The sequence below is a fragment of the Rhinoderma darwinii genome, chromosome 2 (genome assembly GCF_050947455.1).
Source record: "Rhinoderma darwinii isolate aRhiDar2 chromosome 2, aRhiDar2.hap1, whole genome shotgun sequence".
NCBI lineage: Eukaryota > Metazoa > Chordata > Amphibia > Anura > Rhinodermatidae > Rhinoderma > Rhinoderma darwinii.
The window spans coordinates 260,887,284-261,031,462 of NC_134688.1; the positions used below are offsets into that span (position 1 = coordinate 260,887,284).

Consider the following 144,179-nt stretch of genomic DNA (forward strand, 5'->3'; position numbering starts at 1 on the left):
ATGCCTCATTGTTCCAGGATAGCTCTCCTGCCAGAGTCCGGAACTGAATAGTATACTCGCCCACGGAGTTGTCCTCTTGGCGAAGGTTGAAGATGGCGGTGGCGGCTGATGAGACTCGTCCTGGTTCCTCAAAAACGGTTCAGAAAATTTGTGCGAACTCCTGGAAGTCTCGGGTCGCTGACGTTCCCAGATAGGGTTAGCCCATGCCAGGGCCTTGCCGGTCAGGAGGGAGATGATAAATGCGATCTTGGCTCCATCTGACGGAAATGCCCGTGAGTGCAGGGTAAAATGAATGTGGCATTGGTTCAGGAATCCCCGACAAGCACTGGCGTCTCCATCGAACCGAGAAGGCAATGCCAGCGAGAACCGAGGGTGCGTACAGGAGCTGCCAGGAGGAGCAACAGGAGGGTCGGCTTGAGGAACTTGCACAGAAGCAGGAATGGAGGCAACTAGCGTCCCTAGCTGCTGCGCCATAGAGTCCACGGCCACGAGGAGCTGGTCCTGCCTAGCTCGGAGATCCAGCAGATCCGCCTGCATGGCTTGGGAGGGTGACAAGCCCTTGAATTGGCCAGCGGGGTCCATGGCCAGAGCGTACTGTCACGCTGCGGGGTGTGGATGTCACGATGCGGGGTGTGGACCCACTGGGCCGTACCGCGTAGCGGGGATGGCAGCTGGCCAAACCGGAAGGTACACAGTTCAATGGTTCAGCGACAGTACCTGAGGCAATCGTAGGCAGTGGCGAGGCGGACACGTCCAGAACCAGGCGGTGGGAAGTCGTTCGGTGAGGCGTAGCAGAGTAGCGTAGACTGTAGCACAGCACGGCAGGTAGCACAGCACGGCAATAGCACTGGGTAGCACGGAAACAGGATACGGGATACGGAATACAGGAGCAAGGTACACTGGGAGGCTGGAAGACACTGGAAGACACTGGGAGACCATAAGCAAAACGAACAACGGGAAAACTAACAACGCTCTGGCAAAGGGCAGAGCCCTTTTTATAGCCATGGGCATCCTGGGCCAGATTACAGTTTTTTCAAAAACGCGCGCACTGGCCCTTTAAGGCCGTGCACGCGCGGGCGCGCGCACCCGCCGGAGACACTCGGAATCCGGAAGAGAGTGCCGGCGCCTGACTGGGGGACGATGCTGCAGGCAGGTAAGCTGTCCATGGCCACGGCTGTCGGGGTTAACGACCGATCGACGGGCCGTGGCCATAGACGTTACAACTATAAACATTCTAAACTCTCCCCCGCTACAAATACATTGTAAATAGTCTGAATGGCTGATTTATACTACATCACCAGACGACTTGACACATAGGGTGACGTGCGCATGCGCTTGATTAACCCTCCACATGTTGTGCCGGAAGTTGTCATAGTGAGGGCGGAAGTAGAGATGATGGGGGATCCTGCCACTGCACGGAACACTCCTGACGCGGAAGACAGACGTGGGAGGGCGCAATGAATCGTCATGCGCCATTGGTCACCGATATACAGGTATAGTATTTAAACCACATTTTTGTACACTATCACCATCTCCTGACGAAGGGTGCGAAACACGCGTCGAAGTGTTTCTTCTGAGACCATCAATAACCATCATGTCAGCCACAGGTAATTGATATGTAACTATGCTGAGTATTTATGTATGGTGGTCAGTATAACAATTTTGATAGATTTTCACCCAGATAGCGGGGAGACTGATACTATATGATTTGATATCTGTTTGGAGACTTTATACTCTTCCCGTGATTGGTGTTGCTATTTACTTGTTGTATACTATGCATCATTATAACATATGGGACATGGTGGTGAATTGATTATCTCGGTCTCTGTTCACTTTTAAGTATGTTTTAATTCTGTATGTACTTGTATGGGTATCTTTGGGAGGGTATTCCAGTTGTGGAACAATAAAATTTATATTTTTGGACGAACATATGTCTGGAAGACTTATTGTCTAGTGTAAACATTAATATGAGGCATATATAGGATTTCTCTTTTAACATTGTACTGGATCCTTTCAGCCTTACAAGTTGAGGAGTGGCACTAAAGAGCAGAAAATTTAGTGCAGTGAGGACGAACAGTCTTGTACTTGCTGGCTTACTGCTATCCATTTATTTAAGGTGAGCCTGGAAGCCACGTACTGTGTTCAACCTGAAAGCCATGTCCTTGGGTTGTTCAAAAAAACATTTCCTATCTTTTAACAGACCCTATACTGGAAATGACCAATACATTCGGATATCGACTATATTTGGTCTTCAGACTGAAAGAAGATAATTCCCACCAACATTCTCTTTTTTTGAAGTATGGAGAAAATCTCTATAAAAACTAGCATCTTTACAGACGCAGTCACTAGTATTGCAAACAGCAGGCCTTAAAAAACAGGTACTATAGAATTACTTGGCGATGGCAATGCCTTTCTGCATGAACCAGTCAGTAACAGATGTGGTAGCATATGTAAATGCTGATTATATACATTATGGATTAGACCTTAGGTTAAAGCTTTAGTTCAAAGACGCTTCTTTATAATATCGAACATTGAATAATGTCTGGTTGCCTCCATCACAGTACTGTCCCAGCAACATATGGTGCTTAGAGAAGCAGGAAATACATAGCAAAGCCAAAATTGGGCTGCTCATCACATGCTGTCAATTTGGAGGTTCACAAAACCACATCAGGGAACAGTGTTTTGGCCTACCTGAGGTGGGGCCCTCTTCTCCCTGGCCACATAGAAGACACAGGGGCTGCCTCTTTGGTCTGTACACAATTTATCACAAATGAACAAGTCAATGCCTACAACAAATCAGCCTACTCATAAAGATTGGCTACACATGCCACAAGTTACCAAGCAGGGGAAATACATTTCCATATAATCAGTTGCTTAGACCATAATAAAAATATACTAATAGCAGCTACTGGTTACACATTATAAAGTGGCGCACAGTATTCCAGCTTAGCACGTACAACACCAGTCAAATACAAAGCACTACTAAGCACACAGGTCAAAGTCTACTGTATTCATCCACAAGTCAGAAATACATTCTTGATTGTAGGCAGACAGGATACATCTACACATAAGTACATGTCCATTTTCCAGCTCATTGTGGCAATAACTGAATATAGTTAGTTATCTCGCCTGTATTTACATATAGTAGAGTCGATTTTATCACTATGTTTATCAACACGTGGTCAACTATATGACCTAGGAGTGTGAGTACCAGTTATATCTAAGTGAAGTTTTACAAAGAACATTTCTATAATTATTTATAGATATTTGTACGGCACCTTGGCCCTATCCTCCCCTAGCAACATGCCCACCTCCACTGAAAAGCAGCTCTCTGTTGTCTGCATTTGCTCTAGATACCAACATAAACAGCCAAAAGCAGTTCTCCATCACATAGCTTTCCCGCACAGCTAGCCCCAAAAGCTGCTGTGCTCTGACCTTGCCAATCTTCATTACAGTAGCTCTTTAGACCACAGAGAGACTAGATAGCTTTGTGGAAGACATCTCTGATGCCCTATACCCAATACAACAGCTCAGTCCTCTCGCCACAGTCCTCAGCCAACCTACATGAACTGCCCCCAAACACAAAGACCACTAGGCCATCTCAAGGTCTTCAATATAAAGACCACCTGGTCTGTTACTCAGGAGGAAGCCCCATTACTTGTAGCTTTCCCTTATCCGTTTGGGAGCCTCAGCAGCCAAATGGTTCAGTTCTTCTTCACTGATCCGGGCAAGTCTTTTTTGACCCTCCCCTTCTCCTATTTTTCCTTTTCCTTCCACATCGAACGTATCTTATGTCCTTTTTATTAGTTGCAGATTGTATGTGTACGTGGCTCTTAGTCATCGTCAACAGTAACGCAGAGTGATATCTTTATAGCTACGGCATGTCAACTGACATTTGTGTTCCAGATTGTGTACGGTTTATCATGATATTGCGCCTTTTGAAAAAGTTAATTATCTCACTGTGTATGTCACAATGTTTGGTCAATTACATCTAGCACAGCTTTTTAAACCTTGCCCTTTCTGCACTCTATTTGTATCAGTTAAATTTGTGTCATTTTCTTTGTGTTCTTTATTTATACCATGTGCAACTGTTAAAAAATAATTTGAATAAAAAAACAAAAAATATTTGAAATTTACGGTCATCATTATTACTACTACTTCTGGTTGATAATAAAAGCAACAACAACAACAACAACAACAACAACAAAAAGAACCTTCATAAGACATTAAACTTTTATTATTTCTTTAGCATTTGCATGTGGTGAACAGACCTTTCTAGAGCTACACATATGATTAAATAATTAATTAATACCTCATCACTTTACAAAAACAGAAGAGACTGAAATTATCCAGTAACTCAAGTCTCCTTCTAACAGGAAAATTCAGCACAAATCATTTGCCGACATGTGATAGAGACATAGAAATCAAAGGCTCTTTGCTCTGACACCAGTATTCTCCAAGTGGTGGTGAAGAAGAATCAAGTTACCTTGATATGGTGAATTGGAGTGAGTCCGCGACCTTGTCTATATGTCACAGCAGCAATGATGGATTTATTTTCTAATGTATTAGCTGTAGCCGTCAAACAACATATACTTTATTTTCAATTAATTGACATCTTCTGCTAATTAACATTGATGATTACTACCTAATTTTCAGCTGATTTAATAATAATGCTCCTACTTCCCTTTTTGTTTTTGGTTTAAAACATGTCTTTTTGTTAAATATAGAACTGGTCAAAAACTTAGGTTTAGTATATAGAAACCCTCAACTCCTCTGAAATACTTTAGATAATGTTTTGATGTTTGTTAATTGATTTTGTGAACTATACATCAACATAATGTGACGTTGAGTGAGTTTTATATACCCTCTTAGTTTTATATACCCAATTAAGATATATTCTCGGCTTGACTGAACATGCCCTGTATGTTTATGGAAGGAGGAGGTGAGCAGCTGGTCAACTTGATCTGGTGACGCCTATGCATATATGCCTATGCCAATATATGTCTTAGTTGCCGTATGCATAAGAATGAACTGTAACTAATGTACAAAATAGAACTTTATGTAGTTTTAATGAATATGTAAAAATGCTTGCTTACATAGTAACCTTTTCAGCACAGTATCAATTGTTTGTCCCATATATAGATATAGTACCTTCGGGGCGAGGCCTAGTAACAAAATGGCAAATGTGACATCACTCTGGATATGATGTCTTATAATATGTAAAGAATTGGAAAGGTCAGATATGACAAAGTTCAAATATGTAGAAGAGACAGGACTTTCACAGAGAGATTATGCATATAAATTAAGCAATAACAAACACACTTAAAAAGAACATTTCACTTACACAGTGGACTTATCAACTTAGCGCAATCCATATACAGTCTTTCAATCTTCTCAGTGTCAGTGATTTCATAACACATAAAGGGTTTTTCCTGAACTAAGTGAAAGGGCTGCGGCATTCCAGTAAGAGCTGTGTCCCGGTAATAGTAAACCAGGCACAGCGCCGTACAGTTCGTAGAAGCTGTGCCTGGTACTGCAGCTCAGTCCCATTAAAGTAAATGGGACTAAGCTGCATTATAAAATCTATGGCACGGAGCTGTAAAAAATTAGGCTGAAGCGGCGCTCATCAGAGATTCCGTCAGCTGTTCAGTGGGGTGCCAGGAGTCGGATGCCGACCAGTCCTAAGAATTGGCCATTAATATCAAGATCCCGGAAAACCCCATAAAAGGGGTTTTCTGAGATTAGAAAAATAATAGTCTGCTCACGTGAATGGAGCGGAGCTGCTATCTTCAAAATTTTGTCAATCTGTTGTTTTGCCATGGTATTACAGCAAACTACATGACATAAACGCAATGTGTGAACAAAGACATAAGGTGAAAGATGATTCTAAGCTATAGATGTTTGATTCTAGGATGAATCTAGGATATTTCTAAGCAATATAAAATTTATAAATTTAAAGCAACTGTAAATGTGAAAGTTACAATATAGAAGTCTACTAAATGATTAAATGACTTCCCCTCCTCTGTTGTAAATTTAAGGTTTTAGAGCTTCCACTTGAAGCCAGAGCCCACCCTCTGCTCTCAAGATCAGCTCAGGTTTCCTGCGGACTGACTTATCGGGATCGAAGGTCACCTTGAAGTCGAGAAGCGTAAGAGCGAGCACCACTTTCATTTCAGCCATAGCAAAGTTCTGTCCAATACAATTCCTGCAAGTTAAAATGCATGTGTTTTGTTAATAAATACAGGGGAAAATAAATGATAATATGGTCTTTAAATTGTATTCAAACAGAACTGTACCCTAAACACATATATTCCTGGATTAAACCTTCAGTCATTTGGAAATGTGGTATTATTTTTATAACTATACTGACCAACATTTATTCAGGATTTGTCTTCATATCAAAAATGGAACACATTGCATTCATAATACAATCCAATGCCTATTTACTGTAGTCATGCTAGGGATGAACAATAGCAATTTGTGAGAGCATACCGTATTCTGAAGAACATATACTTCACTTGGGAAAGAATAGCCAAACCTAACAGGGTAGCCTATAGCAAATTGTATGGAGGAGCTAATAAAATAAATTTTGAAACATAAATAGGTAATGACATTGTAACATAGAAATGGTGGAGATTGATAAATCGACATGGATGCATAGAGATTATCATTAAGGAAATTAGCCATATAAACATAGACTGCTAACATCTTCAATTGTTAGGAAATGTATAACCCTTACCTAGGTCCAGCTGAAAAAGGTACAAACGCATGTGATGACCTCTCCTGTGTGGAGTCTGGATCAAATCGATATGGATCATAGACCTAAAAAAAAAACAGAGCCCGCGGTTCTGGTAAATGTTCTGACAAAAAGGTACAAGAAGAAAATATAAATAGTAACAAAAGCGACAACATTTCTACCTCTGGATTTGGCCAAACAGCGGGGTTGTGGTGGGTTCCATAAATACTTATTAGGCTGATATTTCCTGAATAAAATAAGAATTATCAAGTAGTTAGTGATATATATACATACATACATACATAAATACATACATACATACATACAGCCATGTACAAATCTACAGTTGACATTAAAAAAAAAAAAAGAATAGTGTTGCATTGGGAATATTCTACATTTTGACTGGAAATTAAAAACACATAGGCAGGGGAGCACTTATGGGGTTTCCTAGTGCCCGGAAACACCCTTCTGAGCAGTTAAGGGGAAAGGCTTTAATTCTTAATTAATTCTTTTTCATGTTATATTATAGATGGGTGAAGGGAACAGGGAATTTAAAAGTTCTTTATAAAAAAAACAACCCACAGAAACCCAACCTTTATGGGCCTATTTATTAAATGGAATTAAATTATAAATACACTTTCCTGCCAGAGACCACCACTAACCACTGCATCATACTAAACAATATAATATTATATAATAATGGTTATTTTACATGTTTTTTTATGTATCTACTTCTAAACCTCTCTAGACCACCAGAAGTGTGACAGGAATATGATCACTAACCCCAAAACCACCAAATGTAAATTTGTATTAAGTAATTTTTACACAGTTAGTAAGGTCCATATAACCGCGGGCATTTTATGTCTCCGTTGTGGGCACAAAAGCACTTGGAAACACCCCTTTAAAAGCCCTGCTTAGTAAATGTTGGCCTTTGTGCCTTTTGGCTAGAGATCAAAAACAATGTTCCAAAGTAACATTTCAACACAAAAGGCACTTTTGACAAACTTGAGTTAAAATTTATGACATCACTCATCAAATTGGTGCTTTAGTTGCTGGTAATATCATTCTGATCTTGCTGCATCTGCTTACCAGAAATATTTCCTTGCTTTTGCCCACCTTACACAGTCATAACAATATTATAGATATCACTATTTGCAATTACTTATTTTACTGTACAAAGCTGTTATGACACGCTGCTAGACCATACCTTTTGGAATTACTTTCCCATCAGGCAATTTAATATCTTCGGTACAACGTCTAGATACTGCGGTTACCGGGGGATGTAATCGGAGGCTCTCCTTAATGCACATAGTGGTAAATGGTAGCTGAGACAAATCCCCCCTAAAGCACAAAATTAATGGCACAATTTATAAAGAGATAACTGGGGTGCACTAGGAATTTTTACATTCACATAGAATTCTTTCCAGAACGCTCAACATGTTCACATAAAGCCATATTTTTTTATTTTTATATCAGTGATTTAAAAGGAATGTGTTATCAATTTTATTATTTTAATTTCATGAATTAGATATAAGCCTGGAGAAGATGAAATAATGTGCTGGTCCTTTTTTTTTTTTTTTTTATCGTTGTAGCCATTTATTTTTTAAAACTTCCCTGGAGGTGGCCATATTGGAGACAAACACATCAAACCTGCATCCAGTCTCTCACAATCTGCGGCATTTCTTCAAAGAAAACCTTCAAGTGTATGTCCACCTATTAACTCCAGGTTGGTTTTACGTCCAACATTCTGCGCTGATTACATTTCTAATATTTCTTACAGGGACCAAAGCTCAGTTTCTCTGATTCAAAGCTCCAAATCTCCTGCTTAGACATGGATTTAAATGTTAAATTATGACTGTTTGCAGCCACGACTATGGGAACTTAAGAGCTCACTGCATACTGGTTTGTTACTTAGTTTAAAGTGTATCCATCAAAATTTTTTGGGTGAAATCAGTATAAAGGTATGATATATTCCCTTGTGGACATTGAGCTAAATAATGTATTTTACTTTTTAGAGATATTTATAAACAAAAGGAGATAAAGGAGCTAAAGCCAATAGTAATAAAATTAAATATCTTTATTGACACATAAATACACATGAAATGTTAAAAAATACAAAAGGACAAAAGGACTCTGTAGTTCCAAAACAGCACAACAGGAGAAACTCCCAGAAATTATCCAGGGCAATGTAAACAGACAAACTAGGTCCAAGGTATGAAACACAGTGTCTAATAATACAAATTAATAGTTATATCCTAATACAAGTGTAACCTTCACATATAAAGGACAGGGTAAACAGTGGAGATGATATGACCTGAAAAAGCAGGTCCACAGACTGAAAAGTCAGTCACCACTCCTCTATTCAAAAAAATCGTCTTACCCATAGTAAATGGACCGGGAGAATCGATCAAGTGTGCTGTTGAGCCCCAACGCGCGTTTCGCGGTCTGCTTCCTCAAGGGGTATGATGTATCAAAGAATGAGACAGCACCATATATGGTAGCCAACAGGTGTTCATCACTAGTTCAATTACCACCCTCCAATGAGCAGCGGCGCGCATTCCCTGCCGAAAACCGGAAGTGAGGCATGCCCCACTTCCAGCCCCCGGCGCCGTAGCGCACGTCCGGAATCCCCGACGCGTACAGGGATCCTGAGCATGCGCAGTGCGCCAAAGGGGGTGGGAGCGAGGCAAAGCCACACAGCGGAGTTGTACAGGAGATGAGCGCACCTCATTGGAAGGTGGAAAGAGGACAAAAGAAACGATGCACTGCCAGAAAAAAATAAGTGACATATATAAAGCATGTGGATCGGAATCATCAAGGTGAAAGGATAAATAAATAAAAATGGGTAATAATAGTGTAATACCGAAAAAAGTGAAATTAGTAATTAGCAATTGAAAAAATACATATAGTACTCAGATAGTAACATTGACATTTAAATATGAATTTACTGATGTGGATTTCCGAAAGACATCAGTCTGGAGGAAACCATCACCATCAGCAAAAATCCCTATATCAAGAAAATCTATCTGTTGTCGATGGGATTTATAAGTTAATTTGATGTTGTAAGAGTTTGAATTTAACTGCTGCATGAATTCAACCAGACTACATTCTGACCCCTGCCAGATAAATAGAATGTCATTTATATATCGAAACCAGCACTGTACATGTTCAGCGGCCCGAGCGCCATCCCCATGAAAAACCTGCCTCTCCCAGAGGCCAAGAAACAGGTTCGCATAGGATGGCGCATAGGCCGCGCCCATCGCAGTGCCACAAGTTTGTAGATAGTAATGGTCCTTAAATACAAAAAAGTTATGGGTCTTGTTGACAGTATGTTCCATGTCTATTTAATTTTGTATACCCATATATTAATTATGCCACTGCAATGTTTGCACTATATATACACATACTGGTTTATGTGATTTTATCCCTGCATTTCTCCTTTTTTATCTTTTTCCTATCACTTACTCCAATATGAGACTTAGTGTCTCTCTTATATCTGCGGACTTAGACTGTGACTTTCTGTGTCCTCAGTCTTAATTTAACTTCGTTCTAACCACGACAAATGTTTAGGATTTCCTATACATAACCATATTTAAATGTCAATGTTACTATCTGAGTACTATATGTATTTTTTCAATTGCTAATTACTCATTTCACTTTTTTCGGTATTACACTATTATTACCCATTTTTATTTATTTATCGTTTCACCTTGATGATTCCGATCCACATGCTTTATATATGTCACTTATTTTTTTCTGGCAGTGCATCGTTTCTTTTGTCCTCTTTCCACCTTCCAATGAGGTGCGCTCATCTCCTGTACGACTCTGCTGTGTGGCTTTGCCTCGCTCCCGCCCCCTTTGGCGCACTGCGCATGCTCGGGATCCCTGTACACGTCGGGGATTCCGGACGTGCGCTACGGCGCCGGGGGCTGGAAGTGGGGCATGCCTCACTTCCGGTTTTCGGCAGGGAATGCACGCCGCTGCTCATTGGAGGGTGGTAATTGAACTAGTGATGAACACCTGTTGGTTACCATATATGGTGCTGTCTCATTCTTTGATACATCATACCCCTTGAGGAAGCAGACCGCGAAATGCGCGTTGGGGTTCAACAGCACACTTGATCGATTCTCCCGGTCCATTTACTATGGGTAAGACGATTTTTTTGAATAGAGGAGTGGTGACTGACTTTTCAGTCTGTGGACCTGCTTTTTCAGGTCATATCATCTCCACTGTTTACCCTGTCCTTTATATGTGAAGGTTACACTTGTATTAGGATATAACTATTCATTTGTATTATTAGACACTGTGTTTCATACCTTGGACCTAGTTTGTCTGTTTACATTGCCCTGGATTATCTCTGGGAGTTTCTCTTGTTGTGCTGTTTTGGAACTACAGAGTCCTTTTGTCCTTTTGTATTTTTTAATATTTTATGTGTATTTATGTGTCAATAAAGATATTTAATTTTATTACTATTGGCTTTAGCTCCTTTATCTCCTTTTGTTTATAAATGTATCTATAGGAGTTGCCCTTTCTTGGTATTTTGGGAGGATGCATTAACCATATAGGACCCAGCCCCTGACTTTAGTTGCCATATGAGCCCCCTTTTTGTGTGTTTACTTTTTTAGAGAGTCTAGAAGGTTGGCTTGTATTTGAAAGTGTCTAAAGGCAGGAGCTGCAGTGTGAATTCCGACCAATCAGATTCATCTCAGGTGACATGATGGACCAATCAGCTGCTAAATCCTGTATTTTAAGAGGGCTGGACTCATGTATATAAATCAGAAGCCATTATGTTAAGATACATAGATACATTTTGGGACAGCTGCAGTGTATGTTACCAGAAGAAAATTCAGTCAGAAAGAGCTTTTGAGTGTCTCACAGTCCCTGTGCTATATTTACTGAGAGCAAATACCATTGTATATTAATATGGTGGAAGCTACTCACCATTCTAAGTGTGCTGTATCTCCCTTTAATAACTCTTTTATTTCCTCTCTGCATTTTTCTTGATATTCAGGATGAGAGGCCAAGTTATACAAGATCCAGGAGAGTCCACTAGCTGTGGTGTCATGTCCTTTGTGGAGAGACAAACACATGGTTATTATACAAGGTTATCGTTCAATCAGTCCAGGGTTCCATCGCCTTAAAGAGGCTCTGTCACCAGATTTTGCAACCCCTATCTGCTATTGCAGCAGATCGGCGCTGCAATGTAGATTACAGTAACGTTTTTATTTTTAAAAAACGAGCATTTTTGGCCAAGTTATGACCATTTTTGTATTTATGCAAATGAGGCTTGCAAAAGTCCAACTAGGCGTGTTTACAGTAAAAGTCCAACTGGGCGTGTATTATGTGTGTTACATCTGGGTGTGTTTACTACTTTTACTAGCTGGGCGTTCTGACGAGAAGTATCATCCACTTCTCTTCAGAACGCCCAGCTTCTGGCAGTGCAGACACACAGCGTGTTCTCGAGAGATCACGCTGTGACGTCACTCACTTCCTGCCCCAGGTCCTGCATCGTGTCGGCCACATCGGCACCAGAGGCTACAGTTGATTCTGCAGCAGCATCAGCGTTTGCAGGTAAGTCGATGTAGCTACTTACCTGCAAACGCTGATGCTGCTGCAGAATCAACTGTAGCCTCTGGTGCCGATGTGTCCTCGCTCGTCCGACACGATGCAGGACCTGGGGCAGGAAGTGAGTGACGTCACAGCGTGATCTCTCGAGAACACGCTGTGTCTGCACTGCCAGAAGCTGGGCGTTCTGAAGAGAAGTGGATGATACTTCTCGTCAGAACGCCCAGCTAGTAAAAGTAGTAAACACACCCAGATGTAACACACATAATACACGCCCAGTTGGACTTTTACTGTAAACACGCCCAGTTGGACTTTTGCAAGCCTCATTTGCATAAATACAAAAATGGTCATAACTTGCCCAAAAATGCTCGTTTTTTAAAAATAAAAACGTTACTGTAATCTACATTGCAGCGCCGATCTGCTGCAATAGCAGATAGGGGTTGCAAAATCTGGTGACAGAGCCTCTTTAAATATGCTGCACTGCAATCTCATAGGAGGTTACAAAACAAACTCATATGCAATAGTGTATGTTAACCGCGATTGTCCGCACAATTTTAAATTTTTTTTCTTTTTATTTATTTTTCCCCTTTGAGCAAGACAATTTGAATTCATTAAGAAAAAAATTATTTATTTTTGTTTCCCAAGTCTTTACAGACGAAGAAGTCGGCGAAAGTCATCTTGCTGCGATTTTCACATTTTAATGCGGAAATAGTTTTTCTCTAAAACTAGCCAGATAATATTAGCAAGCGGAAACGGAAGATAAGTTGACATGCTGCGGATTTTAAAATACGCACCGCAGGTCAATTTACTTTACTGGTACTGTATTACGCTGCGGATTTAAAATACGTACATAATATGCATCATGTGCCTTTGGCCTAATTCCCACAATATTTACAACTGATTTTATCACTCACAGTAGTAAATTTTTTATGAACATACCTTCAAACATGAATGTGTCCACTTCATCTCTCATCTCTTCATCTGACAATGAGTTGCCATCATCATCCTGGGCCAAGAGAAGTATTTTATAGTTTAATACATTTTTATTGCAAGTCTGGCAAGATACACAGAATAACAGAGGGGAAATCCCACGGATGAGATTATTAACAATGGCAATTTGTACATATATCTTAATACAAACAGCATTTTTCTGAACATAATGAGAACAAGTTTAAAGTATTTTAGAGGATGTGGGTGCAAATGCCTAATGGGATTTTCTAGATAGGCCATCAATATTTGATCAGCGGAAGTCCAACTCCCAGCACTCCAGCCAGTGTGCTACATGAAGGGGCTGTAGTTCCCCACCAAGTGCCAAGGCCAAATTATTTTTTACGCAAAGTGCCATACATTTTGTTGGGGCTGTCTCTGGTACTGCAGCTCAGGCTCATTTACTTTAAAGGGACTAAGCTGCCGTGAGCTGCAGTATCAGGAACAGTCACAACTGATCGTACAGCGCTGTGCCTGTGTAGATAATGAAGGGAACATGGTGCTCCAGTGAGCGTCATGGCCACTTCAAGCAGTGGATCAGCTGGAGTGCCGGGAGTTGAACGCCAGATTGTTACCAGATATTGATGGCCTATCCTAAGGCCATTACAATCCTGGAAAAACCCCTTTGTTGCTATAATTATAAATATGACAAGAATGTTAAGGCATTATCCCATACCACAATATATAAATTATCTTCTAGACTGTGTCTATCCAACCCTAGCCTAAAAGCAGTGGGGGACATATCATTTGTGTAGCCTGCACAGCACAGTGGCCCTTTAGGCAAGTTGGCCAACCAATCTCCTACTGGTTTGCATGTAAAGAACTGCAATGATAATTCACATTTCTTAATTATAGTCTGTAGTCCATTGGTGAGGGTTTTGCAAGAGAGCCATCAGGGTGGTGATTAACAATGAGCACTTCACGCCCACACATAGTTGTGAACAGGGACTCCCTGCAAACTATGCCCGCCTCCGCTAAAAAATTATCACTTAAGATGACTGACATCTTAAAATTATTAACATCAATACCACCATTTACATGCATTTTGCCTTAAATATGCATACTAATCCAACTAGATCAGCCATGAAAGTCAGATTAGACACCTGTCTAAGGGCACATTCAGACGTGGCAGAATTGCTGTTGAATTCCGCTGTGGACAGGTCGCAGTGGAAATCTGCAGCAACTGTTTTTTACATTTGTTTCTATACATTCTTCGAAAACTTAGTTCAGACGTTGTGGAAAATAACAGTGCGGAATTTAGGCTGTGGTGCAGAATTTTCACTCCGCAGCATGCACATTTTGTTGCAGAGAAGCAGCGGAATTTCACTGCGGATCTCAGCCTTTGCAATGCAAAAACTGAAATCTGCGGCAGGTCCACTGTGATATCTGCAACGTCTGAATTACCTGTCAAATATTCAAATGTTGCTGCAGATTCGTTGTGTAATTGCTGCGAATCTGCAGCAACATTTACAGCGGAAAAAATCTGCCACGTCTGAACATGCCCTAAGAGAGGAATTCTGACGTTGTCTGAAGGGATCTATCAACCTAATATGTGTATGAGTGGCCATTGTACAAAATATTCCTTTGCACCCAAGTGCATGTATTAAATATTTAAGGGAGGATGATATAAAATTGAATAGATACCCTTTTCCTAATAATAAAAGATTAAAGAGTTAACATCCAAATTATAACAACAATTCTGGAGCATTTTTTCTTAGAACTTTGTATTATGCTCTTCCTCCGTTATTCCTCCTTGAAATAAATGAATAAATTGGTACCATTCCCCCATTAATGCGGTGTGTTCTACCCAATTCTGAAACCCCAGGAGGAATAACAGAGGAATGGTAGAACAGAGTTCCAAGAAAAGATGCTCCAGCTTTTTTTATTTCATGCAGAATACATATATTTACTCAAACAGACATGTAATGAGATCTGACACGACCTCTTTAAAAATATACAACAGAAGGCAATAACACACACATAAATATATATATATATATATATATATATATATATATGTCTGTAGCAGGGGCGTAGCTAAAGGCTCATGGGCCCCGATGCAAAAGTTCTTATTGGGCCCCCCCCCCGCAAACTCCTCATGGTCGACGGTCCGCAGCTTTCAGCTGCATCGCTGGGTCTCCTAAGTGACCCAACAATGCAGCACTAGCAGCCGGGGCGTCACTAAGGCTGGGTTCACACACCCTATTTACGGACGTAATTCGGGCGTTTTAGCATTGAATTACGTCCGAAAATGCGGCTCAAAAGCGTCGGCAAACATCTGCCCATTCATTTGAATGGGTCTTACGATGTTCTGTGCAGACGGTCATTTTTTTTACGCGCCGCGTCAAAGAAGTGCCTGTCACTTCTTCAGACGTAAATGGAGCCGTTTTCCATGGACTCCATGGAAAACAGCTCCAATTACGTCCATAATGGACGCAGCGAAAGACGCCTGCACATGCCTTTACGGCTGAAATTACGGTGCTGTTTTCTCCTGAAAACAGCTCCGTAATTTCAGCCGTAATGGACGCTGCCGTGTGAACATACCCTCAGGGCTTAAAATGTCAGGGGAAATAGCCCCAATACAAACAGTGGAGGATATAAGTATTTGATCCCTTGCTGATTTTGTAAGTTTGCCCACTGTCAAAGTCATGAACAGTCTAGAATTTTTAGGCTAGCTTAATATTACCAGTGAGAGATAGATTATATATATGAAAAAAAAAAATAAAATCACATTGTCAAAATTATATATATTTGTGCACAGAGAAATAAGTATTTGATCCCCTACCAACCATTAAGAGTTCAGCCTCCTCCAGACCAGTTACACGCTCCAAATCAACTTGGTGCCTGCATTAAAGACAGCTGTCTTACATGGTCACCTGTATAAAAGACTCCTGTCCAGAGACTCAATTAATCAGTCTGACTCTAACCTCTACAACATGGGCAAGACCAAAGAGCTTTCTAAGGATGTCAGGGACAAGATCATAGACCTGCACAAGGCTGGAATGGGCTACAAAACCATAAGTAAGACGCTGGGTGAGAAGGAGACAACTGTTGGTGCAATAGTAAGAAAATGGAAGACATACAAAATGACTGTCAATCTACATCGATCTGGGGCTCCATGCAAAATCTCACCTCGTGGGGTATCCTTGATCCTGAGGAAGGTGAGAGCTCAGACGAAAACTACACGGAGGGAACTTGTTAATGATCTCAAGGCAGCTGGGACCACAGTCAGCAAGAAAAACATTGGTAACACATTACGCCGTAATGGATTAAAATCCTGCAGTGCCCGCAAGGTCCCCCTGCTCAAGAAGGCACATGTACAGGCCCGTCTGAAGTTTGCAAATGAACATCTGGATGATTCTGAGAGTGATTGGGAGAAGGTGCTGTGGTCAGATGAGACTAAAATTTAGCTCTTTGGCATTAACTCAACTCGCCGTTTTTGGAGGAAGAGAAATGCTGCCTATGACCCAAAGAACACCGTCCCCACTGTCAAGCATGGAGGTGGAAACATTATGTTTTGGGGGTGTTTCTCTGCTAAGGGCACAGGACTACTTCACCGCATCAATGGGAGAATGGATGGAGCCATGTACCGTCAAATCCTGAGTGACAACCTCCTTCCCTCCACCAGGACATTAAAAATGGCTCGTGGCTGGGTCTTCCAGCACGGCAATTACCCGAAACATACAGCCAAGGCAACAAAGGAGTGGCTCAAAAAGAAGCACATTAAGGTCATGGAGTGGCCTAGCCAGTCTCCAGACCTTAATCCCATCGAAAACTTATGGAGGGAGCTGAAGATCCGAGTTGCCAAGCGACAGCCTCGAAATCTTAATGATTTACAGATGATCTGCAAAGAGGAGTGGGCCAAAATTCCATCTAACATGTGTGCAAACCTCATCATCAACTACTAAAAATGTCTGACTGCTGTGCTTGCCAACAAGGGTTTTGCCACCAAGTATTAAGTCTTGTTTGCCAAAGGGATCAAATACTTATTTCTCTGTGCACAATGCAAATAAATATATATAATTTTGACAATGTGATTTTATTTTTATTTTTTTATATAATCTATCTCTCACTGGTAAAATTAACCTAGCCTAAAAATTCTAGACTGTTCATGTCTTTGACAGTGGGCAAACTTACAAAATCAGCAAGGGATCAAATACTTATTTCCTTCACTGTATGTGTCCGCTCAAAAAAAAGTGTGTGTATAGGAGACAGAATAGCATATCTATAGCACTACGACCCTATAAACTATGGATAAGATTAGATACAGTAGCTCAGCAGACAGTATCACACATGATAGGATTAGATACAGTGGCTGAGCAGACAGTATCACACATGATAGGATTAGATACAATGACTCAGCAGACAGTATCACAAATGATAGGATTAGATACAGTGGCTCAGCAGACAGTACCACACATGATAGGATTAGATACAGTGGCTCAGAAGGCAGTATCACACATGATAGAATTAGATACAGTGGCTCAGCAGACAGTATCACACATGATAGGATTAGATACAGTGGCTGAGCAGACAGTATCACACATGATAGGATTAGATACAGTGGCTCAGCAGACAGTATCACACATGATTGGATTAGATATAGGGCCCAGCAGACAGTATCACACATGATCGGATTAGATATAGGGCCCAGCAGACAGTATCATACATGATCGGATTAGATACAGTGGCTCAGCAGACAGTATCACACATGATAGGATACGATACAGAGGCTCGGAAGGCAGTATCACACATGATAGGATTAGATACAGCGGCTCAGCAGACAGTATCACACATGATAGGATTAGAGATAGGGCCCAGCAGACAGTATCACACATGATAGGATTAGATACAGGGCTCAGCAGACAGTATCACACATGATAGGATTAGATACAGTGGCTCAGCAGACAGTATCACACATGATTGTATTAGATATAGGGCCCAGCAGACAGTATCACACATGATAGGATTAGATACAGGGCTCAGAAGACAGTATCACACATGATAGGATTAGATACAGTGGCTCAGCAGACAATATCACACATGATTGGATTAGATATAGGGCCCAGCAGACAGTATCACACATGATAGGATTAGATACAGGGCTCAGCAGACAGTATCACACATGATTGGATTAGATATAGGGCCCAGCAGACAGTATCACACATGATAGGATTAGATACAGTGGCTCAGCAGACAATATCACACATGATAGGATTAGATATAGGGCCCAGCAGACAGTATCACACATGATAGGATTAGATAGAGGGCTCAGCAGACAGTATCACACATGATAGGATTAGATACAGGGCTCAGCTCGCTGACATTGCGGCTCCAGCGTTGGACCCAGGAAAGGTAAGAATAATAATTTTGCTTCTTTATGTGTTACTGATTATTTTTGTGTGTTTGTGGTTTTTTTACAGGTTCGGTTGTTTGACTTCGGATTCGAGGACATCAATGACGGCGTTTTTTTTATTCTCAATAAAATGGTTAATGGGGGTTGTGTTTTTTTATTTCAATAAAATATTTTTTCTATGTGCTTGTATCTTTTTAAACTTTATTATCACCGCCTTAGTAATGGCCGCTGGCTGATTGACAACCTCCATTACTAAGGCGGGGCTTAATGTTAGCAGGTGCAGAGGCTAACACTAGCCCCTATTATTACCCCGGTACTCACCGCCAACAGGGGTACTGGGAAGAGGCGGGTACAAACCAGTACCCGACCATCTGCAGTGACGGTTAGGCACCGGGGCGGCCGCAGGCTGGTAGCATTAGGCTGGGGAAGGCCAAAAACAGTGGCCCATACCACCATGATAATGCTGCCTGCTGCTGCTGTGTTGTATCTGGCTGGTTATGAAAATTGGGGGGGGACTCGACATCGTTCTTTCCAATTATTATTTGTAATTTTTTTTTTAAGTGACGTGGGGTCCCCCCCATTTTTCATGACCAGCCAGATACAATACAGCAGCAGCAGCCTAGCATCACCAGGGTGGGAAGGGCCACTGTATCTGGCCTTTCCCCTCCTGATACTACCAGCCTGCGGCCGCCCCAGTGGCCGAACATCACTGCAGATGGTCAGGTACTGGATGGTACCCGGCTCTTCCCAGCACCCCTGGTGGCGGTGGGTATCGGGGGAATAAAGGGTGTTAGTGTTCGCCTCTGCATCGGCTAACACTAAGCCCCGCCTTAGCAATGGATGCTGTCAATCAGCCGGCGGCCATTACTAAGGCGGTAGTAATATAGTTTAAAAAAAAACAAAGACATAGAAAAAATATTTTATTGAAATAAAAAAAAAACACACAACCGTCATTAACCATTTTATTGATAATAAAAAAAAAAGCCGTCATCGAAGTAGTCCTGGAATCTGCCGTAGTCCAACGACCGAACCTGTAAGAAAACACACAAAAAAAAACTATTAGTAACACATGTGTTAGGCTTAGATACAGGGCCCATGTGTGATACTGTCTGTGGGACCCTGTATCTAAGCCTACCACAAGGTAGGCTTAGATACAGGGTCCAGCAGACAGTAATCTTATACAGTATAAGATTAGTGTGTGCTGGGGCCCTGTATCTAAACCTACAGTGTGGTAGGCTTATATACAGGGCCCATCAGACAGGATCACACATGGGCCATGTATCTAAGCCTACCATGTGATTGGCTTAGATACAGGGCCCAGCAGGCAGGATCACACAATCTGTGATCCTGTCTCATGGGCCCCCTAAGCCTGCTACATCGTAGGCTTAGGGGTTCTGCAGTCCCTAAACATTTATGGCCTATCCACAGGATAGGCCATCAATAGCTGATGTGTCGGGGTCCGTCTCCCGGGACCCGCCAATCAGCTGTTTTGAAGGGGCCGCAGCACTCATACGAGAGCTGCTTCCCCTTCATTTCACTACTCGCTCACACTGTGAATCGCCGACACCGATTCACAGTGTGACCGGAATGAAGGGGCCGCAGCTCTCGTACGAGTGCTGCGGCCCCTTCAAAACAGCTGATTGGCGGGTCCCGGGAGTCGGACCTCACCAGTCAGGGCTACTATTCTTACCTTCCTCTTCAGCTGCGGCGGTAGTTCTGTCGTCTCGATGCTGTGCGCGGCGCATAGCGCTGTGACGTCATGCGCTGCGCACAGCGCTTGACGTCAGGACCTCCGCTGCGATCCAGAACCAGGAAGGTAAGTACAGTCTGTTACTATAGTTTCAGGGGCCCGCGGCCCGAGTTACTATAGTAACTTTTTATTGATGTGGTGCGGGGGGCCGTGGGCCCCCTGGCTTCGGGGCCCGGTCGCAATTGCGACCGCTGCGACCCCTATAGCTACGCCAGTGGTCTGTAGACACTTGCTCAATATGGAATGTTAGACAGCTTGCATTGTTTCATGTTTTATTCTACTAATTCTTTTGGTTACTCTAAGGTAAGCAATGAAAGATCTATATGGAATCCATTAATTTCCCCCAACCTCTTTAGAATTCACTTGCCGCATATTAATGGAGGAATTAGCAATTCACATTGTTGACTAATATTACTGATAGGATTACTAATATTACTGACATTTCTATGGTCAACTTTATACGGTGTGTGAATGCCCATTAATAAGATTTACATTTATTGATGACACTTGACCTGACCTTTGAAAGTATTAGAATGTCAATGAAATCCTGTGTCTTTCCTTGCTTGGACTTGATCCAGTTCTCTGCCCCCTTCTCCTTCAGGGCCTTCTTTCTCAGCTGTACTACATTTGCAGTAAACTCGTGTACAATTCTGCATGCACGTTTGAATTTTCTTCCATTGGAGGAAAGGCGGTAGATGAAATCAAAGTGATGAGGAAGGTAGTGTTCACGTTTCACAATCAAGCTGCTTAGCTCATAAATTGCAGCAATATAATCACTTGGCTTCCTGTAATAAAATAATTTAACAAAGGCTGTAAGCAGTCAATTCTAAAATTTAGCCTCGCTTGTGGGATATATATAATTAATGTAACGATTGCCTGTTTGTGTACGTTACGAATTAAAGGGTTATCTGAGATTACAAAAAAGGGTCTGCATTTTTTCCAGAAACAGCGCCTCTCCTATCCATGGGCTGTTTCTGGTATTGCAGCTGAAACCACAAGAGAAGGGCGGGCACCACTACAAAAGAGAAAATGTTAGGGAGAAAAAGCAGCGTCAAATAGACTAGATTTACATGCAACAAGCGACTATTTAATTAGTAAGATTCAAAGAGATCAGCAGCACAACCAGGTATAAAACACAAAGCAGAAGGAACAAATCCCCAAACCGTGGGTGGGGCACGCAGCAAAACCGTCCCATGTCCAGGGAAACAAGTTATCCAAAGTAAAAATAAAAAGGAACTGCAGCAGTCCAGTATTTCAAAAATGTGTTGGTATTTATTCACCAAGCATAAAAAACTTGCACTGTTTCAACCCTCATAGGTTCTTTATCAAACATAAATACAATGATTCAGTGCACACATTATATAGCCAGCGTCTGACTGGCCTACTGGAGGGTCTTCCGGTGGGCCCAGGCAGCGAGCTGCTTTTATCCGGCCGTGGACCAGGGAGACATTGTCTCCCTTACCCGCTGCAACCTCTTGTAGGCAGGGCCGTCCGGCACATAACATTTAACATAACAGGCTCAGGACGCAGATACAATTGAACACTATAGGCTGCAAGCCACTTTAGGCCTGCAGTCTATAAGGCACTGGGAAGAATCCCTCCGCAGGCTGGCGTTATGATCAGTGGAGCAGCTCCGTCCGTCGCGGGAACGGGGCTAGGCAAGTAGATTTTTTTTTGTGTTTACTGGGCTGTGTGGCACTATATAAAGTGGGGCCTGTGTAGCACTATGTACAAGGGTAGGGCTGTGTGGCACTGTTTACAAAAGGGACGGTGTCACTGTCTACAGGGGGTGCTGTGTGTCACTGTCTACATGGGGGGGCTGTGTGTCACTGTCTACATGGGGGGGCTGTGTGTCACTGTCTACATGGGGACACTGGGTGTCACTGTCTACAGGGGGAGCTGTGTGTCACTGTCTACAGGGGGAGCCTTGTGTCACTGTCTACAGGGGGAGCCGTGTATCACTGTCTACAGGGGGAGCTGTGTGTCACTGTCTACAGGGGGAGCTGTGTGGCACTGTCTACAGGGGGAGCTGTGTGGCACTGTCTACAGGGGGAGCTGTGTGGCACTGTCTACAGGGGGAGCTGTGTGGCACTGTCTACAGGGGGAGCTGTGTGGCACTAGGAACAAGGGGGGACTGTGTGGCACTAGGTACAAGTGGGGGGGGGCTGTGTGGCACTAGGTACAAGTGGGGGGGCTGTGTGGCATTGTCTACAGGAGGGCCTGTGTGGCACTATATAAAGTGGGGGCTGTGTAGCACTATGTACGAGGGTGGGGGCTGTGTGGCACTGTCTACAGGGTGGTCTGTTTGCCATTATCTACAGGGGGGGCTGTGTGGCACTGTCTACAGGGGGGTTGTGTAGCACTTTGTACCAGGGGGGGGGGCTGTGTGGTACTATTTACAAGGAGGGACTACAGGGAGCTGTGTGTGCCACTATTAATGTGTAGGGTCTAAAGGGGGGTACTATTATAGTGTGTGGCGCAGAGGGGGGCATTATTTCCATCTGGGACCCTATAAACAGTGAGGTTTTTGGTAAAGGGTGGGGAGGTGCTAGAAAACAAAGATGTTTGTGTTGCAAATTCTGCAGAGGCGGTTTGTAGTCGGGCGAAGGTGTCAGGACAATCTGGGCCAGATGAAAAAGAAAAGGAAAAGTGAGCGACTCCAATCTGAGAAGCCCTCACCGGTGATTGACACTGGATTGTATTAAAGGAGTTTTCCCATCTTAGACATTTATAGATAGATCAATGTGGGTCCCAGCTCTGGGACCTGCACTTAAATGAAGAGCTGGATGCAGGATCCAGGCGGAAACCACTGGAGAGAGGATCAAGTGTGCGTGCAGCTCTCGCTATTCTGTTGTATGGAATCAGCCGAGCAGCTCTTGCTTCACGGTTTCCGCCAATCCCATTAAACAGAATGGAGAGAGCTGCGCGACACTCTCTCCACTAGTCTCCGCCTGGATTCGGCTGCCAGTTGTAGATATAGGTGCAGGTCCTCCCAGAGCTGGGACCCGCATCTATCAGACATTTTTGGCATTTCCTGTGGATATGCCATAAATGTCTAAGATGGGAAACCTCATTCAAGTTATATGGTCTGCAGAGCGCTTGTGTAGGACTGGTGTCTACCAATATATGGTCACTATGTAGTGGTAATATTGGTCTTTGGTTTACTACACACGTTTTACTACACAATTAAGAGGGGTTGCATTATTTCTATATATCTGACAGGTGGGCTCCAAGAATTATTTCCTCTGGTGGGCCCAAGGTACTCCAGTCCGACACTGTATATAACACTTGGCCAGTGACATAATTTCCTGTGCATAATTATCGTAAACAAACTATACAATTAATTATATATACATAATACATCCTTATAAATACATCCCATAATACCTGTGCAGTATGTATTCTCAATTACTGTGAAGATCGCCAAGGAATACAGCGTCAGAAGGACTAAAAATGAGCATACCCTCTCTTCAGCATTTGTTACTACTCACTGCGCATGCCAAGCGTTACAAGTGGTCATGGAAAAGGCGCCCTCCGCTACACAGCATGAAAAGAGCTGTGCATGTGCATACGTAAAAAGGAACTGCGCATGCTTCTGCGCATGGCATTAGACGCCTCTACATCACTCCATCTCAAGTATCTCACTGCGCACAAACAGTTGCTTAGCAACCTAAGACGCCAAACGTATAGTACATGGGATACAGACATCCCTCCAATGGACCGGGTAGAGAATCTTTTCAAATTAATAGGGAATAATAGAACACAACTCATACTGCTACATTACAAAGGAGTAAACTACTCTACTTTACCCCAACCTCCAGAGTGTCCCCGTGTTTAGTTAATGGTACAGTGTAGCATCATCCAACCATATTATCTACAGATTATCTACAGTGGGGTTATGCCTAGTTTTATCTGAGGAGATTAAAGCTACAGTGAAGGAAATAAGTATTTGATCCCTTGCTGATTTTGTAAGTTTGCCCACTGTCAATGACATGAACAGTCTAGAATTTTTAGGCTAGGTTAATTTTACCAGTGAGAGATAGATTGTATAAAAAAGAAAACAGAAAATCACATTGTCAAAATTATATATATTTATTAGCATTGTGCACAGAGAAATAAGTATTTGATCCCCTACCAACCATTAAGAGTTCAGCCTCCTCCAGACCAGTTACACGCTCCAAATCAACTTGGTGCCTGCATTAAAGACAGCTGTCTTACATGGTCACCTGTATAAAAGACTCCTGTCCAGAGACTCAATTAATCAGTCTGACTCTAACCTCTACAACATGGGCAAGACCAAAGAGCTTTCTAAGGATGTCAGGGACAAGATCATAGACCTGCACAAGGCTGGAATGGGCTACAAAACCATAAGTAAGACGCTGGGTGAGAAGGAGACAACTGTTGGTGCAATAGTAAGAAAATGGAAGACATACAAAATGACTGTCAATCGACATCGATCTGCGGCTCCATGCAAAATCTCACCTCGTGGGGTATCCTTGATCCTGAGGAAGGTGAGAGCTCAGCCGAAAACTACACGGGGGGAACTTGTTAATGGTCTCAAGGCAGCATTGTGTACAGAGAAATAAGTATTTGATCCCTTTGGCAAACAAGACTTAATACTTGGTGGCAAAACCCTTGTTGGCAAGCACAGCAGTCAGACTTTTTTAGAAGGTTTTTTAGAGGTTTGCACACATGTTAGATGAAATTTTGGCCCACTCCTCTTTGCAGATCATCTGTAAATCATTACGATTTCGAGGCTGTCGCTTGGCAACTCGGATCTTCAGCTCCCTCCATAAGTTTTCGATGGGATTAAGGTCTGGAGACTGGCTAGGCCACTCCATGACCTTAATGTGCTTCTTTTTGAGCCACTCCTTTGTTGCCTTGGCTGTATGTTTCGGGTCATTGTCGTGCTGGAAGACCCAGCCACGAGCCATTTTTAATGTCCTGGTGGAGGGAAGGAGGTTGTCACTCAGGATTTGACGGTACATGGCTCCATCCATTCTCCCATTGATGCGGTGAAGTAGTCCTGTGCCCTTAGCAGAGAAACACCCCCAAAACATAATGTTTCCAACTCCATGCTTGACAGTGGGGACGGTGTTCTTTGGGTCATAGGCAGCATTTCTCTTCCTCCAAATACGGCGAGTTGAGTTAATGCCAAAGAGCTAAATTTTAGTCTCATCTGACCACAGCACCTTCTCCCAATCACTCTCAGAATCATCCAGATGTTCATTTGCAAACTTCAGATGGGCCTGTACATGTGCCTTCTTGAGCAGGGGGACCTTGCGGGCACTGCAGGATTTTAATCCATTACGGCGTAATGTGTTACCAATGGTTTTCTTGGTGACTGTGGTCCAAGCTGCCTTGAGATCATTTACAAGTTCCCCCCGTGTAGTTTTCGGCTGAGCTCTCACCTTCCTCAGGATCAAGGATACCCCACGAGGTGAGATTTTGCATGGAGCCCCAGATCGATGTCGATTGACAGTCATTTTGTATGTCTTCCATTTTCTTACTATTGCACCAACAGTTGTCTCCTTCTCACCCAGCGTCTTACTTATTGTTTTGTAGCCCATTCCAGCCTTGTGCAGGTCTATGATCTTGTCCCTGACATCCTTAGAAAGCTCTTTGGTCTTGCCCATGTTGTAGAGGTTAGAGTCAGACTGATTAATTGAGTCTGTGGACAGGAGTCTTTTATACAGGTGACCATGTAAGAGCTGTCTTTAATGCAGGCACCAAGTTGATTTGGAGCGTGTAACTGGTCTGGAGGAGGTTGAACTCTTAATGGTTGGTAGGGGATCAAATACTTATTTCTCTGTGCACAATGCAAATAAATATATATCATTTTGACAATGTGATTTTCTTTTTTTTTTATATATATATATATATATATATATATATACAATCTATCTCTCACTGGTAAAATGAACCTAGCCTAAAAATTCTAGACTATTCATGACTTTGACAGTGGGCAAACTTACAAAATCAGCAAGGGATCAAATACTTATTTCCTCCACTGTATGTGCACACGACCAATTTTCAGGCGTAATGGAGGCGTTTTACGCCTCGAATTACGCCTGAAAAGACGGCTCCAATACGTCGGCAAACATCTGCCCATTGCTTGCAATGGGTCTTACGATGTTCTGTGCAGACGAGCTGTCATTTTACGCGTCGCTGTCAAAAGACGGCGCGTAAAATTACGGCCGCATCAAAGAAGTGCAGGACACCTTGTGACGTAATTGGAGCCGTTTTTCATTGACTCCAATGAAGAACAGCTCCAAGTACGTCCGTAAAAGACGCCGCGAAAAACGCGTGCACTTGTAACAACGTCCGTAATTTCAGACGTATTTGGCGTTGTCGTGTGCACATACCCTAAAAATTCACAATCATTACCAGTGGTCTTCCAAACTGCTATGTTTTCGCTACGTTCACATGGTCTAACACCTCATATTTGGACTCTACAGTCATTATATAGGTTGAGCTAAACACCTGTAAACATTTCCAACAAAGGTCAAAGAATCGAACCAGGCAGCAACATTCTAATTTCCTTACTCGACCATTAGACATACTATCCTTATATTTAATGGTGGTAGTTGCCAGATAAAATGACATATCTAACCATTGTTTCTCAAACACCCATGTTCTATCATTCAATCCCCCATATAAAAGCAAACCCCACTTCATATATTAAATAAAGCCTCATAGATTTTTATTCTATGACTGTCCCATACACAAAATCAGCAGGTTACTAGAAGGGGCAGAGGAAAGAAATAAGATGAATCTTCTAACCAATCTCATCTATATCAAATTCTCAAGCCTTCATAGCACACTGTATTCCTGGTTCCACTTGACAAAAGTGCAATATAAGCCTAAGAAAATAGAAACCTTTGCATCAGCGATATGCACGAGGCTTCAGCTGTGGTGTATGCTTTGACCAGACATACATAACTTTTTCTCTCCCTCGACTCATAGCTTTTTTGCATTACTGATACCATGTCTCCCTCTAACCGAGTCAGACTGATGATTCTGCTTTCTATTTCTTATTGAAAGTCACATTAAGCAATACACTTTTTACTCTGACCAGGGAGCATTTTATGTTATATATTAGCACCTTACTTTCTGATCGATTGGACAGATAATTTGCTAATCCACTTTATGTCTGGTCTCCTCCCATATTTTGGGTTATCACCACAGTACATCACTGTCTGTGACCTCTGTGTTTGAGCCATTGAACTCTTTTTAAATCGAGTTTTAAAAACGGTTTGGGGTGTATTTTTTGTACTTTAATAAAGTGTTTGTATTTCTTTTCTACTTTGAAATATTGTGGGTGTGCATACTTGTTCTTTAAAGAAGACCTCCAGTGGTAACACAGCTTTCCATGTCTGTATTCCCCACCTGACTGAATACCACACTTTACACTTCTTTTATGTATACTGTACTTATTTTTTGAACTGCTGACTTGTCTGTGCTTTAAAAAAGCCTCCATCTTGATTCTTAGATTTCCCAGCTTTCTCTTCCTCTCTGCTTTGCTATCAATCCCATGATGCTTCAGAATAACATCACATGACCAGCTAAAGACCATACTATTTCTGCATGCTAGGGGACCCTGTGATTATCACTCTCTCTATATTCTCCTAAATAAGCTGAGAAACTATAAGTATAGAGACAGGGAGGCTACACTAAATTATTCTACATTATACCTGTGTATAGCTGATGATAGAAGTTTATGTCCCCCCCCCTGTGTAAAACTAGTGCGGTACAGGAATTGCTGAAGCCTGTGATGGGTGACACATAGATCTCCATAGACTCAACTAGAGAAAGCGGGTCACCGAGCCGGATTCACACTGCTGCTAAGCAACCATCCCAGTCTGATATATAGAGATCGAAGCATCAAGAAAAATAACAGGTGAGAGTCTGACACATTGAATACCACAATGGAGCACATGGGAAAGTTTTGGCCGAAGTGTCTCTTTAAGTAGTCGCTTGTTGCATGTAAATATGGTATTGCATCTCATCCCCATCCAATATTATTGTGTGTCTTTTGAAAAGTTCTATTCAATTAGTCGGACCAAAAAAGTTATTTTAAAGCAATATATAAAAAGAAAGTTACATACTCTTGGCAGTTACTGTCATAGCTAAATGTACATTTCAGCAAGGTGTCCAAAGTCATAAGGCTAATGTGTTCAAACATATCCAGGGACACCGGGCCTTCTACACACAATCTGCGCCATTTAGCCTGTGAAAACATTCACAAATATGAACATAAAATAATATGTGTCCAGAAAATGAAAATACTTAAAAATGTAAAATCCTTTCCTACTGTTCTGCCTAAGTAAACTTCAAAATAGTTCTAGGCTAGCATTTCTTTGGTTAAACATTATATTATTTACCTAGAGACCAAGGTCCGTCTCAGCTGCATGGCATGGAGACTCAAAAAAGTTAAATTAAATAATAAAACAAACGTAGTTTTGTTTAAATTGAAGCATACAAGGCTTGATCTATGGGGGTCTCTTGAAATGGATTTCTAAAAAAATGAGTAGTCACACAATAGTCAGTTCTTGAAATATCTTTCCTCCTAGATTTTCCACTATCAACTGCGAGTGGTATTATTGCAAAGTAGAAGCATTTAGGAACCACAGAAACTCAGCCACTAAGTGGTAGACCACACAATATAACAGAGTAGGGTTGCTGAGTGCTGAGGCGCAAAGTGCATAAAAGTTGCCAACGCTCTGCTGACTCAATAACTGCAGAGTTTCAAACCTCCTCTGGCATTAACATCTGCCCAAAAACTGTGCCCTGAGAGCTCATGGGCTTCCATGGCTGAGTAGCTTCAAGCAAGCCTTACATCACAAAGCACAATGCCAAGCGTCGGATGTTGTGGTATAAAGCACGCCGCCACTGGACTCTGGAGCAGTGGAAATGTGTTCGGTAGAGTGACGAATCACTTCTCTATCTGGCAGTCTGATGGACGAGTCTGTGTAGAACATTACTTACTTGTGCCAATTGTAAAGTTTGGTGGAGGCATGGTTGGGTGTGTTTGGCGTGGAAGAACTTGACTGGCCCGCACAGAGCCCTGACCTCAGCCCCTTTGAACAGCTTTGGGATGAGCTAGAACGGAGATTATGAGCCAGGCCCTTTCGTCCAACATCAGTGTCTGACCTCACAAATGCTCTTCTGGACGGATGGGCAAAAATTCCCAAAGACACACTCCACAATCTTGTAGAAAGTCTTCCCAGAAGAGTGGAAGTTGTTTTAGCTGCAAAGGGGGGGCCAACTCCATATTAATCCCTTAACGTATTATCACGTACATGAGCGTGATCAGCGTTAAAGGGAAGTATGGAGGGCGCAGACGGGCGATAGCGGCATCTAAGGCGTTATAAAGGAGGGGGCGGCCCCCTCCGACAGCCCACTACCCCCCCTCCACGACGGAATGGCGGGGTGCCGATGTGAGTCATGGCAGCCTGGGGGCTTAATGAAGGCCCGCAGGTCTACCATCTTTGTATTCCTAGGAAGCTTTGCCTCTGGTAGGGCTTCATGGGAGACTGTCAGTATAACAATATACTGCAGTACTTTAGTAATGCAAGCGATCCAACGATTGCTGGTTCAAGTCCCCTAGGGAGACTATAAAAAAAAAATTTAAATAAGTTTTTTTTTCCATTATTATATACATAAAAAGTTAAAAAAAAACTCTTCCCATTTTCCCCCAAGCGCAATCTAAAAAAAAAAGAATTCACATAACTGCTATTGCTGCGTCCATAAAAGTCTGAACTACTACAATACAATGTTGCAAAACATTATTTTATTTGCACGGTGAATGCTGGAATTTTATATATTTATTTAAAACTGCGTTTTTTTGGTCACCTTAGCGCCTCCCAAAAAATAAGTAAAATGTAATCAAAAGTCACATGTAGCCCGAAATGGTACCAGTAGAAACTACAGCTCGCCAAGCAAAAATAAGCCCTCACACTGCTCAATCAATGGAAAAAAAAAATAAGTATTGCCGTAATTGTATCAACCCGTAGAAGAAAGTTAACATGTCGTTTTTACCACATGATGAACCCCATAATAATGAATACCCAAAAAACAATTGCGGAATTGCTGTTTTTTGGCCATTTCACCTCACAATGAATTGTTTTTCAGTTCCTAATACATTATATGGTACACAGCCTGTTTTGGCCTTAAAGGGGTTTTCCAACTTCTGACAACTGATGACCTATCCACCGGATAGGTCATCAGTACATCATCTGTGGGGGTCCGACACCCGGGCCCCGCAGCGGACGTACAAGCAGGAAGTAGTTAGCTCCGGCCACGGAATAGCGGCCGAGCAGCAGTACTGCAGCTCTGCAAGTGAATAGGAGCAGACCTGCTCCACGGCCTCTATGCTATGTAAGGAGCCAACTGCTTCTGGCTCCGTACATGGCATTATGTGCCACAACATCCAGTGCCCGCAGGCCACCGAAGCGGCTTATCGGTGTGAGATCCGGTGGATAGGTCATCAGTTGTCAGAAGGTGGACAACCCCTTTAAGGACACAGCCAATTTTTTCAAATCTGACATGTTTCACTTTATGTGGTAATAACTTTGGATTGCTTTCGTGTATCTAAGCGATTCTGAGACTGCTTTCTCGTGATACAATGTACTTTATGCTAGTGGTAAAATTTGGTCTATATATTAAGTGTTTATTTGTGAAAAACATCAAAATTCTGCGAAAATTTGCAAAAATTAGCATTTTTCTAAATTTTAATGTATTTGCTTGTAAGACAGATAGTAATACCACACAAAATAGTTACTAGTTAACATTTCTCATATGTCTACTTTATGTTTGCATTGTTTTTTAAAAGTCCTTTTATTTTTCTAGGATGTTACAAGGCTTAGAATTTTAGCAGCAATTTCTCACATTTTCAAGAAAATTTTAAAAGGCTATTTTTTCAGAGACTAGTTCAGTTCTGAAGTGGCTCTGAGGGCCTTATATATTAGAAAGTCCCCATAAATCACCCCATTTAAAAAACTAGACCCCTCAAATTATTTAAAACAGCATTCAGAAAGTTTCTTGACCCCTTATGACTTTCAAAGGAATTAAGGCAAAGTAGAGGTAACATTTTCAATTTTCATTTTTTTTGCCAAAATTCATTGGTAATAATTATTTTTTCTGTAACAGAAGGTTTTACCAGAGAAACGCAACTCAATATTTATTGTCCAGATTCTTCAGTTTTTAGAAATATCCCAAATGTGGCAATAGTGTGCTACTGGACTGAAATACAGGCCTCAGAATCAAAAAAGCACCTAGATGATTTTGGGGCCTTCTTTTTTTTAGAATGTATAAATTTTACTTTATTCTGCAGGTCGATACGAGTACGGCGATACCATATGTATATAGTTTTTTTTATGTTTTGCAGCGTCTGCACAATAAAATCACTTTTGTTTTAAATAACTTTTTTATTTTTCCATCAAAAAAGCTTTGGGAGGACTTGTTTTTTGCGGGACGGGTTGTAGTTTTTAACAGTATCGTTATGGGGTACATGCGAATTTTAGATCACTTTATTTAGTCTGTTTTGCGAGGAGTAGTGACCAAAAAACAGCGATTGGAATGGTTTGTTATTACATTTATTCACGGTGTTCACCGTGCGGGTAAAATAGCGTGATATTTTTATAGTTCGGGTTGTTACGGACGCGGTGATACCACATATGTGGACTTTTTTAATGTTTTCCATTTTTTCCTGTAATAAAAAAGTCTTATTATGGGAAAAAAGACGGTTATTGTTTTTTTTAAACTCAGGGGTGCCGTAGGCTAGAAACCACCTAGATGCAGTGATCGATTTTAATCGTTGCATCTAAGGGGTTAATTGGCCGGATCAGAGGCTATCTCTGGTCCTGGCCGTCACAGAGGGATGTCGGCTGTAATATACAGCCGACGCCCGCCGTTGATTGCACAGGCTCAGCCTCTGAGCCAGCTCCATCACGTACAGTTACGTGGGGATGTGCTAACACACCAGCTCCCATCACGTAACTGTATGTGATTTTGCGGGAAGGGGTTAAATGGTGCCATGAAGAACTACAACTTGTCCCACAAAAAAAAAAAATATCATACAGCTAATTTGACAGAAAAATAAAAAAAGTTACGTTTTTTGCCTATGGATTTAGAATGGGATGTCATAAAAGCTCCTAAAAGGTGTAAAATATGGTTGTCCAAATACTTTTGTCCATATAGTAAAGTAATTTAATTTTAGGTCAAATTAAAATAATCTATTGGTCATGCAACACGCTGTTGCAATATATAAAAGGTAATAAAAATGATGCTCATAATGAAAAGGTCATAATCACGTTTATACATGAATTAGCCAATAGTGTTAGGCTGGGTTCACACACTATTTACGGACGTAATTCAGGCGTTTTAGCCCCGAATTACGTCTGAAATAGCGGCTCCAAAGCGTCGGCAAACATCTGCCCATTCATTAGAATGGGTCTTACGATGTTCTGTGCCGACGGTCATTTTTTTTACGCCCCGCTGTCAAAAGGCGGGGCGTAAAAAAGACGCCCGCGTCAAAGAAGTGCCTGTCACTTCTTCAGACGTAAATGGAGCCGTTTTCCATGGACTCCATGGAAAAACAGCTCCATTATGTCCGTAATGGACGCAGCGAAAAGCGCCTCAACATGCCATGACGACTGAAATTACGGTCCTGTTTTCTCCTGAAAACAGCCCCGTAATTTCAGCCGTTACAGACGCTGCCGTGTGAACATACCCTTATACATTTAGGGTAAGGCCACACGGAGCAGCCCTGACACCATCATGACGCGGCCAACAACCGCGCTGGCACGATGTTAGGTGTGGATGTCAAATACCTTGTTAAGGGGTATTCCGGTAACAACAAGTTACCCCCTATCCATAGGGTAAGGGGTACTTGCTGATAGGTGGGTGTCCGACCCCCATTGTCTACGAGAACGGGGAGCCCGAAGTTGCCCGAACTTCAAGTTTAAACCGAGTGGCAGGTCGCTCATGCGCACTGCCGCTCCATTCCTTCTCTATGGGAGCGCCGCAGATAGCGGTATGCAGTGTTCGGCTTTTTCCGGCGCTGCCATAGAGAATGAATAGTAGGTAACTTCTTGTAAATTACAAAATCGTGCGGCCATAAAGAGTATATTAATTCATTGCCGCACGATTTTGCAGATAAAGGGATGGTTTACCTGCATTAACGTGCGACCACTAACAGACTATTTGACAGCCGCACCGAACATGGTGTTGGCGCGGTTGTTGGCCGCGTTGCAACCGTGTCAGGGCTGCTCCGTGTGGCCTTACCCTTAAAGAGTCTCTCTCAGCTCTAATGACGCTTTTTCTTGTAAACACCCAATAAAATAATAATTCTGCAGCATATTTTCTACAAAGAACGCTACAAAGTGCCGTTCCCCTATTATTTGCCCTAGAATTGTTTGACAACGGGGTGTTACCATTCCCCTTGTCAATGAGGCATGTCCCTACACAGTCTAGCACTGATTTATTCATACATTTCTAAGAGGAATAACGTAGAAACGGCACAATGCAGAATTTAACTCCTTAACGACCGCCCACCGTCTTTTGACGGCAGGGGTTGTATGTCCTAAATCTACAGCGACCTCTTTTGGTGTCACTGTAGATTAGGCTGATGAGCGCTCCTGTGAGCGCTCATCCTCTAAGTAGGAGCTGTAACAAACAGCTCCTGAACTTAGAGGAGCCTGCTGAATACAGCTGGGGTTGGAAAACATTCGGACCCCAGCAGTTCAAGGTAACTCCCCGCATTGATCTAGTCATCGGAAACCCGGTGAAGTGATCAAACACTGGGGATTCCCTCTGCAGTCAGCCCTGGGGACCTGCAAAGGACCCCAGGGCTGTCTGTTCAGTTTGCCTGCTGTTAGGGCACACTATGTGCTGCCCCAACAGCAGCCTGTGTCATAGTGACACAGTATAATGTATTTGCATACAGAAGTATGCGAATACATTACAAGTAAAAAATAAAGTTATAAATAAAGTTATCCCTTAATGGGATTTTAAAATAAAAAGTAACAAAAAAAATAAAAAGATCCCAAAAAGTCCAAAAAAAGGCATTATTTTGCGTAAAATATATTTTATTGCCCCTACACTAAATAAAAACAAAAAACCTACACATATTAGGTATCTAAATGACCGTAATAACCTGAAGAATTAATCTAACAGGTTATTTAGCGTGAAACGTGAACGGGATAAAAAGTAAACAAGAAAAACGATGCTGAGAATCAATCTCTCTTATATTCAGGCCGTATAAATAATTTTTTTCTATGCCCAAACTATGAAAAAAAATACAATTTCTCCCGCATAAAACAAGGTCTCATATGGCCACGTCAATGAAAAAATAAAAAAATGTATGGCTGCTGAAAGGCAGAGGTAAAAACTGAAAAATGTAGCTGGTCATTAAGACCTTTTCAGGCCTGGTCATTAAGGGGTTAAAGAAAAAATGCATAAAACATCTTTTATTATGGGGAGTACAAATATTCACCAAAAAAGACATGTCAGGAGCGCTGATAGGTGCAGAGGTTTTCTAGGATTAAAAATCATGGGTGCCTTCTAACAAAAACAGTGCCACACCCGTCCATAAATTGTGTCTGGTATTGCAGCTCAGCTCCATTGTTGCGAATGGGGCTGAGTGAAACACCACACACAGCCTGTGGACAGGTGTCTTTCTGTTTTAGGCTATGTTCACACGGAGTATTTTGGGGGAGGAATATCTGCCTCAAAGCTCCAAACGGAATTTTGAGGCAGATATTCCTCCCCCAAAATACTCCGTGTGAATAGCAATTATCGCGCCGTTTTTCGCCCGCGGCCATTGAGCGCCGCGGGCAGAAAACACGCTTTCTCCTGCCTCCCATTGAAGTCAATGGGAGGTCGGAGGCGGAAGCGCCCGAAGATAGGGCAAAAGACGCCGACGCCTCCCATTGAAATCAATGGGAGGCGTTCTGGGGCCGTTTCTGCCGAGTTTTGCGACGCGGTTTCCGCGTCAAAAAACTCGGCAAAAGACCCCGTGTGAACATAGCCTTAGAAAGAAGAAAGCACCCATGTTTTTCTATTCCTGGACTACCCTTTTAAATTTGTTTATCTAATACAGGCAACCCATATGCTCGTCATCTACAGATCAAAAACCATGGAGGGCACATGTAGTTCCTTAATTTGCTTTTATCTTTCATCCACCACCATGTAACATATAATCCAGTGAAATATGTGCCATAAACGTCTTAAACTCACATGCATGATGTCTGTGCTCTGGTTAAAAATCTTTACATAATGCTTTAAAATATCAAAGTGAAATGCAGGTGTTAATAGACGTCGGTGCCGGGCCCATTTCTCTCCACGGCTGAGCAAAAGTCCATCTCCTAAAAGATAAGATTATTTATATAAATTAGTCAACTATTACTTTAATAAACCACTAATTTAGCAATCCAGAGACGGCCGCTACTTCCCAATTTTTAGTATGTACCGGCAATTTATATTTTTTTTTTTTACAAAATTACCATATGATTTGTTTTTTAAATAAAAATGATCACAATAATATGTAAATCAGCTAATGTGTGCCTGTGACCTCAGCTTAATTAGATTAACAATATGTGTAGATAATGGCTATTGATAGTATTCACATCTGTGTTGTGGATTACGTTGAAAATGGAAACCGTCGCATGGCGACACCATTGACATAATGGAGTCCGTTGGGTTCTGTTGTGGCATATGTAATTTTTATAGGAAGAACAGCACTGCATACTTTATTATTCTTTTATGTATTCATGTTTACACTTTCTATAAATGCTCACCCCACAATAAAAACGGTTATTATATATATATATATATATATATATATATATATATATATACATACAGTGAAGGAAATAAGTATTTGATCCCTTGCTGATTTTGTAAGTTTGCCCACTGTCAAAGTCATTAACAGTCTAGAATTTTTAGGCTAGGTTAATTTTACCAGTGAGAGATAGATTATATTAAAAAATATAAAAAAAATCACTTAGTCAAAATTATATATATTTATTTGCATTGTGCACAGAGAAATAAGTATTTGATCCCCTACCAACCATTAAGAGTTCAGCCTCCTCCAGACCAGTTACACGCTCCAAATCAACTTGGTGCCTGCATTAAAGACAGCTGTCTTACCTGGTCACCTGTATAAAAGACTCCTGTCCACAGACTCAATTAATCAGTCTGACTCTAACCTCTATAACATGGGCAAGACCAAAGAGCTTTCTAAGGATGTCAGGGACAAGATCATAGACCTGCACAAGGCTGGAATGGGCTACAAAACCATAAGTAAGACGCTGGGTGAGAAGGACACAACTGTTGGTGCGATAGTAAGAAAATGGAAGACACAAAATAACTGTCAATCGACATCGATCTGGGGCTCCATGCAAAATCTCACCTCGTGGGATATCCTTGATCCTGAGGAAGGTGAGAGCTCAGCCGAAAACTACACGGGGGGAACTTGTTAATGATCTCAAGGCAGCTGGGACCACAGTCACCAAGAAAACCATTGGTAACACATTACGCCGTAATGGATTAAAATCCTGCAGTGCCCGCAAGGTCCCCCTGCTCAAGAAGGCACATGTACAGGCCCATCTGAAGTTTGCAAATGAACATCTGGATGATTCTGAGAGTGATTGGGAGAAGGTGCTGTGGTCAGATGAGACTAAAATTGAGCTCTTTGGCATTAACTCAACTCGCCGTTTTTGGAGGAAGAGAAATGCTGCCTATGACCCAAAGAACACCGTCCCCACTGTCAAGCATGGAGGTGGAAACATTATGTTTTGGGGGTGTTTCTCTTCTAAGGGCACAGGACTACTTCACCGCATCAATGGGAGAATGGATGGAGCCATGTACCGTCAAATCCTGAGTGACAACCTCCTTCCCTCCACCAGGACATTAAAAATGGCTCGTGGCTGGGTCTTCCAGCACGACAATGACCCGAAACATACAGCCAAGGCAACAAAGGAGTGTCTCAAAAAGAAGCACATTAAGGTCATGGAGTGGCCTAGCCAGTCTCCAGACCTTAATCCCATCGAAAACTTATGGAGGGAACTGATCATCCGCATTGCCAAGCGACAGCCTCGAAATCGTAATGATTTACAGATGATCTGCAAAGAGGAGTGGGCCAAAATTCCATCTAACATGTGTGCAAACCTCATCATCAACTACAATAACCGTCTGACTGTTGTGCTTGCCAACAAGGGTTTTGCCACCAAGTATTAACCCCTTCCCGACATTTGCCGTACATGCACGTCATGGAAAGCCTTGACTTCCCGCATCTTGCCGTACATGTACGCCGAATGTTTGGGACCGGCTCAGAAGCTGAGCCGGTGCCATCATCACCGGATCTCAGCTGTATCTTACAGCAGACATCCGGCTCTAACGGCGGGGACCGAAATTAGCTTAGATCCCCGCCATTAACCCCTTAAGTGCAGCGCTCAAACGCGATCGCTGCACTTAAGGTGTTTGCAGCTCATCGGAACCCCAGTAATGAAATTGCCGGGGTTCCGGTGGCTGCAATGGCAACCGGAGGCCTAATACTGGCCTCCCGGTCTGCCTAGCACCGAAGCCGGTCAAGATCTGCCCGGCGGCGGAGCCTGATCGGCTTCCGTAGCTGCCGACAAGATGGCGCCGGGTCAGGAGCTGATCCGGCGTCATCAGCGGTGGAAGTCAGCTGTACTGTACAGCTGACATCCACCTGTAACGGCAGGAACCGGAGCTAGCTCCGATCCCTGCCATTAACCCCTTCGATGCAGCAATCGAAAGCGATTGCTGCATCGTAGCGGTTACTAGCAGATCGCCAGCCCTGACAGGCAATCAGGACTGGCGACTGCTGTTATGGCAACAGGAGACACAATGGTCTCCTGCTCTGCCATTACGGAAGCCGATTTAGGCCCCGTCGGGAGGCGAAGCCTAATCGGCTTGCTGTCAGTGAATGACTGACAGATCTAATACATTGCACTAGATAGGTAGTGCAATGTATTAGAAAAAAAAAAATCTGACCGTTGGACCGTCAAGTCCCCTAGTGGGACTTGAGAAAAAGTGTAAAAAAACTATAAAAAAGTGCAAATAATAAAAGTTTGAAAACAATAAAAGTTTCAAGTAATCAAATAAAACACAATCCCCCTTTTACTCTTATCAAGTCCTTTATTATTGAAAAATAATAATAAACCATATGTATTTGGTATAGCCGCGACCGTAACGACCTGAGGTATCAAAATATTATATTATTTATTGCACGCGGTGAACAGCGTAAAAAAAAACGTAAAAAACGTTACCAGAGTTTCTGTTTTTTAGTCACGTTGCCCTACAAATGTTAGAATAAAAAGTGATCAAAAAGTCGCACGTATCCAAAAATGGTACCTATAAAAACTATAGCTCGTCCCGTAAAAAACAAGCCCACCTACACCTCCGTCGACAAAAAAATTAAAAAGTTATGGTTCTCACAACTTGGCGACAGAAAAAATACATTCTTTTTACAAAAGTAATTTTATTGTGCAAAAAGTTGTAAAACATAAAAAAGTGCTATAAATTAGGTATCGCCGGAATCGTACTGACCCGCAGAATAAAGTTAACATGTAGTTTATAATGCGTGGTGAACGCTGTATAAAAAAACCCGAAAAAAGCTGTGCCAGAATTGCGTTTTTTTGTTTACCTGGCATCCCAAAAAATAGGATAAAAGGTGATCAAAAAGTCGCATGTACCCCAAAATGGTACCAATAATAACTACAGCTCGTCCCGCAACAAACCAGCCCTCATACGGCTACGTCTATGAAAAATAAAATTAGTTATGGCTCCAATAAGTCAGGAAATAAAAAAATATGCAGTTGTGCCCGAGGGGAACATTTCTTCTGTTTGAAGAGGCGATTTATCAAGGACCTAAAATTAGGGAACCAGGAAAGGGAGGGCCCAAACATATCCGCTGGAAGCGACGGTGCCCGTATTATACCAGGACAACACTTCCTAGCAAAATTCCCCAAACTACAAAGGCGCGGAGTGTGGATCAGTGCGGGGGATAATAAAGGACGCCATATATCAGTGCGACACCGGCCTGTGCAGAAAGGATTGCCTCACAGCGTAACACACATCTATGGATTATTTTATTGTTTTTTTTTACCCCATTATTATACCACCTGACTATGCCCCTTATATACTCCGCCCGGCTTACATATGCCCTACATTATAAACGGAAACACCAGTAAGACTCCAAACAAAACTACTACCAAGCAAAATCCACGCTCCAAAAGCCAAATGGCATTTCCTCCCATCTGAACCCTACAGCGTGCCCAAACAGCAGTTTCCTTCCACATATATGGCACCGTCATACCCGGCAGAACCCTTTTAGCAATTTTTGGGGTGTGTGTCTCCAGTGGCATAAGCTGGGCACGACATATTTGCCACTGAATGGCATATCTAGGGAAAAATATAAATTTTTAATTTGCACCATCCACAGCGCATTCATTTATGGAAAAGACCTGTGGGGTGAAAATGCTCACTACACCCCTTAATAAATGCCTTGAGGGGTGCAGTTTCCATAATGGGGTCACTTCCCAGGGGTTTATTTTTATTATTTCACATCTGAGCCTCTGCAGTTGTGAACCAATACTTTGTAAATCGCCAAATTAGGCCTCAATTTTACATGGTACGCTTTCACTCCTGAGCCTGGTCGACTGTCCAGGCAACAGATTAGGGCCACATGTAGGGTGTTTCTAAAACCAGGAAACCCAGCATAATAATTAGAGAGCTGTCTTGTTATGGTGGCACAAGCCGGGCACCACATATTGTCCACATATCTGTGGAAAAAATCCCATTTTCACTCTGCAACATCGAGTTCACACTAATTTCTACAAAACACCTGCAGGGTTAACATGCTCACTACACCCCTAGGTAAATGCATTGAGGGGTGTAGTTTCCAAAATTGGGTCACTTCTGGGGGGTTTCCACTGTTTTGGGCCCACAAGCGCCCAGAAACCAATCCAGCAACATCTGCACTCCAAATGGCGGTCCTTCCCTTCTGAGCCCTGCCGTGTGCCCAAACAGCAGTTTATGACCACATATGGGGTATTGCCGTACTCGGTAGAAATTGCTTTACAAATGTTGGGTTCTTTTTTTTCCTTTATTTGTTGCGAAAATGAAAACATTTGCGCTAAAGCTACGTCTTATTGAAGAAAAAGGATTGTTTTTATTTTCACTGCCCAATTCTAATAAATTCTATGAAACATCTGTGGGGTCAAAATGCTCACTACACCCCTAGATGAATTCCTCAAGAGGTGTAGTTTCCTAAATGGTGTCACTTTTTGGGCGTTTTCATTGTTTTTTCCCCTCAGGGGCTTTGCAAATGTGACATGGCCGCCGCAAACCATTCCTGCTCAATGTGATCTCCAAAAGCCAAATAGCGCTCTTTCCCTTCTCAGCCCTGCCGTGTCTCCAAACAACCGTTTATTACCACATGTGGGGTATTGTTTTACTCGGGAGAGATTGGTTTACAAATTTTACGGTGCTTTTTCTCCTTCAGTTCTTGTGGAAATGAGAAAAAATTAGCTAAACCTACATTTTCTTTGAAAAAATGTAGATTGTCATTTTCAGGGCCTATTTCCAATAATTTATGCAAAAAACCTGTTGGGTCAAAACGCTCACTATACCCCTAGATAATTTCCTCAATGGGTGTAGTTTCCAAAATGGGGTCACTTGTGGGGGGTTTCCACTGTTTTGTCCCCTCAGGGGCTTTGTAAATGTGACATGGCCTCCGCAAACCATTCCTGCTAAACTTGAGCTCCAAAAGCCAAATAGCGCTCTTTCCCTTCTCAGCCCTGCCGTGTCTCCAAACAACCGTTTATTACCACATGTGGGGTATTGTTTTACTCGGGAGAGATTGGTTTACAAATTTTACGGTGCTTTTTCTCCTTCAGTTCTTGTGGAAATGAGAAAAAATTAGCTAAACCTACATTTTCTTTGAAAAAATGTAGATTGTCATTTTCAGGGCCTATTTCCAATAATTTATGCAAAAAACCTGTTGGGTCAAAACGCTCACTATACCCCTAGATAATTTCCTCAATGGGTGTAGTTTCCAAAATGGGGTCACTTGTGGGGGGTTTCCACTGTTTTGTCCCCTCAGGGGCTTTGTAAATGTGACATGGCCTCCGCAAACCATTCCTGCTAAACTTGAGCTCCAAAAGCCAAATAGCGCTCTTTCCCTTCTCAGCCCTGCCGTGTCTCCAAACAACCGTTTATTACCACATGTGGGGTATTGTTTTACTCGGGAGAGATTGGTTTACAAATTTTACGGTGCTTTTTCTCCTTCAGTTCTTGTGGAAATGAGAAAAAATTAGCTAAACCTACATTTTCTTTGAAAAAATGTAGATTGTCATTTTCAGGGCCTATTTCCAATAATTTATGCAAAAAACCTGTTGGGTCAAAACGCTCACTATACCCCTAGATAATTTCCTCAATGGGTGTAGTTTCCAAAATGGGGTCACTTGTGGGGGGTTTCCACTGTTTTGTCCCCTCAGGGGCTTTGTAAATGTGACATGGCCTCCGCAAACCATTCCTGCTAAACTTGAGCTCCAAAAGCCAAATAGCGCTCTTTCCCTTCTCAGCCCTGCCGTGTCTCCAAACAACCGTTTATTACCACATGTGGGGTATTGTTTTACTTGGGAGAGATTGGTTTACAAATTTTACGGTGCTTTTTCTCCTTCAGTTCTTGTGGAAATGAGAAAAAATTAGCTAAACCTACATTTTCTTTGAAAAAATGTAGATTGTCATTTTCAGGGCCTATTTCCAATAATTTATGCAAAAAACCTGTTGGGTCAAAACGCTCACTATACCCCTAGATAATTTCCTCAATGGGTGTAGTTTCCAAAATGGGGTAACTTGTGGGGGGTTTCCACTGTTTTGTCCCCTCAGGGGCTTTGTAAATTTGACATGGCCTCCGCAAACCATTCCTGCTAAACTTGAGCTCCAAAAGCCAAATAGCGCTCTTTCCCTTCTCAGCCCTGCCGTGTCTCCAAACAACAGTTTATTACCACATGTGGGGTATTGTTTTACTCGGGAGAAATTGCTTTACAAATTTTACGGTGCTTTTTCTCCTTTAGTCCTTGTGGAAATGAGAAAAAAAATTCGCTAAACCTACATTTTCTTTGAAGAAATGTTGATTTTAATTTTCACGGCCTACTTCCAATAATTTCTGTAAAAAACTTGTGCGGTCAAAATGCTCACTGTACCCCTAGATAATTTCCTTGAGGTGTGTAGTTTCCCAGATGGGGTCACTTTGGGGGATTTTGACTGTTTTGGCACCGCAAGAGCCCTTCAAACCTGACATGGTGCCTAAAATTGATTCTAACAAAAATAAGGCCCCAAAATCCACTAGGTGTTCCTTTGCTTCTGAGGCCGGTGCTTCAGTCCAGTAGCACGCTACGGCCACATGTGGGATATTTCCTAAAACTGCAGAAACTGGGCAACAAATATTGAGTTGCATTTCTCTGGTAAAACCTTCTGTGTTATAAAAAAAAATTGTACTAAAAATTTATTTCTGCAAAAAAATATGAAATTTGTAAATTTCACCTCTACTTTGCTTTAATTCCTGTGACATGTGTAAAGGGTTAAGACATTTTCTAAATGCTGTTTTGAATACTTTGAGGGGTGAAGTTTTTAAAATGGGGTGACTTTTTTGGGGTTTCTAATATATAAGGCCCTCAAAGTCACTTCACAACTGAACTGGCCCCTGTAAAAATGGCCTTTTGAAATTTTCTTGAAAATGTGAGAAATTGCTGCTAAAGTTCTAAGCTTTGTAACGTCATAGAAAAATAAAAGGATGTTCAAAAACGATGCCAATCTAAAGTAGACATATGGGTGATGTTAATTAGCAACAATTTTGTGTGGTATAACTGCCTGTCTTACAAGCAGATACATTTAAATTGAGAAAAATGCTAATTTTTGCAATTTTTCGCTAAATTTTGGTGTTTTTCACAATTAAATACTGAACATATCGAGCAAATTTTGCCAGTAACTTAAAATCCAATGTGTCACGAGAAAACAATCTCAGAATCGCTTGGATAGGTGAAAGCATTCCGGAGTTATTACCACATAAAGTGACACATGTCAGATTTGAAAAATGAGGCTCGGTCAGGAAGGTCAAAAGTGGCTAAAGAGGGAAGGGGTTAAGTCTTGTTTGCCAAAGGGATCAAATACTTATTTTTCTGTGCACAATGAAAATAAATATATATAATTTTGACAATATATATATATTACACACAACTTACCCAACCAGGGTCTTAGAAAACCATAGAATAATTCATCTTTAGGGGCAATAGCAGCTGTAAACAAAAAAGACCTGTCAGAATTCTGAGGGTGAGAGAAAATAATAACTGCATTCCATATATACTATAATAAATACTTGTGCTATATATGTGAATGATGCTGAAGTTAAAAAATAAGTGAATGGAAAGTACAGCACTCTGTTTGCAGTAACTGTTGATACAGTGAGGGAGAGTAACTGGCTCTATAAATTGTACAATATTTTATATGTGAAGCATTCAACACATCTTAGTTCAGATTTTATAAAGATATATGAGGAGTTCATCCAGCAATACCATTATGAAAGAGAATTATATCCGGTCATCAACTTCACTGCACTGTGTAGAAAAGTCATGGCATGCAAAATAAATATAGGAGGGTTGTGCATTTTTATTTTTTAAATATATACGTGGCAATGAGTAATGCAGAGTATTAAGGGAGTAAGAGTAATTTATACATGTGGTAACGGTCAAAGACACACAGCAGCAGAAACAAAAACATTAAAAGACAATTACGAACACCACAAGGCAAGGCAGAATAAATGATCACAACCAAACTGGTTGTTTCTTTTACAGGCAGTTCATATCACATAGCACGCCGCAACATCGCAAGCTGTCAAAGTCAAACACGGACTCATTTTACCCACGTGTGGGATGAAATATGGTTGAGACAAGATGGTATACTGCAGCCCTGGTTCAATGCCCCATAGTGTCATTGGTGTGGCAAATAAAAACAAGATAGAGCCCTAACCTAATAATGCTACTATATAAAAAAAACCTGCCTCTTCTCCTCTGCGAATACTTAACAGACAATACAGGAAACAAACAGTCAACTGGCTGCCCAGAAAGGCATTACGGGCCGCATGCAACTCTTGGGCAACATGTTATGTTTGCTTATCCGTATGAAACAGAATATACAGGGAAGTCTATGTTTCATCTAGAATATAGGCAAAGTACGGTACTTTTTATTCAATAACAAAACCTTCAGTTGTGTGGATATCATATGTCACGGATATAAATATAATACAATCACAGTCCACTGAAGTAAGCTGAAAGGCCAAAATGTGCAGGTTGAGGAGACAAGAGAAAAAGCGAGGACACAGTCTATTAGATTTATTTTTTAACCGGAGCCCTTTTTATTTTTTACTCTGGGGGTACATAGAATATATTTGCTATTCTTACCAGTTTCTAGTAATATCATATGGTAGATGTCAAACATGAGACAGCCACAGACACACCTGATCCTGATCTACACATTTCTTACATGAAACTCTCCTATTAAATGAAGGTAAAACCCGTCAGCATACAGATTTCATTATTGCGTAGCTAACACTGTAAATTTATATGCACGTTTGTAGAAATTCTGCTTCTCATTTTTATTGGCAGTTGCAAAGCAAAACATACAAATTCTTGAAGCTGAGAAAAGTAACTTCACAAAAGGATAGACTACCTGGAACCAGGAGCACAGGCTTAATGTAATTAGGATGGAAAAGCCTTACGATGGGATAATAAAGACTAAACCACCAGCAGCAGCCATAGATGTAACGCTTCACTATTTCGTTCACCACCAGTAATCCTTCTTCTGTACTCCTAATCTAGAGTGATGGGAAGTTACAGTCAGATAGTTGGCAGCCAGGAATTCAAAAGTACAGATATGGAATCTGGATCTCTTATTTAAAACCCATCAACCAGAAAAGTCAAAAGAGGTAAAAAAAAATACTACTTGGTAAGAATGTGTTATAATCATCAAGTTCATACAGTCCCTGTAGAGAGCTCCAGGGGCAGGCAAAGTTATGATGGGTAGTGCCAATTCTTAACATATCCAATTATATCATATGATTCAGATAACGAAGATAATAAAAAACCTAGGCCCACGCAATACAGGTAACAGATCCCATACCCGAAAATAATTTGAAGTTCCAGGACACTGTATGGGTTCAATAGAATTTTAAGTATTTTTCCTATATTTGGGAAATGTTATGTCACTCATTGTATTTACAGTCCATTATATGTCCATACAGTTTGTTTATGTTCCCTCTAAATTGTAAAGTGATGCGTAATATGTTGGCGCTATATAAAGATTATTATTATTATTATTCTCAGCTTCTTGCTCAAACAGGGTCTCCAGCATTCTTACCAGCACTAGTTGCATACTTTACACACTATCGATGTACTTAATCTACAGTATCTCTTTGTCACATGTTTCTGGCTGTTATTGTAAGGTACATAGGTTATATTTATTACAATGTGAGAGTAATTAGAACAGAAATTCAACAAAATAATCATAGTATAAAACCATGTACCAAATTAGTGTACCAGGCTACAAATGCACAATAATGGATCAAAAGTAAATGACAGCTTATTACATTATGAACACTACTCTATCCTTCAAAAGATACGGGGAAAAAAAGGAGGACCTAGCAACAAAAGCAACCCATGGGTAGCTGGCTATATTTAGTCTTTACTTAGTCCACACATTTGTGTTGTTACAAAAGTATATGTAGGCAGCAAGTGGAAGGAATGGGTTAACTATGATTATTGTGTAATTATCACACCCATCATTCCTGAACCAATTCTTACCCAATAAGCTGTAGAATAGAATATTAGATTCTCGCTGTTTACTTTTTTTTACACAATGGTATTAAAATCACAGAATTATTTAAATAGATTCCCATTCCTTTCTATCAGTTGTTAAAAGTCTAAGTTTTTTTCTTTTCATAAATGTACAAAGAGGAACAAACATTGAAAAAATACTATTACAGAGTTACTATGACTAGGCCTCTGTATCCTGATAAACAGCTATCTTCTTATTCATTGCAAATTATTTTCTTATAGTTTAATCTTCTAAGGCAGGGCTGGAAAAATCCCAAGAACCCAATGCACCAGAAAACGTGCCCAAACTTTGACATTATTTTCTTTTGATGCCTATGGGACCTCTTATTGTCTTGTTACTCCAAAAACAAAACTGGCACCCGAAGTGATCAAAGCATCTATAGTAACTTGCCCACCCTTGCTCTAAGGTTAGATACATCTTTTAAAATGTGTTGTCCGCTTTGGCTGGCCCCTATACATTAGGAGGATCCCAAGCTGACCCCAGCAATCATCTGTATCTGTTGTAGAACTTGGCAGCAAGCTGCAGCACCACCACAATGCTACCTTAAAAGAAATAAAGAGGACATTATACAGTTCTCATGGAAATCTATGTGCTGTCCATGTAGTGTAGAGATGTGGCGGTTCCTCCAGTATGAGAAATGGTCTTAGTAGCAGATCTCCTTCTATTAACCCAGAATCCCGTTAAAGATATCTATCTATCGATCTATATATATATATATATATATATATATATATATATAATTAGACTGAACTACAAAAAAAATATTAGACCTACAGAAAGATATGCGTACAGTTGACAACATGTATACTAATCTCTACAATACTGATTCAAAGAAAGTCTGAATATTTCCAGTCCTATCACCAGAATGGAATGGTTTTGACTGCAGAGCAGATTCATTAAAGAGTAACTGCACTTTCATCAAACTTTTGATAGGTCATAGAGACATATCGAAAATTTGGATTGGTGAGGGTCCAGGTGCTGAGACACCCACCGTTGCTGAAACACGGGTGCAAAACCCTTAGATGAGCTCTTTGCAGCATCCTGTAATCGGCACTCCCTGTCAGGCTGAAGACGGCTCTCATAGACAAGGAGCGCTGATCACAGCCAAAGGAGCAAAGCGCTCCTGCACCTTCGATCCAAATGTTTGATATGTCTCTATGACATATTAAAAGTTTAATGAAAGTGCCGTCACTCTTTAAAGGGGTTGTCCCATGAAAAAAACTACTTCTAAGAGTATGTTCACACACAGCAGCAAAATACATTTTCAAGCGAAAACAGCTCCTGATTTTCAGATGTATTTTACGGACATTATTGGAGCTGTTTTTCAATGGAGTCAATGAAAAACGGCTCCAAAAACGCCCCAAGAGGTGACTTTGACGCGGGCGTCTTTTTACGCGCTGTCTTTTGACAGCGACGCGTAAAATGACACCTCGTGGGAACAGAACATCGTAAAACCCATTGAAAGTAATGGGCAGATGTTTGTAGGCGTAATGGAGCCGTTTTTTGAGGCGTAATTCGAGGCGTAAAACGCCCGAATTAAGTCTGAAAACAGTGCGTGTGAATATACCCTAAAAAGAAGCTGGTGCAGTCAGGCTTATTTAACGCTCAGAGATCAGCTGCTATTTCCAGGGGAAGCCATGTCTAGGCATACATTTTCCCTCACTTGAAAGGCCTGTAATGTAAGCATGCAATGCGTTCGCCAAAGCGGCTCTCTGTTGTGACACATAGAAGGGGGGTCCAAGCAGGGCCCCCCTCTATGAAGTTCATATGCCCTAAGAGGGCATATAAAAAGGGATTCGTGTTGCGAGACAATCCTTTTAAGTGTAAAACGGATCATGTAGTTATATATTATATAAAATGGAAGTCCAGTTTGGCTATGACTTGTATTCTGTCGCTGGAAGTTGTCCTGCTTCTTATGCAAACCACCAGAATGAACTATGTATTGATATCATCTCATATGGAGGCACACTGTAATATCGTTTTCCGAAAATACTTAGCACTGTATAACAAATTAAGAATTGGTTCAAATGTTAATAATTTGTTTTTTGGGTTCCGTTACACAATAATTATATTGTAACGACCACCGCATCCCCCTGCCATATACTCACTTCTCCACACCATTTTCTGGCTCCTGGTCAGCGCAGCTTCCCTTCTTCACTGCGGTCTGGTCGCAGCCTTCATCGCCGCCGCTCTTTTCCTGCATCTCGAACACTTTGTAGTGTGCGTGCTTCTTCCCTTAAAAAAGGGTCAGTGTGTATCAAATTATCCACCCAGCTTTCCCTGGGTATAAAGGCACCTCCCTTTTTTGGACACTTTGTCTGAGCAATTAGGTTCCTCCTCGCTTACTAGCGATACCCTGAGTATTACCTTGTTTGGATTTCCTGTGATTGACCTCTGTCTGATCATAGCCAATGGAGCAAAACCTGCTGCCTGTCCTGACCTCTTGCTTGTTACCCGTGATGAACCTTTGCCACCTGCCCTGAATTTTGCTATGCCTGACCTTGCATACCGACTGCTTTTTCTTTACCACACCTGTTAACGTTGGCCGTCTCCAAGGGAGACTACTCCATGGGTAGCGACGTGGGGGTTTCCGAGCAGCATAGTCCAGATCCGTGTATAGGGATTAAAGGGTGAATATCTGGGGTCTCATTAGACTCCGCACCCTGGTTTGGCCCCACATAAAATCCCTTGGTGACACAGTGGGTACACAACATCCTCTGCAGGCCCTGTGACAGTCTCATTATCCACATGCCCTGTGACATATACTCAGTAAAATAATGTATTTTGACAGACATGGGAGAATCGCATTGATCAAAGCATTCAGCTAAATACTAAAGAAGATTGGATGTATTAAATACAATACCTGAAGCAGCAACCACAGGTTTGAGGGTGTCGGGATGAATCAGTGATATTAAAGGGATTGCTGGTCCCATCCAAGTCATGAGATAGTAGGTAAATTTGCTGACTTGCTTGCTGACTTCCTTCAGTCCCTCTTCATTGGGTAAAAACTACGAGTAATCATAGGCATAATGCAAGTTTACATTGAAGCAAGAGGCAGAAAGTGGTTATGGCTGAAAAATAGTCAAAGTATTAAAAAAGAAGCAAACAAAACGAGACAAACTGGAAATGTGTAGCTCCTGAGAAAGAGTATCACACTGAAGACTGTATTAAAGCATGTTCTGTTTCTTGTATAAATATACCTGGGGGTGACTTATTAAAAGACTATATTTCGTATTTAAAATTGCTTTATATTAGAGGTTTCTGCCATTGAAATAAATGAACAACTACCTAAGAGAAGAAGTGTGCATTACAACCCCAAGGGGAAATGTGGGAGTTTTTATATACTCGTGATTAAAAGGAGAGATATATAGGGGAAGAGCGTGGAGAGAAAGAATGGTGTCTGTGACCAAACATAGTTCTCAATAGCCTCCAAAACGTCTGCCCATGCTTGCAACTTCTGGCCCCACCTTACATTAAGAAAAGCAGCTTGGGAGCACAAACTAAGAAAATAGACATTCATGAAAACGAGTAATATTTGGGGAGCGATGCAGCATTAGCACATTTACACATGCACACATGTATAGCAAATATGGCTTGTAAATTTCCTTCACTAACTTTTTAAAAGCTCTGACAAGCCAGGGGTGTAGCTAGGGGGGGGGGGGGGGCAGGCGGGGCATGTGCCCCGGGCGCAACCTGGAGGATACGGATAGGGGGGCGCCGAAGAGCAGCTGATCGCTGCTGACAGGCGCCCCGTATGTCGGACCCCTGCAGCAGCTTAGGAAGAGCCAGGACATTACGGCGTTCTGACTGGGGTCTGTGACGGCCATGGAGTGGACCAGTCCAGTCATCTGACCTCACGTCAGTGACATGAGGCCAGATGACTCAGGTCAGGGGACAGGTCCACTCCCGTGCTGCAGCCTCCCTACAGCTGCATCTGCCTGTGCTCTGCCGAGAAGCAGAGAGGAAGCTCCGCCCACACACAGCCCGTCCTGACCTGTCAGCAAGGAGACATGGTGAGTGTCTGTGTGTATATGTGTGTGTCTCTGTGTTTGTATGTGTATATGTTACAGTGTGTGTGTGTGTGTGTGTGTGTGTGTGTGTGTGTGTGTGTGTGTGTCTCTGTCTTTGTATGTGTATATGTTACAGTGTGTGTGTGTGTGTGTGTGTGTGTGTGTGTGTCTGTGTGTCTGTCTGTGTCTCTGCATGTGTTTGTCTCTTACATCTACTACATTATCTGTACTCAGAGAGTTATCTCTGTGTTATCTGTGGTGTTACATAGGACTGCAGGTAACACAACTACATTATCTGTACTCAGAGAGTTATCTCTGTGTTATCTGTGGTGTTACATAGGACTGCAGATAACACTACTACATTATCTGTACTCAGAGAGATATGACTGTGTTATCTGCGGTGTTACATAGGACTGCAGGGAACATCTACTACATTATCTGTACTGTGTGCTAAATTACAATCTCAGCTCTGCTACACAGTACAGATAATGTAGTAGATGTTACCTGCAGTCCTATGTAACACCACAGATAACACAGTCATATCTCTCTGAGTACAGATAATGTAGTAGTGTTTCCTGCAGCCCTATGTAACACCACAGATAACACAGTGATAACGCTCTGAGTACAGATAATGTAGTAGTGTTTCCTGCAGTCCTATGTAACACCACAGATTACACAATGATAACTCTCTAAATACAGATAGTAGTGTTACCTGCAGTCCTATGTAACACCACAGATAACACAGTGATAACTCTGATTACAGATAATGTAGTAGCGTTACCTTCAGTCCTATGTAACACCAGAGATAACACAGTGATAACTCTGATTACAGATAATGTAGTAGCTGTTGCCTGCAGTCCTATGTAACACCACATATAACACATTGTGCTAAATTACAATCTCAGCTCTGCTACAATGTGTTATCTATGGTGTTACATAGGACTGCAGGCAACAGCTACTACATTATCTGTACTCAGAGAGTTATCACTGTGTTATCTGTGGTGTTACATAGGACTGCAGGTAACAGCTACTACATTATCTGTACTCAGAGAGTTATCACTGTTATCTGTGGTGTTACATAGGACTGCAGGTAACATCTACTACATTATCTGTGCTGTGTACATATGTGCCTGTGTGCGTATATATGGGTCTGTTTGTGAATGTATCTTTGTGCTTGTATATTTGTGCCTTTTATGTATTTGTATATGTTCTTGTCTGTGTATTTATATGCCGGCGTGTGTGTGTGTGTGTGTGTGTGTGTGTGTGTGTATATGTGTCTGTACGTCTATATATTTACCTGTATGTATATATTCCAGTATGTGTGTATGTACGGTATATTTGCCTGTATGTCTAAATATCTATCTTTATGTATGTACAGTATATATGTTCCAGCGTGTCCATATATGTGGTTAATTTTTGGTTTGTGTAGGGGGCGGCAATAGAGAGTCCCGCACAGGGTGCCATCCAACCTAAGGCCGGCCCTGGCTGTCACCGACCCTAGTCAGAAGGAACTCCGCCACTGCCTGCGCCGCATGACCTCCTCGGCTCCTCCGGTAAGTCACACCAGGCAGAGTGGAGAGTGGTAGCGGTAGGCTACTGCTCACCGGTCTGTTCACAGTGTGGCGCTATTAAAAGGGGTGGGAGTGTGGTGCCATTTACAAAGGGGCAGCGGGCTGTGTGTGGCACTATTTACAAGGGGGGCTGTGTGTGGCACAATCTACAGGGGGCTGTGTGTGGCCTCTTTCATTTCTTTTAATTTATTTTTATGTTAATTACATTATAGAACTATATCGCTTGTAAAATGTAGAAATGCTTTTATACTCAAGTTACATTAAAAAAATTGTGAACAAAAAATTACATCTCATTGATTGGTAGGGAAAGAAAACATGGCGAGGGGGTAGGAGATGTCGGGAAATAAGTTGGGGGGGGGGGGCGCCAATCTGAATCTTTGCCCCGGGTGCAGGAGAACCTAGCTACGCCTCTGGACAAGCTCACTTGTGTTTTAAGGAGCAATGTTAATGGGAAGTAGAATAGCAAATTCAGCAACAAATATCTGTTAATATTAAGCAGAAAGACATCTGTAAGCTTAAAAAGCAAAAATAGAAGTAAACCCAAAATCACGTGAGACTGATCCTGATCTGAGGGTTGTTTGGTGGGTTCAGAAGCACCCAGGGGCATGTACTTGAACGGGCATCTTCTTCCCTTTGATGACTGATGTCCTTTAACCTTACAGCCTTAGTTATGTTGCTATTTAGAAAAACATTCCTTTGAACATATTGGAGGCTCACTGTGAATTTCAAGGCTTGGTTAACCCCTTGAATTTTTGTTCTCCAAACGTGAATGGCGTCTGGCCATTTTTAGTACTTCATTACAGATATGTTGTGGCTCCCCATGTGGACTTTTTCCTATTCCTACTCTGAGGAGCTCTGTCATATGACACAACTTCCCATGTAAAAGCCAGCACTGGATGGAGCCATTTCTTAGAACAGCACAGTAATGTGGGTAGGCCACAGACGTCATGTCATACACACACGCTGTCTGCATACTGAAGGAACACTTTGCATGATGTGTACTAGGAGGAGAAGAAGACAAAATCCACAGTGAGGGCAGCCAAGTTTTCTACGGGTGCAGACAGGTCATCCATTTTCTTTTCTTGACAGGTTTAGTACTGCAGAGAAAATGTTTTTGGCAAAAACTGGCAATTATTAGGTTTGTTTCACCGTAAGTGGTGCTACATTCCCTGCAATGTAATTGTACAGAAAAATACCAACAGCCCATAGCAACAATTGGTAACACGGTCACAAACACACATTCTGGACGGCATGCATGCGTAATTAATTTATTTACAAAGGAGTCAGTCGTTCTAGGTACTTTAGAAATGTGTGGTGACTTCAACGAGATACCGCTCCAAGATTTTTTTTTCTTCTTAAAAACAAAATTCCAGCAAATCATAAAAATTTGCTCTAAGTGATGTTATGTAGTAGATATTTAAGGTGTTAATATTTAACCCCTTGATATCCATCAATATGCCTTTTTACAGTGGTCATTAAGGGACATAGTATTTTTGCAGCCCTCTAGAATAACAAATACTTGAAGAATTATGAGATAATAGAGAAACGTTCCTTTTGATCCTTACTACCTTCTCTTGTTACCCGCAAATGAGAATGTGTACACAACGCTCTGGATCCACTGGTCCTAGAGATATTGCGACTAGTCTAACTAGACCCAGAACATCCTTTATTATATTATGCCAGTTGTCCCCCTGTCAGAGCAGTTTTCCCCTCTAACTGGGGCTCCCATGGCAGTTCTAGTAACAAAGGAAACGTTTAGTGTAAAAAATAAATAAACCTATATTAAGTTCCCAACAGCTCTTTCTGACTTTTGGAGGCCATGTTCTACATCTTAGTGAATTATAGGGTGTGCTTATTTTTTTCTTACCTTGTTTCTAAATTTTAGTTAACTTTTTTGGGAAAAAAAAACCAAACTATTTCAACATGTATTCGACAGAAGTTGTATGTCGGTTTATACAAATTGGTAAGGACCACACAATTTTTACTTAGCCCTGATAAAAACAAACAAAAAAAGACTAAAGTTGTCCAGAAATAAGAAAAAAAAAAAAAGGGGTTTACCATTCCTAGATGTCCAAAAATCCAACTGCGCCTTGGAGGCTCTGGAAAACAGCGGAGTCTTCTGGCATTTAATGAATATGCCTGTATGACGAGCGCCACTTTAAGGAGAGTGCGGGCAATGATAACACCAAAGAGCAGAAGTAAAGCAGTCACTGTATAAATCCTGAAGGGTGTGTGCTCTACATTTAGCACATCCAATAGGTGATCCACTATGGGCAACATCCTGATTGAAGGAAAAAGAAGGACAAGAAAGTAACAATAGTAAAAAGGCATGTTATGATTGTTGCATAAACATAAAGAAGTTTTTTTTTAAATATATGTAAAGTGATACTGAAATATAAAGAAATACTGTATGTACACACCCCAGCTTCCCTGCACAGAGGAATATAGTTAAAAACTTTGTCCAGGATTAAAAAAAACATGGCTGCTTTCTTGTAGAAACAGCGCCATAAGGGCCGAACTGAGTTTTTTTTGACACGTTTTTTTATTTCCGCCTGCAAAATCTCTGTGTGAACCCAGCATAACTGCCCACAGATTGTGTGCGGTATTGCAACTTAGCCTCATTCATTTTAATGGAGTGGAGCTGCAATAAAAGATATAACCCATGAAAAGGTGTAGCACAGTTTTTGGAAGTAGGAATGTTTTTCTAACCCTGGACAATCCCTTTAAATGATAAAATTCTGTTGCTCACCACTGGGGGCTTTTGTCATTGAGTTCAATGTGGGCTATATAAATTAGTCATCAGTAAGAGTCCTCTAGCAGAGGCTGCAGGCAGCTAGAATGTTATAATATAAATGGAAAACAAAAATCAGAAAACCACAGCACCGGATTTGTAAAATAGATTGGTGCAAGGCTTGATACAAAAGTCCCATGTTATATATTGAAGAGAGACAAGGCAGCACATCCAAAAATAATGGAACTTTTTAATCACCCATGCACCATTTCAACTCCATAGAGCCTTTCTCGAGCATGTAATAAAAAAACAGAAAAAAAACAAAAACATGATTAACGTCCCTTTTACATCACACATGGGATTTCTGTGCTCCCTATTGTCTTAAGAACACAGCTCAAATAAAAGATGAACATTTCCCTTATATTTTCTTAGGAAATTATTCCTTTCTACCTTGAGTTCCACTTTGATCCTTCTTTTGATATTAATAGATGTATGAAAGAACGGATCTCCTGTATGTGATGTAAAAAGGAACTAATTATGTTCTGAGGGAATACTTCCCGGCAGATAGAAAAGTCTTGTGCAGGCTGCAGTGCAATATTATCTGCTGGTGGAAGCCATACATTGTAGGTTACACAAATTTCAATCAGATGCCAAGATAATCTTTATGCATATGCCAACAATTTGTGCAATACAACTTGGGAAATTATTAAATGGACAACCTTTTCACTTGCAATCACGAAAACTCAAATTACAAAAAACATTAAAAGATTGCTTCAGACTGCACTTCTGTTTCTATAGCGGTTTCTTTCGGCACAGAGGGTTACGCAATGATGACTATATTTCAGTCAGTCTTCCTCTTTATGGTTAAAATGACAAAACAAAAACCAAAAAGCATCCCACACCAAAACCATCAGTATAATCACTTGTTTTTTGTGTAAATGTAAAAGTGGTGTTTGCAGTTGTAAGATGTACTTTACCTATGCATCATAATAATAATAATCTTTATTTATATAGAGCCAACATATTACGCAGCACTTTACAATCTAGAGGGAACATAAACAAGACAATATCAGGACATTACATATTGACAAAGCTAATTTACAATTCAGACAGGAGGAATAAGGACCCTGCTCGCAAGAGCTTACAATCTATGAGGAAATAAGGGAGACATAAAGAGTTTGTTCAGTACATACAGAACCTCGTAGGTTTACTGGTTTTGGAAACTGCAAAAGTGCAAGAAAAATCATAGAGCAGCTCTATAAACTCCAAAAAGATACCCCCCCCATCTAAAAATAATAACGTTTGTAATATACGCTCTGTACAATTCTCCATGCTGATCTATGTACATGCCCACCACTCTGTGTTAGGATTGTTATGCAATGAAGTGGCGTTATAGAGAGGTCACATGACAGCGGTGACCAATATATGCCAACCGTTGTGATGTTTTTTCCACAGTGACAATCGCTGCTGAAGCCCCTATGTATGCCACATTATCACCTCAAAATCATAAACGGAGCGAAACTGACAATTTACTTGACATTTACTGAAAAATCGACTAATGTAAATCAGACACTAATTTTGAATTGTGGTTAAACAGAAAATGTAAAAAAAAATAAACTAATGAAACGGGCCTGGACAAAAATGATGGTACCCTTAACTTCATGTTTTATTGCACAACCTTTTGAGGCAATCACAGCAAACAAATAATTTGTGTAACTCTCAATGAGACTTCTGCACCTGCCCACAGGTATTTTGGCCACTCCTCATGGAGCAAACTGCTTCAGCTGTCCCAGGTTTGAAAGGTGCCTTCTCCAGACTGCAGGTTTCAGCTCCTTCCACAGATGATTAATAGGATTTAGATCAGGGCTCATAGAAGGTCACTTCAGAATAGTCCAATGCTTTGCTCTTAGCCATTCTTGAATGTTTTTAGCTGTGTGTTTTCGGTCATTATCCTGTTGGAGGACCCATGACCTGCAACTGAGACCAAGTTTTCTGACACTGGGCAGCACATTTGCCTCCAGAATGCCTTGATAGTCTTGAGATTTCATTTTACCCTGCACAGATTCGAAACACCCTGTGCCAGATGCAGCAAAGCAGCCCCAAGACATAACCGAGCCGCCTCTATGTTTCGCAGTAGGTACAATGTTCTTTTCTTTGTAAGCTTCATTTTTGTGTCTGTGAACATAGAGCTGATGTGATTTTCCAAAAAGCTCCAGTTTCGTCTTATCCATTCAAAGGACATTCTCCCAGAAGCTTTATGACTTGTCAATATGCTATTCGGCAAATTCCAGTCTCGCTTTTTTATGATTTGCTTTCAACAGTGATTTCCTCCTCTGTCATTTTACATTAAGTTCACTTTGGCAAAGACAGCGACGGATGGTGCGATCTGACACTGATGTACCTTGACCTTAGAGTTCACCTCTAATTTCTTTGAAAGTTGTTCTAGGCTCTTTGGTTACCATTCATATTTTCCGTCACGGTTATGTTTTGGCATTCTGGAGCGAAATGTGCTGTTAAGGTTGCGATATGTTGGCTCAGCGGTTAACACTGTTGCCTTGTAGCACTGGAGTCCTGGGTTCGAATCCCACCAAGATGCGCATGGTGTTTGTATGTTCTCCCTGTGTTTGTTTGAGGTGCCTGGTGACATGTCTGAAAAAGACCTACAGCTAGGTGAGCTCCTATAGTTCTTCTAATCACTCTTATACTTTTTAGATATCCTTCTAAGTTGTTACAACATGTGTATGTGCTAAACGAAGGTTAAGACTTCACATCTTTTTCTGTGTTTGTTGATAGGACTCATAAGTATATGAATAATTCAATGTATCATATACACCATTTGTTTACTTTACTAAATATGACTAAATATGACTCGTATACTATAGGTTATTTTTGCATTATATACCCCCAAGGTTAAATTATATTTATACATCTATATACTAGCTGTATTATACATTATATTGGGAGTTTACCAGCTCAATGTTGTTTCAATCTTATATTTCTTCTGTGCTTTTTTTTTAAACATATATTTAATAAAAGGTATATTTTATAAGGTATATAAAAGGTATATTTTATCTTTTCAAAACAGTTGTTACTTTGGTTTGCATGACTCCTGATAGGCCGATTTTCAGTTAAATATATGTGCAGAGTGTTGAATAGTGTTCAGTTTTGGACCTTATATAAGATTATCCATTAAAATAAAAGTAGGAACAGACATGAAATCATTAAAAAATAAAATTAAAGGGTGAATCTGATGACAGAGAAGTATAACTTTTTAAAGAGTAAGTCTGCAGGAGAAAAATGTGTTTGTTCTGTTTTTATAAAAGTTGTAGCTATTTTTAGAAACTGCCCTGAGGCGGCCATATTGGAGGCATACGGACAATAGAAAATTCAGCAGGGTGTGTTAGATCTATGGCAACTGTAATAAATGGGAGTTAACTGACAGACAAAAAGGGCATTAAGTATTTACAGTCTCCAGGAGGTGATGGGGTTCATCTTCCTCCCCCAGAGACCAGGTTAGGCTACATTCAGACAAGCGTAGCTAACCTCGGACGTGACAAACTGCAGTTTGTCACGTACGAGGTGCACCCGTGCAGGACACATTGTCACGGATCCCCCATAGACTAGAGTCTATGTCCTATTATTTCATGGACCCTTCACACGCTCCATTAAAACAATGGTCGTGTGAACAGCCCCATTGAAGTACATGAGTTAGTGTGACAGGTGTTGTTTTAACGTCCGTCACACGGATGAGATACACGCTCGTCTGAATGAGCCCTTAGTTACAGGGGAGGTGCATACAAAGGCTTATATCTATGTACAGTGTTGCTATTATGCTTTATCTTGGCCTCCAGCAGTAGTATAGAGCTGACACGCCCACTCTCTGCTGACCCTGCCCCAGTCTACACAAAAAAACTTGACAAGGGACCCTGTAAGGGGTTAAAACTGACTTTACAGATGGTGTACTGATGTTGGCCCTTTAAAACTGACGTTTAATGAGCATTGGGACGCAAGTAGGAGAAGAGATAGAGGAATACTTGAGGAGGCAGGGTAGGAGGAGCGTGGTAGTAGCCTGAGTTGGCATAGAGAAGACGGGAACCTGTTAAGTGCAGTCGGGTGTCCTAGGGCATGACATGCGGCGGACGCAAGTCCTACGGTGAAGTGGGTTATAGCCTGCAAGCCCCACAGTTGCATAGAGGAGCCCCTTATTAAGAGTACAGATCCTGGGAAAAAACCTAAAAGTAAATATGTGGACCCTCCTCCTCCATCCACAGAACAGGTTATCAAGTTAAGAACTGTAGTATACCTAGTACTTACTATCGCTGGAAGTTGCGCTAGTTTCGCATTGAGTGCTAACCTACAGAGTGATTCTTAAAAGATACCTGGTCAGGGATCGTGCTCTGTATGGTGATGCAGTCCAATTTGGGAGTTCCTGCGAAGTTGAGGTGCCCCAGTCTGAGGGACGTTCAATAAAGTGGTACTTCTGTTTAACAAAGGAAGTATTTATTACTGTCTGTGACATCCGTGTCATCTTGTGGAAAACCCTCTAACAAGCTGCAGGAAACAGGATGCATCAGCCTATCATGACTACACTAGTGGCCAGTGTGAAAACTGGAATATTTCAAGATTTTTTTTACATGTATAGTCACATAAAAACCGTATAAATGTAAACAAATAAATGTTTATAATAAAAACATACAATAAAAGGCCTATCCCACCAAAAATGATGGGCTCTGCCGAGTTTTGTCTAATGTATATGGCTATCTTTACTGTGACTCCGCTAACAGTTTGGTAAATATGGAGATGTTTATGTCCATTTATGAATTTTATGGTTTAAAAATCACAGAGGTTAACCCCTTAGTGACCAGTCCATTTTAGACCCTAATGACCAAGCTATTTTATTCGTTTTTCTATAGTCGCATTCAAAGAGCTATAACTTTTTTATTTTTTCATCTACATAGCTGTATGAGGACTTGTTTTTTTTTGTGGGATTAGATGTACTTTTTAATAGCAACATTTTAGAGTACATATAATTTTTTTATTAACATTTATTAACTTTTTTTGGGGTATTATAAAAAAAAAAACTGAAATTCCATCATTGTTCTATGCGTTTTAAATTGACGCCGTTCACTGTGCGGCGTAAATAACATGTTACCTTTATTCTATGGGTCGGTACGATTACGACGATACCACATATGTATAGGTTTTTTATGTTTTACAACTTTTGCACATTAAAACCCTTTTGAACTAAAATAATTTGTTTTTGCATCATTGCTTTCCAAGAGCCGTAACTTTTTTATTTTTCCATCAATGTAGTGATTTTTTTTAGCTTGTTTTTTGCAGGAAGAGACGTAGTTTTGATTGGTACTGTTTTGGGGTGCATGAGACTTATTGATTCATTTTTATTATGACTTTTTTGGAGGGCAATGGAAAAAAATTGCAATTTCACCATTGTTTTTCTGCGTTTTTTTTTTCGGTGTTCACCTTGCGATTTAAATTACATATTAACTTTATTAATTGACTACTACATGACTACTAGCCAAGCTTCCGGGTGGCCCTGGTTTGAAATGCAGAGCCAATCTTTTTTCTCTGTCTCCAACCTATCAGGGCCAAGGGTGGAGTATTTGAGTCTGTTTAGTTTCTTGTTTGTGGCTTGTGATTTTCTTGTGTATACATGTTTCTGATCAAGCTCCTGGTTACACCCTGAATTACCTTGTCTACTTGGACTCTTTGAACTGGACATCAGCTTTGTCTTTGGATTTACCCTCTGCTCACTTATTTGGATATTCTACTCACAGGTGGTTTCGACCTCTGCAACTCCTGGTATACTTCTGTTTTGTGATTTGGACTTTTAGTCTCTCCTGGTTTGAACTCTGCTTGTTTATTACCCCTCTGGCTGTCTGTTTATCCGTTCTGGTATTGCCTGCAAGTGTGCCTCCTGTCCAACACCTTATTCTGTTAAACCATTCTATGGGGCCAAATCCAACCTGCCTTGCGGCAGTCTCTGGTGAACTCCATAGAGTAGACTTAGGCTCTGCTGACCACAGTGGTGACCGACTTAAGGTACATGATTTAATTGTACGCTTGATCCAGACAGTCTCCAGCTGCCTTTGGGGAACTGCTCGTATAGCAATTCCATAAACTTTCACTCTGGGGAATTGCTCAAGTAGTGACTCCCTGGCACCAGGGGCTTGTGGCCTGAGGTTTACAGCTTGACACTTAGCATTTAGCCTTACAACTTTACAAAGGCAGCTATAAGCTTCCGCAATCATGAATATCACACAGGTATTTCCAGAAAGGATGTTGCACAACATATCATATGCATCAGCAAGCAGAAACGTCACCTTAGTATATTAGCTATTATTATACATATATATCTTTTATCCTGCACAAACTGCAGGATAGATGGAAACAAGCTGCAAGCCAAATTCTTGATAAGCCATATTTAATATTTTGCTAAGGGTTAATCACTGAAAAAAGTCTTAATATATTTTTGGTTTTTCTTCCTCTTTGTGGTTTAAACAGACTTGTTTCACATCATCTTCAAAAGATCCTCGCCTATAGATCTTTTTAAAAATAAATAGTAGGAATGCACCACAGCAAAAGTGAGAAGGGAAACATGCAAATGAATTGTTTTACACTTTTGCTTCTGTTTGTTGGCACCCCTGCGATACAATATGGGCAGATAGGGGGCTGTTCGAACTACAAGTTAATACTGCATACTGTTTACTTCAGAGGTCGTTCACATGTATGTGGTCCCTGTCAGTTTCTCTCCGGAGTGTTGCAGAAAAGCCGGAGGGAAACTGATGCTAGAACAGATCCCATAGCTTTCTACATGGCACATAAGTTGTGCCGCCGTACGGCGCCAGACCTGTGCAGGAGCCAGATCCAAAAACGTTACCTGCAGCGTTTTTGTGTCCAACTCCCTGGGAGGTCCGGCACCGTATGCTATTTAATGTATTGTTTACAAGTTCAAGACCGGGTGCTGCCACATCCACCGGCATGATTCAGCAACGCTCTGGCCGTGGATTCCGCTACTAGAGGGATCCCCTAACGTCCCTGTCCATATATGGACTGAGATATCAGGGGCTCCTCCACGAGGGGCGGTGGGTGGCGTGGATGACGTCCTCTACAGGGGGCACTGTGGCACTATGTACAGAGGGCACTGTGGCACTATGTAAAGAGGGCAGTGGGGCACTATGTACAGAGGGCATTGTGACACTAAATACAGAGGGCACTGCGGTTTTCAAAACGGACAGTGAAAAACGGGTGACAATTGGTCGCTAAGAAACGGAAACACGCTTGAAAAATACTCCAGCGGGTTCGAAATGTAGCTTTTGCCTTTTGTATATTTGAAATGTGTTAAAAAAAAGCACCACAATTTATTGCTACACGGATGCTGTCCTCAAGTTTTTTCACCATTCAAGGAATGTCCGGAAGGGGTTTCTGGATAAGGAATTTGCATCCATTTTGCTTCGGAGTGGGAGGTTCCTGATTCAGTGAGTGCTGTGGAAACTTTTCTATAAAACAAGAATTGAAAACACGGACACGGAACGGATACAAAACAGATGCAAAATGGCCGTCAAAAACGGACAGAGACAGCCGTTTCTAACGGCCGACACCCAGACTCTGTCGTGTGAATAGGAACAACAGCAATCCCAGCGTGGTGTGGGTAGGAGATGCAGGGTGAGATTGGGTAGCTGTAAAGGCACTAAAAAACTAGCTACTCCCTCTAGTTAGGGCTAGTGTTTGGCATCTTTGCAGGTTGAAAATATACAAGAAAAATTGGTCCGCTCACCACTCATTCAAAGTAAGGACTCCACATTCCATGATTATTTGGTGCACGGGCAAGAGAGCTACGTCGGGAGTAGGTAGAAATCCAAGGAAAAAAGTTAGAGGTCAAGCACGCGATATGATATGAAAAAATACAAAACTGTTTAAGTCAAAATTAAAACAAGAAATTAAAAAATGATTAAGAACTGAAAAGTTCGAAACGCCTAGGCATTCTCTCCCGGGAATTTTTAATTTCTTGCTTTAATTTTGAATTAAAGAGGCTCTGTCACCACATGCAGTGACGGATCATAATTAGGGCGGTTCGAGCGGCCACCCAGGGCCCAAGGCTCCCAGTGGGCCCATGGCCGCCCGAACCGCACAGGCCCCCTCATGCACGGTGGCGTCACTAGCACCGGAGGGGGCCCTGGTGTTAGCGGCAGCCACATTCATTTGTATCTGAGTCCTCAGGACTCAGATACAAATGAATATTATAGGCTGCAGGCCACGTTAGGCCTGCAGCCTATAAGGCGCTGGGAAGACTCGCTGTGCAGGCCAGCGTGATGAGGTACTGCATCACGCCGGTCTGCGAATGCGTCTAGTCAGCAGGGTTCACATGCATCCAGCTGGAGCGGCCGCCACGGGGCAAGGTAAGTAAAATATATATATTTTTTTTAGGTGGGGGTAGCGCTGTGTATATATTCAAGGAGGGGGGGGTAGTGCTCCGTTACACTATATACAAGGGGGAGTGCTGGTTGGCCCTATATACAAGGGGGAGGGTAGCGCTGTGTGGACCTATATACAAGGGGGAGGGGAGCGCTGTGTGACACTATATACATGGGGGGAGTGTGGTGTGGTCTTATATACAAAGGGGGAGCGCTGTGTGCAATAAATACAAAGGGGGAGCGCTATGTGGCCCTATATGTAAGGGGGGGAAGCGCTGTGTAGCCCTACATACAAGGGGGATCTGTGTGGCGATATCCACAGGGGGGGCTGTATGGCGCTATCTATAGAGGGCTGTGCGTAATGCTCTCTACGGGGGCGATGTGTGTGGTGCTAGCAAAAGGGGGATGTGTGATATATACAGGGGGCTGTGTGTAGCACTATGTACAGGGAGCTGTGTGTATGTGGTGTTTTACAGTGTATGGTATTATAATCAGGGGTGCAGTCTGTGGTGCTATTATATTTAGGGGCACAGTATGTGGCACCATGATTATTTTATTTTCATTTTTAGGTGTGGAAATGTTGGAAAAGTGAGGAGCCGAAGACATCTGAGTGGCAAAATTCTTCAGAAATGGGTCATGGCCGGGAGAAGTCGTCATGAGCTCTTGACCGGATGGAGAAGAAAAAAGGAAAAAAGCTACTAGAATCTGAGATGTAATCACCTGTGAGTCACTGGATTTATAGAGAATCTGTCACCTCTCCTGACATGTTTATTATAGGAAATCCTTGTATTTCCAAAAAAGTCTTTCTGCAGTCCAGGACTGATAGACAATTCCCCTTGTCAGGAGGATGTGTCCCTGCACAATGTGATACTGTCAGTATGTAGGGACACAGCCCTGTGACAAGGGGAATCGTAACACCCATTTCTTAATGCTTGCCCAAAAAGGTAGTGTTAACAATAGCTACGGCACAGCTGGGCGGAAGGGGGGCCAAGTTTGGGTAACAGCCCAGAGCCTATGGTCTACTTAATCCGCCACTGATCACATTATAAGTGCCCTATCTTCTACATAATGTGATTGGCGCTGTAATGTAGATTACAGCAGTTTTTTTATTTAGAAAAATGATTAATTTTGACAGTTATGACCTATTTTAGATTTATGGTAATGACTTTCTTAATGCCCAACTGGGCGTTTTGACCAAGTGGACATTTTAAAGGGGAGTGTATGACGCTGATCAATCAGCATTATACACTTCTCTCCATTCATTTACTCAGCACATAGTGATCTTGCTATATCATGATGTGCTGTCACTTACTCACACATTAACGTTACTGAAGTGTCTCCAGTCAGGACGCGATGTCTATTCACAATCCCGACACTTCGGTAACGTTTGTGTGGAACTTAATGACAGCAATGATCATTAAGTCACAAACAAACATTACCGAAGTGTCGGGATTGTGAATAGACATCGCGTCCTGGCTGGAAGCGATGTCTATTCACTCTCAAGACACTTCAGTAACGTTAATGTGAGAGTAAGCGCCATTTGGCTTTTGGAGCGCAGATTTTGCTTGGTAGCAGTTTTGCTTTGGGCTTTCCTGGTGTTTTAGCTTATAAATGTGGGGCTATATGTAAGCTGGGTGGAGTGCATCAGGGTATAAATGTAGTAATGGGGTGAATGAATAATAAAATTTATAATCCATGGATTGGCGTGGTATGCTTTGAACCAATCCCTTATGCACAGCCCAGGTTTTTTGGGGCAGGTGTTGCGCTTATTAATGGTGTCCTTTCCTATACCTTTTTGGAACACACACTCCACTTTTTTGGGGTCCTTCCCTTGTTTGCAGTTTGGGGAACTTCGCTGAGAAAGTCTTGCCCTGCTATAATAAGTAAGCCTTGCTACCAGTGGAGATAATATTTTGAAACAGATGTGCTTGGGCCCTCCACGGTTCCCAAATATTAGGGCTTGATGATTACCTCTTAAAACTGAAGGAATGTTCCCAACTGACCTGCACATCGGGATAGCAAGTAAGCGTTATACGATGCTATCTGTATGATGTGCACGGCCAGCTTTATTTACCATGGGACACGGCTATGTGATAAATCCGGTGTATTGTGCAAAATATCGGCGCTCCAGTATTGCCTAATCTTTGACTTCTTCACTAGCCCTAGAAGAAGCACAAGGACCTAAAGTGTCTTTATCTTAACTACATCTACGGGGTTCATCTGTAGGGACCAGCAATTGATGATGTGGGGTTTTTAGTGAAAAACTACTGGACCTAATTAGTCTGGGCCATCATTTTGCACCATTGTGTTCAGAGTCATAACATTTTATTTTTCTGTCGACGGAGCTGTGTGAGCGCTTGGTTTTTGTGGGACAAGCTGTAATTTTTATTGGTTCCATTTTGGCATACATGTGATTTTTTTATTTTTTTTTAAATCATGTTTTAGTTTTGCCATTTTCTGAGAGCCATAACTTTTATATTTTTCAGTGGATATCGCTGTGGTAGGGCTTGTTTTTTGCACGACAAAATTTAGTTTTTGTGGATTCCATTCTGGGGTACTTTTGACTTTTTGATCACTTTTTATTAAATTCTTTTTTAGAAAATAAATTCTGTCACTGTTTTTATTTTATTTTTTGACGGTGTTCACCATGCAGGAAAAATAGCATGATCTTTTATAGTTCAGGCAGATACGAATGCGGCGATACCCATTATGTATAGGTTTTTTTGTTTTTTGCCCAATTATAAAAGGACTTGACCAGGTAAACAGGGTGATTATTGTTTTTATTACTTAAAACTTTTATTTATTTTTTGAAACATTTATTTTTAAACTTATTTTTTTTACTTTTTTTTACACTTGTATCCGCTGTATGATACATTGCGCTACTCATGAAGTGCAGTGCATTGTAACTATCATTTTTCAACTGGCAGTTAGCCTATTAGGTCCTTGGGCAGGACCTAATAGGCTTCCGTAGATAGCCGACCAGGAAGCCATTGCTACTGTACTCTGCGTATTTTCTGCCCGCAATTTCGGACGGAAAATACGCAGCAATTCCGTTATGTGTGGACAAGACCTTATGGGTCGGACTCCTGAGTGTGGGACATTGCCTGCCGTCTGTGAGTAAAAATCTGTGTTACTGTGTCTCCATTGCCTGGTAGGAAGGCACCTGGTATAGTCAGGGACAGCATTTGTGTAGTTAGCGCTCAGCCGAGCAGGTTTCTTTTGTTTCTTCCTGAAATGTAAAAGGTTTATTTTTACTCATTTTGGACTATAAAAATAAAACGCAGGCAAGCCCTGTTTGGACTATATTTACTGTGTCCCTGTTTCTCACTGCTGTGAACTCGCTTGCCTCGCTCCACTGATTCTAAATCTCTCTCTCTATAATATTCATTGTCTCAGCAGACAGGATCACACATGATAGGCTTAGAGACAGGTTCCCAATAGTCAGTATCATATATGATAGACTTAGAGACAGGGTCCCAGTAGTCAGTATCCTTGTACTTACCCTCAGTGGCAAATTTGGCATTTCTGGGATCCCAAGCAAAGTTATGCTTGGGGGCTCTAATCAAAGAAACCTGTAGAAAGTGCCCCACACAATGCCCCCTCCTTGTGGATAGTGTCACACCCCTCCCCTTGTATATTGTGCTACACCCCCCCCCCCTTGTAGATAGTGCTTGGGTGCCCCCCAAATAAAATAAAAAAAAACATATTCACCTAGCCCCGTTCCCAAGACAAACAGAGCTGCACAGCCTCCTCAGTCTTGCAGCATATCAGGTCCTGTACCAGAGTCATAGGCTGCAAGCCTAATAAGGCCTGTAGCCTAGCGAATGGCAGTGCAAGGAGCTGATAGCTCCCTGCTCTGCTATAGTATTCAATTGTATCTATGTCCTCATACAACTGAATGTGGCAGTCGCCCGGAGATCCAGGTCACCGGGCCAAAAATCTGCCCTGAGATTGTCTTTTCCTCTCAGATGAACATCTACTAAGAATGTGAAATTCTGTTCTTCTAAGGAAAAAAATCTGAAAGGTCACTCTCATTATGGATGGGCTTTGTGTTCCTCCCTGCCTGTTTAATTGGGCCACTGTCAAAGAGTTGTGTGACAATATTTTTACATCTGACCCTTTCAGATAGGGGCTCTGTGTAATTTGAGGAGTTTCCTCTGACATTTTTTTTCCAAGTGTCCTGAAAAACGAATTCCTATAAGTGAGTTCCCAATCCCCAGTGACTGGCATCCGTTTTCAAGATCTGAGGGGCTGCTTCTTGTAGTCGAGCCCCTTTTACATCTTTCCCTATGACAGGGTCTACCTCTAGAAACATAACAGATAGGCTTGGACCAGAGGACTGAGTTTTTGTGATAATAAAGCGAGTGAAATGAGTGGAGGAGAAATCTAGCTTCACATCTTGACACTTCTTCGGGTCTCCTGCTTTAGCACAAAGGTCATCCAGAACAGATCCAAGCAAAAAAATTCCTTCACACGGTATAGTACATAAACAGTTTTTAGACGCTGCATCACCAGACCAATTTTTAAGCCATAGGGCTCGCCTTGCTGCATTGGATAGGGCAATAGGCTTTGCATACGGCCTAAGAGTGTCTGCAGACACATCTGCCATAAAACTTGCTGCCTTTTTAGCGGCCAGCAGGTTTTCGCTTGGGGCTTTGTTCTAAATAGGTCTCTTGTTGGATAAGCCAAATAAGGAGGGGTCTGGCCACACAAATTGAATATATTTTGCTTGAAATATGCGGCCGAAGATTCCCAGGTCTTTCTGATAAAGCGGTCGACATTCTTGTCCATCGGATCTCCCTAGAATCCATTATCCTTGAAGGGAAGAGAGGCCATGCGAGATACTCAAATATATGCGTTCCTATATGTGAAGTATCTGTCCCAAGAAGCAGTTTCCTTTTAATCAAAGGGCTATTTTCTTTTTACTGCTCTTGAATACCTTATCTGTTTTTTGTTTTTTTTCATTCTTTGCGAATTAATGACTAAATATTCTCAGTGAATGGTAAAAAAAACTTGCTTACGTCTGAATTCCAATACCTCAAACATGATTGTAATGATGGGGGTAAGGAAACAGACAAGTGAGCCCTAATCTACCCGCCACTCAGTCCCTGCCTACTTGCAACGACCCGCCCTAGGCGACGGGGTACAACTGGGCGACGGTCCCTACGCTCAATAAGTGCCCGACAGACAAACAGACAAGGGTACACAGAAGCAAGGGAAAAGGGGCAGTTGCCCACGGCAACACCCTGAGCAACAAGAGTGGTGAACGAGCCGAGTCAAACCAGGAGTGTACGAGGTACCAAACGCAGAGCAGGAGAGTAGTGAACAAGCCGAGTCAAACCAGGAGTGTACGAGGTACCAAATGCAGAGCAGGAGAGTAGTCAGTAAGCCAGGGTCGATATGAAGCAGGGTCAAATGGTTAAAGAAGCTGCAGCAGGGCCAGGAAACAAAACAAGAATCACAAACCAGGAGGAACAGGAAAGGCAGGTATAAATAGACAGAGGGCGGGAGCTAGCTCCGTCTGGCCAGGCTGTGATAGGCTCTCCCACTCCTAAGCCTGCCATCCTGAGTGGTGGAAGATGGAGTCAGTCTCACAGACATAGAAGCAGGTGCAGGCTGATTATCTATGGGCGTGGATACAGACGCTGTGCCTGGCAGATCCTTAACAGTACCCCCCCTTTTATGAGGGGCCACCGGACCCTTTCTAGATGGACCTGGTTTATTGGGGAAACGAAGGTGGAACCTCCTGACCAATACCCCAGCGTGAACATCCCAAGTCCTCTCCTCAGGCCCGTATCCTCTCCAATGGACCAGGTACTGGAGGGAGCCTTGGACCATCGAGCTGTCCACAATCTTGGCCACATCGAACTCTACCCCCTCAGGGGTGAGAACGGGGACAGGAGGTTTCCTCAAGGGAGCCAAGGACGGGGAGTAGCGTTTAAGGAGGGAGGCATGAAACACGTCGTGTACTCGAAAAGATGGGGGCAACTCCAGTCGGAAGGAGACAGGATTGAGGACTTCAATGACCTTGTACGGCCCTATAAACCGGGGAGCAAACTTCTTGGACGGGACTTTAAGGCGCAAGTTCTTAGACGATAGCCACACCAGATCCCCGACCATAAACAAGGGGTTAGCAGAACGTCTTCTATCTGCCTGAGTTTTTTGTATGCTCTGGGACGCCTCTAGGTTCTTCTGAACCTGGGCCCAGACTGTGCACTGTTCCCGATGAACGACCTCTACCTCGGGATTGTTGGAACTACCAGGTGAAACGGAGCAGAACTGTGGATTAAACCCAAAATTACAGAAAAAGGGGGAGACCCCTGACGAGTTACTGACCCGGTTATTAAGGGAAAATTCGGCGAGGGGAATGAATGAGACCCAATCATATTGACAGTCAGAGATAAAACACCTTAAATATTGTTCTAGAGACTAATTAGTCCTCTCGGTTTGGCCATTAGTTTCAGGATGGAAGGCAGAGGAGAAGGACAGATCAATCTCCAACTTTTTACAGAAGACTCTCCAAAACAAAGAAACAAATTGTACCCCTCTGTCAGAAACAATATTGACAGGGACCCCATGGAGACGCAGGATGTGTTTGACAAACAAGGTAGCTAACATCTTAGCATTGGGTAGTTTTTTGAGGGGCACAAAGTGGCACATCTTACTGAAGCAGTCTACTACAACCCACACCACCGACTTGCCTTGAGATGGAGGCAAATCGGTGATAAAATCCATGGAGATATGGGTCCAAGGTCTCTGGGGAATGGGCAAAGAACGTAGTAAGTCCGCTGGTCGGGACCTGGGAGTCTTGGATCTAGCACAAACCTCACAAGCGGCGACGTAGGCCTTAACGTCTTTAGGCAACCCAGGCCACCAATAGTTTCTGGCAATGAGGTGCTTGGTACCCAGGATGCCTGGATGACCAGATAGTGCGGAGTCATGATTTTCCCTAAGTACCCTTTGCCGGAATTGCAGGGGAACAAACAGCTTGTTCTCAGGAAGGTTCCTGGGAGCTGAACCTTGATCAGCAGCAATTTCAGAGACTAAATCAGAATCAATAGAGGAATTGATTATACCTGGAGGCAAAATACAAGCAGGATCTTCCTCTGAAGGAGGGCTGGCCATGAAGCTACGCGACAGTGCATCAGCCTTAATATTTTTAGACCCAGCCCTATAGGTAACCAAAAAATTTAATCTGGTAAAAAATAACGCCCATCGAGCTTGTCTCGGGTTTAGCCTCCGGGCAGATTCTAGGAACCTGGTGCCTAGCCCCCTCCAGGAAGTGGCGCTACTCTTCAAATGCCCATTTAATGGCTAAGAGTTTGCGGTTGCCAATATCATAGTTACTCTCAGTGGGCGAAAACTTCCTGGAGAAGTAGGCACAGGGACGGAGATGGGAGAGGGACCTGGTACCCTGGGACAAGACAGCCACCACTCCCACCTCGGACGCGTCAACCTCCACGATAAATGGCTCCATTTGGTTGGGCTGAACCAACACCGGGGCCGAGATAAAGCACTTCTTAAGGACCTCAAAAGCCTGGACAGCCTCAGGAGGCCAGCGGAGATCAGCACCCTTGCGAGTGAGGTCCGTAAGAGGCTTAGCGATGACCGAGAAGTTAGCAATAAATCTCCTGTAATAATTAGCACTGTAACGCTTTCAGGGAGGCAGGTTGGACCCATTCCGCCACAGCCTGGACCTTGGCGGGGTCCATGCGGAATTCATGAGGAGTGAGGATTTGACCCAAAAATTGTATCTCCTGCACCCCAAACACACATTTTTCGGTCTTCGCAAACAGTTTGTTTTCCCGAAGGACCTGGAGCACCTTCCTGACATGCTCAGTGTGGGAGGACCAGTCCTTGGAAAACACAAGTATGTCATCAAGGTACACTACAAGAAATACCCCCAGGTAATCTCTTAAAATCTAATTTATGAAATTCTGGAAGACCGCGGGAGCATTACACAACCCAAAGGGCATGACGAGGTATTCGAAATGACCTTCGGGCGTGTTAAACGCAGTCTTGCACTCATCCCCCTCTTTGATGCGGATAAGGTTATACGCCCCCCGTAGATCAAACTTAGAGAACCATTGGGCCCCCTGAACCTGATTAAAGAGATCACGAATCAAAGGAAGGGGATACTGGTTCCTTACAGTGACCTTATTCAAGTTACGGTAGTCAATGCATGGCCTAAGACCACAATCCTTCTTCCCTACGAAGAAGAAGCCAGCACCTACCGGAGACGTAGAGGGGCGAATGTAACCCTTGGCCAGGCATTCCTGGATATACTCTCTCATGGCTTCACGTTCGGGACAAGAGAGATTAAATATCCTAACCTTAGGGAGGTTAGCTCCTGGTACCAAATCGATAGCGCAATCGTATTCTCTATGAGGAGGTAACACTTCAGAGGCCTCCATAGAGAAAACATCAGCGAAGTCCTGAACAAACTCAGGTAGCGTGTTCACCTCCTCAGGGGGAGAAATAGAATTAACAGAAAAACATGACGTCAAGCATTCATTACCCCATTTGGTAAGATCCCCAGTATTCCAGTCAAACGTGGGATTATGCAACTGCAACCAGGGAAGGCCTAAAACCAAATCGGATGATAATCCCTGCATCAACAGTACAGAGCACTGCTCCAAATGCATGGAGCCAACAAGGAGTTCAAAAACAGGGGTATGCTGTGTAAAATAACCATTAGCAAGAGGAGTGGAGTCGATACCCACTACCGGGACAGGTTTAGGCAAATCAATCAAAGGCATAGCTAGAGACATAGAAAATTCCACAGACATGATATTAGCAGACGACCCTGAATCCACGAAGGCACTGCCGGTAGCAGACCTACCACCAAAAGAGACCTGAAAGGGAAGCAAGATTTTATTACGTTTCATATTTACGGGAAATACCTGTGCGCCCAAGTGACCTCCCCGATGATCACTTAGGCGCGGAATTTTTCGGGCTGCTTATTCTTACGCCTAGGACAGGTGTTCACTTGATGCTTGTCATCCCCACAATAGAAGCAGAGACCATTCTTCCTGCGGAACTCTCTACGTTGTTGGGGGGACACGGAGGCCCCGAGTTGCATAGGTACCTCCGAGTCTTCCGTGGAAGAACGAAGCAACGGAACCTCGGGAGGCATCATGGGGGAGTCAGAGGAGAAAACACAAAAACGTTCATGTTGTCGTTCCCTGAGACGTCGGTCAAGTCGTACCGCTAAAGCCATAACCTAGTCTAGGGAGTCAGAAGAGGGATAGCAAACTAGCAGGTCTTTCAGGGCGTTCGACAGACCCAACCTAAACTGGCACCTTAAGGAAGGGTCATTCCACCGAGACGCTACGCACCACTTCCTAAAGTCAGAGCAATACTCAACAGGTCTCTTACCCTGACGTAAGGTCACCAGCTGACTCTCGGCAAAGGCAGTTCTGTCAGTCTCATCATAAATGAGTCCGAGAGCAGAAAAGAAAAGATCAATGGAGGAAAGTTCAGGGGCGTCAGGAGCCAAGGAGAAGGCCCATTCTTGGGGCCCTTCCTGGAGCCGGGACATAATTATACCCACCCGCTGGCTCTCAGAACCAGAGGAGTGGGGCTTTAAATGAAAATAGAGCCTACAACTCTCCCGAAAGGAGAGAAAAGTCTTCCGGTCCCCTGAGAACCGGTCAGGCAACTTGAGGTGGGGTTCAAGAGGTGAGGTGAGGGGCACTACCATGGTAGCATCAGGCTGGTTGACCCTCTGAGCCAGGGCCTGGACCTGTAGGGAGAGACCCTGCATTTGTTAAACCAGGGTCTCAAGGGGGTCCATAGTAGTGTGAGGGACCAGGGTAGAGTAGGTATATGGGCTTGTGATTATGTAATGATGGGGGTAAGGAAACAGACAAGTGAGCCCTAATCTACCCGCCACTCAGTCCCTGCCTACTTGCAACGACCCGCCCTAGGCAACGGGGTACAACTGGGCGACGGTCCCTATGCTCAATAAGTGCCCGACAGACAAACAGACAAGGGTACACAGAAGCAAGGGAAAAGGGGCAGTTGCCCATGGCAACACCCTGAGCAACAAGAGTAGTGAACGAGCCGAGTCAAACCATGAGTGTACGAGGTACCAAACGCAGAGCAGGAGAGAAGTGAACAAGCCGAGTCAAACGAGGAGTGTACGAGGTACCAAACGCAGAGCAGGAGAGTAGTCAGTAAGCCAGGGTCGATATGAAGCAGGGTCAAATGGTTAAAGAAGCTGCAGCAGGGCCAGGAAACAAAACAAGAATCACAAGCCAGGAGGAACAGGAAAGGCAGGTATAAATAGACAGAGGGCGGAAGCTAGCTCCGTCTGGCCAGGCTGTGATAGGCTCTCCCACTCCTAAGCCTGCCATCCTGAGTGGTGGAAGATGGAGTCAGTCTCACAGACATAGAAGCAGGTGCAGGCTGATTACCTATGGGCGTGGATACAGATGCTGTGCCTGGCAGATCCTTAACAATGATATCCTGAATTCATCTATCCTCCCTTAACGCCTTTACCTTCATTGCAGCTTGACTGTATGAAGATGACGTTCGGTTTCTTCAGGAGGAAAGATGGGTTTTCCATAGTTATTGTCTGAAGAAGAGGAGTCAGAATTTGACTGTAGCTCACCGTTGTCTTCCAACAGCCCTTCATCTTCAGCACTAGGACCTGAAGAGACATTAAACGCTGTGGAAGTACTCGAACGGTCAGAGTGTTTGTGTAAAGATTTAAAGGAGTTGCGTACTTCTTCTTTTATCATAGATCTCTTTGATTTCAATAGGGAAGGAGACTCTTCAGAAATTATTTTAGTAATACAGGCTGAACAAGTGGGTTTTTCATAAGTAGGGACCAGTTTCTTACTACAAATTTTACATTCCTTATGGCGACTTTTATGCAAGGACTTTCTATGCCCATCTTTCCCCTATAACATAAATATGTATAATATAAGCATTAGATGTGTATAGCAGAAAAATCTAAATATAGACTCACCACACCAACAGTGCAACTACCCACAAGGTATCTTGCTTGGGGTATGCAGGGGTGCATCAAAAGTATCAGGTTGTTTCCCTAAAGGGTCTGGTAAGTCATGGTATTTGCTGCTGCCTGAAGTAAAGATCAGCGGGCCAGGACGCTCAATAGAAAGCGACTTTATGGCGCACACGCCACATAGAAATAGTCTTCCAAGCAGAAAACCTTTGTACCAAACGAGTGTGACACTCTCCCTGTTTCTTCCGATACAAGCGCCTCCAAAGCACACTTCCAGTCAAACCAGACAGTCACCACTCCCCCTCTAACCCCCCTCTCTTCGATGGTGCTGTCATGATGAGGGGAAATATTTACACCCTCCCACAGCAGATAAATAAAGAGGCATGAGAGGCATAGTCATTCAGACAGGCTATGATGGTGGGCTGGCTCACACTTTCGCAGGATAAGTCAAGGGCACTTTTCCTTGATACAGGGGGTATGTCCTCTTAAAATCTCAATCCTTGCACTAGGCCTCAACTGGCTGGCTACTTATTTTCTGTTCTGCTCCACCCCAATCAGACCCTCTCACGTGGGGAGGCTCCTGCCCGTCAGCCACCCTCCACACTGATGTACTGCACACACGCGGGGAGGCTTCCGCTTGTCCCCGTAAGCAGCTCCTGGACCACATAAATTCAGATCAACGCATGAGCAGCTTCAATCCAGCAGCTTCACACAAAAGCTTTACTAAAGCAGCTTTGCCTGCACACTGAGCACTGACTGGCAGGAACAACCCCTTTTTATAGGGAAATGCCGCCCTAAATGTGAGGAGACGGCATAGCCATCATGCTGCAGCGTCACCATGCTGTTATGGTGCAGCAGGTTAAATAAAATTCGGGCACCAAAGCAATTTAGATACAACCAGCGAGCCAACTATCATTTAGAGTTCAGTCCAGAATTATTTGGACAGTGACACAATCTTCATGATTTGAGCTCTGCATGCCACCATATTGGATTTGAACAGACTCCTTAATTCAAGGAGTTGAACAAAAATATCCTGTGGAACGTTTATGAATTGCAACCATTTTTCTACACAGCCTCCTCATTTCAGGGGCTCAAAAGTAATTGGACAAATTAACATTACCATAAATAAAATGTTTTTTTTTAATACTTTGTAGAGAATCCTTTGCAGGCAATGACTGCCTGAAGTCTGGAAACCATGGACATCACCAAACGCTGGGTTTCCTCCTTTTTGATGGGTTGCCAGGCCTTTACTGCAGCTGTCTTCAGTTGTTGCTTGTTTATGAATCTTTTTGTCTTAAGTCTTGTCTTTAAGCAAGTGAAATGCAGGCTCGATCGAGTTGAGATCTGGTGATTGACTTGGCCATTGCAGAATATTTCACTTCTTTGCCTTAAACGCCTGGGTTGCTTTCGCAGTATGTTTTGGGTCATTGTCGAGCGGAACTGTGATGCGACGTCCAATCAACCTTGCCACATTTGGTTGAATCTGAGTAGAAAGTCTGTCTTCAGTCACATAATCAATAAACACTAGTGACCCAGTGCCTTTGGCAGCCATGCATGCCCATGCCATCACACTGCCTCCAGCATGTTTTACAGAGGATGTGGTGTGCTTTGGACCGTGAGCCGTTCCAAGCCTTCGCAATACTTCCTCCCATCATTCTGGTACAGGTTGATCTTAGTTTCATCGGTCCAAAGAATGCTGTTCCAGAACTGGGCTGGCTTCTTTAGATGTTGTTTGGCAAAGTCTAATCTGGCCTTTCTATTTTTGAGGCTGATTAATGGTTTGTACCTTGTGATGAACCCTCTGTATTTGCTCTCATGAAGTCTTCTCTTTATGATAGACTTAAATACTGATACACCTACTTCCAGGAGAGTGTTCTTCACTTGGTTAGATGTGATGAAGGGGTTTTTCTTCACCATGGGAAGGATTCTGCGATCATCCACCACTGTTGTCTTCCGTGGACGTCCAGGCCTTTTGGAGTTCACGAGATCACCAGTGCGCTCTTTTTTTTCAAGAATGTACCAAACTGTTGATTTGGCCACTCCCAACATTTCTGCTATCTCTCTGATGGATTTCTTCACTTATTTCAGCCTAACGATGGTCTGTTTCACTTGCATTGAGAGCTCCTTTGATATCATGTTGAGTTCACAGCAACAGCTTCCAAATGGAAATGCCACATCTGGAATCAACTCCAGACCTTTTACCTGCTTAATTGATGATGGTTAATGAGGCAATAGCCCATGCAGCCCATTAAATAGCTTTTGAACTAATTGTCCAATTACCTTTTGGTCCCTTGAAAAAGAGGCAGCTACATATTAAAGAGCTGTAATTCCTTAACCCTTCCTCAAATTAGGATGTGAATACCTTCAAATTAAAGTCTGCACTTTCAGCCCATATTGATTATATAGCTGTATATTCAATGTTTTGGTAAACAGCTAAAATGCCAAAACTTGTCACTGTCCAAATAATTCTGGACCTAACTGTACCTGTATCTGCCAAAGAAATATAAACTGTACAAAGCAATAAACATTATGCATATACATCTTATTTTGGATAACTCCTCATGGGGGAAGCAGAGTCATATTACAGCACTTACAGACACAGTGTAACAAATTAAAATCACCATTCTTGGCAAAATATAAATTAGCATCTAACTACCGCTAGGTCTGCGTGGGAGGGAGTAGCCACACCTTAAAACACAGAGGCGCGTTGTAGGAGACAACTGTCCAATCCTATGCAGGATTTTTTTTTTAAATCAAACCAGTTTTTATTGATAAAACAGCATACATTATAAATCTCATGTATATCAGAACAATTCAAACAATCAATAAATTTTCGGTTTTGTACAGAATATTCAGTTGCATTTAAAATAACTCCCCCTTCCCTCCAACCGAACTCCCCCCCCCCCCCGCAGTACCTCCTCCTTTCCCTGGCTCGTCCAACCAGTCTCCCTCCCGCATCATACTGATATTGTAAGGGCAGGGGGGGTAGGGAAACAGACAGTGAGCCCTAATCTACCCACCACTCAGTCCCTGCCTACTTGCAACGACCCGCCCTAGGCGACGGGGTACAACTGGGCGACGGTCCCTACGCTCAGTAGGTGCACGACAGACAAACAGACAAGGGGACACAAGCAAAGGGAAATGGGGCAGTTGCCCACGGCAACACCGTGAGCAACAAGAGAGGTGAACGAGCCGAGTCAAACCAGGAATGTACGAGGTACCAAACGCAGAGCAGGAGAGTAGTCAGTAAGCCGGGGTCAGTATGAAGCAAGGTCAAATAGCTAGGAGCTGCAGCAAGGCCAGGAAACCACACGAGAAGAAACACAAGCAAAGGAGGAACAGGAAAGGCAGGTATAAATAGACAGAGGGCGGGAGCTAGCTCCGTCTGGCCAGGCTGCGATAGGCTCTCCCACTCCTAAGCCTGCCATCCTGAGTGGTGGAAGATGGAGTCAGTCTCAGAGACATAGAACCAGGTGCAGACTGATTACCCATGGGCGTATACACAGAAGTTGTGCCTGGCAGATCCTTTACAGTACCCCCCTTTTATGAGGGGCCACCGGACCCTTTCTAAGTAGACCTGGTTTATTGGGGAAACGAAGGTGGAACTTCCTGACCAATACCCCAGCGTGAACATCCCGGGCGGGTACCCAAGTCCTCTCCTCAGGCCCGTATCCTCTCCAATGGACCAGGTACTGAAAAAGGGGGAGACCCCTGACGAGTTACTGACCTGGTTATTAAGGGAAAATTCGGCGAGGGGAATGAATGAGACCCAATCATATTGACAGTCAGAGATAAAACACCTTAAATATTGTTCTAGAGACTGATTAGTCCTTTCAGTTTGGCCATTAGTTTCAGGATGGAAGGCAGAGGAGAAGGACAGATCAATCTCCAACTTTTTACAGAAGGCTCTCCAAAACGATGAAACAAATTGTACCCCTCTGTCCGAAACAATATTGATAGGGACCCCATGGAGACGCAGGATGTGTTTGACAAACAAGGTAGCTAACGTCTTAGCATTGGGTAGTTTCTTGAGGGGCACAAAGTGGCACATCTTACTGAAGCGGTCTACTACCACCCACACCACCGACTTGCCTTGAGATGGAGGCAAATCGGTGATAAAATCCATGGAGATATGGGTCCAAGGTCTCTGGGGAATGGGCAAAGAACGTAGTAAGCCCGCTGGTCGGGACCTGGGAGTCTTGGACCTGGCACAAACCTCACAAGCGGCGACGTAGGCCTTAACGTCTTTAGGCAACCCAGGCCACCGATAGTTTCTGGCAATGAGGTGTTTGGTACCCAGGATGCCTGGATGACCAGATAGTGCGGAGCCATGATTTTCCCTAAGTACCCTTAGCCGGAGTTGCAGGGGAACAAACAGCTTGTTCTCAGGAAGGTTCCCGGGAGCTGAACCTTGATCAGCCGCAATTTCAGAGACTAAATTAGAATCAATAGAAGAAACGACTATACCAGGAGGCAAAATACAAGCAGGATCTTCCTCCGAAGGAGGGCTGGCCATGAAGCTACGCGACAGTGCATCGGCCTTAATATTTTTAGACCCAGCCCTATAGGTAACCAAAAAGTTGTATCTGGTAAAAAATAGCGCCCATCGAGCTTGTCTCGGGTTTAGCCTCCGGGCAGATTCTAGGAAAACCAGATTCTTGTGGTCGGTAAGGACCGTTACCTGGTGCCTAGCCCCCTCCAGGAAGTGGCGCCACTCTTCAAATGCCCATTTAATGGCTAAGAGTTCGCGGTTGCCAATATCATAGTTACTCTCAGTGGGCGAAAACTTCCTGGAGAAGTAGGCACAGGGACGGAGATGGGTGAGGGACCTGGTACCCTGGGACAAGACAGCCCCCACTCCCACCTTGGATGCGTCAACCTCCACGATAAATGTCTCCATTTGGTTGGGCTGGACCAGCACCGGAGCCGAGATAAAGCACTTCTTAAGGACCTCAAAAGCATGGACAGCCTCAGGAGGCCAGTGGAGGAGATCAGCACCTTTGCGAGTGAGGTCCGTAAGAGGCTTAGCGATGACTGAGAAGTTAGCAATAAATCTCCTGTAATAATTAGCGAACCCCAAGAAACACTGTAACGCCTTCAGGGAGGCAGGTTGGACCCATTCCGCCACAGCCTGGACCTTGGCGGGGTCCATGCGGAATTCATGAGGAGTGAGGATTTGACCCAAAAATGGTATCTCTTGCACCCCAAACACACATTTTTCGGTCTTGGAAAACAGTTTGTTTTCCCGAAGGACCTTGAGCACCTTCCTGACATGCTCAATGTGGGAGGACAAGTCCTTGGAAAACACGAGTATGTCATTAAGGTACACTACAAGAAATACCCCCAGGTAATCCCTTAAAATCTAATTTATGAAATTCTGGAAGACCGCGGGGGCATTACACAACGCAAAGGGCATGACAAGGTATTCGAAATGACCTTCGGGCGTGTTAAACGCAGTCTTCCACTCATCCCCCTCTTTGATGCGGATAAGGTTATACGCCCCCCGTAGATCAAACTTAGAGAACCATTGGGCCCCCTGAACCTGATTAAAGAGATCAGGAATCAAAGGAAGGGGATACTGGTTCCTTACAGTGACCTTATTCAAGTTACGGTAGTCAATGCATGGCCTAAGACCACCATCCTTCTTCCCTACGAAGAAGAAGCCAGCACCTACCGGAGAAGTAGAGGGGCGAATGTAACCCTTGGCCAGGCATTCCTGGATATACTCTCTCATGGCTTCACGTTCGGGACAAGAAAGGTTAAATATCCTACCCTTAGGGAGCTTAGCTCCTGGTACCAAATTGATAGCGCAATCGTATTCTCTATGAGGAGGTAACACTTCGGAGGCCTCCTTAGAGAAAATATCGGCGAAGTCCTGAACAAACTCAGGTAGCGTGTTCACCTCCTCAGGGGGAGAAATAGAATTAACAGAAAAACATGACGTCAAGCATTCATTACCCCATTTGGTAAGCTCCCCAGTATTCCAGTCAAACGTGGGATTATGCAACTGCAACCAGGGAAGGCCTAAAACCAAATCGGACGATAATCCCTGCATCAACAGTACAGAGCACTGCTCCAAATGCATGGAGCCAACAAGGAGTTCAAAAACAGGGGTATGCTGAGTAAAATAACCATTAGCAAGAGGAGTGGAGTCGATACCCACTACCGGGACAGGTTTAAGCAAATCAATCAAAGGCATAGCTAGAGACATATCAAATTCCACAGTTATGATATTAGCAGAAGACCCTGAATCCACGAAGGCACTGCCGGTAGCAGACCTACCACCAAAAGAGACCTGAAAGGGAAGCAAGATTTTATTACGTTTCATATTTACGGGAAATACCTGTGCGCCCAAGTGACCTCCCCGATGATCACTTAGGCGCGGAGGTTTTCCGGCTGCTTATTCTTACGCCTAGGACAGGTGTTCACTTGATGTTTGTCATCCCCACAATAGAAGCAGAGACCATTCTTCCTGCGGAACTCTCTACGTTGTCGGGGGGACACGGAGGCCCCGAGTTGCATAGGTACCTCCGAGTCTTGCGTGGAAGAGTGAAGCAACAGGACCTCGGGAGGCATCATGGGGGAGTCAGAGGGGAAAACACAAAACCGTTCAAGTTGTCGTTCCCTGAGACGTCGGTCAAGTCGTACCGCTAAAGCCATAACCTGGTCTAAGGAGTCAGAACAGGGATAGCTAACTAGCAGGTCTTTCAGGGCGTTCGACAGACCCAACCTAAACTGGCACCTTAAGGCAGGGTCATTCCACTGAGAAGCTACGCACCACTTCCTAAAGTCAGAGCAATACTCCTCCACAGGTCTCTTACCCTGACGTAAGGTCACCAGCTGACTCTCGCCAAAGGCAGTCCTGTCAGTCTCGTCATAAATGAGTCCGAGAGCAGAAAAGAAACGGTCAACGGAGGAAAGTTCAGGGGCATCAGGAGCCAGGGAGAAGGCCCATTCTTGGGGCCCTTCCTGGAGCCGGGACATAATTATACCCACCCGCTGGCTCTCAGAACCTGAGGAGTGGGGCTTTAAGCGAAAGTAGAGCTTACAACTCTCCCGAAAGGAGAGAAAAGTCCTCCGGTCCCCTGAGAACCGGTCAGGCAACTTGAGATGGGGTTCAAGAGGTGAGGTGAGGGGTACTACCATGGCAGCGTCAGGCTGGTTGACCCTCTGAGCCAGGGCCTGGACCTGTAGGGAGAGACCCTGCATTTTCTGAGCCAGGGTCTCAAGGGGGTCCATAATAGAGTGAGGGACCAGGGTAGCCTAGGTATATGGGCTTGTGATTATGTAAGGGCAGGGGGGTAGGGAAACAGACAGTGAGCCCTAATCTACCCACCACTCAGTCCCTGCCTACTTGCAACGACCCGCCCTAGGCGACGGGGTACAACTGGGCAACGGTCCCTATGCTCAGTAGGTGCACGACAGACAAACAGACAAGGGGACACAAGCAAAGGGAAATGGGGCAGTTGCCCACGGCAACTCCGTGAGCAACAATAGAGGTGAACGAGCCGAGTCAAACCAGGAATGTACGAGGTAAAAAACGCAGAGCAGGAGAGTAGTCAGTAAGCCGGGGTCAGTATGAAGCAAGGTCAAATAGCTAGGAGCTGCAGCAAGGCCAGGAAACCACACGAGAAGAATCACAAGCAAAGGAGGAACAGGAAAGGCAGGTATAAATAGACAGAGGGCGGGAGCTAGCTCCGTCTGGCCAGGCTGCGATAGGCTCTCCCACTCCTAAGCCTGCCATCCTGAGTGGTGGAAGATGGAGTCAGTCTCAGAGACATAGAACCAGGTGCAGACTGATTACCCATGGGCGTATACACAGAAGTTGTGCCTGGCAGATCCTTTACAGATATATCAATAAGCAATCCCCTGATCAGATCGCCTCAAGATGCCTCCTACCTCCCTGCAGTGCCATAGTTGTGTATCCATTTTCCCCATTGTTTATCATGTTTGTGTATTGCCCCGCGTTTCAGATATATCCGATGTTCCAACGACACTGTGTGTTTAACATATCCTACAAGTTCAGACACCTCCGGGGGATCCACGTTCAGCCAATATTTTGCTATCAATTTCCTAGCGTGATACAATACCTTTTTAATGGACAGTAATTCAGCCCCATCTCCTCCCTCTTCCGCCATACAACCCAATATAAAGATCTTAGGTTCTAACGGGAAATCTCTCCCATATACTCTCGCTACCATGCCTCTAACCTCCTTCCAGTAGTCATTCAGCATCGGACAGCCCCAGAACATATGCTTTATGTCTGCCCCATCAAACGAACACCTGGGACACTCCTTCGTTGGTCTGAGCCACATTTGCCATAACACCTTAGGCGTCCTATACACCCTATGTAGGAGAAAAAGTTGTGACCTCCTGTGCGCTACATTAATGGAAAGCATTTTGGACGATTCAAGTATCTCCTCCCACTCGTCTTCTGTTATAGTCCCCACAACCTCTTCCCATTTGCGTCTGATCTCCCCAGCGGATCTCCAAGGAATTTGGAAAGTAATGTACCATATATCACAGAGATAATCCCTTTAGTGTCCTTTGCCCCCAATACCTGTTCCATCACTCCCATAGTGGAGCAGCTCAAGTCCACCGACCTACCCTGGGCCTGTGCTGCGTGACATAACTGGAGGTATTGGTAGAACATCCGGTGTGGGAGTCCAAACTCCTCCTGCAATTGTGAGAACAATTTGAGACTTCTTCCCTCATATAGCTGGTATACATATCTGACCCCTGCTTGTTCCCATTCCTGAAAACCGTCCAAGATACTAAATTCCCATAGGTATGGATTGTCCCATAGAGGCATATAGTTGGAGCACCCTGTAACGCCCAATATTTTCTTGCATTCCCACCAGACCCTATGTATCAATAGCAAAGTCGGTTTCCCTGTCGCCTCCCTCCGCAATTTATGAGACTCCATGGCCTCTAGTATATCCGTGCACTGACTCAAATAATACACCAGTTTCCCACTAGAGTCCCACTCTTCCCTGTTCTTCCAACCTTTAAAGTGTTGCAATTGGGCTGCTAGATAATATACCCATGCATTTGGAATAGCTAAACCTCCCTGGTCTGTTGGTTTGTAATTTTTCCAATTTGATCCTGGGGATCCCCCTTTTCAACACTAAGTCCCTAAACAAATTATGTATTCTCCTGAACCAGTACTTAGGCAACCACACTGGGGCATTATGCACCACATAAAGAACCTGAGGCATCAGAATCATTTTAATCAGTTTTGCTCTTCCTAGCGCTGAAAGTGGTAGCCCAAACCATATTCTAGTCTTATCTTTTAGTTTGTCCAATAATGGTTTCACATTCAGCGCGATAAAATCCTGCACCCTCGCCGAGACCGTAATCCCCAGATATTTGAACTCCTTAACACAAGGTACATCAATTCCCCCCACCACCAGTGGCGCATCTAATGACTTAAGTGGCAACAATGCCGACTTGTTCCAGTTAATTTGCAACCCCGAAAATCTACCAAACCGTTCCAATATGGTCATTATCACCGGCAGTGATCGGTCTATCTCTCCCAGGAATAGTAAAATATCATCTGCATATAGTGCTATGCGCTCCTCCAGATCCCCACATCGAAACCCTTCTATACCCGGATGCTGCCTTACTACGTTTGCCAGAGGTTCGATCGCTAGAGCGAATAGTAGCGGGGAAAGTGGACATCCCTGACGCGTCCCCCTCCCTAGCCTAAAAGAGTCCGACATCCTTCCATTGGCTCTGATTCTAGCTACCGGTTCCTTATACAACAATTTTACCCATGTTATAAAATTTCTCCCAAAACCAAACCACTCCAAAACAGCCCACAAGTACCCCCACTCCACACTGTCAAACGCCTTAGCAGCGTCTAAGGACAGCACTGCTCTACAGCATCTGTCTGCAAATTCAAGAATAATCTTCGTAGATTAACCGCTGTAGATCTTGATGGCATGAATCCCGACTGATCCGGGCCCACTACTTTAGTCACCACTCTTGTCAACCTGTTAGTCAGAACCTTTGCCAAAATTTTAACATCAGCGGGCAGCAGGGATATTGGTCTATAAGAATCAGGCTGTGTCCGATCTTTCCCATCTTTGGGAATAACTACTATTGCTGCTTCATACATAGTCCGCGGCAGTCGCCCCCTGGTAAAACTATCTTGGAACACCTCCAATAACTCTGGCAGAAGCTCCCCCCCATATGTTTTGTACATCTCGGTAGGTATACCATCCATCCCTGGAGCCTTTTCATTTGCCATAGAACTCACCGCTTCCTGTAGTTCCTCCAAAGTAATTGACTCCTCCAGCCACTCTCTCTCCTCCTCCCCCAGAGTAACCCACGTCATTTCTGCTAAATAGTCTGTCAGAAGATCTTCCGGATAATCTACCCTAGTGTGATACAGCTCAGTGTAAAAGGATTTCAACACACCCAGTATATCCCCTGTTTCTCCAACCAGTGTCCCTTCTTTATCCTGCAATTAGTGGATGAACGCACCTTCCCGCTGAGGCCTAGCCATATTTGCCAACAATCTGCCCGTCATTTCTCCCTCCTCATAATATTTTTGTTGCAAAAACAACCTTTTATTAGCTGCTTGTTCCAGCTGATGTTCCTTTAGTAGTTTTTGGGCGACCTTCCACTGGGTCAACGTTTCTGCTGTATTATTGGTGATATGGTTCTCCTCGGTTAACGTCACCCTTCCTATCAGATGTTCACCCACCTGTCGTGATTTATTCTTTATGGTCGTGATTTCCCGAATATACACCCCCCTTATATTTGCTTTCATAGCATATCCCATAGGATATCCATAGGAACCGTACCTTTATTAAACTCAAAGTATTCCTGCAGGCTCGTATTTATTATCTCCTCCCCCACCAGGTGTATCCAGAACGGATTTAGCCTCCAGTGCATTCTTAGCCCCCCCATCTGCGGACTAGTTCGGACCTTCAGTATCATCGGGGAGTGATCAGACAGTGACCGTGGCAGATATTCCACCCCCTCCACACACTCAATCCCTAACCCGTTACTAAACATCAAATCTATTCGGGATAACGATCCATATGTAGATGACACACAAGAATATTGCGTAGTAGAGGGCCACTTTGCCCGCCAAATATCCGTATACCCAACCTCCATCATGTACTTCCCAAACCGCGTCAGAGCAGCCTCTCCTACCCCCCCCCCCCTTTTGGAAATTTATCGCACCTTTTGTCCATTATGTTATTGAAATCCCCCATTAGTATAGTCGGAACCATAGGCCAACTAGCCAACCTCTCCAACACTTCTCTTATTGGAACCACAGAGTATGGGGGAGGTACATACAGTACCACAATTATACATTCCCAATTAAACAGTTTACAATGTACCCCTACATATCTGCCCTCTCCATCTCTAAAGGAAGCCAAACAGCAAAAAGGTACATCCCTATGAACCAGGAGACTAACCCCCCTCGAGTATGTGGAATAAAAGGAGTGGAAACTGTGCCTAATCCAAACCCTATGTGCCTGTTGCACAGCATCAGTGGTAAGATGCGTTTCCTGTAGTCCCATCACACCAGCAGACTGCCCTTTCAGGAAATCGAATATAGCTCGCCGTTTTGTTGCCTCCCCCATACCTCTCACATTCCAGGACAAAATATTTACCCTACCCCCCATCTAGCCATTTCTTTTATCTGACAGTGGCAATTACCGTTGAATCCAGTGCTAATCAGAGCGTACTGCATTTCAAACTCCCTCCAAAACATTTTCCTCCCTCCACCCACCTCCCTAACCCACCCAACTTTCCATAAACTTACCCTCCAAAGAGGGCCCGGGCTGGTGAAGAAACCTCCACCAATGTGACCATTCAGCTTCCCATTCACATTGCAGAAACACATCTCTTCCCACAATATAAACCTAAGAACCACAAACCTCCCGCCACCTTACCACAATAGACAGATAGCATTTCTGTGACTCAAATAACTGATGCTTCAATTAAACTGACATCTCTGTCTCCCCCTCCCACCATTAGAGACATATAGACTGCAGCCCCACATTAGAACAACAAATAAATGCAGAAAACAGTGCCTTATTCCCCTGTGTGGCACATCCTCCTCCTTTTTTAAGCAGAGTCCCCACTTCAGCCATCCATCTGATGATCACACCGCAGCTTCCTCTCGATCCTGACGAAGGCGATCCTCGTGACTATCCAGCCATCTTAGCGCATCTTTTGAGTTCTCAAAGAATTGTACGGATCCCAGCGCCGCAACACGAAGCTTCGCCGGGTACAGCATTGAATACTGAACACGCAGGTTCCTCAGTCGTCTTTTAATGTCCAGAAATTGCATCCTTCTTTTCTGAATCTCTGCAGAAAAATCCGGGTAAAATGACACTTTCACACCATTCACCCGTATATCTTGCTTTTCCCGGGCCTGCCGAAGAATTAAATCTCTGTCTTTATAATGAAGCAACTTTACCAACACAGGTCTTGGCGGCCGTCCAGGTGGGCCAGGGCGAGTGGGTACTCTATGGGCTCTTTCCACCGCAAACAGTGGGGTCAGCGACTCCTTGCCAAACACCTCCAATAGCCATTTTTCAAAATAGGAATCCGGGTTGGACCCTTCCACTTTTTCAGGTATTCCCACCATCCTCACATTATTGCGACGTAGACGATTCTCCAGATCATCAGTTTTAGATAAAAGATAAGTAACATCCACAGCTACCGCATTTACATCCCTCCTCATGGGCAGCATTCTGTCTTCCAACTCGCTGACCCGGCCTTCCACCGCTGTTGTACGCTCCGACACTTTCTGCAGATCGTGGCGTATGATGGAGATATCCTCCTTAATTCCGCCCATCTGGCAGGTAAGTTTAGCTAGCGTGGCATTACACAGGCTTACCGCCGAAAAGACATCTGCCAGCGTGGGCCCAGGCTTATTCAAGCTATGCGAGCCTCGATCCGGCCCTCCTCCTGAGCTGCCTGCAGCATCTTCTCCATTCTCCTCCTCCTCTGACTCCATCTGTGCCCGCAGCGATTCATATCTAGACCCTGAGCGGCCTGCCTGCTCTTTCCCTCCATCTGACATCTCTCCATCAGCATCATCCTTCATTGGTATCTTTCTCGCAAAGCGCTCCAGCCGGGATGCCGCCGCCCCTCTCAAATCCTTGCTCTCTGCAAACATGCACGTGTCGGCGCCATCTTGCACTCCCAGCTCACCGTCCTCTGCCGCCTTAGATTTTCTGGAATGGGTCATTACAGCCTCCAAATGATCCAGAATCGTGTCCCCAGGTTCTCCTCCTTCTCCCCTCTCTTCACAGGTATGTCTCCGTTAGGAGAGCTCAGCCACAGGATGTGTATCAGGATATCGGCAGCGGGAGCTCCGGTTCCTGCGTCCGCTCACATATGCCGCTAAGCCACGCCCCCTATGCAGGATTTTGATGTAGCCAGTGCAAGGGGGACTCCCGCCGGGTAGAGGTCCCCAGTTTCGGTTCACACCATGTCAGAAGTAGGAGCCAAACGCCATTGTGCAATAAACGAGTGTGCTTCCTGCCCACCTTGCACCTTTACAAGCTGTCAGACAATCTCAGACATTTGCTCTCAAGAAAAAAATATCAACTTCCAAAGATATTCAAATTGGATCCCTAACATCCCCTGAATTGCAGTAATAAAATCACTACTCTGACTGGATGCTATGGGCAGCCCTTTGTTTTCCATGAAAGTCTAACTCCACAGTTGACCATCATGTGACTTGGATTTGGTAAGGGAGTGTCATTTTATGTTCAAAGGGGTTGCCCGCTTTTTGAAATGCATTTTTATTTGAAATCTGTGATGCTGTTATCTGTGGGGGAACCCAGCAGCAAGCGCTCAGTTTCCTGAATGCGACAGGAGGGAATATGAAACATTACAGTGTTACATTGAAATAAATGGGCTGTCCCTGTAATGCATGGACATCCTGGAAGTGAAACATACTTTGTAGCCACTCTCTATAATTGATGAGGGGCCTGTATAGGGGACCCACCTTTATTAAAGGGTTTGTCCAGGCTGGGGACTGTTTTTTGTTTTTTTTACTGTTGACCTATCCACAGGATACAATGTAAGTAGATTTCTGCTTCCGGCACCGACTCTGCATAGCTTCTAGCACCCGGAGGCAGCCAAAAGAGTCTGGGTGTCACACTCTAACTGATCATATACTGATGACCTATCCACAAGATAGATCATCAGTATAAAAAACAGCCCCCCAACTGGACAACCCCTTTAACTCAGATTTCCTTAATATGGTATTTGAAAAACCACAAGTTTAGGTCAAAAAAGTTATAGAAGTTTATGAAGAATTTGACTTCTTTAACCCCTTCCCGCACCTTGACGTAACTGAACGTCCAGGCAAGCAGTTAGTTAGCGCACCTTGACGTGCAGTCACGTCTGGACCTCTAACAGTTAACTGCCGAGCGGCGCTACACCGCATCGCCGATTAAACGTGCAGGGTGTAAGCCCTGCTCTTCCTGTTGCCGATCAGCTGTCCCTTCGCTGCTGATTTTGGCAATTAACCCCTTAAATGCAGCGGTCAATTGTGATTGCCGCATTTAGGGGGTTTGTAGCACATCGGCAGCCCCCGCAATGCAATTTCGGGGGCTGACTATGGCTGGTAGCCTCCGGCTGGTCCTCAGAGTCTTACGTCACAGTAAGGGTATGTTCATACGCACTATTTACGGACGTAATTCAGGCGTTTTACGCCTGAAATTACGGCCGAAAATACTGCTTGAAGGCGTCGGCAAACATCTGCCCATTCATTTGAATGGCTTTTACGATGTACTGTGCAGACGGTCATTTTTTTTACGTAAAAAAGATGCCCGTGTCAAAGAAGTGCATGTCACTTCTTGGGCCGTAATTGGAGCCGTTTTCCATTGACTCCATAGAAAAAAAGCTCCAATTACGTCCGTAATGGACGCTGTGAAAAACGCCTGCACATGCCATTACGTCTGAAATCAGGAGCTGTTTTCGCCTGAAAACAGCTCCGTAATTTCAGCCGTAACGGACGTGCACGTGTGAACATACAGTTACAGTTAGAATACATTACACTACATAGGTAGTGTAATGTATTCTAGCAGCAATAAGTGCTGCAAGTCTTCAAGTCCCCTAGTGGGACAAAAAAAAAAAAAAAAAGTTTAAAAAAAGTTTAAAATGTCTTATAAAAAAGTGTAAAAATAAAAGTTCTAAGTTACAAAAACAAAAAATACTTTTTTTTCCCTATAATAAAAGTATTTTATTATAGGAAAAAATGAAAACGTAAAAAAAAGTACACTTTGGTATCACCGCGTTCGTAACGACCCACACTATAATATTACTTTTCTGGCACTGTGAACACTGCAAAAAAGATTTTTTGGTCGCCACCCCTCCCAAAATATAGAATAAAAAGTGATACAAAATGTACATGTACCCCAAAATAGAACCAATAAATGCTACAACCCATCCTGCAAAAAACAAGCCCTGATACAGCTTTTTTGACTGAAAAATAAAGTTATGGCTCTCAGAATATGGTGACACAAAAAAATGTATTTTCTCTTAAAAAGTAATTTTATTGCGCAAAACACTGCAAAACACAAAAAAAAACTATATACATATGGTATCATCATAACCGTATCAACCTGCGGAATAAAGTAAAATTGTCATTTATAGCCGAAAGTGAACGTCGTGAAAAAAAACAATAAAAAACATTTTCAGAATTTATGTTTTTTTTAAATCTATGGGAGGCATTTTCGGGCGGTTTTTGATGAGTTTTGCGGAGCGGTTTCCACGCCCAAAAAATCTGTGTGAACAGGACCTTAGAAAAACTTAAAGGAAGTGTATTTCTACACTACACTAGTCCGTGATGTAATTGGTTGTTAAAGACATATTTGCTTTGTATATCTTTCTCACGGTGGAAAAGATGCTATAGCAAGCAAAACTTTTAATGGAATTGAAAAAAATAAATAAAAATTAATTTTCTGTCTAGGAATGTGAACTTTTACATAGTTTTATACAGGATTGGTAGATATTATTGGGATAACTTGAACTTTAAGTATTGTAAAGATTTCTATATCTGATAACAGACATACAAGTCCTTAACCTTTTAACTACAGACAAGAAAATAGGTTTATTGATGACCGTAATTAAGAACTTGCTCACCTTTTATTCTCATCTCTTCAAGTAAACAAAATGGAAAAGTAAATGCATAAGACAAGGGATACACTAGCAATGTTATAGAAGAAAATGCACCCTATAGTATCATAATACAATATTGCGTGCAGCTGTAACCTACAAGTTGGGGGTTACCCTAAGGCCTCATTTACACGAGCGTATTATACGCGCGTGCGACGCGCGTGCTTTTCACGCGTGTCGTACGCACCTATAATAGTCTATGGGGCTGTTTAGACGATGCGTGAATTTTGCGCAGCGTGAGTGCGTTGCGTAAAACTCACGACATGTTCTATATTCTTGCGTTTTTCACGCAACACGCACCCATTGACTTCAATGGGTGCGTGAAAACAACGCATGCCACACTGACGGTCCTGCGTTGCATGCGCGAAAATCACGCAAGAGCTGTCAAACTCCTGAATGTAAACAGAAAAGCACCACGTGCTTTTCTGGTTACAAACATCCAAACGGAGTGTCAAATTAGAGATGAGCGCACCGAACTTCACCGGGTTCGGCAAAACTCGTTTTGACCGAAACCGGTAAAAAATGTTCGGGTACGCGACGTCAGGAGACAGTCTCTGTCCACGGTGCTGAAAGCGTTAAACTGGTTCAGCACCATGGACAGTGACTTCCGCTCCGAAAATCCATGAACCTGTAAAAAAAAAAAGACGTTCTGACTTACCGATAACTCCGGTCCGACCTCCCGGGATGACAGTTAAGTCCAAGTGACAGCTGCAGCCAATCACAGGCCAAGCACAGGCTGCAGCCAATCACAGGCTGCAGCGGTCTCATGGACTGCGGCGTCATCCTGGGAGGTGGGGCCGGATGACGAGAGAGGGACGCGTCACCAAGGCAACGGCCGGGAGACCGGACTGGAGGAAGCAGGCAGTTCATGGTAAGTTTGAACATCTTTTTTTATTCACAGGTTGGTGTATATTGTGATCGGCATTCACTGTCGAGGGTGCTGAAAGAGTTACTGCCGATCAGTTAGCTCTTTCAGCACCTTGGACAGTGACGGGCGTCGACTAGCCTCATCTCTATGATGGCGGCTGCGCGAAAATCACGCAGCCGCGCATCATACACGGATGACACACGGAGCTGCCAAGTGCCTTTTGCGCGCGCAAAACGCAGCGTTTTTTGCGCGCGCAAAACGCACACGCTCGTGTAAATGAGGCCTAAGGCTGGGTTCACACGACCTATTTTCAGACGTAAACGAGGCGTATTATGCCTCGTTTTACGTCTGAAAATACGGCTACAAAACGTCGGCAAACATCTGCCCATTCATTTGAATGGGTTTGCCAACGTACTGTGCAGACAACCTGTCATTTACGCGTCGTCGTTTGACAGCTGTCAAACGACGACGCGTAAAAATACAGCCTCGTCAAAAGAAGTGCAGGACACTTCTTTCAGACGTAATTTGAGCCGTTCTTCATTGAACTCAATGAAGCACAGCTCAAAATTTACGACTGTCAGAGACGCCTCGCAAAATGCGAGGAGGAGCATTTACGTCTGAAACGAGGCAGCTGTTTTCTCCTGAAAACAGTCTGTCATTTCAGCCGTAAAAGCCTCTCACCGTGTGCACATACCCTAAGGGTTAAGTGTATATTGATGCGGTATGGTCAAATCACAGTTTATTACCGCGTTTTTTTTCAGTGTGTTAATTATGTAACGATCTGACGCATCATTACCACAAGTGTGAATTACTCTAGGGTATGTTCACACACAGTGTTTTCAGGTGTATTTTGGGGCATTTACGCCTGAAAAAACAGAAGCTGAACGCCTACAAACACCTGCCCATTGAAATCAATGGGAAAAACAGCATTTAATTTATACGAGGCGTCTTTTTAGGCCGCTGTTTTAAAAAACGGAGCGTAAAAAGACGCTCCGTAGAAAGAAGTAGCATGTCACTTCTTGAGGCGTTTTTTGGAGCTCATTTTCCATTGAACACTATGAAAAACGCCTCAAAAAACGCCTCAAAAGAAGCCAGAAAAGGCTGTGTTCACACAGAGTTTTTTGCAGGAGGAAAATTCCTCCTGCAAAAACTGCTCGAGACGGTTTTTGCACAGTGGTCAGTGGTTCGACAAAAACTCCTCAAAACACTGATCGAGGTGTTTTTTTTTCCCCGTTTCTGACTGATTAAAATGGGGTTTTGGAGGCGGAAACCGCCTCAAGATAGGTCATGTCACTACACTTTACCGCAACGCGGTTTTTCCGCTTGCGGTAAAAAAACTCGTCCACCTCCCATTGAAATCAATGGGAGGCATTTTCGGGCGGTTTTTGACGAGTTTTGCGGAACGGTTTCCGCGTCAAAAAAACTCGTCAAAAAGCTCCAAATTAAAAGAAGCTTCATTTTCACCTTCAAAAACGCATGAAAATCAGAGGCTGTTTTCTCTGAAAACAGCTCCGTATATTCAGATGTTTTTTAGTAAGCGTTTGAACATACCCTAAGGCTGGGTTCACACGACCTAATTTCAGACGTAAACGAGGCGTATTATGCCTCGTTTTACGTCTGAAAATACAGCTACAATACGTCGGCAAACATCTGCCCATTCAGTTGAATGGGTTTGCCGACGTACTGTGCAGACAACCTGTCATTTACGCGTCGTCGTTTGACAGCTGTCAAACGACGACGCGTAAAAATACAGCCTCGTCAAAAGAAGTGCAGGGCACTTCTTTCAGACGTAATTTGAGCCGTACTTCATTGAACTCAATGAAGCACAGCTCAAAATTTACGAGCGTCAGAGAAGCCTCGCAAAATGCGAGGAGGTGCATTTACGTCTGAAACGAGGCAGCTGTTTTCTCCTGAAAACAGTCTGTCATTTCAGACGTAAAAGCCTCTCACCATGTGCACATACCCTAAGGCTGGGTTCACACGTGGCGGAATTTCACTTAAATTCCGCTGCGGACACTCCGCAGCGTTAATCCGCAGCGGAGCCGTTTCTGCATTGACTTCCACTTCTATTTAGAAGTGTTCGTTTAGACGATGCGTAACATTCCGCTGCGGAGCATAGGCTGCGGAGCGGAATTTGGTGTCCGCAGCATGCTCTGTCTGTTGCAGAGCAGTGGCGGACTCATGGCGGAATTTCTCCATTGACTTCAATGGAGATTCTAAGTTCCGCAATGAAGTCCGCAGCTGTCATGCACATGTTATGTGTGCTGCGGATACGTCTTGCTTTTTTGCCATGACATTTCTTCATTCTGGCTGGACCTATGTATTTCTAGGTCTACAGCCAGACTGAGGAAGTCAATGGGGCTCCCGTAATGACGGGAGCGTTGCTAGGAGACGTCTGTAAATAGTCACTGTCCAGGGTGCTGAAAGAGTTAAGCGATCGGCAGTAACTGTTTCTGCACCCTGGACAGTGACTACCGATCACAATATACAGCAACCTGTAAAAAAATATAAGTTCATACTTACCGAGAACTCCCTGCTTCTGTCTCCAGTCCGGCCTCCCAGGATGACGTTTCAGTCTAAGTGATGGCTGCAGCCAATCACAGGCCAAGCACAGGCTGCAGCGGTCACATGGACTGGCGCGTCATCCAGGGAGGTCGGGCTGGATGCCGAAAGAGGGACGCGTCACCAAGACAACGGCCGGTAAGTATGAAATTCGTTTACTTTCACTAGGGAAAGTGCTGTCCCTTCTCTCTATCCTGCACTGATAGGGAGAAGGGAAGCACTTTTCCCGCAGTCCGCAGCAGCTAGTCCGCATCAATTTACTGCACATTTTGTGCAGATCCGCAGCAGAATCTGCAACGCAGATTCTGTGCGGCATTGATGCGGACAGTTGCGGAGGAAATCCGCCACGTGTGGTCATGCCCTAAGGGCGTATTTAGACGAACGTGATATACGTCCGTGCAGCACGCGTGATTTTCACGCGCCACGCACAGACTTATGTTAGTCTATGGGGCCGTGCACAGTCCGTGATTTTCACGCAGCGTAAGTCCACTGTGTAAAACTCACGACATGTCCTATATTTGTGCATTGTTCGCGCATCACGCACCCATTGAAGTCAATGGGTGCGTGAAAATCACGCGCACCACACGGAAGCACTTCCGTGTGACGTACGTGATTCGCGCAACAGCAGTAAAAAGTATGAATGAAAACAAAAAAGCACCACGTGCTTTTCTGTTTACAAACATACAAACAGAGTGTCATAATGATGGCGGCTGCGCGAAAATCACGCAGCTACGCATCATATGCTGATGACACATGGAGCTAAGTACCTTTTGCGCGTGCAAAACGGCTCGTTTTCTGCACGCGCAAAACGCACACGCTCGTGTAAATCCGGCCTTAGTGTATTTTCACACGCAGTGTTTTCAGACGTAATTCGGGCGTTTTATGCCTCGAATTACGCCTGAAAAAACGGCTCCATTACGACTACAAACATCTGCCCATTGCTTGCAATGGGTTTTACGGTGTTTTGTTTCCACGAGGTGTCATTTTACGTGTCACTGTCAAAATACGGCGCGTAAAAAGACACCCGCGAAAAAGAAGTGCATGTCACTTCTTGGGACGTTTTTGGAGTCGTTTTTCATGGACTCGAAAAACAGCTCCAATAACGGCCGTACAATACGCAGCGTAAAACGCGAGTTGTTACAAAAACATCTGAAAATCAGGAGCTGTTTTCGCCTGAAAACAGCTTCGTATTTTCAGACGTATTTTACGTTTGCGTGTGAACATACCCTAAAAAAGCAGCATATTTATCCTCGCCACATCTCATTATTTCCTATGGGAGCACAAAAACAATTAAAGGGAACCTGTCACCAGCATTTCACCTATTGAACTTTACTTCTCCCTCACTGGCCGCTGCTATAAAAAGTTCATTGCCGTTATCCCCGCTCCTAAACTCCTCCTCCGACTGTAAATATCGGTCTGCAAACGTTTTGCGCCTTTTATCGTAATTATGCGGTGTCCCTTTGTGCGCACACCCCAGAAGAGGACATCAGTGCATAAGCGCGGGATTTTGTGTGCTGGGGGAAGGCGAGGAGCTGTCAATCAAAAGTAAGAAGGTGAGGTAAACTCGGAAAGACTTGAGGAATGAAGATTTGACTCTTTCCAAATGAAGATCTGACTCTTTTCTGCTCATTAGCATACGGTGTGGGAACACTAAAAAGCTAAATACTAAAGCTACAGAGCCGACTAAGAAGACAATTATAGGTTATATAGAAATGATTTTTCACCCACTACCACCAGGTATAGTCGGTTTAATAGGTGAAATGCTGGTGACAGGTTCCCTTTAAGGCAAAAAACCACATTGCAGTTTCAACCGAATCTGCAGCGCAGCGGAATCCCAGTTTCACCGATATATTGGAATCGTGTCCACCCTAAGGCCTCGTTCACACAGTTTTTTGCAGGAAGAAAATTCGGCCTCAAAATTCCGTTTTGGATTTTGACACAGATTTTGTCCTTCCTGCACGTCGTTTGCCGCGTTTTTCGCCCGCGGCCATTGAGTGCTACGGGCAAAAAACTCAGCGAAATACGCTTTCTCTACCTCCCATTGATGTCAATGGGAGGTCAGAGGCGTAAACGCGCGAAGATAGAAGGGACATGCCCGCCTCGCGGGAGAAAACTGCCCCCGCCTCCCACCGAAATCAATGGGAGGAATTTTCGGCCGGTTTTTGACGAGTTTTGCGGAGCGTTTTTAGCTCCAAAAAGCTCGTAAAAATACTCCGTGTGAACAGGCCCTAAGGGTATGTTCACACAAAAACGTCTCAAAATATGTTGCTGTTTTAAAAGGAAAACAGCTCCTGATTTTCAGACGTTTTTGGAGCTTTTGTCGATAGAGTCAATGAAAAACGCCTCCAAAAACGTCCCAGGAAGTGACCTGTACTTCTTTTTCGCAGCCGTTTTTTTCTTCACGTGTAAAAAACGGCGCGAAAAACGCTCCGTCGGAACAGAACGCCGTTTTTGTCATTTAAATCAATGGGCAGATGTTTGGAGGCGTTCTGCTTCCGATTTTTCAGCTGTTTTTTCGGGCGTTTACGGCCCGAAAAACGGCCGAAAATAGGCCGTGTGAACATACCCTAATAGGCAAATACATTAAATAAAATTTAGCTGAACCTGGTGTACAATGAAGGAAAGAAGAACCCAAATAAAAAGGATCATATGTCACCTTCCAAAAGCCATAATGTTTTTTTATTTCTTTGGCTTTACGGCCGTATGAGGGGTTGTTTTTTCGGGACAAGTTGACATTTTTTTTACGCCACCATTTATTGTACCCTATTGTATTTATTTTGTGGTGTGAAATGGGGAAAAAAAAACACCATTATTTCTTGGGTTTCGTTTTTACGGCGTTCGCTGTGCAGTAAAAACCATAGGTTGACTTTACTCTGTGGGTAAATACGATTATGTCGATACCCAATTTATATACTTTTTTTTTAGTTTCACTACTTTTACAAAGAAAACTTGACCAAGGGTTTGTTCACACGCCAAACAAAAAACAGCTGTAAAATACGGAGCCGTTTTCAACGGAAAACAGCCTCTAATTTTCAGCCGTTTTTTAAGCATCAAACGATTTTTGATGCGTTTTTCGCGGCCGTTTTTGGAGTTGTATTTCTATTGAAAAATGAAAAACGGCTCAAGAAGTGACATGCGCTTCTTTTTACAGGGCATTTTTTACGCACCGTTTTTTCAAACGTAAAAAAATGCACCGTAAGAGCAAAGCGCCGTTTTTCACATTAAAATCAAAGGGCGGATGTTTGGAGGTGTTCACCTTCCGTTTTTTCAGGCGTCTACGCCCGAAAAATGGCTGAAAATAAGCCATGTGAACATACCCTTACGCCTCATGCGTGTGTGCTGTGTTTTCACAAACCCGATTCACCCGCTAAAGTGAATGGGACCGTGAAAACTATTGGGTGCCACTTGGATGCCATCAAAAACAGCCCGAGTGGCACAACGGTCGTGTGCAAGAGACCTTATCGTTAAAAAAAAAAAAACTTTTTTTGTGTCACCATATTCTGAGAGCCATAACTTTTTTTACTTTTCAGTCGATTGAGTGGTGTGAGGGCTTGTATTTAGTGGGGCGGCCTCTAGTTTTCAGGGGTACACAATATTTTTCTCTAAAATTTTATTCCATTTTTTTGTAGGAGAGGAAGTGACCAAAAAACAGCAATTCTGGCATTTGAAATAATTTTTTTCTATGCGTTTACCGTGCATGTTTAATGGTATGATATTGTAATAGTTCAGACTTTTACGGACGCGTCAATACCAATTATGTTTATTTATTTATTTTTTTAACATTCATTGGGGGGAGGGAAAGGTTTTTCTTTTAAACTTTAATATTTTTTTGTACATAAAAAGAAAATCTTTAACTGATATATTTTTACTTTTTTTTTTTATTAGTGCCCTTAGGGGACTTGAACCAGTGATCGTTAGATCGCTTGCAGAATATACTGAAATACTAATGTATCGGTATATCGCGTTTCTGACAGGCTCCTATTGAGTCTGCACAAAGATGGGAGTCCTCGGAAGCCTTCATTAGGCTCCCAGGCTGCCGTGACAACCATCGGCAACCTGCCATCGTGTCACAGTAGGGACGTCCCCTCTTTTTAATGGTTTAGATGCTGTGGTCGCTATTGACCGCGGTATCTAAGGTGTTAAACTAGTCAGAGTAATCTCCTATACCGCCTGTTAACTTGACGGGTCTTAAACAGTTGACACCCGCTTAGAATGGGGTGGGCTCAACTGCAGCGGTCACATGGAATGAAACGTCAACCCAGGAGGGCGGGTTAAAGAACAGCGGAGGGACGCATCGCCATTACTACATAAGTATTTAACCGATTTCCAGAGTGGATACGCTGTGTGCTTTTATACAGCGTATTCGCCCTGTGTGAACATAACCTTATCGTGTTTAACGCAAGAACACCACAGCAGACTGTGCAATACTCGCCATACAAAATACTAGAGCTCTTGATGGAAACTGAAAAATGTCAAATAACGGACCCATGTTTCACATCTGTATTATGAACATATTTGATCTGTTTGTATGTAAAATACAGTATGGGAGAGAATACTGATGGCAATACAGATTAAAAACAACATAGAACACAACCCAAAATGTTGACACAATACTGACATAAATAGGGAACTAAATACAGGAAATATTTTTCATCTTTTGTGCCCGTATTGAATTTAAGCATGTGTGGGCGCACACACAGAGCCCGATGTTATGGGCGATGTGGTCACATATGCTGAAATCATATATTTTACCTGCGGCAGTACTTTTTACATCTACCTCAACAGGTTTAAAAAAAAGTCAAGAAAAGTAGCGTGACTAGAGTAATATAATAATAATGAACCATTTTTTAATGCAAAATATTGGGGTATATATATATATATATATATATATATATATATATATATATATATATGTACATCAGCTATGGAGAGGGGTAAGGAAGAAAAGTGTCTAACATGCCAAGAGATTTGTGCCAAATTTATCATGAAAGGTGTGGCATGTTGAGAAATTTGGCACAATTTGAGGCATTCTGAGGTAAATTCAGGAGTCCTAAGACACTTTTGATAAATCTCCTCCTTACTCATGAAAGCCGCAGACTCTCACGACATGCTGGGAATTGTAGTTTCACAACAATCAGAGCCACCGGTTATAGACCATACATCAAAATACATACTAATACAGTAGCTTATAGACACAATGCATTGTTCTTACAGCAAATATCACAAATATGTGTGTGATCAGCCGATCATTTGTAACCAGAGAAATGAGGGCATTACCTGTCACTGGGCAGAATAGCAGGCAATGCTACAGTACAAACTTCAGCAAGCTTACACTTCCTGGAGTCACAGGCTTGTACTCTGAGCATGCTCGTCTCAGGCCAATAGATATTTGTAGTAGAAGGGCTGGTGTACGAGTGTTCTCTGTGTTCTGTCGCCACCACGTGGTTAAATGCTGGAACTCCATGCCTAACCTTAATGGGTAACTAAACGTTCAACAAACTTCTGACATGTTATATTGACATGTCAGAAGTTTTGATAGGTGGGGGTCCGAGCACTAAGACCCCTCACCAATCGCTAAAACGAAGCCGCAGAATTGTTCGTGTGAGCGCTGAGCCTCTTCATTTCTGTTTGGCTCTTTCCCGAAAGCCGATGTAGCGAAGTACGGGCTCATAGACTTTCTATCAGACCCAGTGGTGTACCTAAAGTCTTGCTGAAGCTGATGGGTCGGTGTCTCCCGCCAATCAGCTGTTTTGAAGGGGGTGCAGAGCTTGTACGATCGCTGATTCCCCTTCATTCCGGTCACTTTCTCACACTGTGAATCGCCGACACGGACGTGTCAGCAATTCACAGTGTGAGCAAGTAAGGGAAATTAAGGGGAAGCAGCGCTCGTATTGTGGTTTGCATAGATGCATGGTCCAACAGACAGCATCACACATTGGTATAGATAGGGGCCCTATGTGTGATATTGTTTGTTGTATCCTGTATCTAAGCCTACCACATGTTAGGCTTAGATAAAGGGCCCAAGCAGACAGCAATCTTATACAGAATAAGATTACTGTCTGCCGGGGTCCTGTATCTAAGCCTGCTTTGTGGTAAGCTTAGATACATGGTTCAACAGACCGTGTCAGACATGGGCCCAGTATCTAAGCCCATGTTTGATGCTGTCTGTCTCTTCGATGCAGCGGATGTCCAGAACACCATCCAGCGTAGTCACGTTATGCGCGGCGCACAGCGTCATGACGCAAGAAGACGTTAGGACATCCGCTGCGCTCAGGAAGGAGGGTAAGTATGTATCGTTACTATAGTAACAGGGGCCCGTGTATTTTATGACATAGGCCCCAGTTAATATAGTACATTTCTGTAGTGGTGCAGGGGCCAAAGATCCGGGGCTTGCTAGTGACGCCCCTGCTCAGGTTGCAGATGCAGTTGAATCTAATGCTGAAGTAAGGAACCGTCAGCTCCCAACTTCAGCATTCACTGTATGAAGTGACCATGAGTCGTTTGCGACGGACAGGAACGATGCAGTAACATCATCGCGCCTGTCTGCGCTGAGCCACTAATAGTACAGAGCAGGGCCGGACTGGGACTGAAATTCAGCCGTGGCATTTGATAGAACACAGGCCCACTTGCGATGTGGTGAATGTGAAATATGTTTGTCAGCGTGTAGGTTATGAGAAGGTTTGGATTGACTTGACTGCGACTGAGCTGCTCTGAGATGTAATACCAGATACAGCTACTACTATACTAAAACTACAAATCTGTGCCTGATAAACAATGAAGGCACCTTCAAACAGCTGATCGGCAGGGGTGCCAAGAGTCAGACCCCCACCGATCTGATATTGATGGCCTATCGTAAGAACAGGCCATCAATTTTAAAGTCCTGGATAACCATTTAAAAAACCAGAGTAATTTATTAAATCATAAATGATAAATTAATGCATCTAAACCACACCAAGAAGAACAATTACAAGCTTTTTTTGTCTGTTGCGGCTCTTTCATCAAATTTGAGCAAGTGTTTGCACAATTCTTCCATTGCTTGTGTCTGAAGCCCATTATCTCTTATGTCGGGGAAATTCCTAGGAGTTCCCCAGTCATGCAAAATAGACATAAAACATTGTATTGCCAAATGTAAGGACAAGATAGAGGGTTTTCTGCGTGGTTGTCAGCAGAGTCACCAGGCCAAATCCATGTCTGGTGCTATGCTCATGTACTGAATTTAGTGCTGGCAGATACCACAAAGGTGGTGATTCCAAGTGCATCACTATTTTTTATTTAATGAGTGATGTAGCTGGATTTATTCGGGGGTCATATCAACGCATGAATACATGGATTAATGTCAGTCAGGACCCTCACCATCTTAGTGTATCAATAATGAAGTCAATTCAGAAGGCGATGTGCAGAGAACTGCATCACTGACTTCTAACGAGTCCAGGAGTGCTGTAAGCCCCAAAGCATATATCCCCTCTCACACAAAAAAATTATCTATATACAGTTATTAAATCATACCATTATACCAGACGAAATATTACCGACATACGGTTACTGAATAATACCACCACAACATAACCATATAGTGACTGACTAATAACCCCATACTGTTACTGAACACAACTCACTATAATAAGACCAATATTACCAATAATAATACATTATAAGGACCAAATAATACCGCCACACCATAACCATATAGTTAATGAATACCACCACCATACTGTTACTGTATAAAACCGCCACATCATAACCACATAGTGACTGAATAATATCCCCACACTGTAACTGAATAATACCCCCATAATGTTTGCTGAATAATACCCCTATACTGTTACTGAATAATACCACCACACCATAACCACATAGTGACTGAATAATACCCCCATAGTGTTACTGAATAATACCTCCCCAGCATAACCACAGAGTGACTGAATAATACCCCCATACGGATACTGAATAATACCACCACACCATAACCACATAGTGACTGAATAATACCCCATAGTGTTACTGAATAATACCTCCCCAGCATAACCACATAGTGACTGAATAATACCCCCATACTGTTACTGAATAATACCTCCCCAGCATAACCACATAGTGACTGAATAATACCCCCATAATGTTACTGAATAATACCGCCACACCATAACCACATAGTGACTGAATAATACCCCCATAGTGTTACTCAATAATACCTCCCCAGCATAACCACATAGTGACTGAATAATACCCCTATACTGTTACTGAATAATACCACCACACCATAACCACATAGTGACTGAATAATACCCCCATACTGCTACTGAATTATACTGCCACACCATAACCACATAGTGACTGAATAATACCCCCATACTGTTACTGAATAATACCACAACAACATAACCACATAGTGACAGAATAATACCCCCATACTGTTACTGAATAATACCACCACACCATAACCACAGAGTAACTGAATAATACCCCCATACTATTACTTAATAATACCACCCCACCATAACCACATAGTAACTGAATAATACCCCTGTAATGTTACTGAATAATACCCCCATACTGTTACTGAATAAAAAACACTATACAAAGACCAATATTACCACCATGTAGTGACCATATAGTTGTCCAGTCCCTAAAAATTTATGGCATATCCTCAGGAAAGGCCATTAATAGCTGATTGGTTGAGGTCCCACTCCCGGGACCCCATGCCGATCAGCTGTTTTGAAGGGGAGGCAGCGCTTGTATGAGTGCTGCTTCCCCTTCATTTCTACTTGCTCTCTGTGAATCGCTGACATGGATGTAGCGGCGATTCACAGTATTGTAGCCTTCTCACATTGAAGCGAATGAGAGAAGGCGGATGTAATACTGTGAATCGCCGCTACATCCATGTCAGCGATTCACAGAGAGCAAGTATAAATGAAGGGGTAGCAGCACTTGTACGAGCACTGCAGCCCCTTCAAAAGCCCCTGAGGATAGGCCATCAATTTTTAGGGAATAGACAACTGCTTTAATGCAAACTGTGGGGGGAAACGTCAACTCCCAGCAGGTCCTGAAGTCCTACAGGTGTCTGGGCATGCTGGGAGTTATAGTTCCACATGGAGGGGGAGGGGATAACACAGTAATTTTTTTTGCATATTTACTTTCTTTACCTACTTGTGGAGTCTGGAGAGGACTAAGGATGGACACACTTTTCTATGAATATGCTAGACTGACTCATTTGTCAGCTCAGCTCCGTGTGAGCAGTAAATCCGCCGCTGCGCTGTAGACAAAAGGCTGGGAATACATGCTCACGCAGAGCAGCAAGAAGCTGCACTGTGATAGGGTTAGAGTATGGAGGAGGTGGGGCCAATTACAGAGGAGGCGGGACTTAGAACAGAGACAGAGAACTGAGGAGCCGTGTCAGTGGTGTAGGAGGAGGGGCCGGGACACTGCCGTGAAAAATAAATTTATGACAGCTAGCAACACTCGCTTGGCAGCAGGCTGCTTGCTTGGTGCAGAGGCTAGTGCACCACACATCAGAGCATCATGATGACAGGCTAGCGCTACTCAGTGAGAGGAAGAGGTGAGCAGGAAGCGGTCCACAGCATACACCGGCCGATCTGACATTTGCCAGAATTTCCAGATGGGCAGTCCGGCCCTGGTACAGTGTGGAGGAGCAGAGGGATCTCCTCCACTCGTCGAGGATTACCCGTGCACAGCGCTATTTTAAGTTCTAAGCCTGGGGAATCCATTGATGTCACTGTCCATATATGGACAGTGATGTCGGGCTTTCAACTATTGAGTGCCTGGCCAGAGCACGCTCCATGGCCAGGGACTCCTGTCTTGGGAAATCCCTTAAAGGGAACCTGTCACCAGCATTTCACCTATTAAACCATCAATACCTGGTGCTAGTGGGTGAAAAATAATTTCTATATAACCTATAATTATCTTCTTAGTCGGCTCTGTAGCTTTAGTATTCCGTTTTTTAGTGTTCCCACACTGTATGCTAATGAGCATAAAAGAGTCAAATCTTCATTTGAATAGTGTCAAATCTTCATCCCCCAAGTCTTTCCGAGTTTACCCCGCCTCCTTACTTTTGATTGACAGCTCCTCACCTTTCCCCAGCACACAAAATCCTGCGCTTGTGCATTGATGTCCTCTTCTGGTGTGTGCGCACAAAGGAACACTGGATTATTATGATAAAAGGCGCAAAATGTTTACAGACCATTAATTACACTCGGAGGAGGAGTTTAGGAGAGTCGATAACGTCAATAAACTTTTGATAGCAGCGGCCAGTGAGGGATAAGTAAAGTTCAATAGGTGAAATGCTGGTGACAGGTTCCCTTTAACGTCACTGTCCATATATGGAAACTGACGTCAGTGGCTCCTCCTGGAGTGAATTCCCTATCCAGAGCGCTTCCGAGGCTCTGGCCGGGGATTCCGGCATCTCAAAGCCCCTAACATCACTGTCCATATATATGGACAGCGACGTCAGGTGCTCCTCCTGGAGCAGAATCCCTGGCCAGAGCTTTGCCGACGCTCTGGCCGGGGATCCCGCTCCTGGAGGAATCTCTGACATCACTGTCCATATATGTGACATCAGGGGCTTCTCTAGGAGCGTAATCCCCGGCCAGAGCGTTTCCGACACTGTGGCCCCATGCACACGACCGTAAAATCGCCCGTAATTACGGTCCGTAATTCCATTTGTTTTTATGGCTGACAGACACCTTCCCGTATATTTACGGGAAGGTGTCTGAGTCGTAGAAACTTTCCGAAAAAAATTGGAGATATCCTATTTTTTTATTTTACGGACCGTGCTCCCATACTCTATAATGGGAGCACGACCCGTAAATTCAGATGTCTTGTGTGCAGCTTTTTTGGGGGGCTTATAAAAAACGCCATGAATTTCAGATTTTTTTGTATGGTGTTTTCTCGTAGTCACACAATTTTGCATACATTTTTTTTTTTCCAAGCGTTTTCTATAGTCTTCTCTGGGTGATGGCGCAGGAACGTCGTTGAATATACTTTACTGGGGATGTAAACCAATAGTTCTTATTCAGGGGCATAGCATGGGGCGTTTGTTTTATTCAGAGGGCACAGTGTCTGGCATTTTCTTTATTTAGGGGCACCGTATGAGCCATTTTTTAATTCAGTGGCATATTGAAGGGCATATTTTTTATTTATGGTGCACAGCGTGGGCATATTTTTATTCAGGGGCACAGTGTTGGCCATTTATTTTATTTTTATTTATTGATCATTCTTTTTATTCAGACTACTGTGTGGGCATTTTTAATTCACGGGCTCAGTATAAAGCATAAGCCCTTATGCACACGACACGGTTTCCCGGCCGTGTGACGGCCTGTTTGCATCCGTTTTGCATCCGTTCTGATTCCGTTCCGGGCCGTGTTGCAGTTTTTAACGGCCGATTTTGACCCATTTTGCATCCGTTTTTTTTCCCTGTCCGTTTTAAAATCTGATTAATTTCATTTGTAAATTTTTTCCACACACTTCCCTCTGTAAATAATGCCACATACTTCCCTTTGTAGGTACTGCCACAGCCCCCCTGTAAGTAGTGCCACACCTCACCCTGTAGGTAGTGCCACACAGCTCCCTATAGGTAATGCCACACAGCCCCCTGTAATGCCACACAGCCCCCTGTAGGTAGTGGCAAACAGCCCCCTGTAGGTAGTGGCACACAGCCCCCTGTAGGTGGTGGCACACAGCCCACTGTAGGTGGTGGCACACAGCCCACTGTAGGTAGTGGCACACAGCCCTCTTTAGGTAATGCCACACAGCCCCCTGTAGGTAATGCTACACATCCCCCCCTTAGGAAATGGCACACAGGCCCCTGCAGGTAGTTCTACACAGCACCCCCCCCCCCCCACATAGATGGCACCCACCCCTAACTGTCTGTAGATAGCTCCAGGAGAAGTCCCTGACTTTAGTGTTCAACATCGCCAGGGATTCCGCTTCATAAGTCGCTGATGTCACTGTGTCCATATATGGACACAGTGAAGTCAGGGACTTCTGCTGGAGCGGAATCCCCAATCCCCGGCCACAGCGTTGCCGAAGCTCCTACTTGACTGTAAACTTCTTGATGTGAAATTGGGCTTTTCTTCTGCGTATCATCCTCAGTCTAACAGCCAAGTTGAGAGAATTAATCAAATACTGGAAAATTTACCTTTGTCATTTCATGTCTGTTCAACACGACAACTGGGTGCATCTTCTTCCGTGGGCCGAGTTCTCCTACAACAACCACATGAGTGAATCTACTGCCTCTACCCTATTCTTCATTGAATATAGCCAACATCCAAGTGTTCCTCTTCTTATGCCTGCTACGTCCTCAAGTACCTGCAGCTTACTGTTCATTTGGAGACTTTCGTCATATCTGGCAGCAGACCAAGTCCTCTATCCTACAGGCGGTAGACCGCATGAAGAGAAATGCTGATAGGAAAAGTAGAAGGCCTCCTCAGTTTCTTCCCGGAACCAAAGTCTGGTTATCTTCTAAGAATATTTATTTGAAAATCCCCTCTTACATATTTGCCCCCAGATTTTTCGGTCCTGTTGCAGTTCTTCAACAAATCAATCCAGTGTCATATAAACTATGGCTGCCCCCAACTCTCAAAATTCCCAACTGCTTCCATGTTTCCCTCCTAAAACCCATACTTCTGAATCGCTACAGCAAACTTCCCCCAGTGGTGCTTCTGACCTCTTTGAAGTCAAGGAAATTCTGAACTATAAGAAGGTAGGAGGAAAAATCTTCTACCTGGTTGACTGGAGGGGGTTCGGTCCTAAGGAGAGAGCTTGGGAACCTGAGGAGAACATCAATGCCCCAACTCTCATCAAGAGGTTCCTCTTACGCTCTTGACCTTAGAAGAGGGGGCGTAAGGGAGAGGGTACTGTTGTGCCCCGCGGTGACTGACCGGCGGCACGTCCCACTTACAAGCAGCCACTACAGGCAGGAATGTTTCTCCCCAGAGACGCTGGCACACGCAGTTGCATCTCTCCTCTGTGTCCAGTAGGGTGCACGCGGGTTCACTCCCCTCCTTAAAGGGCCAGTGTGCGTACCTGTGCAGTTCCCCAGCCAATCCCCTTACACCCTAGACTTTAAAAAGGACTCTGCTCTCTCTCCTTGCCTGAGCATTGTTGTTGTCTTCCCATGTTAGTTAAGCAAATGGTCCCTTAGTTGTATCCTGTTCCTAGTGTTCCCGTATCCTGTATCCAGTAACTGTGTTTGTTCCTGAGCTAAAGTCTAGTGTTGGAGTCGTGTTGGAGTCATCTGCCACGTCGAGTGTCATCTGCCACGTCCAGTGTCATCTGCCACGTCCAGTGTCATCTGCCACACCAAGCATCAGTAATGGCTCTTGTGAGCTAGAAACGCGTTAGAGGGGACGGGCGCTTTATGTATTTTGTCCACTTCAAGCTGTTCAGCCTTTCCGCTGGCTATTTAAATAAATAAAGAAGATTTATTTTTCAAATTCCACAAGGAGTGCTGATCTTTTCCTCCTGAATGCTTATAAAGCCACAGAGAGAGGAGCATTCGCAGACAGCGTGGCAAAATGTAGAAGGGTTTCCAGGGACAAAGAGAGATTCTTGGTGAGTGAGGACCAACGGGCGGAGCAGGAGTTTATTGCAAATCCCCAATCTGAAACCAAAAAACACTGGGCAGGGATTCAAAGGGAACTGTTGCTTCTACATACTAAACAGACAAGGAAGCGAGTGCTGGCTACCGAGGCATCCATTTTTGAATTTGGAGATAAAAATGGTAAACTTCTGGCATATCTGTCGAGATCAGAGTGTCTATTCCTTCCATTGTCTCTGCACAGGGTATGTTGTGTACTGCCCCGAATGATATAAACAAGGTTTTTCGTGAATTTTATGCCGGGCTGTATGGCTCGAGGTGCTGTGTTCTGCCAAGTGATATAGAACAATTCTTAAATTCACTGCCCTTATGGCGTCTGTCAGCCGGTCAGGTGATTGAATTGGATGGGCCGATTGTAGCTGAAGAAATAGAGAGTGGTATTCAGTTGCTGCCTTCTGGCAATAAATCTGTACCCATGTATCGTAAATTTATATTTAAACAGAAATTATCCTGATAAATTTGATAAGATCTGGTCCAGATGGTTGGAGTCATCCGAATCTGCGGTTTAAAGGTGGGGGGGGTGGAATTCTGATTGGACTGGGGGGGTTGGGAAGAATGGGGCATGGGATGAAAGTGGTGTGAATGTTGTTTTCTTGTGAGGCATTGCAAGGGCACACTTGACTATACCTAATTCATTGGGGAGGTATGTTCTATATGTGCTACATCACATGCCATGTCATTTGTCTTGTTTCTATTGTTTTATTTGCTGTACTTGTTTGTACTGTAACAAATTGTAAAAGTTTTGGAAAAATAAAGCTATTTAAAAATAAAAAAAATCTAAATGAGCAAATCTGGGGGCAAACTTGGTGCCCATGGCGGTACCAGTGCGTTGAACATAATTGAGGCTCAAACGCAAAATTATTATATGTCAAAATAAATTGCATATAGATGAAAACAAATCTGATTTTAAGAAAAAACTTGACCTCTTCAAACCCTTTTGGGTGTCAATAATTATGTACAAATAATTAGCATACTATGAACATGGAAATCTGTTGTATTCCGATTCTATATCGTGTACTGTTTTTAAAATGTGTTTTGTGTGCTAAAGGTAAAAATTGGTTCATTGCAAGCAGGGTTGCAAAAACTAAAGTGACTTTCCTATTGTTGTTCCACATAGCAACTCCTACCATACCTCCAACTCATGTCCATTGTGTCTGGTTCCACTTCCGCTAAATGTTATCCAGGAAATCTATCACTAGCTTAGGGCACCAAGGTGCCTAGACCCTAAACAAAGTCATAGGAAAGGGGAGTCCTATAGATGAATTTTGACATCTGATTCTTTCCCTTGTTATTGCGGGGACCTTACCGTTACAATATCCATTTGTATTTTCTGTATTGTATTTGTATGGGTGTTGGGGGTTCAGGCTTTGACAACATTGTTCGGGTAGGCATTTTTTTAAAATGTTAGTCTTAATAGTTATTCTTATTACTTTTTCGTACATCCTAACCTCTAATATGTTTAAACTATTTAGACAGTATGCCAGTAGAATTTTATTTTTAAACCCAGCAGCCCCAGTTATAAAGGAAAACTGTCCTGTATTGTGGCATTTGTCACAGTTAAAGTTAATCTGAGCCTTGAAAGAGCCATCAGATGTGTAATCATAGAGGAATCTTGGTGAGCACATGATCAGTCACATCATTCAAACACAGAGGCGTAGCTGGAAGCTCCTGGCCCTGGTAAAAACCTGTACCTGTATTTACCCTCTAGCCCTCATTCTCTGTTATATGTTTAGGGCATCTTATAAGTGAAGTCATGAAAGTAGGATATTTTCTTTCTATAGTTATTGTATTATTGTTATATTATCATGAACTTATATGACACCACTGCCCATTTATAGCACTGCTATCCTCGTAAACAATACAATAGTGTTTGAGCCCCCTCCGGCACCATGGCTTGCAACCATTGCCTAACTGGTATCACTCACATTGCTCAATTATTGCTTTTTTAGAGAGCTTTTTTTTTTACTTTCTCTTGCAGCACACAGCTGAGTATAATCTATTATCGGGATTATGATTAATATGATAACTGCTAAGATTGATATAAGGCCAGTGCTTATACATTTTTATGTTATATGTAGCAACATTTTAAGCATGGAATTCAGTCTAACTTAAAGGCTATGTACACCTTTGAAATCTGTTTATGTATATATGTATATGTGTGTGTGTGTGTGTGTGTGTGTGTGTGTGTATATATATATATATATATATATATATATGTATGCGTGTGTATGTATGTATGTATGTGTATATATACCTTTCTCAAGCTACAACATACTACACACAGTGCCAAGTATAAATAGGAAGTACAACTAGTAATTAACAAAAACCTAGTTAATGTACAGTTTACAAAAAACAAGTGTATAAACATGAATATCAATCCATATCAAAGGACAGTCTTTCATAGTGCATTCATTCCACAGTATCTTCATATGCCAAGTGCAACATATCTGAGTATATAATACATAAACATGATATATAGTGCTTTAATAAGCAATTAGGCTAATTCAAGAAAGATGCAGAGGCCAATCTGAGATATATATATATATATGTGTGTAAATACTACAGGAGATCATACATTACAGATGCTAGACAACTCGAGGATACAGTGTCTCACGCATCTACTGCACATGCTCAAAGATGGCGTTCAGGCCGGAAATACAGCCAATGGAACGCAAGCAAAGAATCACCATTGAGCATTGCGTTTCAGCCGTTCTGCGCATGCGCGAGCTGCGGCGCTGATCAACTTGGCTCAAAACGTAATAATTAAAAGATTGTATATGTGTGTGTGTGTGTGTCTATCAGCGTGATTGGTGCAACTTTCAAAACACTTTTTATTAAAAACTATTTTTACTTTTTGAGATACAGCTGCTTTGTATCCAGTATACAAAGCAGCTGTATCTCGCTCTAAGAAGTGAATCCGTCAGGTCCGAGGCACTGACTGGTTCAGTGAAAGCAGGTCCTGCATATCTCTGACGCGCAGGATCCACCTGTAATGGATCACATCTAAGTTATGAACGTTGATGTGATCTGTAACAGCTCGAACCGAACCCGCTGACACTGAACATGTCAGTGCCACTGACCTGACTAATTCAAGTCTCAGCGCTAGATACAGATGCTCTGTATACAGTATACAAAGCAGCCGTATCTCAAAAAGTTTATTAAAGTAATTTTTAATAAAAAGTGTTTTGAAAGTTGCACCAAACACACTGGTAGACATTTTTATATAAAAAGAAATAATGATTTCCAAGGTGTACATAGCCTTTAAATGAAAGAATAGATTAAAGTTCTGTTGTTTAACACCACTTATTTATTGCAAGTAAGACTTTTTTTATGGTAGACAATAAGTATTGTTTGAAGGTGTCATCTGTGGTAAAGAAAGAAAACATTTTCAGGAGAAGTAATTATCCCTTGGCAGTCTAACGTGGTAGGAAATGCAGGTGTAGAGAACAATATGAACTGTTTTCAAACTCTATGGAAGATTAACAACTAGAGACTAGTAGAGAGAGAAGCACCTTTTTCTTTTTTATTCACAGTTTCTAGCTGTTGTAATCTGCCTGGGGACTAACTGTGTCTGTCATTAGATGGATGTCGTTCCCATCAAGCAAACTGTCAGAGTTTATTCCATGAAGTAAAAACAGAGACACAACAAGGTGGTCTTAACCATTCTGTGATTTCAGTTTAGGTCATGGAAAAATGAAAACACTGATAAAGCTACATGTTGTCAATTGTGAGGGTCCTTTGTTTTCAGCAAGATCAATGACAGGTGAAGCTACAGTAAGGGTATCATTTTACCCAACAGGCTCATTTCGCAACAACTCGAAATGGTGGGTGTGAGAAACCGAGACAGAGAGTAACAGCAAACTTAAGATCTGCATCCAGATCTCTTCACCTCTTCACATTAGTATTTCTCTCAGGGTATGTTCACATGGTCATGAATTGTGCAAGGCAAATCTGCCGTGGATTTTACAGATAGTCCACTGATGAAATTTGTTTTCATTGTAATTCAGTTAAAGAGGCTCTGTCACCACATTATAAGTGCCTTATCTTCTACATAATGCGATCGGCGCTGTAATGTAGATAACAGCAGTGTTTTTTTATTTAGAAAAACAATCAATTTTGACCAAGTTATGACCTATTTTAGATTTATGCTAATGGATTTCTTAATGCCCAACTGGGCGTTTTTTAGCTTTTGACCAAGTGGGCGTTGTAAGGAGAAATGTATGACGCTGACCAATCAGCGTCATACACTTCTCTCCATTCATGTACTCAGCACATAGTGATCTTGCGAGATCACGATGTGCTGTCACTTACTCACACATTAACGTTACTGAAGTGTCTTGAGAGTGAATAGACATCGCTTCCAGCCAGAACGCGGTCTATTCACAGTCCCGACACTTCGGTAACATTTGTGTGGAACTTAATGACAGCAAGCGTGATCTCGCGAGATCACGTTGTAAATTACAGCCCCTCCTGCGCTATAAGTGTATCTGCGTCTCAAGGATGCAGATACAATTACATGGATCACTAGCGCTGGCAGGGCAAGGAAGATGAATTCCTCTCCCTGCCATTCAGCGCCTTTCCACGAGGACAGCAGCGCGATGATGTCATTGCGCCGCATGCGTCGTTCAGCTCCAGCAGACTTGGTCAGAAGAGACGAGGCCTGCATTGCTAGAGGATGGCATGGGAATGGGATCAGGTGAGTATGTAAAGTGTTTTTTTTTGTTTGTTGTTTACCAATCTGAGTGGCATTATCTACAGGGGGCTCTATCTACAGGGGACTCTGGGGGGGGCAGTATCTACAGGGGGGCTCTATCTACAGGGGGCACTATCTACAGGGGACTCTAGGGGGTGCAGTATCTATAGGGGGCTGTATGTGGGGCACTTTCTACTGGAGGATCTATGGGAGCCACTATCTATGTAGGGCACTATATCCAGAGGGGCTCTATGGGGGCACTATCTATAATATGCTCAATGTGGGGCACTATCTACACTATCTATAGGGTACACTATGTATGGGGGGCACATTTTACACTGGGCTCTATGTGGGGCACTGTCTACAGGAGGCTCTATATATGATGCTGTCTACAGGAGACTCTATGTGGAGCACTGTCTACAGGGGGCTCTATGTGGAGCACTGTCTACAGGGGGCTGTATGTGGGGCACTGTCTACAGGGGGCTCTAAGTGGGGCATTGTCTACAGGGGCTCTATGTGGGGCATTGTCCACAGTGGGCTCTATGTGGGGCACTGTCTACAGGGGGCTCTATGTGGGGCACTGTCTACAGGAGGCTCTATGAGGGGCACTACACACAGTGGGCTCTATGAGGGGCACTATTTACAGGGGGCTCTATGAGGGGCACTATCTACAGGAGCCTCTATGTGGGAGAACTATCTACAGGGGGCTCTATGGGGGCACTATCTACAGGGGGCACTGTGTGTGTGTGTGTGTGTGTGTGCGTGCGTGTGTGTGTGTGTGTGTCTGTGGGACACAGTGTATGCTGCTATTATAATTAGGCACACATTGTATGGTGCTATTATATTTAGGGGCATAATGTGTGGCACCATGGGAATTATATATTCGTTTTAGGTGCAGAAATGTTTAAAAAGTGAGAAGTTTTCTTCATATGCAGAAAAAGCTATAAAACCAATTTTAAAAACGACGTACTGCATGCTAATTACTCATTAAAGGGTCATAGAGCGGTATGCTATCTTGAAGAGTCACACAGTCCTGACTCCAAACCCACCTTCCCATGTTTGATTGACATCTTCCTTGCTGTTCTACATCACTACCAGCCTCCTCAAACTTTCTCAGATGCACCATTGCCTTGTACTCCATGGGCATGCATCATGCAGCAAGGTATACTCTGCCCGCATTCATCGCTGCACCACGCATTCCAGGGGAGTACAAAGCAATAGCACAGAGTCTGCTTGTGATGTAGAACAGCCAGGGGGGTATCAATAGGCTTTTAAATTTTCGCCTGATTCTGCAGAAAAGCTGGAATCGGCCCTGGGGAAAACCCATCCCTCAAATACCCATCAAATACAACACATTGCACAAATGAACTTTCCTCCATTACATTTGAAAATTCAACTTAATATTTTCTCCTTATGTGTTGCCCTTCCACTTATAGATGTTATTTGAATCAGAATTTAAAGCAAGTGGCTATTCCCTTATTAATTCTTATTTTCTCAATATTTGTGTGGCAATCGACGGATTTCTTGAGTCCGCTTTTTTTCCAGTGGCGATAATACACTTAATCTGATTGGTTAGAGCTCTCAATGCAGTTCCAGTCTTTAGACACAAGCCAACCCTTTTGGAATCATGTACTTCAAAGTGAAAATGACTGAAAATCGAGAATATATCATAAATTAATACCGATCAAACCTCAAAAAGTGATAATAGATACTCTGTAAATTGGGCAGCATATTTTCATGATAGATACGACGTCACCAATTTATTTACAGACACAATAGTTTTTGCTTTAATATATTATAGTCAGTAGCGATAGATAGATAGATAGATAGATAGATAGATAGATAGATAGATAGATAGATAGATAGATAGATAGATAGATAGATAGATAGATAGATAGATAGATAGATAGATAGATAGATAGATAGATAGATAAATAGAAGCTTGAAACTATGCCCATATATATCTTCATTATAATTATTTAATATTCCCTGTAGGCTATATTGTACTAATAAGTAACAACTGTATTTAGATCAGAGTACCATTTCTGAACATTTTCTATACTACCTTTTAAAAGCCATAACTTTATTATTGATAAAGTTGTATGAGGGCTTGATTTTTGCAGGAGGAGTTGTAGTTTTTTATGGTACCAGTTATCGTACCATATAATCTACTAGGAATTGAGAAAAAACGTATTTGTGGAGTGGCATGGAAATAAAACTGTGATTCCTCAATTTTTTGGGGTTTAGTTTTTACGGCGAATGAAAATGACATGTTACCTTTATTCTGCGGGTCAATATGATGATGGTTATACTAAATTTATATAGTTTTGGAATTTGGATGATGATATTAACAAGAAAACTCTGTTACCGAATGATGGCTATAAAAAAAAAAAAAACACATAGAAATTAAACAAACCAAAATCTAAATGAAGAAACTTTATTGCTGATGAAATATTAGGGATCTACACAAAGCAGGGTGTGTGCAAATATTCAAACCGTCAATCTTATATTTTGGCATTGTTATCAGGCTAGGTTTTCCAAGAAATGACAGAAGTATATCATAATGATGATTTTATGTCAAATCTCCCTGGGTGTATCTCATGTCAATATGCCAAGAGAATCATCATAAGAAACTTTACTTAGTATGTGTAATATGTAACTCAAGGATGAGCGAGAAAGAAGAGATGAGATACATTACAAAGAATGTGCAGCTCTATATGATAGATACATGGGATTTCTCAAGGTTTGTGCCTGAGAATTTAAGGTTTCAATAGCGTCCCTAATATTGTTTAATTATCTCTAATAAAGCTATGTTCACATTTGTATCGAAAGCTCTGTTCTGAGCCTCCATCACCGATCTTGTCGGATTTCAAGGGAAGAATAGCGCTGCATGTAGCGCTATTCTTACTGGCAAAAGGACAGACACCACGAGGGAACCTGACAGACTCAAGTCAATTGACTATAAGTCAATGGAGTCCATCGGGCGCCGGTGGCATCCGTTATACGACAGATCCAGCCCTGCATCCTGTTGTTTTTTTATGTTCTAAATGGAAATCAGGTTGCAGATGGGAACAGAACATACATGTTTTGGACCTATCTGATATTTTAAATGCTCCATTCCACATTCTTTTCCTTTTTCATTTGCAATTTACCTTTTTTTTTTTTTTTATTAATGCCGTTGTTCATCCAGTCCTGTTCCCTCCGGTATAATAGCAATCTCCGTATCACTGAAGGTAAGTGCCATAATCATAACTCCTCCACCCCCGCTCTATGCATAATAAAATAATCAAGTCTAAGTCAAGTAAAAAAAAAATGTCATTCACAAAGCATGGCTGCAGTAGGCATAGTCATCGCCCCTAGGCATTCATGCTTACTAACTCTAGGTTGATTGTGTCAACCAGACAGGCACTCTATCTCAGAAATAGGGGAGCCACATTTATGAGAGGGGAAGGCAGAATCTCCAGGCACAACAACATTTTCTGTTCTGTGCTGTAGATTAACTTTTAAAGTATTAGTAATATAGCATGTGCCTATGTTTAGACATACTGTACATATATATTATTTAAAGGATAACTAAACTTTCAGAAAACTTCTGACATGTCATAGTGACATGTCAGAAGTTTTGATCGGTGGGGGTCTTCAGTGATTGGATCCCCACCGATCAAAACTTCTGACATGTCACTATGACATGTCAGAAGTTTTCTGAAAGTTTAGTTACCCTTTAAAGAGGCTCTGTCACCAGTTTATAAGTGCCCTATCTCCTACCTAGGGTGATAGGCGCTGTAATGTAGATAACAACATTTTGCAATGGCCCAGCCAGAGCTCAGACCTGAATCCTATTGAAAATCTGTGGGGTGACCTGAAGAGGGCTGTACACAGGAGATGTCCTCGCAATCTGACAGATTTGGAGCACTTTTGCAAGGAGGAGTGGGCAACAATTGCCAAGTCAAGATGTCCCATGCTGATAGACTTCTACCTGACTGAATGCTGTCAAAAAATCAAAGGCTAATTCAATAAAGTATTAGTTTAAGGGTGTGCGTATTTATGCAACCACATTATTTTTGTTCTTTTCTTTTTCTTTTTACACCCTAAAAGATTTCAGTTTGTAATTCAATACAATTGTACAGATTATGGGTCACATTAAAGGTGGAAAAGTTCTGAAATGATTAATCTTGAACCGATTTTTGGACATGACAAAAACCTGTCATTTTAACAGGGGTGTGTAGACTTTTTATATTCACTGTATATTACAGATATTGTTCTGGAAATCCGCATGAAATACAAGCCTCTGTATTTTACATCCTTACATTCATAATGCAATGATGTCAAGCCTATAAAATGTAATTATGTTAAGAAGATTATGATGTGTCATTCAGTCAATCTCCCTATAACCCTACATTAAAAAATAGAATGTCACTCCATAAAATTTAATTATATTTGGAGGATTATACATTTTTTTTCCCATGCCATTCAGTAATTCACATCCATAATAGATTTATCAGGGATAACTAACAATTGTGGGGTCTTCAACTTCTTTAAACATATGATCTCTGGAGATCACACAAAAACATAATAAATTTCAATCCATAGTAATTTTTGGGAAAAAGTATACTAACATCCTCCGTCTCCCTCCTAGGAGATGCCAGCGCTCGCTTCCGCTCCGTCCGGCCGGGTCCCTTAGGGTGCGCGCGCACGCTCGCGCCCGCTCTTAAAGGGCCAGCGCGCGCACATGGAATCAATTATCATTAACCCACGTGATTCCCTGCTCTATAAGAATGCCCCAGCCCTTCTGATCCTTGCCTGAGCGTTGTTAGTCTTTCCCTGTCTGTCTCGCAAATTGTCCCTTAGTGTCTCCCGTTCCTGCTGTTACCCGTGCCCTGTTACCGTTCCTGTATTCCGCATTGTTCCTGTGCCTACCCGTGTTCAAGTGTCATCTGCCACGACAAGTGTCATCTGCCACGTCAAGTGCCATCTGCCACGTCAAGTGCCATCTACCACGTCAAGTACCATCGGCTCATCGGATACTGCCCGCCACGTCTGGCACCACTTTCCGCACCTGTCTCCATCCGTGCTGAGGCCACAGTCACCGCCCGGGCTATTACAGGTACCTAAACATTAGTGTCTGCTATCTACTTTCACATAGACTGTGACCTGGTCAGCTGCCTCCCCGCTACGGCGGAGCGGCCTAGTGGGTCCACAAACCCAGTGCCCGTGACAGTACGCTCAGGCCATGGAACCCGCTGGCCAGCCCAAGACCCCAGTACAGAAAATTCAGACGGAGATGCATGACCTACGCACTCGTCAGGATCAACTCCTTGAGGCGGTGAATTCTATTCTGGTCCGCCTGGATCTACTCGCTGTTCCATCCCCGGATCTTCCTCCAGAAGCTGTTGCCGTGCCACTGCCTGTTGCTCCCCCTGTTTGTTCCGGATCCTCAGTTCCTCTGCCTCCTCCTCCTCGCTATGACGGTGATCCCAGAGCATGCCGAGGATTTCTTAATCAATGCACGGTGCATTTTAGGCTACGGCCTCATCTCTTCCCCTCCGAGGAGGCTAAAGTAGCGTTCATTATCTCCCTCCTCGCTGGCAAGGCCCTCACATGGGCAAACCCAATCTTGGAGCAACAAGGTGCTGTATCCGCGGACCTAGCCTTGTTCCTGCAGTCCTTTCGTGCCGTGTTCGAGGAGCCGGGTCGAACATCCTCTGCCGCAGCCACTCTGTTGACCCTCAAGCAAGAAGGCTCCACAGTAGGGGAGTATGCGATCTCCTTCCGTACACTAGCAGCCGAGCTGGCATGGAACAATGAGGCACTGGTGGCGACCTTCTGGCAGGGACTGTCCTCTCACATCAAGGACGAACTGGCAGCCCGTGACCTTCCTTCTACCTTGGATGCCCTCATCCTGTTAGCCACCCGGGTTGATATGAGAATCCGGGAGCGCTCTCAAGAGGTTCCACAGAGCCGGGTCCACAGACCAGCACCCCCTGCCCAGAGACCACAATTGTTCACTCCTAGTGCGCTACCTGAGGAACCCATGCAGGTAGACAGAGTCCGGTTATCTGAACAGGAGAAGCAGCGCAGACGCTCCTCTGGACTTTGCATGTGTTGTGGCCTCAAGGGTCATTTTTTGCGTCAATGCCCACAGAAACCGGGAAACTCCAGTACCTAGGGTTGGTTGGAGAGGCAACTCTAGGTGGAACGTCTCCAAACGTTAAAACCTTTTCCAAATTATCGATACCTGTGGCCATCGTCACCGGACAGGCATCACATCCTTCCTCCGCCTATCTTGACTCTGGAGCGGCTGCTAATTTTATCCACCAAGATCTAGTGGATTGGTTTCAACTACCCACAGTCCGTCTGGAGAGACCCCTGGCAGTTGCCTCTGTGAATGGTCTACCGCTGCCTGATCCAATCATGCTCATCACTGAGCCGGTGACATTACGGGTCGGAGCTCTTCACTCAGAACAGATCTCCTTCCTGGTACTACCCAAGGCTATCAATCCTATCCTGCTGGGTCTGCCATGGCTCCGTCTACACGCCCCGACACTCGACTGGAGTTCTGGAGAAGTTCTTCAATGGGGTTCCAGGTGCCATAGCCATTGCCTGTCACAAGTCCATCCTGTTGTGCCTCCTCTGCCTCAGTCACTCTCCGACCTACCTTCTCAGTATGCCAGTTTTGCGGATGTCTTCTGCAAACGAGAGGCTGAGACGTTGCCTCCTCATCGGAGTTATGACTGTCCCATTGAACTGGTGCCCAATGCTTCTCTTCCCCGTGGACGAGTATATCCTCTCTCCTTGCCAGAGACGTTATCAATGTCAGCCTATATCAAGGAGAACTTGGAGAGGGGTTTTATCCGAAAATCTTCCTCCCCGGCCGGGGCAGGATTCTTCTTTGTTAAAAAGAAAGATGGATCTCTCCGACCCTGCATTGACTACCGTGGTCTCAATCAGATCACGGTCAAGAACAAATACCCGTTGCCACTCATTTCCGAGCTGTTTGATCGCATACGAGGAGCCAAAATTTTTTCCAAGCTAGACCTGCGAGGGGCCTATAATCTAATCCAGATTCGCCGGGGTGACGAATGGAAGACGGCATTTAACACCCGCGATGGGCACTACGAATACCGAGTGATGCCCTTCGGACTGTGTAACGCTCCCGCAGTATTTCAGGAGTTCGTTAATGACATCTTCCGAGATCTCCTCTATACGTGTGTTGTAGTTTATCTCGATGATATTCTAATCTTCTCCCCAGATCTGATGACCCATCGGAGGCACGTTCGTCAAGTTCTTCTGCGACTAAGAGAGAATCACTTGTATGCCAAGTTACAGAAATGCACATTTGAAAAGAGGTCTCTGCCCTTCCTGGGCTATGTCATCTCGGATCAAGGCCTTAAGATGGACCCTGAGAAGCTAAAGTCTGTCCTGGAATGGCCACGTCCTCAAGGCCTAAGGGCCATACAGCGGTTCCTGGGTTTCGCCAATTTCTACCGGCAGTTTATTCCGAACTTTTCTTCTCTGACGACCCCCATCTCTACCCTTACCAAGAAGGGTGTGAACGCCAAGGTGTGGACTCCGGAGGCAGAGTCCGCATTCATTAGCCTCAAGAAAGCCTTCACTTCAGCTTCGATCCTCCATCACCCTGACATATCTCGGCAGTTCTCACTGGAGGTGGACGCTTCCTCTGTTGGTGCAGGCGCACTTCTGTTCCAGAGGAGCTCCAAAGGAAAGGCAGTAGTGTGTGGCTACTACTCAAGACTGTTTTCTCTGCTGAGCGCAATTATTCCATTGGAGATCGGGAGCTACTGGCTATCAAATTGGCCCTGGAGGAGTGGAGACATCTTCTGGAGGGCGCTGCTCACCCCATCCTGATCTTCACCGGCCACAAGAATCTCACTTACCTTCAGTCCGCTCAAAGACTGAACCCTCGTCAAGCCAGGTGGTCACTGTTCTTCACCCGTTTCCAATTTCTGCTCCACTACCGTCCCGCGGACAAGAACGTGAGGGCCGATGCCCTGTCCAGATCATTCGAAATGGAAGACACGGTGGAGTCCCTTCAGACGATCATAGACCCATCCTGTGTTGTCACCGCCAATCCTCTGCAGCTTAGAGATATTCCTCCAGGGAGAACTTTTGTTCGGTTGGCTGACAGAAAAAGAATTCTCCGCTGGGGACACAGTTCTAAACTGGCTGGGCACGCTGGTGTCCGTAAAACCCAAGACCTGGTCGCTCGTCACTTCTGGTGGCCCACGCTACCTAAAGATGTTCTGGACTTTGTCTCTGCTTGCACGGTGTGTGCCTCTAACAAGGTGGCTCACAGCAAGCCTGCCGGCCTGCTTCAACGCCTGCCTGTACCCAGTGCCCCCTGGCAGCACATCACTATGGACTTCGTCACGGACCTTCCTCTCTCAGCAGGATGCAACACCATCTGGGTGGTGGTGGACCGGTTCTCTAAGATGGCACATTTTATCCCGCTAACCAGCCTACCCTCTGCTCCTCGACTAGCAAGCTTCTTCATTCAGCACATCTTCCGCTTGCATGGCTTGCCTCTTCACATTGTGTCCGACCGGGGGGTTCAGTTTACCTCCAAGTTCTGGAGAGCCCTCTGTAAACTCCTGGATGTGAGTTTGTACTTTTCCTCTGCCTATCACCCCCAGTCCAATGGGCAAGTTGAGAGGATCAACCAGATCATGGAAAATTACCTCCGCCACTTCATTTCTTTACAGCACTGGGTACAGCTTCTTCCATGGGCGGAGTTTTCATATAACAACCACACAAGTGAGTCCACCACCTCCACTCCGTTTCACATCGTGTACAGTCAACATCCCAGAGTTCCTCTTCCAGTGTCGACTTCATCTCAGGTACCCGCTGCTGACTCTGCATATGGGGACTTCCTGCAAATCTGGCAACAGACCCGGTCCTCTATTTTGCAGGCTCTCTAACGCATGAAGCGTAAGGCAGATACCAAAAGAAGAGAGCCGCCTCAGTATCTTCCTGGGACTAAAGTCTGGCTGTCCTCTCGAAACATTCGCTTGAGGGTGCCTTCATACAAGTTTGCTCCCAGGTTCCTTGGTCCCTTCGAGATCCTGCAACAAATTAACCCTGTTTCCTATAAGCTGCGGCTGCCCCCTACCCTCAGAATCCCTAACTCCTTCCATGTGTCCCTCCTGAAACCAGTGGTCCTGAACCACTACAGCAAGATCTATAGTTCCACAGTTGCTTCCAGCGGCCCTTCTGATGTATTCGAGATAAAGGAGATCCTGGACCGCAAGAGGGTAGGAGGAAGGACTTTCTATCTGGTGGACTGCAGAGGGTTTGGTCCTGAGGAGAGGTCCTGGGAGCCAGAAGAGAACCTCAGTGCTCCTGCTCTTATTAAAAAATTCCTCTCTCACTCTGGCCCCAAGAAGAGGGGGCGTAAGAGGGGGATACTGTAGCGCCCATGGCCGCGGGCCGTCGGGTTCACTCACCTCCCGACGCCCGCAGCCATGGATCTGTGAGCGCTGGCCTCCATCTCCCTCCTAGGAGATGCCAGCGCTCGCTTCCGCTCCGTCCGGCTGGGTCCCGTAGGGTGCGCGCGCACGCTCGCGCCCGCTCTTAAAGGGCCAGCGCGCGCACATGGAATCAATTATCATTAACCCACGTGATTCCCTGCTCTATAAGAATGCCCCAGCCCTTCTGATCCTTGCCTGAGCGTTGTTAGTCTTTCCCTGTCTGTCTCGCAAATGGTCCCTTAGTGTCTCCCGTTCCTGCTGTTACCCGTGCCCTGTTACCGTTCCTGTATTCCGCATTGTTCCTGTGCCTACCCGTGTTCAAGTGTCATCTGCCACGTCAAGTGCCATCTGCCACGTCAAGTGCCATCTGCACGTCAAGTGTCATCTGCCACGTCAAGTGTCATCTGCCACGTCAAGTGCCATCTGCCACGTCAAGTGCCATCTGCCACGTCAAGTGTCATCTGCCACGTCAAGTGCCATCTACCACGTCAAGTACAATCGGCTCATCGGATACTGCCCGCCACGTCTGGCGCCACTTTGCGCACCTGTCTCCATCCGTGCTGAGGCCACAGTCACCGCCCGGACTATTACAGGTACCTAAACATTACTGTCTGCTATCTACTTTCACATAGACTGTGACCTGGTCAGCTGCCTCCCCGCTATGGCGGAGCGGCCTAGTGGGTCCACAAACCCAGTGCCTGTGACACAGTGTTTTGTTGTAATATTTAACCTCTTTTTAGCTTCTGTACTGACTGTGGAATTTTGGCTGCCAGATTTGTTAACATTTATAAGAATTCATTCTTTGTACAATCCACATGCTATTTCCAGTGTCAGGCCCCATGCACATAGCTGTGCCCGTAATCTTCAGGAGGAGCCACTGATGCGGGTAAAACGAGCTATCAAAAAATTGTGAATAGCCCCATTTGGGATCTATTTTTTTTTTTACTGTGGCCCTGTGACGGCCGTTAAATAAACAGGCATCACACGGCCGACTATCCCTGCCGTGTGAATAGGGTTGAGTCTAAGACACGCCCAATATTCTCGGATCGGCCACATCTGCTCCCATGAGCAGTTCCGACCAATCCATTAGCAGAGTGTGTATCTTACAGCTTGAGGAACGCTGATGAAACGTAACCCCCCCCCCCCCCCCCGTGAGTGAAAGTTAAATTTTTAAGAAAAAAAAAAATATCCTGCAGCCGACCCCTGCTGCCGGACGCCCTAGGCACTGTACCCCAGTGCCTAGTAGCAAAAATGGCCCTGGCTGCAAGTACGCTACAAGGGTGAGGTCACATGTAGTGGACCAGGCTGGGTCGATGTGTATTTGTTTTGAATATGTATTACCTGTAAAAAAAACGCATAGCCAAAAGCTTGCAATGTAAAATTTTGCCAATCCACCACAAAACTTTATATATATGTGGCCTCACCCTAAGCAAAATAGCGCCATTATTAATCTGATTTACCCCAGCTTTAACTGTTTTTGTTACAGTTTTTGCCATTATTTTTGCCTCCATACTTTTAAAATCGCTTTTAAATAAATTGCTGTAGTTTTAATTAAAAAAATATGAAAAACCGCTGCAAACCACAACTTCAATAGCAAATGTGAATACAAATTTACAAAGAATTACATTACTGAATCAGCTAGAAAGGTGCCCAAACTTTAAAAAAAATTCTACATTTTATTACTAATAAGTAAACAGTAATGATGAATACAAATTTGCATAAATATATGGACTTTGTTTTTTTCCCATGAGAAAAAAAAGGCCAGTCTTAATCTGTTCTACCCCAAAAATCCTCCTAGTGTTTTACTCCTAAGCCAGCTTTGATTTTCACTGTTTACCAATAGCATTTCTTTAGTCTTCTTATTTTTGCTGGTAAAAGCATGGTTAGTATTATGTTTGTTGTGAAGATTTACACCTAGGATTTTAACACATCCATTTTAATATGGGTCTGTAGGGCACACTGATCCTATCACTGCCCTTTTCTTAAAGCTTTTGGAGATTTGCAGATCTTTCCCTATTGAGAAGTGGATTGACACCAAAGACTAACCTGACAGGTTCGGCGAGCTGTCAGAGCAAAGATAAGGGATCAGAATGTACTGTATATACTTGGAAATCACTCTTCCTTTGAATGTGTATTCTAGCATGGATGACACATGGATGAGAATGCAAATCATTTGTCTTCTGTGTGTGCACTACACTACGCTGATGTCAGGTGCACTGGAAGGTAATAGTATGCGCTGAATTGGATATAAATCAGTAATTCCGTGTAAATTTCACAATTCATATAAATAAGTAGAGATATGCTATCAACGTCTGACTGGGCAGATCCGATTTTTTAATCCCCCACTGATTTCGAGAATGAAGGGATAACGTGCCCTTTGGCTGCTTCCCAATAGAGTGACAGACCTAACCAAATGCTGTGTTGTGCATTGCAACAAAACGTAATTCAAGTGAATCGGGCTGTATTGAAATTCCTACATGGTGCCTGGTTAGGACTGGAATGCAGACTTTGATAAATATGTAAAAATACATTTAAAAAAATGCCGCCAATAGTATTAGTGGGAAGACCCATTTAAGGTAGATTTTATTGTGGTCACAAACATAATTACATTTATTTTAGCCTTTTCTACTGCCATACTGTAATAAAATATTGAATGTCTCCATATAGATTTTATCTTTGAGGCAGCATTTGCACAGTGCATGGTTTTAACCACAGCAGCCACATATGTCATAAAGAAGGTTAATGAATTTATGGCTTCCATAGTTGCCCACATTTGTAATTTTTTTCCAGGGACACTTCAGGTATGGCGTCTTTGGTGGGAGTGTCTTATGGAGGCATGGCTTACCTGGTGGGTGTGGCTAGTGGGTGTGGCTTTCTTTCCAGAATTTCTGCATACAAATAAACAAACAAAAATGTCTGCACTAGTTCGGCTTGCAACTGGTATGGTGGCCAGCATATCTCTGTGGTTGTTTACAGGCAGGTGTTGTCTCACTTTATCACTAGGGCTAGGCGATATGTGCTGACCACTACTGGTAGCGTAAAAACCAGCGCAGATAGTGCCACACTCAGTGTCCCTTGTAGATGAGGGTCCACACTTCCTGTAGATAATGCCACAGTGCCCCCTTTAGATAGTGCTACAGTGCGCTCTGCAGATAGTGCCACAGTGACCTCTGTAGCTTGTGCCACACAGCCCATTCTGTAGCTGGTGCCACACATCCACCTCTGTACCTGGTGCCCACACAGCCCCCTCTGTAGCTGGTGCCACAAAAATAATGGCAAAAACTGTAACGAAAACAGTAGCTGGTGAGACAAAAATAATGGTTAAAACAGTAGCACCATAGCTGGTGCCACACAGCCCCCTCTGTAGCTGGTGCCACACAGCCCCCTATGTAGATGGTGCAACATCCTCTTCTCCCTGTAGATGGTGCCACTCCCCCCTTCCCCTGTAGATGGTGCACCCACTCCATCCCTGTAGATAGAGTTACTGTGGCTCCCTCTAGGAGGGGAATTCCTAGGAGGAGGAGCCCCTGACTTCACTGTCCATATATGGGCAGTGAAGTCGTCAGGGCTTCCCTCTGTAAGTGGAATCCTTGGCCAGAGCGTTGGCAACGCTGTAACGGGGATTCTACTGCAGGAAGAGCCCCTGACGTCTCTTTCCTTATATGGACAGTGACTTCAGGGATCCCTCTATGAGCGGAATCCCCGGTCAGAGCGTTGCCAATGCCCTTGCCAGGGATTTCGCTCTAGGAGGAGTGAATGGCAGAGCAGGAAGCGGATAGTTTCTTGCTCTGCCATAATATTTATTTGTATCTGCAACCTGAGGACGCAGATACAATTGAATGTGGCAATTGCCGGGACACGTCCCGGGACAGTAATTTGCTCGGACTGCCTCTGTAAATTCATGACAGTCCCGGTGAATTCGGGACTGTTGGCAGCTATGGGCTTCCTCTTCACATATTGCAGTTTTTAATGTAAGCATGCTCTTGGTATATCCTTCAGGTCTGATAGGGTGAAATTCAATATGAAAAAAACTGATTTTACATGCTGTACATATGCCTAAGCTCAGCCTTGCAAGAAAAAGCATCTGCTCCTCGGGGCAGGGTGGTTGTCGGCACAGTACTCTGCATCAATACTAGCAATGTACAATTTAGGTAAAATCTGGTAAAAGTTCAGAAGTTCTGGCCCCCTGGTCTCTGGTATATTTAATATGTGTGCAGAAAATAAAAAGCTGCAGGACGGTATGGGAAGTGAACACCCTATGGATAATAGAAAAAGGGTCGCCAAACATAGGGGACGGGTGCATAAAAGCAGTGGACCCTCGTATCTGGGGCACCAATTCCAGAACTCAAGGACTGAATCACCGAAAGTCTGGATACCAAGGGACGATGTGGTACCAAACCACAGGACAACAAAGGCTGCTGTATGGAGCCGCTGTCCAAAAATAACTGTTCACAATATAACGGCAGATAATACATTTACTAGACACAATTCATATAACACCCAAGCACCTTCATCCATGAACACTGAATGAAACAATATTATTATAACCATGTTCATGCCATACTTGTTTTTCTGCTACTCCATAGTGTTTCAAAGCATATGATGGATTTATTTCAAATACATTTTATTGTGGTCAGATATAGGAACCATAAGGCTGGGTTCACATGAGCATGTTACGTCCGTAATGGACGGAACGTATTTCGGCCGCAAGTCCCGGACGGAACACAGTGCAGGGAGCCGGGCTCCTAGCATCATAGTTATGTACGATGCTAGGAGTCCCTGCCTCTCCGTGGAACTACTGTCCCGTACTGAAAACATGATTACAGTACGGGACAGTTGTCCTGCAGCGAGGCAGGGACTCCTAGCATCATACATAATTATGATGCTAGGATCCTGGCTCCCTGCAGTGTGTTCGGTCTGGGACTTACGGCCGAAATACGTTCCGTCCATTACGGACGTAACATGCTCGTGTGAACCCAGCCTAACTGTGCCTATCCTGATGTGTCATAATTTTTTGATATTTAGAGCCATATTAGATTGTCTCCTGAACAGAGATATCTGGCCTAATGTCACAGTTTTTTCTACTTTAACAGTTTTCCCATAAATTATATTTATCACCTATCCACAGGATAATTAATAAATGTTTGATTGCTAGGGGACTGACTATTGGGACCTTCAGCGATCGCTAGGTCCTGAGACCCTAATTCCTCCTTACCAGCACAGCCATGGTGGGATGGAGCTTGAATGGAGTGGTGGTCGAGCATGTGGATAGGTGATACATTTATTTGGTGGGAAAACCCCACAAATAACATATTTTTTTAACTAAGGGGACATTTTAAAACTCTTAAAAAAATCTATTATTAAAGCAAACCTGTCAGTTTGTGGGAAAAGATTTAGCATAGCTTGTAATTTATTGATTAACATTGCTGACTATGAGCGTATGAGTCCGGTTAGCAGTTTTACTCAATGATTGACAGTCTTCCCTGAATGAGCATACATACAAAGACAGCTGTCAGTCATTGAATAGGACATCATCTACAACTCTGTTTGCACGGATATGCTGGTTCCAATCAAAGCACCACAAAATATTTTACAGGGTCCTCACCACCTGAATTTAATGTGGGAGTACAAGGGGAAACCAACTGTATTATATCACTATTCTGGAATGGTACCATACCCTTGCAATTGAGAAGTACCTGTGTTTCTGGTTTATCTATTCTCCAAGTCCAGAGAAGACTCAGCATCACATTGTGAACTTTAAGGGCTTGTCCACACGTAACGGAATTGCTGCGTATTTCCTGTCTGGAATTGCGGACGGAAAATATACAGTGGAATACAGTAGCAGCAAAGTGGATGTGAATGAGTAATTGTCATCCACACGCTGCGTAAAATTTCAGTCCGGAAATATTTCTTGTCAATTACTACTGCGGAAAGTGGTCTGAATTCCTGCATTTTCAGGGGAGATATCACCATCTCTCAGGCTTGAAAAAAACGCAACAAAATGTGCACTATTTTCAGGAAATAAACACAGACATTTTCTGCAGCAAATCCGTTACGTGTGGATAAGCCCTTAGGCGTGCGTTAATCATCAACCATTCCCTTTAGAAAAAATGAAAAAGATATTGCAGATGTGTATATTATGTGTTGATCACCAGTTTTCCTCATGTGACTAGATTTTTATGTAAGTTCTTACATTCCATTTTCACCCACATTTCATTTTACCTCATGACCAGCAGGTGGTACCGCTTTGGTGTAACTTTAAAAGTAACATTAGCAAGTAGCTACGCTCTACGTTGCTACAGTTATATGATCAATATCCGCAATTATATATTTACCAAAAGCTACACAGATGATTTCTAGTAGCACAAGCACACTGTTAACTTCTAAGTGTTCAGTTGTCTCCATTTTCATGATTTATCTTGAGATTGTGTATAGTGATTCACTGGGCATGGCCAGTTTTGGAAGTGATTGATACTTGGGTATAACAGGCTTAGATGTCACTTGTTGGTAATAAAAGCCACTGACATATAGTAAATCTAGTAACATCATTTGGGTATATTATTTGAGATATCGTGTTATCTTCCGATACAGCTGTAATGTGATTAGTTTTAAAAGCAGGTTATATAAGTGGTTGGATCTAATCTGAATACATCATTATTGCCATATGGATTTCACAGGAGTCACAGGATCTAGAATTTGGGGAGTTTGCAGAAATTAAATCTCCTTATGTACTGATGTACCGATCTAAACTTGACTTTTAACGCTTTAAAAACATAGTGGCAAGAAACTTTACAGGTCCTTTTAGACGGCCCAATAGAGGCCATGATAACGAGTGTCAATTACTACAATCATTTGTCCCTATACATTTGCATCATATCGCCAGCACATTTCCTTGTTTACATGATATGCTGCCAACTAGCGACCATTTTTTGGGATGTATAAAATATTACATCAGCTGATGAACGGGTGTTTGCTGTGTAAATACGGCAATGATCAGGAACAAGCATTTGCTTAAGCTGCCGCAAGTTATCAGAAGTCAACATAAGGATTGCTACATCTGTATATTTTGGTTGTACAATGTTGACAAATCAATATACTGTCATTTATTTTGCATGAGAGCATTATGTTATTGAGTTTTCTACTTTAACTTTCTATAAAATCCTTTTTTATTGTTTCATAAGCAGTAGAGAATCATATCTGGCTTTAAAACAGAGCACCCATATGTTGCACAGAAAGGATTTTCCTGTTTCAATACGTGACATGGCCACAGTAAAGGGAAAACGCTTAGCGAAAACAGACAAATCAGATAAAAGAAATGCAACACAGACCAATTTTCTCAATTTCAAGAATCGATGTCCAATCATTGACCATCCACATTAAACCATAGATGGTAGCTTTTGACCTTAATAAAATGCCCACGCTCATCCCAGGGTTAAAGTATACCCTTTCTCCCTCCCAGAGAATAAGGCTCTGTCTATATCAAAGACAATTTGGAAAAATCGTTTATTCGTTAATCTTCTTCTGCGGCCGGAGCTGGGTTCTTCTTCTCCTAAAAGAGGAAGGGAACTTTGAGGCCATACATTAATTATTGTAGGCTGAACAAGATTACTATGAAGAACATATACCTGCTACCTTTGATCTCTGAATTGTTTGACCACATGAAGAGAGCTTGTTGTTCTACAGAGTTGGATCTGCCGGGAACCTACAATTTGATTTGGATGAAGGAGAGAGAAAGGTAACAAACCGCCTTTAACAACTGGGATGGACAGTATGAATACCTGGGGATGCCATTTGAAATCTGTATGTCCTGGTTTACATAGATCTTAATCTACAGTACCCCTGATATCTAAAAACTCAGCATTCTCATGTCTATTCTGTATTACTTTGGCTCCGAAAGTATCCTCTATTAGTCAAGTTGGAGAAATGTCTGTATGAAATATCAGAACTTCCATTCTGGGGCTATATTATCTCCTCTAAGGTACTTTGCATGGATCCAGTCAAGGTTTCTGGTGTTCAAAATTTGCCTCAACCTGTTGGTCTCAAGGCTCTAATAACAACGGACATTTTGACCCAATGCAAAAGGTGGTGACCTACTCATGGATTAACTACTGTCTGGGTTCTGGATCGCTTCTCTAAAATGGCTGATTTTGTACAACTGTCTAATATGCCCTCAGCTCTTTGGTTGGTTCAGATATTTTTAACCCCTTCACACACCTGGATGTAACTGCGCGTCCTGGTGTGGGGGTTGAAGTATGAAGTGGGCTTCACACTCTGAGCCTGCATTCCTGGCTGTTTAACCACTTAGATGCCGCGATCAATAGTGACCGTGGCATCTAAGCCATTTGAAAGAGGAGTTTGCCACCCTCTGACAAACCAATGGCCAAATCTGAGACGCGATCACGGGGTGCCGATGCTTATCATGGCATCCCAGGGACCTAAAGAAGACCTCGAGTCTGCCTTCTTTCTGCCTCTGTTAAGCCCTGTCTCTGGCAGGGCATAGAGGAAGCCTGTAAAAATGACAATATACTGCAATACATTACTAATAAAAAGTGTAAAAAAAAAGTTTCATCAAGTTTTCAGTGGTAATAAAAATAATTAAATGTAAAAAGAAAAAAAACCTTTTCTAATTTTTCCTCTAAAGTAATGTAAAAAACCCCCCACAAAATTGGTGTGGGCAGGGCTTAACGTAAATCTGTAACAATGACAATATGCTGCAATACATTAGTATTGCAGTGTATTGAGCCAGCGATCTAACAATCGCTGACTATTTAAAAGAGTAAAAAAGTTTTTAGTAGTGAAAAAAAAGAAATAAAATATTAAAAGTAAATGTATTAAAAAAATTGGTATCGCCGCGTCTGTGAAAGTCCAAACTATTACAATATGACACTATGACAATATGACTCCCTCTCCTATAGATAGCACAATATAGGGACCCCCGCCTGTAAATAGCACCATATAGCGACCCCCAGACAAATAAAACCAAAACGTCATACTCACCTAGGCCCCTGTTCCCGTGACGAACGGAGCAAATCAACGCCGATGGGATCCTTGCACATTGGCCTGTGCAGGCATCCTGTGCCTGATAGGCTGCAGGTCAAACGTAGCCTGTAGCCTAGTAAATGAGTAGGAAGCTACCTCCCTGCTACCTCCTGTGGCGGCGGGCAGCATGGGCCGCCTCATTCCGCGGGACCCATAGCAAAGACCCATAGCAGCCGCTGTGGCTGCTACAGTGGTAGTTACGCCACTGGCTCCTAGACAGGGGCTCCCTTTAGAAGCAGAATCCCCAGCAAGATCATTGGCAACGCTCTGGCCGGGGATTCCACTTCTGGAGGAGCCATGACGGCGGTGTCCACACCCGGCCAGGGCCGATTCTAGCTTTTCTGCTGCCTGAGACGAAAATTGAAATGGCGCCTCCCAGATTTTTATTGACATCCCCCTGGCTGTTCTAAATCACTACCAACTTCCTCAAAGTCTTGCGGATGCGCCGTTGCCTTGTACTGGCATGCGCAGTGCAGCGAGTACACCTCATTGCATGCTGTGTGCCCAAGTAATACAAGGCAATGGTTCATCCCAGAAAGTTGTATAAGCAAGGGGGATGCCAATCAAACATGGAAAGGTGGGTTTGGAGGCAGGACTATGTGACACTTCAGGTTAGCGGCACCGCTCCATGACCCTTTAATAAGTAATTAGCATATAGTGTTTGCCATTTTAAAAGTTGATTTTATGGATTTTGCTGCATCTGAAAAAAACATACATTTGGAAATATTGTCAGGACATGTATTACCGCATGGTGGCGATTCAAGGGGTTCAAGGCTCTGACATATACGGCTCCAGAACCAAGCTCAATACATATATACAGCACCAGAACCAACCCCAGTACAAATATATACAGCACCAGAACCAACCTCAGTACAAATATATACAGCAACAGAACCAAGCTCAGCATATAAATACAGTACAAGAACCAAGCTCAACACATATATACAGCACCAGAACAAAGCTCAGTGCATAAATACAGCACAAGAACAAAGCTCAGTACATAAATACAGCCAGTGGCGTAACTACCGCCGTAGCAGCAGTAGCGGCTGCTACGGCGCCCGCGGCATGAGGGGGCCCGTGTCGCCCATTGGCACGGGCCCCCACCATGGCCGGAGGCTCCGCTAGAAGCCGCTATGGCTGCTACAGCGGGACGCCACTGAACACTACGGCAGAGCAGGGTATCTCCCCGCTCTGCCATTAACTGGTTCCCGACCGCTGACTGTATTTTTACGGCCAGCGGTCAGGGTCCTTAAAACCCGAGCCATAGACTTTCTACGGCTCGGGTTTTAACTTGCTGCCCGCGCGATCGGGCAGCTGAATGTCGGGTCTCCAGCTGTCAGTGACTGCCGGGGACCCTGAGGAGAGGATAGAAGCAGCTTTCGCTGCTTCTGTCTTCTCCGATCACTTGTACACAGCGCTGAATGCGCGCTGTGTACAGGAATAGAGACAGCAGCAGCTGCGCTGTTTCTATTCCTCCCGGTGATCATGTTACTGGTCACATGATCGCCGGGTGCCGTTAGTGACAGACTGCTGCTGGGTCTTACTAGACCCAGCACAGCCCTATTAGTGACAATCGTCGCTATGAGAGGGCTGATTTCCCCTGTAACTGGGGCTGCTGTGCAGCTCCAGTTATAATGGAAAAACATGATGTAAAAGAAAGAAAAAATATATATAAAGTTCCCCAAAGGTCTTCTTTGACCTTTGGGGGACAGACCATAGTAATAAAAAAAGAATAAAGTAAAGTGCAAAAAAAATGTAAATAATAAATACACATAAAATACCCACCCCCAAAAAAAAACGTTCCCCCCGCCAAACATTGTTGTAACGCTAGTGCTGACCCAATTACCCTAATATAGACATGTAATATATAAAAACTTACGGTAGACAATGACGATCACAAATAAAAGGTCTATTTTAGGGTAAAACTATGTTATTACCCAAAAAAAAATAGCTGAAATGTAAAAAAGCTTATTTTTTTACTATTATTTTCAAACTTTATGAATAAAAATTCTAAAATAGCAAAAAAGGTGTGTATAAAAACGATAAAAAATGAAACCTGCATTGTCTACGGAAAAAAGTCGCAAAAATCACGTCGTTAGCCCAACAAATAAAAAAGTTATAGCCATTTAACTAACACGTGCTAAAAATGGCTAAACGGTGTCTGGTCGTGAAGGCGCAAAATAGAGCAAAAGACATGTATCCCCTATCCACAGGATCTCCACAGGATCTCCACAGGACAGGGGATACATGTGTGATCGCTGGCAGCGATAGGGAGAACGGGGGACTGAAAGTCCCCTGAAGTTCTCCATCACAAACCTCGGACTTCCGGGGTCTGTGTCGGCAGCTCCGTAGAAATGAATGGAGCACCGGTCGCGCTTGTGCGCATGCGTGACCAGCGCTCCTTTCATTTTTATTGAGCTGCGCAGACGCCGGAAGTCAGAGGTTAGTCATGGAGAACTTCAGGGGACTTTCAGTCCCCCGTTCTCCCTATCGCTGCCAGCGATCACTCATGTATCCCCTATCCTGTGGAGATCCTGTGGAGAGGGGATACATGTATTTTGTAGGACACACAGTAGGTCGCATTTTTTTGGGAGGGGGGACGCTGTATGGCATTCCCTACAGGGGGGGGGGAACGCTGTATGGCGTTCCCTACAGGGGGGGTGGCTGTATGGCGTTCCCTACAGGGGGGGGAGCTGTATGGCGTTCCCTACAGGGGGGGAGCTGTATGGCGTTCCCTACAGGGGGGGCTCTATGGCGTTCTCTACAGGGGGGGGCTGTATGGCGTTCTCTACAGGGGGGGGCTGTATGGCGTTCTCTACAGGGGGGGCTGTATGGCGTTCTCTGCAGGGGGGGCTGTAAAAAAGGCACTATCTACAAGGGGGTGGGTTGTGTGACACCCAGGGGAGGGGGGGCCCCAGTCAAAAGTTTGCTATGGGGCCCAGTCTTTCCTAGTTACGCCCCTGAATACAGCACAAGAGCGAAGCTCAGTACATAAAAATGAGAGAAGCCTTCTGGTTCCCATGATGCAATCGTTGGAACCTAAAGGTTTAAATAGAGAGAACAATCTGCATAGCTTCATTGAGTGGAATTTACACTGGTGCTGTGGACTGCAGCTCCTGACTTATTGATAATCTCAATGTAATATTATTATTGAATCTTGTCCTTATTTCATGGATATACTAATTGGCTGATTTATAATAAGACTTTCCCCTTTTGTCGTTTATACCTGACAGTACCTGTTAAGAATATAATTTCTACAGATTTTGGAGGAAATCCCTGTCATATTGCTACATTGTTGGGAACTCAAACAATATTCATTTTATTATTTGCTTCAGCTTTATATTCTTATTAATACATAGCATATGGTATTCATGTGATCCACCTGATTTCAGGTGATGTCACCATACATCCAAGCCTCATTTTGGGAAGATCACATGATTGGTCCATGGCATGACTCTGCGTGTCAGCAGCGCCTTTGATCACGTGATGTTAAAACTCCTTAAATACACGCTGTATTAATTTTGGACTTGGCGCCAGTTAACACCGCAACGGATGTTGCGTAGGAGAGCGTTATACGGAGTCCTAGAGATTTGTTTATCTTATTTGATGACTTTTCATCCTCTTTACGTTATGCATTTTGGGATATCCTCCTAGACATATTGTCTGGTTTTATATCTAAGTCTTTTATATAGATCAGAACATGTGGACAAATCGGTTTCAATCTGTTTTAATTTGTGATAGAACTAAGTGTATTTTTTGTAATTCTCTGGCCATTTGATTGGAAATAGTAGAGATGTATGTCACAACTAATTCATTAATATACATCGTATGTAATTTATAACATATTATTTAGGGAGGATTTACACGAGCGTGTGCGTTTTGCGCGTGCAAAAAATGGGCATTTTGCGCGTGCAAAAGGCACTTAACAGCTCCGTGTGTCATCACCATATGATGCGCGGCTGCGTGATTTTCGCGCAGCCACCATCTTTATGACACTCTGTTTGTATGTTTGTAAATAGAAAAGCACGTGGTGCTTTTCTGTTTTCAATCATACTTCTTACTGCTGTTGCGCGAATCACGCGCGTCCCACGGAATTGCTTCCGTGTGGTGTGCGTGATTTTCACGCATCCATTGACTTCAATGGGTGCGTGATACGCGAACAGCGCAGAAATATAGGACATGTCGTGCGTTTCACGCAGCGGACACACGCTGCGTGAAAATCACGGACTGTGCACGGCCCCATAGGCTAACATAGGTCCGTGCGACGCGCGTGAAAATCACACACGTTGCACGGACGTATATCACGTTAGTGTAAATACGCCCTTATGGTGATGTTTTATTTGTACTCACTTTGCCTGTATAATCTTTGGATAACGCTGATTTTTGCTGTGAATTTCTCTTATATATTATTATGTGACAAAGTAAATGATGTTATATACAATTTTTTTTTCTGTTTTGTTTTACATAGAATTATCTGATGAAGGCCTAATGAGGCCGAAAACGTTTATATGAGTGGATTGCATAATAAAATATATCTACTTCACCATAAACCTGACTGCCAAGTACTTGCATATCATAATCAAACTACCCATCATTTCACTGCAGATCATACAGTAACTACAGTACTGATTATAGGCAGAATAAACATTTACATTAAGTGACTCACCGGTGACGTCTCAGATTATAGTTGTTCTTTTTCTCTTTTCTTCTCCATCCGGTCCAGACCTCTATGATGCCTACCCCTGGCCACAACCCATTTATGCAGTTTGTCACTCAGATGTCTTCAGCTTCTCCCTTTTAAAACATTTCTGCACCTATAAACAAAAAAATTCTCAATGCCCCTAAATATAGTAGTGCCATACACTGCACCTCTAATTATAATAGCGCCATACACTGTGTCCCTGATTATAATAGTACCATACACTGTCCCACACACACTGTGCCCCCTGTAGATAGTGCCTCCATAGCACCCTGTAGATAGTGCCTCCATAGCCCCCTGTAGATAGTGACCCCCATAGGGCCTCTGTAGATAGTGCCCCACATACAGCCCCCGGTAGATAATGCCCACATATGGACTCCAGCGCTGCAAGACAATAGTACTAACCACTGAGCCACCGTGCTGCCCTACATATAGCTCCCCCTATAGATAGTGCTTCACATATAGCCCACCACTGTAGATAGTGTCCCACATATAGCTCCCCCTGTATATAGTGACCCATATATAGCCCACCCCTGTATATAGTGTCCTACATATAGCCCACCCCTGTAGATAGTGCCCTACATATAGCATCCGTTGTATATAGTGTCCCACATATAGCCCACCCCTATAAATAGTGCCATACATATAGCTCCCCTATAGATAGTGCTCCACATATAGCCAATCCCTGTAGATAGTGACTCACATATAGCTCCCCCTGTACGAATATAGTGTCCCACAAATAGACCATATCTGTAGATAGTGCGTTACATATAGCTCCCCCTGTAGATAGTGCTCCACATCCGCACATATAGACCTCCCCTGTAGATAGAGCCCCCCTGTAGATAATGCCACTCACAGTTTTATTAGGAAAAAAAACTTCACATACTAACATGATCCTGCTTGCGTTGTTGAAAGGCGCTGATTGGCAGGGCAGAATGACTTGCCCCGTCAATCAGCGACTTTCAACAACGGAAGCGGCATGATGATGTCATCGCGCCCATAGCGTTGTTGAAAGGCGCTGATTGGTAGGGCATTTTGCCCTGCCAATCAGCGTCAATGTAAGGCGCTGAATGGTCAGGCACAACCATTCAACGTTTATGCATGTAATTTGTCTCTGCATCCTATAGACGCAGGTAGAATTAGTTCAGGAGGGGGTGGCGGCAGCTGGTCTCAGTGGTGCCGCCACCCCCTCAGAGAGGCAGCAGGCTGGCTGTCCAAAAAAAATATATGCATTAAAGTCCCATCTTGTAAACTTGCTCTACGTTTCATTGGACCATTCCAGGTACTTAGGAAGATCAACCAAGTTACCTTTCGTCTGAAGCTGCATCCTTCTCTCCAAAATCCCAATAGTTTTCATACCCCTCTTTTTGGATCAACAATTTTTCTAGGAAGGTCAAGACTTTTTCTGTCCCAGCTCTTGAATCCTCGTCAGATTTTGTGGGTTAAGCTAATCCTGGATTGTAAAAAGATTTGTAGAAAACTCTATTATCTAATTGACTGGAAGGGATATGGTCGTGTGGTGAGAAACTGGATTACTAAGGAGGACATTCAGGCTCTACAGCATCTCAAGAAATTTAATTTGAAGGGTTCTAATAAAAGTGTTACTCACCTTGTTCAGTTTCAGTAGCCCATCCCTCTGAGCGACCACGGCTCCTGCCCATGGCCACGTCTTGCTGCTAGGCAACCGAATGCCTCCTCTTCTGTTCCTGTCTTTATTTGCGGAGCTACTTGAGCAACAGCTCCCTTAAGAAAGTTCAAGTAGAATACTATTTTCAATCCAAGTGCAATCATATGGATGCTTCTGAAAGACCTAACTAAAAAATTCTGATTGCTGTAGACGAGGACTCTCAGGGAACAGAGGCTTTCCTGATTTATTTTGATAAGATCCGCTCTCACTTGGCCAAAAAAATACTGTCGCCATGCAGACAGTTGGTATGGCCATGTATAATGTAGCGGTACAATTTATTTAAAGCACCATACGGCCAATAAAGGACTCTGCTGCTCCTGTCTTCAGCCACGGCCCTTCTGCACCCAGCCGTAGCCTTCCTACTCTGCACAGACGGCAGCATAGTGTGTTGCCAGGGCAACCGGCACTCCTCGATAAGGTCGGTGTGGGCAGCCTATTTAAAGGGCACTCCAGTCTTCACTATTTGCCTGCAGATCAAGGTACGTCCTTTGTTTGGCCATTGTTCATATTGCTATTTGACTTTGTTGTTGACTCTGATCCAGACCCTGACCTTGACCTCGGCTTTGTTCCTGGTTTACGCTTCTTTCCCACCCTCTGGACACTACTGATATCAACGCCTGGCCTGACTCTTGTTCTGTCTCATCCTACAGCTTTTCTGGCTACATATCTGTTGATAACCCCTGGCTGCGTTCCTGTATTTGCCACAGTGCAACGGCCACCAATTAGTGACTATTCTGGGGACCGAGACTTGGGAATCCGACCAAGAAAGTCCATATCTTATTTCGGGGCTTAGGGTGAAAAACTGGTAGATTCCTTGAACTGCACACCCCACTTCTCAAATGAGATTTTAAACACAATGTTTGATTGTTGGATGTGGCATGTCTATTGGAATGCATAGTAATCACAATAACCGTTTAAAAGAGATATCCTGCATTATGCATCTAAATATACTTGTAAATATATGATTTAAAAACAGAAATTGAGTACTAATGTACGTACGGTGCTGTGAAAAAACTATTTCCCCTCACCAAACTTAGTCTATTTTTGCTAATTTGTCACATTTAAATGTTTTAGATCATTCAACTAATTTTAATATAAGATAACGACAACATGAGTAAACACAAAATGCAGCTTTTAAATGATCATTCCATTTATTGAGTATAAAGATTTATTAAAAACCTATACCACCCATTTATTCCGCTACATTGGAGGTTTTTCGAGCATGAACTGCCCGTTTAAAATCTTGCCACTTCATGTCAATGGGATTCAAGTCAGGACTTTCACTTGGCCCCTCCAAACCCTTAATTTTGTTTCTTTTTAGGCATTCAGAGGTGAACTACTTGTGTGTTTCAGATCATTGTTCTGCTGCATAACCCAACTGAATTTGAGCTTTATGTCACAAACTGACAGACGGACATTCTCCGTCAGGATTTTCTGATAGAGAACAGAATTCACATCAGTTATGACAAGTTGTCCAAGTTCTTAAGAAGCAAAGAACCCCCAGACCATCACACTACCACCACCACCACCACCACCACCACCATCACAATATTTGACTGTATGATGTTCTTATGGTGGAATGCAGTGTTAGCTTTACGCCATATGTAACGAGACCCATGTCTTTCAAAAAGTTCCACCTTTGACACATCAGTCCACAGAATATTATCCTAAAAGTCTTGGGGGATAATAGATGTAGATGTTTTTGGCAACTGCAAGACAAGCCTTTGTGTTCTTTTGGTCAGCAGTGATTTGCGCATTCCCATGAATGCCATTTTTGACCAATATTTTTCTTATTTTGGAATTGTGTACATTGACCTTAACTGAGGCAAATGAAGCCTGCCGCTCTGTAGATGTTCATCTGGGTTCCTTAATGACCTCCTGGATAAGTCAAATATGTGCTCTTGGTGAAATTTGGTAGGCCGACCACTCCTGAGAAGGTTTACCAGTTTTCGCGATTTCTGGCTAATGGCTCTCACTGTGGTTCGCTGGAGTCCCAGAGCCTTAGCAATGGCTTTGTAGCCCTTTCCAGACTGGTAAAGTTCAATGAATTTGTTTGGCATCTGTATTTGAATACCTTTAGAACATGGCATCTCGTGCTGCTTTTTGAAACCTTCTAGTCTTCACATTGCCAGACAGGTTCAATGTAAGTGATGTTTAGAATCAACAGGTCTAGCAGTAATCCTGCCTTGGCACGGCTAGTGATATTGAGCCCAATATTAAGTTAATTTAGGTTAACTGAGTGATTTAGTAGCTAAGCGTCAATTACTTTTTCACATAGGGTCAGGTAGGGCTCAACAGGATTTTTCCCCCAAGAAATCAACTCCTCATTTAAAAACAATATTTTTTTGTTAACTTGGTTTATCTTTGTCTAGTATTAAAAGTAATTTGATTATCTGAAACATTAAAGTGTGACAAATATGCGAAAATAGAAGAAATTGGAAATGGGGTAAATACTTTTTCACAGTACTGTATATTTTTGAGGATAGTTGCTTGCTTTTGGGTGTTCATCTTTTCTATCTGTGACATACAGAGGGCCATACAACATAGTTATTCAGCAGTCACATTCTTCTTTAAGCACTGGGACAGATGTATAATAACAAACCATCAGATTACTACTTTAATTTTTCTAAAGCAGGAAAAAAAACAGCAGCTACATAAACAGTCTGGAGGCCTCAAAACTGCTGAAAGCGCGATATAGGGGAGTGTGAGTGCATTGCAACTCTACCTATTGTCTCAGTCATGAAACTTAAAGGAACAGTGTCATCACAAATAATTTTTTTATATGTTAAAGATGTTAGTGCCTTAATATAAACGTTTATTTACATTTGTGTGTTTGTGTTTTACTGTTTCTTATTTTCACACTTTTTCTTCCCTATGGGGGCTGCCATTTTTTGTTCCATTTCTGTGTGTGTCGATTAACGACACACACAGACATGGAATACGGCAGCCACAGTCCCATAGGGACTGCGAACGGCTCCCGTCCCATTGACTGCCGTGTACGGCGTCTGTGTGGGAACTGCGCATGCGCCGCTCCCACACAGTCCTATTCGAAATTGGCGCCGTCCGGCGCCATTTTCCTGTGGACCGGAAGTCGCGGCTGGACAGTAATATTACTACTTCCGGTCGCGGCTTCCGGACAAGTGCACATGGAACAGCGGCAGCAAAGGGAGCGGACGGGCCGCGGCGGCAGGAGCAGGTAAGCGATTTCAATGTATGTTAGTGTTTGTGTGTGTTTACTACTGCATGTAAACCTACTACACTGTGGGTTACCTCAAAAAATGGCGACACACAGTGTAGGAGGTTAAACCTTTCAAACCCCTCGTTTATCCCGGCACTAGCCAGGATAAAGGAGGGGGGGATGCTGAGAGCTCACTAGAGCGATAGCTTTTAACCCAATGTTGCAATGCTGCAATTTTGGGAACTAGCTCCAAACAGCTCCATCTAGTGACCAAAAATGGGTAGTATTATAAATTTGAAAAAATTTATAATATTTCCTGACTCGCGAAAAAAATAAAAAAAATTTGAACAATGTTTAATCACCCACACACTAAATGTTTAAATTTAAAAAAAAAAACATGTTTTTGGGGCGACACCATGCCTTTAATCAAAGTATAATTTCCCTGGTGCCGCGGTTGCAAGTGCCACTTATCAGGTCACCTGAAGTCCAAATGTTTCTTGGCTCTCCTAAGAGACTTCTGCAAACCCCCCCTGTCTCCTGATTGGTCGTTAGAGCCACCACTCAGAGCAGAGGGTGGTACTTGTGACCGCGACTCTGGGGGAATTAAACGACGGTTTCTCGGTTATGCAACTTGCATCATGATCACTCCTTCTGCAGCATTCTTTGACCCGTCTGCGTCCTGATGGGAACGGGTTTTCACCCACCCACCTACCTAGTGAGTATGGCCTTTTTTGTGGTTTTGATGATCTTTATGTCCCATTTTTTCTGTTTGTGTTTTTAAATTAGGAACGAAAAGTTCTGGTTAGGGACTCGCAAGGCACTGGGGACCCTTGACGTTGGGTTGCGAGCTTTGCGTATTTTGGCCAAAATAACAACTAATACCCCATGTTTCATGGATATTTCTTACTATGTATACTACACTTTTTTTCAGGACGCAGCCGGGTCTTATATGCTGGGAGGGCATGATGTGCTGGCGTTTGGTTTGGAATGCAGAGCAGCCCGCTTTAGCTAACACTAGCGGCGTTACAAATAGGCTGTTATTCGGCAAGATACGCCATGCCTGACGACCAGCACATTATCCCTCCACGTATTACACATAGTACTGACACCCCATGTACTATTCACAGCACTGACCCCTATTCATCACATTTATTTATTTATTTATTTTTATTACATTATTACACAGTTCTGACACTTTCATACATACATATTTATTTTTTACCATCCATTCACACCCTAGCACTACACTGACACTCATTTATCGCACACCTTTGAGCACTTAGTCCGCCACTCCCCTCAAGACTAGTGGGAGGGGCTATCACTATTTAATGCACACTCCTTCTGCAGCATTCTTTGACCCGTCTGCGTCCTGATGGGAACGGGTTTTCACCCACCCACCTACCTAGTGAGTATGGCCTTTTTTGTGGTTTTGATGATCTTTATGTCCCATTTTTTCTGTTTGTGTTTTTAAATTAGGAACGAAAAGTTCTGGTTAGGGACTCGCAAGGCACTGGGGACCCTTGACGTTGGGTTGCGAGCTTTGCGTATTTTGGCCAAAATAACAACTAATACCCCATGTTTCATGGATATTTCTTACTATGTATACTACACTTTTTTTCAGGACGCAGCCGGGTCTTATATGCTGGGAGGGCATGATGTGCTGGCGTTTGGTTTGGAATGCAGAGCAGCCCGCTTTAGCTAACACTAGCGGCGTTACAAATAGGCTGTTATTCGGCAAGATACGCCATGCCTGACGACCAGCACATTATCCCTCCACGTATTACACATAGTACTGACACCCCATGTACTATTCACAGCACTGACCCCTATTCATCACATTTATTTATTTATTTATTTTTATTACATTATTACACAGTTCTGACACTTTCATACATACATATTTATTTTTTACCATCCATTCACACCCTAGCACTACACTGACACTCATTTATCGCACACCTTTGAGCACTTAGTCCGCCACTCCCCTCAAGACTAGTGGGAGGGGCTATCACTATTTAATGCACACTCCTTCTGCAGCATTCTTTGACCCGTCTGCGTCCTGATGGGAACGGGTTTTCACCCACCCACCCACCTACCTAGTGAGTATGGCCTTTTTTGTGGTTTTGATGATCTTTATGTCCCATTTTTTCTGTTTGTGTTTTTAAATTAGGAACGAAAAGTTCTGGTTAGGGACTCGCAAGGCACTGGGGACCCTTGACGTTGGGTTGCGAGCTTTGCGTATTTTGGCCAAAATAACAACTAATACCCCATGTTTCATGGATATTTCTTACTATGTATACTACACTTTTTTTCAGGACGCAGCCGGGTCTTATATGCTGGGAGGGCATGATGTGCTGGCGCTTGGTTTGGAATGCAGAGCAGCCCGCTTTAGCTAACACTAGCGGCGTTACAAATAGGCTGTTATTCGGCAAGATACGCCATGCCTGACGACCAGCACATTATCCCTCCACGTATTACACATAGTACTGACACCCCATGTACTATTCACAGCACTGACCCCTATTCATCACATTTATTTATTTATTTATTTTTATTACATTATTACACAGTTCTGACACTTTCATACATACATATTTATTTTTTACCATCCATTCACACCCTAGCACTACACTGACACTCATTTATCGCACACCTTTGAGCACTTAGTCCGCCACTCCCCTCAAGACTAGTGGGAGGGGCTATCACTATTTAATGCACACTCCTTCTGCAGCATTCTTTGACCCGTCTGCGTCCTGATGGGAACGGGTTTTCACCCACCCACCTACCTAGTGAGTATGGCCTTTTTTGTGGTTTTGATGATCTTTATGTCCCATTTTTTCTGTTTGTGTTTTTAAATTAGGAACGAAAAGTTCTGGTTAGGGACTCGCAAGGCACTGGGGACCCTTGACGTTGGGTTGCGAGCTTTGCGTATTTTGGCCAAAATAACAACTAATACCCCATGTTTCATGGATATTTCTTACTATGTATACTACACTTTTTTTCAGGACGCAGCCGGGTCTTATATGCTGGGAGGGCATGATGTGCTGGCGTTTGGTTTGGAATGCAGAGCAGCCCGCTTTAGCTAACACTAGCGGCGTTACAAATAGGCTGTTATTCGGCAAGATACGCCATGCCTGACGACCAGCACATTATCCCTCCACGTATTACACATAGTACTGACACCCCATGTACTATTCACAGCACTGACCCCTATTCATCACATTTATTTATTTATTTATTTTTATTACATTATTACACAGTTCTGACACTTTCATACATACATATTTATTTTTTACCATCCATTCACACCCTAGCACTACACTGACACTCATTTATCGCACACCTTTGAGCACTTAGTCCGCCACTCCCCTCAAGACTAGTGGGAGGGGCTATCACTATTTAATGCACACTCCTTCTGCAGCATTCTTTGACCCGTCTGCGTCCTGATGGGAACGGGTTTTCACCCACCCACCTACCTAGTGAGTATGGCCTTTTTTGTGGTTTTGATGATCTTTATGTCCCATTTTTTCTGTTTGTGTTTTTAAATTAGGAACGAAAAGTTCTGGTTAGGGACTCGCAAGGCACTGGGGACCCTTGACGTTGGGTTGCGAGCTTTGCGTATTTTGGCCAAAATAACAACTAATACCCCATGTTTCATGGATATTTCTTACTATGTATACTACACTTTTTTTCAGGACGCAGCCGGGTCTTATATGCTGGGAGGGCATGATGTGCTGGCGTTTGGTTTGGAATGCAGAGCAGCCCGCTTTAGCTAACACTAGCGGCGTTACAAATAGGCTGTTATTCGGCAAGATACGCCATGCCTGACGACCAGCACATTATCCCTCCACGTATTACACATAGTACTGACACCCCATGTACTATTCACAGCACTGACCCCTATTCATCACATTTATTTATTTATTTATTTTTATTACATTATTACACAGTTCTGACACTTTCATACATACATATTTATTTTTTACCATCCATTCACACCCTAGCACTACACTGACACTCATTTATCGCACACCTTTGAGCACTTAGTCCGCCACTCCCCTCAAGACTAGTGGGAGGGGCTATCACTATTTAATGCACACTCCTTCTGCAGCATTCTTTGACCCGTCTGCGTCCTGATGGGAACGGGTTTTCACCCACC

The 144,179-nt window shown here is 43.4% G+C and overlaps 1 protein-coding gene across 2 annotated transcripts; it reads right to left on the bottom strand.

Annotated features, from left to right (window-relative positions):
* Window positions 1–4,211: 4,211 nt before the first annotated feature.
* CYP4F22 (cytochrome P450 family 4 subfamily F member 22) lies at window positions 4,212–98,974 on the bottom strand. 2 transcript variants are annotated; one of them, XM_075853206.1, is made up of 13 exons: window positions 98,905–98,974; window positions 53,957–54,179; window positions 45,154–45,298; window positions 43,671–43,724; window positions 35,635–35,762; window positions 28,503–28,624; window positions 20,912–21,179; window positions 13,241–13,307; window positions 11,678–11,804; window positions 7,944–8,077; window positions 6,919–6,983; window positions 6,740–6,822; window positions 4,212–6,205 (listed from the first exon to the last, which is right to left on the bottom strand). In XM_075853206.1, the coding sequence occupies exons 2-13, from the start codon at window positions 54,176–54,178 to the stop codon at window positions 6,034–6,036; spliced, it is 1,587 nt and encodes a 528-aa protein (XP_075709321.1). In that variant the 5' UTR covers window position 54,179; window positions 98,905–98,974; the 3' UTR covers window positions 4,212–6,033. The 2 variants fall into 2 exon arrangements, with proteins under 2 accessions (XP_075709321.1, XP_075709320.1); XM_075853205.1 differs by lacking the exon at window positions 45,154–45,298 and adding an exon at window positions 49,181–49,325.
* Window positions 98,975–144,179: the final 45,205 nt, after the last annotated feature.

Excerpts from the sequence above, each read along its gene's own strand:
- CYP4F22 (XM_075853206.1), bottom strand. The coding sequence starts at position 54,178 with ATGTTGCCCATAGTGGATCACCTATTGGATGTGCTAAATGTAGAGCAC. Across the intron at positions 8,078-11,677 it reads GATACAGCACACTTAGAATG|GGGGGATTTGTCTCAGCTAC; the intron begins GTGAGTAGCTTC and ends TTTGTGCTTTAG. Across the intron at positions 6,984-7,943 it reads TGGGAAAGTAATTCCAAAAG|GAAATATCAGCCTAATAAGT; the intron begins GTATGGTCTAGC and ends TATTTTATTCAG.